Genomic DNA, 142,784 nt, shown 5'->3' on the forward strand with positions numbered 1-142,784 from the left:
TTCAACATATCATTTTATTCACAAGTCTCCTGTATTTCATCTGGAAATTTCTAGAGTGCTATAAACACCTTATTGTGCTTTCAAAACCTAGACTTCTTTAGGATTAACTGTAATTCAGCCTGGGACGTGGGAATAATAAATCTTTAATCCCTGAAGAGTGGGTGATCCAATGGAAGGATGGATAATGAGCCTTCCCCATTGCTATCTTTTCAGTGGGTTTCAGTTTGAGCTCCAGCACTTGGATCCACGCCCAAGAGAGAGCAGTCCCTGCTGGGTGTGAAATAAACAATGACAGATCAAAGCCATTCCCTTACCAGCCTTTTCTCTGTGCTGGGTTTACTACAAACATGACTTTTTATGCTGTTTTAGTTAAATACGTTTGTGGGGATTTTGGGGGGGAGGGGTTCTTTGGGGGAGAGGGTTGGGGTTGGGTTTTTTTTTGGTTGTTATGGCCCCTGGTAAGTCCCACTGTGTTTGTGCCAGGTGCAAGACACAACCATGCTGAGAGAACGAGGAGCTCATTCCTTCCCTTCACTGCTATTCAATGTTTATTAATTGCTCAGAGGCTGCTCCCTAGACTGACCACGGCAAAACTCAGCTTTCCTCTTTAAAAGAAACTCGGTGACTTTGAAAACAAAGACTTTCTGAGAGCATCATCTGCACTTATTCATCAGGTGGCTGTAGAAATTTTCCATCGAGCACGGCAGAGGGGTCTGCGGTTGGAGGCGCTCCGCTCCGCTCGGCTGGCGGCGGTGAGACGCTGCTTCTGGGAGATGAGCCCGAGATGAGAGCGCATCTCGCGCTGCGTTACATGGCAGCGCCTGTCATCATCACAGCGATGGTGCTCGATAACGACATGTTTGTAGCGCTGCCTGACAACACAAGTACATCCCCAAACACTGCTCCGTCTAGACCGGGGAATTTTGCAGAAAAGCATCACTTGTGAGCATCCCCGCATACCCAATCGCCGGCCAAACATCTGCTCTCAAACCAGCGCTGCTGCTTCCAATCGCATCGCCTTCACCTTTCATCGCGTAGCACTCTCATCCTTGCACAGGGGAGACCCAATCCGTGCATTAACCCCTTCCTGCCCCGCAGCAGGGATCGGCCGCGCCCGGGGTCCCACTCCCGCCCCCCGCACGGCGCCCCCGCCCTTCGCCGCGAGGCTCCCGTAAGCACCGACGTGTCCGCGCCCCCCGCCCCCCCCGCACCGCCCGGCCGGTCCCCCGCCCGCTCCGCAGCCGCGCTGGTGCCGCTCGGGGCGGCGGCGGCGAGCGCGGCTCCGGCACCAACTTTGGGAGCGGAGCGAGCGGAGCATCCCCGGCGGGGGCGGCGCGGCCATGCTGGGGCCGGCGGCGCGGATGGCGCTGGGCGCGGGGGAGCTGCCGGGGCGGCTGCTGGCGCTGCTCTGGCCGGTGCTGGTGCTGGCGGCCGCCGCGGCCGCGCTGCTCGTCCTGCGGGGGCTGCGGGACCGAGGGGCCGTGCCGGGACCCCCCCGCCGCCGCGCCGCCGGGGAGGCGCAGGAGGAGGAGGAAGAGGAGGAGGAGGAGGAGGGGGATGGCCCCGCGGGGGCCGGCGGCCGGGCGGCCGGGGCGCTGCCGGCGCGGCAGCCGGAGGAACAAAGGCGCACGGCGCAGGTAAGGTTAGTGCGGGGTCGCGCCTGGCCGGCTCCCCGGGACGGGACGAGCATCCTTCCCTCTTCCCTCCCCGCACCTTCTCAGGGCAGAGAACAGTCCTGCACTCTCTGCGTCCGGCCCCGCCGGGCTGCTGCCATCCCATCTCACCGTGTCTCGTCCCATCCCATCCCGTCCCGCCCTGGACGCACCGTCCCGAACCTCTCGGTGGGATTCAGGGGTGAGGGGCTCAGCATTCCCCGCTGAACCCTGTGGTGCCATCAAGATGACAGTGCAGGGCAGCAGGTTGCCCGAGCACCTGGCTGGGGGTGCTGGCACCGGCCTTTCATCCGCCGTTCTGTCTGACAGCACAGCTCCATTTGAGATTGATTTTCTTTGCAGGGAATTGAGAAAACTCCAGTTAATGTCCATCATGTTAAGAAGGAATATACAAGAATAGTATCCATACTACGGTGTTAATACAATGTGCTAATTGTGTGTATTTACTCCAAATCAAAGCTCTCTTGTTACAGCATGAATACCTGGCTGTGAGCTGATGACCATGGCCACCCTGTTGAATACGTGCTGTGAGTTTGATTTGATGCAGTGTTGAAGTTTCTGTATGACATTGTCATGACTGTTGCTTTGACACACTGTAAGCTGTATGTAGCAGAAAATCTCAGTGTAAATTACAGAAAACAATTTCACTGAGGCACTGCAATATGGAAAGTAAAGGTAACAGAATAATTTACCAAACACAAGTATGTACTTAAAATTAATGCATCGAGCTTTTTAAACATTTTAATCTGTTACTGTTGTCTCCTAGGTCTCACTTCTGAGCAAGACAAACAAAATGTATTTGCAGGATTTTTTCTAAGTGTGCTATAAAATAAGCACACTTAGGGGTTTGTTCCTCAGGAACAGAAATGTGTCAGGCTTTCCATTGTAACACTAGTTTTCAAGGGTTTATTATTTTGTCGTGGAAGCTTTAGCTTTTAGTTGTATTATAGTTATATTTTAAATAACTATTCCATTTTAGGGCATTTTTTTTTCATCAGTCAGAGCAGAATCTTGACTTGGCAGCACAAGTACCCCTGAATTAGTAAAGAACAATTAAATCCAAAAGCAATCTGAATAGAGCTGCCAGTGTCAAGGGGTGAAGAAGAATTTCAGTAACAATTTTATCATACCTTTATAACCATCAATACCAGATAACTTGAATCGCCTGCAGAACAAATGAAAATTTTCCAGAGCCACCAATACTGGAGGCAGTGTGGGACAGGAAGGGGAGACACCCACTTTATTGTTTAATCTGTTACTAATATCTCCTAAGTCTCAGTTGGGAAAAAGACAAGCAAAATGAATTTGCAGGGATTTTTTAAATGTGCTCTATAAAATAAGTGGTTTTGTTCTTCATGAACAGAAATGTGTCAGAGACAGTCCAGGTGCTGTGATGGTGGCAGGGTTATTAGTTCAAGCTGAAGGCATTGATTTGAATAGATACCTTCTAGTCAGAGATGCTGCATCTCACAGGCCTAAGTAACAGAAACCAAAGAGGAGGAGGGATAAACTGAAGGGATAAATTTGTTTACAGTCATGTGCAGTTTCTGCCATTAATCTCATCTTTTCCAGTGCTGAGCAATCCCTACTCTTTAGGGACTGGGTTCTAGCAGTTGCATTTACACAGTAGCATCATCTTCTGTATGAGACCCACTGATTATTGTGGAGACTATGGAAAACATGGTCCTGAGGAGGTGGAGGATGAGAAGAGGATGATCAAGAAAAATAACTTAAAAGATCCTAAAGATAGATAACCCAGAGAAAATATCCTTGCATACTGAAAAGAAAAACGAAGGCTTGTCCTCCCATGACAGTACCGTGCCCTTTCCTTTCTTTGTTTGTCTCTTTTGTTTGCTTTTCCCCATCGTGCCTTCTCCACTGCTCCTTGTCATTTCCCATCAGATTCTCTCTGCCTTTGGAACATCATATCCTTGAGGCAAAAACTGTATCTCCTTACTTAAGTGTAAAACGCTGCACTGCTTTGGCACTTAGCTGATGGGAGGATGCCAGAACAGCCAAACACCTTTGATATGCTGAAATTTGCATATGAAAATCTCCACCAAAGCAGCAGCAGAGGTGTCATTAATAACAAAGTCTCCCATTCATACACATGGCCAATGTGATAAGATGGGGTGTGCAGGATGGGACCCCCTCTCTGCTGCCTGCTGAGATATGAAAAAAACAAGAAACAAATTGCCTCCAGTGCTCAGGTGTGTTGATACATCCCAGCGGCCAAACATCTGCATTTCTGCATTTCCTGGAGTGGTGGATAAGTCAAGATCTTAATTAAAAGAACCTAGGTGGTTAATTATTTTTTCAGTTTGGGAATGCATGTTTGCCAGTGATTCCCAGTTGCTGCCCCAGGGGTGGGCTGTCAGGTTGCCTTCCCATGAAATCTGCTCTTACTTGGCTGCAGGATGGTGTAAGACTGATCTTCATCCCTTTGTGTGTCCCTGCTCCCCATAGCAAATGTCCAGGAGCCACAGCGCCCTGTTAGACCCAGACTGGGTGGCTTCAACAGCTCTTGTGAGATCAGTCTGTTGAACAAACTTTCATAGAATCATGGAATGGTTTGGGTTGGAAGGGGACCTTGAAGATCATCTGGTTCCAACTCCCTTGCCATGGGTAGGAACACCTTTCACTAGACCAGGTTGCTCAGAGCTCCGTCCAGTCTGTCCTTGAACACCTGCAGGGATGGGGCACCCACCACTTCCCTGGGCAACCTGTTCCAGTGCCTCACCACACTCATGGTAAAGAACTTCTTCCAAATATCTAATCTAAAGCTCCTCTCTTCCAATTTGAACTCATTCCCCCTTGTCCTCTTACTACATGCTCTTGTAAATAGTTCTGCCCTATGTTCCCTTGAAGTTCCCTTCAGGTAGAGGAAGGCCTCAGTTGGATCACTGTCGTGGTTTAGGAATGGTAGTGCCCAATTTAGTGCGCCCACCAAGATTCCCTAAAACCACGTGCTCCTCCCTCCTGCTCCGCTGCTTTTCCCCTCCCATCTGCCGTGGGATGGACTTGAGACTTGGAGGCACAAAAGGTAAAGATCATAAACTGACATAAGATCAATCTACTGGAAACAGCAACCAGATAAGAAAACAAACAGGAACAGGAGTAATACTAATGACAGAGGCTACAAGAAAAGAAATTATTTACACAGAAGCCCCTTGACAATAGACAATACCAGACTGGAAGGAGCCCCTTCTCCCCAAAAGAGAGTCCCTTCCTCTGGCACCCCTGGTAATGACTGTAAGGTGGGATAGAAAGGGCTCCCGAGTCCTGGTCACACCACCTGACAGCTTCTGCAAAAAATTAACCCTGTCCTGTCCAGAACCAGGATAGTCACCCTGAAGTTGTCTCTTTTGCAAGCTGAACAACCCCAGTTCTCTGAGACTTTCCTCAAAGCAGCGGCTCTCCATCCCTCTGATCGATTTGCTGGCCTCCTCTGGACTCACTCCAGCAGGTCCATGTCCTCCCTGTGCTGGGACCCCAGGGCTGGATGCAGCACTGCAGGTGGGGTCTCAGCAGAGCAGAGGGGCAGAATCCCCTCCCCTGGTGCTTTGGGTGCTGCCCAGGACAAACTTGGCTTTCTGAGCTGTGAGAGCACATGGCTGTGTCATGTCCAGCCTCTCACCCACCACTTTGTTCCAATGGATACATGGCCTCCACACAATCACACAAGCACATTTTGAATGTGATCTCATTATGCATAGAAGAAAAAGTTACATTGTGGCTGTTGTCACACAGCCATACACACACACAAAAAAAAAATCTAGAAATTATGCTAAGTGTGTTTAGTCTTTTTCAGAATTGCCTTTTCCTTAATTTTGGGAAATTGCTTATGAGAATTGCTGTAAGCCAGCTGATCTGAATGGCAGTTGTTGAGTTGGGTGGTTTGTGTTTATTCAAAGTTTTTGGGCTGTTCTGCAAATTGATCAGTTGTAAAGGAGAACATTTTTTACAAATGCAGTGACATCGTCTTCCTTAAAAAGCTTCTAAAAATATGCACCATCTGATACATTCCAAAAGAAAGCTTTCTGCTTTTCTGAAGTGTCTTTATAAACTGGAGATACATTTTGCATCTTGCAGGATTGCTTAACAGTACCAGAACTTCATATCCATCCCTTCAGCTCCAGAGTTTCACAAATAGCAAATAGAAGTTTTCTTTTACCCTTTCAGGTTACACAGTATTTTTCATGCCAATGCAACACACTTGCACAATTAATTTTATACAGCTGTCCTGGATGAGCATTGATTTTTGAAGCATCCTGGAAGGTGTTGGAGTTTGGTAATTGCCTCCTTAAAATGGAACCTTTATCCCTTGTTGAGATGGATCTCTAATTAATCAGAATAGAAGATGCCAGGAAACTGATTTCTTCATCTCTCCTCACAACAGTAGTTTTAATCTACTCATGCTGCAGAAACTCTTTCCCCAGATATATTTTTTCCCCCGATGACGAGGGCAGCTCTACTGAGGCAGGTATGTGTCATGTGTGATTGTGTTTTTGGCTGCTGTGTGGCTTCTCATGTGTCCAGGGAAGGCTGGCCAGCTGGAGGACATGTAATGCAGGCAGCATCATCTTAAGGATGTTTCCCTAAATTTTCTTGTGCAGCTGCTTTTGGATGTGAATGGCTACATACATATGCAGTCCTGGCTCCCACTCCTTGTTATCAACCTGTGTTTGTGCTCAAGGGGTTCCTATGGGCAACTACATCCCTGGGAATATGTGCAGATGAATGGGTTTTCTGTGCTGATGGCCCAGATCCTTTTCCACAAGGTTCTTGGAATATCCATTTGATGGGAGAACTGCCCCTTTCTTTTCTACATTAGGTGCCTTAAGGGAAAATTTCACATATTCCTAGTGTGTAGTTCTATTTACTTCTGTCTGTTCGTTGCATGTGTTTCCCATATAATTTTCCTTTCCAACAGACTCTTTTTTCCTACTGGGAACACGTTTGTCTGTGATTTGAAGTGATTTTGCCAGGGAAAACTTTGTGTTACCATATATCAATAACAGCTATTAACAATAAAATTATTAGTACTTACAGTATTGATCAAAACCCAGGATTCTGCTCTCTTTTCCCTCCCCTTTGCAGACATGTCTTTGTAGTGTTGTGAGCAGCCATGTCCCAAAGAAGATCCTTTATGTCCTTCTGCCATGCATGGAGAGCCACTCAGTTTCCTTTGCTAACAAACCCAATGTTTTTTTTTGGCTTTCCATTTTTACCTGAGCAGAAATTGCCATTTTGTTATCCTTTCTCTAGCTGTTAGAACGGAATGAGTGATTTTCTTTGAAGCTGCTACTTTCCTGTTTCTCTGATGGCCTCTGCCTAAACCCCATCCTTTCTCCTCTGACAAATGCAGGCTTGTCTTTTCCCATTCACCTGGTTCCCATTGGTTTAGGGAATTGGTCTCCCAGAGCAAAGTCCATCATCAGGACGAGACCATGTGGCAAAGCCAGGCTGGCCAGGATGTCTGCTTCCATTTATGAGTCAGAGTTAATGAAAGCCAGTCCTGCTTTGTTTCCCAACACGTTTGTCTTGCCGATGGCTCGCTGTCCGTGGATGGAGAAATGCAAGCCGTGTCTGGCTGCAGCTGCAGCAGCAGCAGCAGCACTTGGGGTTGCTCTCCCTGTGGCCCAGCCCCTGCTTAAGAACCCACCTGCAGAGAGCCAGCAGTGAACTGCAAGTGGTGCTGTGAGCAATCTGACTCAGAGCATGGAGTGTAGGGAGCAAGGACCAGATCTTCCAGAGGATGCTGAGAGGGATGAAGCCTTCCTGCTCACTTTTCAGCTTGTTGAAGATCTACTGAGAAAGCTGAAAAGTGCAGTCATACTTTGTTCAGTTGTAACAGAGCATGTTTAAGGGAGATTATTTATTTCCCTGCTTAGAAAGTCCTTTTTGTTCTTTTCTCCCACTCCCTCCCTTAACATTTTAATTTAATGCGTGTTGGTGTTACTTTTGTCATACCAATATTGCCTTTTGGCCTACATCCATGACATTTTTCATGTGTTGTAACAAAGTGAAAAAAAACTCCATTTTTTTTCACTGGAATTGAGCACTATGAAACAATTTAATTGAAGTACTTCTTAAATCTGGAAATGGTTTTGTGTTCACAGACCCCCTGCCAGAATGGGGTAGTTTTGCTTCCTTTCATTTCCAGTGTCCAACCCACTTAATTTGAGTTTTCTGAAAGTGGTAGCTGAGAACAATTTTCTGAATCTTTATTCATGTTCTTAAATGAATTTCCTGATTTCCAATGTGTGAAGCATATAATAGCTCCCTTTGGGTTTCATAGGCTGAGATTATTTTGTCCTAGTATCCCTCTACTGGGCAAACCTTTCCATGCCTTCCTCAGGAGGGCAATTTTAAGCACCTTTCCCAAGAGGGACAAAGGGCAGTTAGTGAACCTGAAGGTGATATTCACACATTTTTAATTACTCCTCTAACCAGTTGGTGGCACTGAGATGTGAAAGCAGGCAGCCTGATCTGATAGACACAAAGGTGTTGGGTTTTATAAAAATGACTAGTCTAGCAAAGCTATTAAAATGTATAAAGGTTAACTTTCTAGATGTACAGCTTTATGACTTTGAATACAAGGCTTATATACTAAACTCAGTATTATTTAGTACTTGGAGATGTATCACTTTGCCTCCTTCCTTTGTGACTTTATGTAGAACTATATTAAAAGAATGAAATAAATTAAACACTAGCTCAAGAGAATCAGAAATTGCTAGGTTCAGAACAATCATCAGAAATATAACCTTAAGTTACATAGAGAAGGGAAAAAAATGCAGGGGGTGGGGGGGGAAATCCTGTTCCACTGGGTCACGAACCAAATGGCCATGAACTAAAAATAATCTTTCTATTGTTCCATAGAATGTGAGTAGAAATTAATATGCTAAGTCTGATTCCACTAAAATTCCTGATTCTTTTTCTCTGCATGTATTTGATGTATTTGGAATTGCACTTAAGACTTAATATAGTCATTTAATGTGGTGGATTTAGATGTGTTTTCCCCATACAAAACTACATTTTTCATTAAGAAAAAAATTCTCCTGACAATATTAATTTCTCTTTAATGATTGCATTAGGTTAAATGAAATAAAATAATGAAAATTCCTTTTTCCTTTTCATAGTGGCCAAATGGCACGATAAAGAGGCATGACTAATCCCCTACCCTAAGGGCTTCAAAAGGAAAGAATAGGGTAGGGTGGGGTTCCTCAGCCACACAGCCAGCTTACTGCCTGAAAAAGGGTTGGATAAGGGCAGGATTTAATACAAAAGGTCAGGCTAACATAATACATTTCCACTGAAAGGAAATAGAACTCAGTAAAAATTCTTGGTGATGAAAGAAAGGGAGTTGCTGGCATTACTGAAGGATGGCAGAGAAGCAAGAGATATTTCAGGTTAGAAAAAAGCATCACCACAGTGGTGGGACATTTGCTGAGCATCAGGTTTGGCATTTTTTTGCAGGTTTGTGGTCAGGTTTGGCATTTTTTTGCACTCAGCTGCTTGTTAGGAGGGATGCAACAAGGTTGAGGAGTCCCAGGTGGGCACTTAGGGCTGAAAAGCCACTCAGTCATCATGAAGATCCCTGGGACATAGTAAATGACTGTCAACAGTATATATTTAACCTCTTAGTCAGTGATGGAGAGACAGGGGGATGTTTGTCTAGCAGGTGAAATAGCATTTCAGTAGCAAAAGTTGTGCTTGTCTGGTAAAAGTACGCAGCAGTCAGGTTGGCAAAGCACTAAAACCGAGTGCTGCAATTTTCCAGCTCCTTGCTTGCTGTCATTTATAGAGAGAAGGTCCAGGAACGTGATCCTGCCCCAGCTGAGACAAGTCTGTCAGAGCCAATATCGTTTGCATCTTCCCTGATCTGTTATTGCACTCAGCATTTTCCTTCTGGATTCTGCCTGCCTGTGTGAGGGCCCTGTACAGCCTCGGGCTGTGCTCGCTCACCCAGCCTGGGGAGGAAGGCACTTTCATGTCCTTAATCCTGACATTTCCTTGTCTCTGCCTGCAGTCCCTCGTGCTTGCAGAAGCATCTTGATATAAAGAGAGTCTAACAGGAGGTGGGCTGTCTCTTATCCTCTCATCCTCCTCCTTGCCTCCTAAGCTGGTGTTGCTATTTCTGTGCCCATGGTGGCAGTCTTGCTCAAAGTGCCTTCACTTGGGAGGTCCATTTGCAAAGCTTTCAGAAAACAGTGAAGATTTCATTATGGGAAAAACAGGAAAATCACCAGGGTTTGATGACACCAGGAAGGAATATTTCACTTACACGTTGTTTGACTTCCCTCAGTCATCTTTTCTTGCATTCATCCGATAAAATTCAGTTTTCCTGAAGTGCTGTTGTATGATTGAAAGTCATTCCCCCAGGATTCTATATTGCATAGGAATTGTTGTCTTCTGAGACAAGATCCATCTGTATTTTCACATATTTAATTGGACAGAAACATATGCTGAGAAAGAAAGAATAATATAAACTCAAGATTTTCCATATCTACATGGTTCAAATTTTCACCAAAATGCCCCTGGTTTTTATTTTATATCCCACATTTTATGTGAGAAGCTGCTTCCCTCCCTGCTGCAGGTAGAGTGGGATTTTTCCCTTGAGCAGAGCAGGAGATGGAAAATTATTTGCTTTGTGGTGGGATTTATCGAGTGCCTCTAGTAAATGAACCTGAGAGGCTTAGAAGAGAGTGCCCATGGGAAAAAACAAGACAGCCTTGCTAGCTACTGACAAATGTTGCTGGGTTTTAACAGACAAGTAATTATTTTACTAATGTTCAGAATAACATAATTGTAAACAATTCTATTGTTTGCGTTTGACAGCCAAGGGAGATGGAGGAGATTTTGGCTTAAGCTTGTAATGTGAAGCTGGTGGAATTACTGATATAACAGGCAGGGTTTTGCCTCCTGCTGCTGTGATGTTTTACTGGAAGACCCGAATCAGTATTGTTTGTGTGCAAATTCCACCATTTTGGGGCTTCCTTTCCTAATCATTGTGGAACTTGGGATGAACACCAGCCTGCGGGGTCTGTGTCCACCATGGGCTTGTAGCTGGTCTGGAATTCCAAGCAAACACCTCCAGGGATGAAGCATTTGCCAGCATACAGGTGCCTGTCATGCACTTCAAACCAGACCTTTCTGAGACTTGTGAAAAATGGCTCTAAAATCCTCAAAATATCAAAGAGATGACTATTAAGAGTCTGAAGGATTGCAGCCCTGTGACAGTGGTCACAGGGGTTCTTGGATGAGGGAAAAGACGGGAATGTTGACTTCACGTTCAGAAGGCTTGATTTATTATTTTATGATATATCTGTATTACATTATAACTATACTAAAAACAATAGAAAGAAAGGTTTCCTCAGAAGGGTAGCTAAGCTAAGAATAGAAAGCAATGAATAACAAAGATCTGTGGCCTGGACAGAGAGTCCAAGCTATCTGGTCTGTGGTTGGCCATTAATTGTAAACATTCAAGATGGCCCAATCAAAAATCCACTTGATGCATTCCACAGCAGCAGATAACCATTGTTTACATTTTGTTTCTGAGGCCTCAGCTTTTCAGAAGGGAAAAAATCCTAAAGAAAAGGATTTTCACAAAAGATGTCTGCGACACAGCCCCACTGGGTCTGCTGGGGAGAGACATGGGCAGTCACCCACACGATTTTATCTGCTGCTAACTAGTCATGGCCCCATCTCAGAGACAGAGATGACCTGTGAGAGTGGGGAGAGGGAGAAGGCAGGAGGAAGCATCAGCTGCCTTCCCTTCCCCAAGGGGACTGGGCCCCTGAATTCAACAGGATTTGGATCCAGGCAGGGCTGCTCTCACCTGCCAGGGACCCCCTTGTCCCCAGCAGAGGAGGCAGAGGATGGATCAGGGATTTGGGTGACTGCCTGAGTCAGGCTCCCTTCTGGGACATGTGGGTTTGGCTGGGCAGCCCAACAGGTCTGATGGTGAAGGAAGCCTGGGCAGGGCTGAGCAGCAGCTGCATTGCACAGGGAGAGCAACCTGCATAAGTCAGAGAAGTGCCTTACATCCAGCAAGGAGCTGCTCTGTGTGCCAGAGGCACCTGTGGAGGGAGCTTCAGCCTTGTCTTGGATGCTGCTGGCTCTGCATAGTGTGCAGTGGCCCTTGCTGTCTCAGCTGCAGATTTACACCCTTCCATCCCTGTAGCTGGTGGCTGGCAATTCCCAGGGAATTCTGAGACAGCTGAGACATTAGTTAGACTATAATTTGAAAAGTCTTTAAACATTTCTTGTTTACTTTACTGGATCTAGGTAGGATAAAATCTATTCTTTTAGTTGATCAGATAGACTTGAGAGGGAACATAAGGCCCACCCCAACTGGTAAACAAGAATTAAAAATAAGAATATTAAAATAAGCCCTCTCATGTCTATGCTGTTTCTTTAAGACAGGCTTACCCTATTTGAAAAACAACTTTGATCCTAGACAAATCTTATGATAAACCACAAATATGTCTGCTTTGGAATAAGTCTTTGTGGAGTTTCTGGATTTGCATTCATAAAGGCTTAGCATACATTAATTAATTTGGAATAAATTACTCCAGTTGGAACAAGGCCACAAATTCTAGCCCAGATTTGTACAGGGGGTTACTTAGCTGTATCTTTCAGACTATTAAATGTATTATAGAAAAGTATTGAAATAAATATATTTTTATATCTATTTACACATACACACACATGTATATGTACTATAATGCATTTTGTTATTATCCACTTCCTAGGTTCCAGTGAATGGCCATCTTATCACATCAGTCAACATCAGAGAGAAAAAGCTCCTCAAGGTACCAGCAAGAGTTTTAGAGTTTACATACTGTCTTTTAAGAGACAGTTGTTTTAAGAATGTTCCTTTTTTGAGATAGTTTGTTTTTCCTTGGTTTGCTGCACTTAAGAGATGATGCAGGAATATATGACCATGTAATTTTCTGGCACAACCACACTGTAGTGTTTGTCACTGCCACCACAAGGGGGATGGTCTCATCATCCAAGCCCAGAAGTGGGCGCTGGAATCTCCGGTATTTCCATTCCAGCTCTGACAGGGACATTTCCTTGGGTCTGTATAAGGGTTTTACCTTGGGCATTGAGCACTTGAACTGGGAGGGAAGAAGAGACTAATGCTTTAAAGAGCCTCCAAGGCTTTACAGCAAGTTCCAAGTTGCCCAGAGAAGCTGCCTGCCCTGTCCCTGAAAGTGTTCTAGGCCAGGCTGGATGGCGCTCTGAGCAGCCTGGGCTAGTGGAAGGTGGCAGGGGGTTGGAACTGGATGGACTTTAAGGTCACTTCCAAACCATTCTGTGATTTTGTGACTCTAAGTGAGGAGCAGCCCCTGAGCCTGGGCAGGGAACTGTATTTTCTGGCAGGGGTTTCCCACCTTGGACAAATCAAGAGCCACTGTTTAAACTAGAACATTTAAAATTTATGGTTTAGGGTTTCATAAAGCTGTATGCAAATGGCCTCAGTTACTCCTGTGCCCTTTCAGATTAGTGCAAACTGCAGATACCTTCATTAAAAATAGGCTGTTCCATGGTTTGAAGTGTGGGGGGGAAGGTGGGGCTGGGGTTTTTTTGTTAAGCATTGGCAGGGTCCTAACTCTTGATTACTGCATTCCTGATTTTAAAGGGGGTAAATACTTTAGACTTTCCTCCTTCAGAGGAAGAACATTAGAATTTAGGAAGAATTAATGCAAATCTTACTACAGAGCAGGTACCTGAAAAATGTGAACTTTCTAATCTAGCAGATAAATTAAGATTTGTAGCTCCAAAGCAATAGCATTTATTGGTTTGGAATTTGCAATAAAATCTGCTCAGGAAGACTTTTGCACACACGGAAAAGACTCCAGCAACCCTCTGCTCTCTCTGAGTATCATGGGTTGTCTCCATTTCACAACTATTGCCCTGACTCTTTTTTCTTCTGGATGAAACATAACAAATACTTGTTTTATCTTGCTGCTCTATATCTCCTCCATACTGCAGCCTAAGAAGAAGAGGAAAACCCAGTGCTCAGAAAAGGAAGTGCCAAAAGATCTGCTTTCTGTGGAAAAAGATAAACTGCAAGAGGAAGAAGGTAACAAAAGATCTGATTCTTCTGTTATCTGATGCATATTACCAAATAATAACATAGGATGAAATATGTCAAAAGGGAGGCTTTCTCCACTATTCTAGAGTTCTGTGTTAGTGGGGAAAGCTGCCAGTTTGAGAGTTATTTTATCACCTGCTCCTTCCTATGTGTAGCTACGTGGACAGGTGCTGTTGTGATCTGGTTTAATTACAGAGGCGTAAAGGGAACTTTTTAAACTCTCCTTGAATAAAATGGATCAAACCCTGGAAGATTTGAATATACCCAAAAAACGTGATTCAAACCAAACAAACTTAGATGTTGATATAAAAAAACTTGATATATTTCATTTAATAGTAAAAGAGGTAAAAAGAAAGAAAGAGAAAAGAAAGAAAGAAAAATAGAAAATGAGGTGTCTGAGGGAACAGGGAGAGTGACAAAGATTAGAAACGTATCACCCCTCCATGGGTTCCAAGGATGCCTCGTTGTTTCCCTCCATCTGTTCTTCTTGGTGGTCCCCTGCCTTAAAGCTTGGAATCCCATAGATTAATATACATTTGGGCAGGTGGGAATGGCCATGTCCCTCCCCTGAGGGGGGCAGGTTTGACACTGTCCCTTGCAGCACTGTGGATCTCTTGCATTACATGCAGTGTTCTTGTGCAGGGTCTGAGGGCTCTTTGGGAGGGGCCTTTGATGGGCCATGACACCCTCTCTGCTGTCCCTCACATGGATGTCCCTTGAATGTGGCTGTCCTGGGTGAAGGGGCCCCACAGCTGAGCTGGTGTGCCCAGCAGAGGATGAGCACTCACTGGCCAGAGGCTGTGCCACACACCCAGACCCTTTCCTCCTCTCCCCTTTGCTGCAGGGTCTGTGTGAGCTTGGCAGCTGATAAACCTGGGGCTGTGGCCTCCACCTCAAAGCACGTGCTGGGCTGGGCCAGGGGTGCTCTTCCAGATGCTCTGAACAATAGTGTCACTTTCCTTATCTCAACTTGTCCTATGGGTTTAACTCACAGTTTGGGGTTTCAGTCAGGAGGCCCATCCAGGGAGGGCTTTGGGAGTGCAGTTTCATTATGCACTTTTCTTATAAAGGGCAAAAGTCCTTCATAAAGATTTTTAAGGCATAAACCACAACATTTCGATCTCGGACATGGGCCAGAGAATGAAATGTTTCCTGCCCCACTCCGCAAGTCCTGACTGTGTACACAGGGAGGGCAAATCTGCAGGTGAGGAGGGATCTCTGAAGTGGTCAGAGGCCCAGTGGTCAGGGGGTCCTTCCCCTAATCCTGTGGCCTCTGCCATGCTGATGCACAGATGGAGCAGCACACTGTTGTGCCCATGACTGAGGCTGGTAAAGGTGCTGGGGCAATTCACAGCCAGCTTGTAGCACGCCTGTGAGCAGAGCCAAGACCTTTGTTTCAAGCAGATCTGCAGAGAAATCTGGCAGAGGCCAGCAAGGCTCAGGCAGCTAGAATTCACTGGAAAATACATTACATCCCATGAGCCCCTCTCTGCCTCCCCCCACCAAGGGCTGCACTGAAAACAACAAATTCTAAGCTTTTCTGGGCTTAAAAGATTACACTGTGATTAGTGTGGTGGTGAGAGCAAGAGAAGCCCTCACTGCTGTTGGACCAGAGTCCTTCTTGGGGCCTGTGAGGCTGCTGGGGGAGAAGGGGACACAGCAGAGGCTTCCTTCAAATGGAACTGTAATTTTTTGAATGGATGAGCCAGCAGAACTGTTTCATGTGTTTTTCAAGAATGCTTCATGTGCTCTTCAGGGATGCTTCAGAGAAAGGAAGTGTCTTGGTCAGCTCCAGGGCTGTGTTTTTTTCTTTGTTAACCATTTTTGCCAGCGCCTCCTCTGACTTCTTGGGTCATGGAGGGCATGGATGGAGACAGGATGTGGCCCCACGGGTGGGAATGAATGTGCATGTAAACCAGATTAGTGGGAGAGGGTGTCCACATTGTAGGACAGGTCTTAGGGCTATGGAGCCCAGTAAATAGAAGCCTTATTTAATGGTTAAGATTTACATTAACTTCTCCCCACTGTCAGACATATAAGGTGTCACATGCTCTGCTGTGACACCTCCCCCAAGGGAATGGGTGTCACATCAGGCTGACACAGGACAGAAGAATATGTGCAGTTACATGGGTCAGGACACAACAGACAGGTCTGTGATGGGGATTTCTTATGTAACACATCTCTGCAGAGGGAGCAAAGGCTGCACACAGGAGACATGCTGCACAAGACCTGATGCCTCTTTTACAGCCAGCATCAGAAACTTTCAGATGGCTATTTACCTTGGTGCTGAGCAGTAAAGGCAATGAAGAAAGTTGTTTGATAGCTTAAAAATGAACTTTGCTCTCTGTTGCAGGAGTTTGGCAGACCAAGATCAGCAGCCGTGAAAAGAGACACTTAAGGAAGGAAAGGCTGAAACTAAAAGGTAAATGTACAGGCTCAATTTACACACCTGATCTGGCTGGGCTGCTTACCCCTCCCCACAGCCCAGTGTCTGTTTGCTCTCTTCATCACTTGGCAGCAAAATCCAGGCACTTACTGAGGCTATTTACTTAAGAAAAAACAGCTTTGGGAGCTTTTACTTGGAGCTTGCCTTTTACTCCATGTTCTCATTAAAACACACAGCAGAGCACACAGCATTACCCACAGGACTTGGAAAGCAGATGTCTCTTAGATGGTAGATCTGCTGAAGGCTTGGTGTCACGTGGGCTTGTTCTTTTTGCATGGCTTGACAGAAGTTTTCTGATATGGAAAATTGGATGGAATTCGGATATTGGATGTTTAAAAACACAAATAATTTTCTCAGTTCCAAACAGGTTCTTTAGTCCAGGATTGCCCAGACTAAAGAACTGTAAAAAGAATATACTCTTATCCTAATGAGATAAAATGACACACACTTGGTGCTCACTCCACCTTTTTTTTTCTGGGGATTTCAGGGTGTCTGCTGTGCACTTATGCCTATACACATGTCTGCTAATCATGTTATATGTAATAACCACTATATGAAAGCAGATCATGGAATTAAGACATTTGGAAGTATTTTCATTATCTGTGATAAAATGATCAAAATAACTTTAGGTTTATAATATTAGAGTAATTTAGAAGCTAAGATAGGAGTTTGGATATTGGAGGGACGTAAGTGGATTAGGAGATGTAGCTGGATATATGTGTGAGTTAGTGAACTGTTTGCAGTAAGGCTCTTAAAGTGCTCTAAGGTTCTCTATTAAAATCGAAGGGTAAGGGAACAGGAAATTTCAATAGAAAAATATGCAGACACCTTGGGACCACTTTATCTATCATTTGGGTTATATACAGTTAAATATCAAGAGTTTAGATTTTTAACTCTAGGTTTATCAAGGGTCTTTAGAGGCTGGAGGTGCTGAGGTCTCCACTTTTTCTCCAGCAGAGTGAGTGGGTCCACATTTCTTTCTTCATGTAAGTTGACCTCTTGACATCAATGGTCAAGCTCCATCCGCAGAACCCCATAGGGATTAACCCTAAGGTCGTTCAGGTGTTAAGGGCTTTGCTGACCCAGGAAAGGGAGCTCAGTTTACCAAGTCTCATTTGAAGCACCAGAAGTCTTTGGTGCAGTCCTGCAGCCTGGGCTGTGCAGAATGCTGACCCCCTGATCATGCTGGCATGGGCATTTCCAGGGTAGTGAGATCTGATCCAGGAAGAAGCGCTAACCCTGCCGAGTGCTGGCTGCTGTTCCCTGGCAGGGGAGAAACAGCAGCATCACCATTAAGGGATGTGAAGGTGGAGTTGGTGTCAGCAGTTGGTGGTCTCCTCCTCACCAGAGCTCCAGAAAATGGAGCTATTCTGAAGGCTGGAGTCATGAAACTCTTGAGGAGTCCTTTGGAACAAAAATGTTGGAGATAACTGTCATTTTTTAAAATATTCATATGCCTGCACTGATTTCTGTAGCAGCCTTGAATGACCAACATCCAAGAAGTTTGCTTTCTTTTTTTCTTGGAGGTCCAGCTGTTCTCTTTTTCTCCCTTCACTGCTCTGGGCCCCCAGCAGGACTCTGGAGGCTTTGAGCCTCCCCTCCAGGGAGGGATGCCCAAGGCCACTGTGGTGCTGTCCTTCTCACATTGGCCTTCCTTTTCTCCACTTCAGTGTCCCGTCCCAGGAGCTGTGTTTCACTGCCACCATGTCTGTAAATAATTTCAGTTGGAGAGAGTCTGATGGGTTTAGATCAGGCTTTGTTTTGTTTTCTCTCTTGAACAAACTCTTCCTTGTAACTAAGAATAACAATGATCTGTGGTAATGTTTGTTCCTGAGAAGACCCCAGCAGAGCATCTCTGGGTAGCTCAGTGGCTGAGCCAGCCTTTGACTGGGATGAGAAGAGAGCAGTGTGGCCGCTCACAGAGGACATTGGTGGTGGTGGAAAAGGTGCTTTCTTTGCCAAGGCAGAGTGTGGGACTGTGCTGAAGGGCTCAGGAGCTCTACGGGAAGAATTGGCAACCTCCAGATTAGAAGATGATGTTTTCTCCAATGTAGGTGAGTGTTGACATTCCAGTATTGCTGAGGTGAAGCTTCGCAAATTGCTGTGTCCTTGCTGCAGCCCCACTGACATTCATCCTGCACACAGAGTGTTGTCCACCCTCCTAGGACCCTTTATTTCCCAGCAATGTGAAAAGAGGGGTCCTTATGGCAGGAATCCCTTGTGTTGCAGACTACCTGCTGGGTGCAAGTTGTTTTCTACCCACAGGTACTATTTGTGTCTTTTACAACCAAAGCCTTGCCTTCTGAGGATGCTCACACATGGTCAGAGTTAGGCTGCAGGGTATATCCATGTATTTCAAAAAAGGAAAAGGCAGGATGTTCCTAAACTGAAAGCATTTGATTTTGACTACATTCTCAGTGATTATTGAGCATGGTGGCTGAACTGAATGGTATATAAGGCCACATGATGACTCACCTTCAGCAGCAGTAAGTCAGTACTCTGATGAGTCAGAAAATGCTCTTAGGTTGCCCTCATGTGAGTTGCCTTCTCTGCTAGAGTCCTTTTCTTGCCAAGTACAGGGTTGGTGGGGGAGGACATTAGCACCATTTTTACTCTAATGCTTTCAAAAGGCCAAATTCCAATACATGATGAGAACTTTGCCAGCAGTGCAGAAAGGGGGCAGCAGTTCAGATGAGTGAGGAATTTTAGTCCAGAGAAGGGCCATGCTGGTGTGACATGCATGTTGAAAGTCTGAGAAGGTGAACGTGGTGATGGGGCTGGACTCTCCCTGTCCATAAAGGTGATTTCTTCTTGCTGGAGGCTTGTCCAGCAACAGCAGTGGGTGTAGGCTTGGAATGAAGAGAACATGGAAGGGCTGTAATGAGCTTGGGAGCATAAGGTAGGAACTGTGAACATGACATGAGATTTTGTTTTCATTTTAAATTCAGGAACATGGGATATTGCAGATGTAAAATCCTGCCCTGTGACCTTTGGGACATTGTCAGATCTCTCCAGGGATTTAGGTGAGTGGCCTCTTGTACTTCTGTCTGAATTCCTCTATCACTTTCTTAGCTGCTTGGCTGAAAAGAGCTCTCATTGATCATACACGGGTCGTCTCCCCTGGAGCCACGTCTCATTAGTCACTCTCCCTTGCAGAGCTTCTTGCATCTGCAATCCAGCACACCAGTGTTTTAGGGAGCAACATTAGAACCTTTACTGAGTGCTTTCCAAACTCATGTACTCATCTTGGAACAAATTTTAAAAAATACTGCCTCCCCTGCAGATTCTTTCTGTTAGGTTGACTCACACAGAAGGTTTCTGTTGTGCTCTGATAACCAACAAATTCAGAGAATTCCAGAGCGAGGGAGGGAGTGAATGTGCACTTGGAAAGGCTGTGTTAGAGGCTGCCTAGCCAGCAGCTTCTCATCCAGCACAGTGAGGGGTTTCTTGCCTGAGCCTCTCCATGCATGGCCTTGAGAAGGATGGAGCATCTCCTCATTCTGCATTGAGTTAAGCCTCATTTTTGGCTTTCACTTTGCATCTCTGCACCTGTCAGTCTTCACTGATTGACTGCACACACCCCTGATTCATACATTCCCTGCCTAGCAGAAACTCACTTTGATTGAAAGTTTAGCTGGATGATGAATGCAAAGTCTGGTCCTGAATCTATTAGAGATGTTAAAGACAAGCACAGATATATATAGATATCTGTGCACAAAACAGTGTGTGTGATGTTAGCCAGAATGATGATATCACCTTCTAAAGCCAGATAAGGCAATTAATATAACACATGCCATATTTAACCATCTGTTTTCAATACTTTGTCAGTGGATTCTAGCAGTTCCTAATGTATAAGTACTCAACAAGGAGAAATATTTTTTAACATCTGCATTTATGCACCAAAAAAACAAACTGATACACAACTGCATAAACCTCAGAGTTTATTAAGTGAAAGGAAGAAAGGAAAAAAAAACCAATTTATGAAAGATGTGAAGAATACCCTGGTCTATTATGTACAGGCCTTAGAAAGGGCTAAGGGGAGTCATTCAGGGAGCCATGTGAATCTTACTGGTTGCTTTAGTTACTGAAAGTAATCACTAAAGCAACTTTTTCCTCCAGCAGCTCTCTCACCTGTGCTCTTTCATGGAGCAATTAATTTGGTAATTATGGATTTCTGTTAGCTTGAGCAGAAGCCTTCCCACTGAAGGTGGTGGGAGTTGGAGCTGGATACTCTGGATGCAGCTTTTGTTCTGCAGGAACTACTGCTCCCTCCTTAGGTCCCCAACAGAGATGTGCCAGAAGTTTACTTTTCTGAATGCTGTTAGTGTAGCCGCTCCTGAGTGAGTTGCTTTTAGTAACTTATGCATGTAGTGTCCTCATCCAGCCTTTGTTAATAAATCCACAGTGATGAGATTAATGTGTGGCTTAAATTACATAACATCCAGGCATCGTGACATAGCGAGCAGACAGAGATATGATTAATTGGTTTTAATAATGTGAATATACCTATGTGATTATCTTTTAGGTTTGGGATTTGGGCTTTTTTTGGTTTAATTTTTTAATGAAGATGCTTTCCTGTATGCAGATAACGTGAAGAGCAAATCATCCGAGGACAGTCCTTCCAGATGCTGTTGGCATGGCAGCTCGACTTTCCTCCCAGCAGATGATGCTTGGCAGGGGCAGGGTACGTCTTTTTTGCCCTTCTTCTGTAGACAGACAAGTGCACCAATGCAGGAACTCTCTTCAGTCCATTCCCTAAGCCTCAGACATCAGGGTCCACTTCCCACGTGGCTCATTTGCTGCTCAGGGAGAAATCCCATGTGGGTCTGGTTTTGAGCAGGTGCCCAGAGCTGCTGTGAGTCAGTCAGGGCAGCGGTTGTCCAGGTGGAACCTTTAAGGCAAGAAAGTGCATTTCATTTATGTTTCCCTCTGAAGAAAAACAAATAATGTGGTAGGTAGTGTGTGTTTTGGTATGTACATACTGGTGCAAAGTGTAACTAGAGCTGCTGGGCAGCAGCAGCAGCAGCTGTAGGGCGCTGTCTGCAGGCTCTGCAGCAGTGCCCTGCTATCAGCTGTGGGCAGATAAGCACAGGAACAGGGTAAGCACAGGGTGATCCCTCCCCACACCCTGCAGAGAGTGGGTCAGGGACTTCCTGAGCCAGAGGCAGCAGGATGGGCTCTGTGTTTCAAAAAGCCCCATGTGTTAGCAGTCAACTCGGATTACTGAATTTGTGAAACGAGTTCAAAGCTGTGTTTGGGTTTCATAACTGAAGCATTGTGTTTCCCTCCCTCCCTCCTATGGTTGTGTGGGAAGGTGGAGCTGAGTGGCCTTTTCCAGGCAGCTGCAGCCTGGGCTCAGTGGGGTGGCTGGGGGAGAGCCATGGGAGGACAGGGTGCTTTTCAAGCTCCGTGTACCTTTGCCAAAACCTTAAATTTCCTTGGAAATGCCCTGAACCCAGATGCAGAATACAACTCCAGTGCATTGTGGCAGTCAGGATTTCAGTCTTTTTATGACTGGTAATGGGTGATTTTTTAGTTTTAAAAGAAAGACAAGCATGGGTCCTGAGTGGCTGGAATAATTTGGCATGAACAGTGTGGGTATTAGATGACCTTTTCACTTGACCTTTTGGTCAGGATCGAGTGAAGTATTTATACATATATATATACCCCTGTTGTTGGGAAGCCTTTCCCTGCTCTTGCAGGAATGATGGCTGATGAGCTGAGCAAACCTCTTTGTGCTCTAGCTGCTCTGATTGCTTAACTGCAGGAGAACCCAGAGGGGTGGAATGCATTAAGGAGAAAAGATTGTGGTTGTCTTCCTTCTCTGCCCAGCGGTAACTGAAGCTCTGCAGCAGATGCACCATTTTGGCCGTGATTTTATAAATAACACAGTTTGCTTTAAAAAGAATAAAAACAAAACCCCCAGCCCTGAGCCTTCCCTTCCCTTGGTGCTGTGTTTCTTCACCCCTGCGTTGCTGCAAAGGGTGCCTGGCCCTTTCCAACTTCGGAGCCCCGTCGTGCCCACACAGGATGGAGGGAGGCAGTGTGGGCAGCTCTTCAGCAGTGTTCTCGTGCACTACATTTAGCACATGTCAGGCTTGGCACACTCTGGGCTTGATCTGCACTTGCACAGCCAAGCAGAGCTCTGCTTTTGGAGTTCCATATCTGTTGAGAGTAGAATGATAGCAAATTCAGGAGCTTGCTTCTGCAAACATCAGAGCAGAAGTGTTTAGAGGATTCAGTCTGTCTTACAGCTTGCTTTTCTGTTCTGGTATTTTTTTTCCTTTGACTCATCAGCCTTGCTCTCGATGCAGGGGAGGGGTGCGTCAGAAACATGTATTCCCTGAATTTAGATGAGGTAATGGTTGGCATGAAGGTTGGCGCTGCAAGCAAAATGAGCTCTTAGACAGTTAAACACGGCCTGTTGGCTCTTGCAGGCTTGGGAACTAAAAAAAAAAAAAAAAAAGCCATTCATAGCCTAAATATGACCTGGGGTCATTTCATCAAATCCAGGGCAGTACATGTAATGAGTCTCTTTGTTCTGTGCTGGGCTGGTACAGCCAAAGGAGATGCATGCTGGACTCCTGCCTCTAGCCTGGCTGGTGGAGCTGCCTTGGCCTGCTCCCTGCTCTACATCAGGTTATCTTTTTGTGAAGTACCAGCAATAATAACACCCTCACTTACAAAAGGCTTGAGATTTAAGTGTTGGCACAACTGAAAGCATATATACACAGAGGGAGAGAGGTAGTTAGTGGTAAAGGGAGCTAGGCAGTCACTTTTGGAATATTTAAAAGACTCTCAATCACGCTGATTTCCAAACAACACACTCCTGTGTTGACATTCATTAATGATACATGCTTGCTGGTGGTTAATTCTCAATTATTGTCATATCTGGAGTCCTGTGTCCATTTCTGGACTCCCCAGTACAAGACAGGGATATGCTGGAGAAGGTCCAGCCATGCCTGTGTATGAGCACCTCATGGGGTCATGGCCTGGAGAGTGGGGAACAGGCAAATGGGTAAGAGGTGAATTTCCACTTATCCATAAGTGAAAACTTTTTTTTATGGGGAAAGTGGTCAGGCAACAGAACAGTTTGCCCAGAGAGGTTGCAGACTTTCCACCTTTCAAACCATTCAAAACTTTGCTGCATTCCTGAGAAACCTGCTGCAGTTGAGCCCTCTGAGAGACATGAGGTGGGACTAGACAATTTCCAGAGGCCACTTCCAACCTCATTGATTCTGAAATTCTCATTCTGTCATCAGTCATTGTCTCTGCATATTCAAACAATTAGTCCTTAGCAATCTAAGTCTTTGTTAGCTGGGGGCATTCAGTGTCTTGGAGTTGAAGCCACATGGTCAGCACTGATGGCTGCTGTCCCACCAGTCCCACCAGCAGGGTGAGGTGGCCAGGACTCTGCCATGAGAGCCCCAAAGTGGAAAGCTTTGCTTGTCCTCTTTTTCCCCTACTCATCATTAGTGTTTGCATACTTTTCATTCCTGTCACAAAGAGAAAGAAAGGGGGATGAACCTCTTCTGGTCCTGACATAATTCACTTCATTTTTGAGCCCAGGAAGTGCTCTGCTTTCACCAGGTGCCTTTCTTGTTCCTGTTCTGCAGCGTTGTTCTCTGCCTGGGAAGCTTTACTTGCATGTGCTTCCTAATACTCCCTTTGTGTACCTATGGCACACATCTGCCACTGCCCCTGTGGTGACATTTATGTGCTTGAGCTTTGCTGTCCCACAGAATGCATTGCAAGCTGTGGCTGGTTATGCTGTTATAAAACATGTAACCCACACAGTGTGGCCAGCTGGGCTGTTTTAGAGCACTTGTGTCTGGTTCCAAGGCAAGGGAATACTAATTTTATCCCACGCATCTGCTTCCAAGTGCAGCAGACCTGTGCTTTGGCAACAGCGCAGTGCAATCCCAGAAAATCCACATTCTGCTTTGCAAATGCAACAGCTCATGACCACGAGAGTCACTTTTTATCTGTGTCTTGGCATCCTCCCAATGAATCTCTCGATTGCCAAAGCAAATTTTCCCCATAACCTTAAGAAAAGTTCGATGTCTCCTGATCCTGTCTCCTGAGTCCCAACCTTCCTTCTGTTCCAGAGTTACAATCAATTGTAATTCCTTTGTTTTATGGGAATCAGTAGCTTTTTTCCACTAAAAGAAGTCTTCAGTCTGGGGTTTATTTGATATTTTGCCTCTACTGAATTATGCTGAAGGAAGGTGCCAAATAAGGGATTCTTCCACCCAGCTATTGACCTGTAACACAGAAATTCAAGCTTTAGACTGGAAATGATCTACCCATTTTAACTGAATGTATTACACTTAGTCTACAAGTGATGTCTTGGCAAGGATTTGGGTTAGGACTGTGTTCCTAACACAGTAAACTGCCCTTTGCAAAGGGATGGGTTTTTTACAGCAGCCACAGAAAAGCTCAGTGCCATGGACAATATGCAGCCTACTGAGGGGTTTGCCCTGCCAGATGAGCCTCCCTTAAGTTTCTGCTGCCCATATTTTGTGACAGCGTGCAAGAGAGGTGCTGGTAGATTAGAATCCAATGTACAACTCCAGATTAGAAAATTTTGAATCCCCGTCTTGGTGACACAGACTGTTTTGCTGCAGTACTTTCCAGTTTCATTTTCCAGGCCAGATAATTAGGTTCAGCCTGTACAGTACTGCACTCCACCCTGTCTATCAGCAGGCACAGAGAAGTTGCTGACTGTCCCCTTTGAGCAGATCCTGCTGCTTGGGGCCCTGTTTTCCTGCTCCCCAACACCCCCCAGGGCGCAGCCATCCTCTCCCTGTCCTCTCCTTGTTACACAGGGGAGAGACTGGAGACCAAGGGCATTCAGGCAATTGGTGCTGGGATGGACTTTCTGCCTGCAGAGGTGCTGGCAGCCTCCCTGGTTTCTGAAGACGCCTTCAGTGTTGTGCCTTTCAGGATCTAAATGTGTTTCCATTGCATGGGGTGCGTGGAAACCACCTTGGCCTTGAAATGCACTCTGCAAATTTGCTGCCAACAGAAAAGTACAGCTTTGTCTGGGTGGAGTTTGCTGGAGGACTGGGGTGGGTTGCAAGCAAGAACTGAAATGGAAAATGACATTTAACATCATTGCTTTTGTAAAAATGAACAGCAGGAATTGCCAAGATGTTGGCCTGTGTTGGTGCTGAGAGAGATATCACCTCTGTCAGGGCTAAACCCACATGGGGAGCAGGAGGACATGCAGGGCACATTTCTTTTAGTGTTTATGCTCACAGGCATTAATGATCAGTTTTAGCCTGTTGGAGAATTGATGACCCAAGGAGAATCAGATTTAAAAATACTAGAGAGTATTCAAAGTTTAAGGACACTGTGGGAGATGTCACTGAAGGGAAATATGCTACACAACAGAAGAGATTTTAAGTCAGAGCTTTGGGATAAGTACATTTAATCAGAGCTTTGGGATAAGTACATTTAATCCGATTTCCCCATCAAATCCAGCAAATTGTAGAGAATCTTATATTGCCCTTAATTTTAGTCTGAGTTGATTTTAAACACCCCTGGGACACAGTACTTTGGGACAAGTAATTCTGAGATGAGGCAGTCACTGCTGTCTGGCAAAGTTTCATGCCCACATGTGACAAGGGTGAAGCATTAATGTAAGCCCATTGCAGGCAATTTGCCATCAAAACTATTTTCATGTTTAGAAGCATATACATAAATGCACTTTTTGAGATATCAGAAGTTAAGAGGTGAAAACAACAGTTGTGGCCTTCCATGTGTTAAGTTATGGTCTGTTTTGCTAGCACACCCACAAGAACATCCATGAGCAGGGCTGCTGTCTTGCAGCTCAGGAGGGCTGAATTCTGTTTTGGACTGGAATTTTATGAGGGAATGCATTCAAAATTAGTTGTTCCTTTCCCCTTTGAAGAAGGAAAGAGATATTGTCTATATAGAGGGCATGGATTTTAAACTGAGAAGCTTGAATAATGTTTATAATCATGTTTATAACATTTGGCAGCAAACTGGTCAGAGCAACTTTTTGGAAACAGTTTTCTTTTATCATTCCCAGCATGCTTTTGGTTTTGGCCCTGCTTCAAGTAGAAGTCTTTCCATCCCGCTTGGGAATTTTTTTTAAAGAGAAGTAATCAGCTAAGAGTTATTATTATATGTTTTCAAACTTATATTGTGTTTTTAAAGTCATTCTTCCTGTTAGGATAAGACTTAAGATTGTTACATTCAAATTGTTAAAAAATAATCAAGTAGTCCTTTCAACATCTTATGCTGATTTATCTGCTTTTTTGCACCTCATTCAGTTTGAGTGAAGGAATTAAACTGGTCTGTTTTGCCCTCTTGACTGAGGATAGTTTGCCAGTGCTTTGTGGAGAGGCAGCTGAGGGCTTGCAGCCAGATCTTCAAAGGTACCAGATGCTGAAAGATAGAGAAACACAAACTATTTTGAAAAGTTTTTTGCCCGGTTCCCATGAAATTATCAGAATTGACGCAGGGGAGGTGTTCTCTATTTCATGCCTGTTTAGAGTTGTATATTAAGGAGGTTTGGAAATCAGTGCTGGGATGGTGCTTTTCTGGCTTACATTCAAGAAAAGAAAATAGAAAAGGAAGATGAAGTTGAGAATGTAGTTGGTTCTATTTTTTGTAAGAAAGAAAACACCAAAGAGAGCAATAATGAACGCACAAATCCTTTGTTAATGTTACTCTTCCATATGAATAATTGCCCAGAGGATGGTGTGTTGCAGTGAATGGAAGAGCCTGCTGTGTCTGCCAGTGTTTCTGGATATGCCTCAATCCTTCTTCATGAAATTAAAAGGAAATATTTGACAAGCCACTCTATTAGTTTTGTAAAGCTTGTTTTCTTGAAAAACAAGCTTTACAGAACTAGAAGGGCTTTTGGTTTTCTATGTGCTTTTCTGCATTTCTTTAATTTTTCTCCTGTCCTGCAGAGTGCTGTCACTTATTGTGAATTGGCAGTCAATGTCTATGTCTTAATTAATTTTAAAAATAAATTTGTAAATGTTTTAACACATTTAAGACATGAATACATGCACATCCAAATATCACTTGAGCAAGCAAGAAGGTATTTTTTGCAGCATTTGTGCTGCTCATGTGAGGCTGGGAAGTAGTATGGATTTGAACATAATTCATTCATATGCTTGCCCTAATAGGTGACCCTTCCATGATTGACCTGGACTCTGACTGGAAGGCTCCCACGGAGGAGTGGGGAAACTGGACTGGAGATGAGGAGCATCAGACGAGGGATGAGAAGAAGGTGAGGCAGTGCTCTGGATGGCCAAGGGGGACCTGGTCCAATGGGGTCAGTCTCATCCACACTGGGTCTCCAGTCCAGCCCTGGAGCCAGGCTCATTTGGTTGTGGGGGCTTTCTCATGCTGGGAGGAAATGCTTGGCATGATCCCTGCCTCACTTGTCTGTGATAGCTGGAGCTGGGGAACACACTTGCAGCAGGCATGAGATGGGCTGGGGGGAGCTGATTGGTTCTGGAAATTCATCATCCCCCTGTGGTAACTGCCCTAAGCACCAAACCTTGGGTGTTTGCACCCTACTGCTGCTGACCTTCTCAAATACCCAAGCCTTAAAAGAGGTGCGGAGCCCAGAGCTGACACAGCCTTCACAGCATCTCAGGCAGCCAGGACATATTTAAGTTTGCTGATAAGAGGGTTTGGTGACAGTGATACAGTGGTATCTTGGGTGGAGATGTAGAAGGACACGTCTTGCTGTTTAAATGCTTTCTAGAAGCCCAGAGAAATGTTCCCTTCAGGCAGCATGGGAAGAGCAGGCTGAGCTTTTTGCAAAGATACGTGTTAAGCTGAGGTGTGCACCCTATCCAGAGAGACAGCCCTTTGTACACTGTCAACACATACCCCTGGAGGTAATCAGTTTTCCTGAAAAAAACCAAAATTAGCTGTCCCATGACTCCTCTTACAAAATCTCTGATGATTGCAGGATTTGCCAAAAGGCAAAGCAGGCATTCGTTTCTGTCTTTCTGGACCTGAAAGCAAAACACAACGGAAGAAGAAGAAGATGGAAGTGAAGGAAATAAAGGGTGGAGCTGGACTGAGGCATGTGAGTATTTTGTATTCCAAGAGTAGTGTTTGGTTTTCCATTAGCAGAGGGGGATTCTTCTCTGTTAGGATGACCTAAGGGAGACTTTTCTTCCTCTCTGTCTTCTGGCTTTCTCTTCTCTTTTCTCCCTGTCTTCCCATAAAAAGCAGTTATGAGCACAGGGAACAGTGGAGTTTTGCAACATGGTATTCCCTAACATATTTTCAAAACACTTTGAATTTGCAGTAAAGAATGTTGTGCACTAAACTTGGAATGCATCTGCCTAAACATTTTTTCATTCATGATTAAAACCAGATGCACTCCAAATTTAGTGTACAATTGGCCTGTGTTTCATCTGTAGCTGAGGGTCACTCAGAAATATCAACAGTAATGAAAAGGTGGTTCCCAAAGTCAGTGAAGATAAAACAAGGCCATTGTTATACCACTAAAAAGCTTATTGAGAGAAAAATGTCTCAGAGTGTAACAGAGAAAGGCTGTGGAGAATGTCAGTTCATTTGGGATGGGAAGTGCCGGGAACAGAGTGTTGACTGGCTTTTGGTCCAGTGCTTGCCTGTGACTGGTGTTCAGTGAAATGAGAAATTGTGGGGGAAATGCCCGAAATGTCCAAATTGTATTTCATCCACTTGTCACAGAATGTGTTTTGGATGTGTACAGCTGCTTTTTTTTTTTTTTAATCATTTGTCTTCCCCTCACACCCACTGTGGTCTCTCATGATCGTTGAGATGATTTTGCTCCCAGATCTCCTGATGCTCCCATTTTAAGGGAAAGGTTTTAACTGCCTGACTGACCAGAGTCCACATAATCATCAGGATATCCGAGAGTTCCCAGAGTGCTGCCATACCTTTTAAAATCCTTTTTGGACATAAAAAATTAAATTACTTATGAAGCCAGATCCACAAAGTTGCTCATCCCACTCCTTGTGCTACCTGCAGTGTTTCTGTGGACTCTAGTCACTTAGCAGTCACTGGGCTCATGTTACTCTTCAGTGTCACTACACAATGACAGTACTTTCATCTCAGTATTTCTTTGCTCTTCTGTTCACTGGGAGAAGCAAGGGGAAAAATAACACTGAAGGACAATTTCAACACTTTAATCCCCTCTAAAACAAATAAATAAGAGGTAGGTAGATAACATGGCAAACTATTCTAATAATATAAAAATTAATTTGTCCTGCAGTTTCTTTAAATGCCCCACAATAATGACATTTTCTCTCGTATTTTGTACTTGCATATGCTTCGTTTAACTCATATGCTTAGTGAAGCATATTGTTTCAATTAAGCCCCAGCAAGGTTTGCAAACAAGAATGGAAGAAGGCCCCAGGGACTTGATATCTACAAGAGATAGCAGTGATGCAGTCAGTGCTTCCTTCGAAAAATCCTTGGACATTGTTAATAATTCACCCAATAATGGTAAGTGATTGTTTTTGCACATCTGATGAATTTTCAGAATAATGTGTAATCTAAGAAGTATTCACAAATGTATTTTTAAGTGAATATGTGAGATACTTCTCCTTTAGCTGCATATTTTAATTCTTTGAGAGGCTCTGTATTACTCAGAGGCTATTCTGACAAATACTTGTTGCTGTTCCTCTCAGAGTTACTGAGCAAAAAAAAAAAGCTACTATTGCATTTAGTGACTGTAATTTTTGCACAGCTCTTTTCAACATGAAACAGAAGCAAATATGAATGTGTCAGAGCCCACTTAAAAACACTGAGTTCTCCCCATGATTTTAAATTACCCTAGAAAGTAGGTGGCCCTTGTAAAACACACCTAAAAACCTTTAAATCCTCTTCATCAGGCAAAAAGCCAACAGTTCTCAGAGATGCAATTGCATGTGGAAGGTTTGTGCATCGTCCCTGTTTGTATGGCAGGTGTACCTGGAAAAAAGGAGAGGAGGAAGAGGAAGAAAATGAAGAAAGAGACTTGAGGGAGCTGTGTAGCTGCCAGAGTGCCAACCTGATGGGGCAGACATGCCAATGAGCTGCAAGGATTCTGCTTTCTGCGATGCCGCTGAGCCCCAGGCAAAGAGAGGCTCTGGGAGACCTCCCAGCGAGAGGAAGAGAAGAGGAGCAGTGAGCCAGAGAGCGTGAGTGTGTGAGAGAGGAGAGAGGGAGCAGGCTGTGCACAGGAGGTGGTTTTGAAACAGAGTGGCTGTTCATTGCAAGCTGCTGCCCTTGATCAAAAGCTGTTGAATGGGGTTTGACTGGTTGCATTAAGTCCTTTCAGTTTTTTGCTGTCACGTTGTTTGTCAACTTGTAGTGTTCTATGCCATTGTAGAAATAGTGGGGCTGTACCTGACTGTGATTGTACTTTGGTCCCATGGAGGATCCCCCAGCTAGTCTGGTCTCCCCTGGCATTTCTGCAGAGGTGCTCATCGACAGGCTGGTAATGTAGAGAAGGAAGCACTGTTCAGAAACAAAGGGAGAATAACATGGATCATTCTCCAACTTCCTAACACTTTTAAATCCTTGGTGGCTGCTATTTGTCAGACTTTTGCCTCTTACCTTGCCATATTTATACTTTTTACCCCACATCAGACTAGTTTGCTCCTCACAGAACATTTCTAAAGGAGGTTTTTAACTTGTTTGGAAAGATGGTCTAAACCCATTTTTTCCCCTGGATTTCATGGTGGGCTAAAGTTTAAAGTCTGTATGTCCAAAGCATGTTGCATTTGTACTTATAGTAGGCTGAGGTAACTTTTAAAAATGATTTTTCTTAATCTGATGTTTGGAAGTTTTTTATCATTTTGTCACTTGAATATTCTAATATAAACTAAATTTGTGAATGAAGTTTTTAAGTCAGTTTAGTATTTATTGAAGGGTGTGTATTTCTCCTTGTCAGAGGGCTCATAGTATGGAGGAGAATGTGTTACAATAGAATACTGTGGTTTATAAGCAATGCTGAACTGACACCATTAAAAGCAGAAGCCCTTTATCCCCAGAGGAGCTGCAGCTTTGTTGGTAGCTGGGAGGTCTTCTGTAGCTGGTAGACAGTCCTGAGACTGTGCCTGACCCGTCCCAGAAGTGCTGCCTCACAGGATGAGAGCGTTTTTCTCAAATCTCCATCTGCATTTGACTCTGTGCCTTTGGAGATGGTGGGGGACAGTTACTAATGCATGTTAAATGTGTGCACATTTGTAGGCTTTGGGCTGATGCTGTGAAACTCTTCACTAGGACAGTGAATAACCAGGGATGTCCGTGGCTTTACACTGCCACAGCTGCACTCCTGTTTGCATCATGGAGCCAGAGGAGAGCTCTGTGCTTCTGCCATTGCATCCCTGATCCCCAGTCCCAGCTTGTGTAAGCTTTACTTGCAGCTCAACACTTTTCCCTGATGGCCTTCATCTGTTGCATAGCTGTCAGATCGGCTGTACCCTTCAGAGAAGCAATTAACTGCAGTAATGTATTTGTGTTTAGAGTTTAGCTACTATATGTTGAAGCTACTATATGTTGAATCACTCTTGTGCTGTGATTTTTGGGGTAGTTAGCTGTACTGTGTGCCCTGAAATTTAGCACAGTAGGGTTGTTTCAGAAGGCAAGGGAGGGGTAATCTTAAGTTATGCCAGTTAACAGCCCACTGTCTAGGATCTGCACATCTTGGTGTTTGTGTCTCAGTGTAGGTGAAATATTGGCAGTTCATGAATGGACTGAACAGACCAAAGAGCTTTTATGGGGAAAGTAACTGGTTTGGAATGGATGCATAACAAGAAAATACATGGCCTTGCTGGAGGAACAGGTACAGCAAGTTCAAGGATTTAGAAGACGTGGTAATGAGTATGTGGGTAATGAACAAAGTTCTGCTATCTGTGAAGCCAATGGAAAACATTCATTGACCTCATTGGGGCCAGGATGTTGCCCATGGCCTTTGCTTAGCATTGAAGCACTGTCATCTAAAAAAGAAAGAAAGAAAAAAAAAGAGATAAAGAGAAGCTCTTGATGGACTACAGATTTCTTCTGCTTTTTTTTTTTCTCTATATCTGCTTGTAAACGTTTTGATGTCTTTGTAATTATGCTTTATTTCAACATTTTTCAGTATTTCAAATGCCACTGTTTTTATAATAAAACATTAAAACTTTTGTCCAGAGCCCAACACTCATGAGGTATTTTATTTAATTTGTATGTGTTTGAGTAAGAGCACGTGTTTTTTGCTAGAACCATTCAATTTTCAAGCTTTTTTGAGGTACTGTAATTTTTTTAAGAGATTCCCTTCATCTGAACTCTTCAATGTTTAGGAAATCCTAGTGACATTCTTTTGTTGTTGGGATGAAATAACAATCCAGACTTATAACGCTGACAAGCTGACTGAGGTGCTGATGACAAGCAGCACAAATGATATTACTGTTTTTGTGTCAAATTCTTCAGTACCCCTCTTCCTGACTTCAGTGGTGTCTGAGGGTTGCATTTTCCTTCTGGCTTCACTGTTTCACCCCTGGGAATTCATCACAGTAATACAGAGATGGGCTCAGTAGTTTACAGCAGCACATTATTTAATACCACTCTCTAATGTAGGCAGAAAAGAATACCCTTCTACAACTAAATGTTCTTGATCACAGGCTTTCCTAAATAATTGAAAAGCACCTTTTAGGGTAAATTAGGTGGCAATGTACAGCATGCCTGTGTGATTAATCTCTTTTGTCAGCAGTTAGGAAAGGGTATGTTGGTTGTTGGTTGTTTGATATAACTGTGGCAGTACCTGGAGCCTTCCAGTACCACATCCCCCAGCAGTGCTGCTGCACAGGCTCCCAGGGATGCAGAGTGAGAGAACTGAATTTACAAAAACAACCAAATCAGAACACAAAGCTCTAAGCAACTCTGTCAACTTCCATTCTTTCACTTCCCATTTGTCAGAGGCTGAAAAAATCATTGCACAGCTTAATAAATGGTCTCTGCAGTTGCTTTGAAAATCAGACAAAGCTTTGAGTTTCTGAAGAAACTCCCCTTCATCGCCACATGTTCAGGTGAATCCCTGGTGAATCTGTGCTTTTAGGACAGAGGCTGTGCAGATCATCAGCCTGCTCTGCTGCTCCTGGCTTCAGGAGGCGTAACCGGGTGTGCTGGATGTGTGCATTCTCCCAGTCTCTGATCTTTGCTAGCTGGAGACTATTGAAAATCTTCAGACAGAAGATTCAACATCCCCCCAACATGCTGAAGCACTGCTTGAGCTATAATTGAATGTTATTCCTTAGAAGAGTAAATAGAGAGTAGCTCTCTGGTCATTCAATAACTCAATGTAGTCTAATTGCCAGTTCATGGGCCAGGTCCAGCTGGCACCCCCTGCCTTTTCCCTCAGCAATTCATTAGCGGCTTGAGGGGCACTTGCCTTAGGAACAGCCAAAAGCTCTCCACATGCCTGCAAATGGCCCAGCAGCTGGAAATGGAGCCTCTGGTGCAGCCACAGTGTGAGATGTGGGATGAAGTGTGGCTGGCAAACATCTATGATCTCGTTAGGGGCAAGCAATTAATTGTTACAGCAGCAGCTGTAAATGATGAAATACATGGCTTTAAGTTTCCACTTTCTCTTAAACTCAGTCTGCTCTATTTTTCTAATGATGCTCTTTCTTGTGGGCAGCTCTTGAAGGGGGGAGATTAGCTATATCCCTAATAAAAGAGCCATGTCCAGATGTGATGAATCCATTGGCATTAAGACGTGGCTGTTTATGTAACTGACACGCTCCTGACCTACAAAGTTGTGTTTACTTGCAGGCAGACAGCAGGATGCAGATGTAGAGGCTGAAGTTTCACACTCAAACCATGGTGTAACATTGCCAGGGTAAAGACAGGCAACCATAGAGAGGAATTTGGCCTGCTGTTCCATAATTATCCATAACTGTAATTGTCTATAATTATCAAGGTCCCACCCAATGTGGACATCGGTGGCACAGCCAACATGTGCACAAGCTGACTAGCAGGTAGACATGCTAATTGCCTGGCAGGAAATAATTTCTTTATTATGCTTTACTATAGCAGAGTAGCTATGGGCTACTCTGTAGTGCTGAGTATTTTCTAAGGGTAGCTGGATGTTGTGAGAGAGGGTTTTGAAGTCATGGGCCACAAAAATCAGATATAGGAAACCCTGTCCTTCTTTGATTGTACTGAATGAGACCCAGGCCCAGGGATCTTTTCAAGGTAAAATGAACTTTCTAGCATGTGCCATCCCTGACATTCAGCCCTGCAGGTGTTCTTGCAAAGGAAAGATCCTCCCGTACTGACTGCACAGACACTGTAATGCATTGATCTCAGAAACAACTCTGTGTCTTCTGGGGAAAAGGCCACTGTAAAATTGACCCCTGTGTCATCCCACCAAGGGAATATCAGAGATTTGGCAAACACTATTTTCTATCAAACTTTGATTCTCTTAGTACACACGATTTTCCTTTGATGGTGGTTCTGTGCAGCACACCTTGCAGGGACTCACAATAACCGGCTTCATCGAGCTCTTCTGCAGCACCAGTCTCCTGCCACAGTGTTCCTCCTGGACACCTGCTGGCCTGTGTCATCCCACCAAGAGAATAGCAGAAATTTGGCAAACAGTGTTTTCTCTCAGATTTTGATTCTTTTTGTACATACACTTTTCCTTTGATGGTGGTTCTGTGTAAACAGCTTCATTGAGCTCTTCTGGCAGCACCAGTCTCCTGCCACAGTGTTCCTCCTGGACGCCTGCTGGTGTCCCCAGCTGCAAAGGCAGTCAAGGAGCACACGTGTGAAGAAGTCGCAGCCATTGGGAGGTGACTCCCTGCCTCCCTGAGGAGGCGGTGTTCAGGTGCTCAGGCTCCTCCTGCTCACCCTGCCAAGATTCATGGAGGGGCAAGTCCAGGCTGAGGCTGGAAGGGGGAGGCTGCCAGTGAGTACAGGAGACTTTCCATTTCCAGTGCTCACTGTTGTTCACGTGAAAGCACTGAGATATTGCAAGTACCATTTTAGATCATGTTATTTTTAGACATTTTCATAGCTCCTCAACTGTGTGGAGGCTGCTATAAATGAAACACAACTCTTTTAGTTTTGAATATTTTGATTCTCTAAATGAAGAATTTTTATTCAGTGTTTAAGATTTTTAAAGAAAATCTGAGCATACAGTGAGTAACCCGTGAACAGTCCTGGGTTTGGAGAAACTTTATATCATGCTGTCATATTTCAGCTTATTTTCTAACCCTGACTTTGTGACCCATCTGTTATGAGTTTAAAAGGTTTGGAACTGAGTTAAACTGACTCATACTGGTAAAAGATAATTCATATTGTTAACAGCAACCAACTAGAACACATAGTACAGAAGCTTGGAACATTACATTAGGAATCCCAAAATGAAGTTGATTAATTCAGTAAACAAGAGTAAAATTCAATAATCACAAAACTGTGATGCATTCTTATTACTTTCTAGTCCTTTTTACAAGAAACCACTGATCTTCCAAATTAGGCTGTTTTCCTACAAAATTCATCTTGGAGAAAAAGGATGGTAAAATTTGTTAATGCTGACTTCAGGATATCTGTGATTTTGCTGTATGAGTCACCAACAGGAAAGCTTCTCCCTGACTAATTTATATGATGGTTTTTTTCCTCTCATTGATATGTTAATGCATTGCTTTTACTCTAGTACATTCTTCTCTTTTTTTAAAGAAGCAAAAATTCAATCCATACTTTCAGCCTGGGTATTTTTCACACCTTCTGCACCAATTCTATAGATTTTTCTAAATTCTGCTAAGGGGATACAGTACACTTTATATTGCAGTTTCTATGTAAAGATACTACTTTCTCTGTGATGTTGAAAAACTTTGGTTTTTTTAGTCTAAAAATGTTTGTTCAGCATGGAAAATAACCGAATCTGAGGACCTAACTAAACATTTCTCTTTTTTTCTTGTTTTTTTTTTTTTTTGTGCTTAGTTTTTTTTGTTTTGGTTTGTTTTTGGGTGGTTTTTTGTTTTGTTTTTTTTTTTTTTTTGTTGTTGTTGTTTTGTTTTTAGTTTTAGAATGCAGAGTAGCAGGCACATGCATAAAGTTATAGGAAAAAAAAATTTAAAATGGCAGTAGCTTGTTCCTGCCCTCATACTCAAGTGCCCTCCATTTGGGATGGAGGAGCTCCAACACGTCCTGCACTGCATCTTCTATCTCCTGGCAAAGAAGCCAATGGACAAGATGTTCCTGTAACTTTGACTGACCTGTAGTGGTGTTGGTCAGCTCAGTTCATGTCACTGTGCCTCAGTTTCTCAACCCCCATCGGGACAATATTTTCACTAAAGTGATATGAACTCTGCCTGACATTGCATATGATTATCAGTTCAGAGTCTGTAGGTTTCCATTCACCCAACACAGCAAATGCTGAAGCAGAACAGCACCTTATTCTTCAAAATATTGCCATCCTGGCTATAGTTCAGTGTGTGGTTACAGCATTCAAACACCATCTTCTAGCCATGGATAGGCATAAGAACAGCACAAGAGAGAAAATATGGTATTACAAAAATTAGCAGAAAACAGTCTTAGTGCTGCATTGTTTTGACATCTTGCAAGTACAGGACTTGAAATTTTGGAAGAAATTGAAGCCTGGTCTCTCATTTCCTAGCTCTTTTGCTGTCACCTTATTAAAATCTGATTATCCAAAACTAATTTGTGTTTGGTGAAACATTGTCAGGCTCTCTCAAGACAGAAGTGCAAATCTCCTGTCTAGACATGGGTTTGAAAGCCCGACTAGTTTGGCTAATGAGGAACACCTCGATATCAAACCCTCCCTACCTGCTGAGAGGGAAGGAGTTAAAACGTCATGCTGGTAAAGGAATCCCAAGCATTCTTTTGCAGCTGCTTCTGGCTCGCAGATCTGTGTGTGGCTTCCTGCTCTTACTGCTGTGGATGCTTTGGTCCTGCATGCCATGGTCTGCTTGTGAGGAAGTTTTATCACTAGCACTCGCTGATTCTCTGAGAGTTTGCTCGGCCTGTCACGACTGTAAGCTGAGCCCAGAGTTTTTAATATATTTAGCCTCAGAAATCCTCTTTGAACTAGCAAAAAGGAGAGAATTAAGGCTCAGCGAGAAGGAAGTCCCTTGCCTGAGGTCATCTGGGGCGCTTGTGGCAAGGAAGAACTGGAATCTTTCACAGAGGGTAGGACTAAAATCATTACCCTATCACCTCTTCCCTTAAGTACAAGAAACAATGCCATCATTCTCTTTAAATCGTTCTTTTCCTTTTTTTTTTTTTTTTTTAAGGAGGAGAAAGTGGAGAGGGTTTTTTTATGCAAATTCAATAGTTGCACATCAGCTTTTCCTGCTGTGGAAAGCTTCTTTGTGATGTTAAATGAGATTCACATTATTCTTCCCAGTATCTTTGTTGCTGAGTATAACAAGCAGCGTTTGCAGAGTATAACAAGCAGTGAAGCTCAAGGGAATCACATCAATTTTTATTCTGAGTCTGGCTGACAAAGATATGAACACTTAATTAAGATTTCTTTCATCTCATGAAAATAGCCCTGACAATCTGAGCCTGAGGAGAGCTTGATCGTAGCGAAGGCAGTGTCCAACTGCAAGCTCTTAGCTGCAACACTTGCCCTCACAAATCACTTCAACTGGGAGTGGGATCTAAAGGTTTCCAAGTGGATGTCCAAACTTTGACGGAAGGGCTCCTCCTTTAATTTCTAGCTCATTCTAATCGTGTGAACTCCTGCTTCACACAGGGACAGACCAACAGGAAGGAGAATCTCTCAGCTCCGCAGAACAATGCAATCAATTCAGGCATGCATGCAGCAGGAATGGTTGGTTTAGGCTTCCCAAAGTGCCATCTGTGAGAAAAACGATTTTTTAAATGACTGATTACAACAAAATGTACATTCTTTTTTCTATTTTTTTTTTTACATGGATACGTGTATATTGATTAAAATTAGTCCCTTCTTGCTACATTCAATCAGAGTGTTGATAATTATGCATCTGTGCACAGGGCTGAGAACATCACAGCACTAAAGAAACAGTAGTTTGTAAGAGGATCATTACAGCCATCTTAGCAGCACTTACAACATGTTTATTCAAAAATGAAATATGCCCTAAGGAAGAAAAACACCAACTATGGAACCCTGGGGATTTAAAATAAAAAGGTCACTTTTAAAGCCCTTAAGTAAATAATTTCAAACAACTCAGCCACAGCTCACATTAAAAACAGACTAGGCAGCTAAAGCAATAAAATGTGTTAATTGTACAATCTGGAATGTATCAAAAGGACAACCACTGTCACCCCCATTACCTTCTAATTGTTCAAAGTGAAAAAACTCAACACTGATGTGCATCTTGGTGTATATAGGCACAGCAAATATTTATGGTTCTGTGTCTCAGACTGTGCACTGGCAAGAAGGAAATACTTGCAGCTGCAAGTAGAAGGTTAAATAAACTGTGTGCACTTCTGCATCAACAGCTCAGGTCTCTCCAGAAACCACCGGGTCAGGGGAAGTTTACAGGTCCTGCTCCATGTGGGAACAGGAGACTGTGTGTCGCTAAGTGGTGGTGAAACATATCACATACACAAATGAAAACAGCACTTGGATTTACACACATTATTTCTACTTAATATATTCAAAAGTGCAGCACCCACAGGTTTCAGTGGAACTAATGAAGCATTTCCATTACCCACTCACCAACAGGGGCTTGACTAGGACTTGGGGTCACCAACAAAGTAAAGCACGTCTGTGGACTAAATTTCACCTCTTCTGTTTTCCCTCTAATGGCATATCCTCTTAGCATGTAACACAGTCTTAATATTATTTTTTAAAATTCCTTTAATCCAAGGAATTAAAAGAACAGCGAAATGGTTCATGTGAGCTAAACCTTCAGCAGCAAAATTCACCGAAAGCCGGGGGATGTTGGCAGCACCTCAAAGCAGACCTCTGCACGCTCTGCCCAGGTGTCATGGTTTAATAATGGTACTTCCCAGTTCAGGACCTCTCACTCCCCCTTCCCCTCATCTTTGCCGCTGCGTTGGGATGGAGTTGAGAATTAGAGGCACAACAATATAGTGGGAAAATCAAAGAGATAAGAAACCTGTCCCTGCTCCCAATACACAATACCAGTCGGCTCCCTCCTCGACGTTTTCTCCATAGGGAAAAAACCCTTTTCACCTGCTCCTGGCAATGATCAATGATGTGAGCTGGGACAGAATAACCTCCATATCCGAGCCATGCTCCCTCTTGGCACCTGCAAAAGTTAACACTGCCCCAGCTGGAATCAGGACATCAGGAGACATTACTTACTCATTACTATATTAGAATTAAGGGCTGTGCATAATCACAAAATCAATTAGGTTGGAAAAGACCTGTGAGATCATCGAATCCAAACCATGACCTAACACTATGTCATCCAGACCATGGCACTGGTGCCACGTCCAGCCTTTCTTTAAACTCCTCCAGGAACACTGACTTCTGTTCCAACATCTAATCACCCTTTCCATGAAGAAATTCCTCCTGATGTCCAGTGTAAACCTCCCTGCCGCAGCTTGAGGCCGTGTCCTCTAAAGCTGTTCCCAGCTGCCTGGGAAGGGGCAGAAGAGCCCGACCCCCACCTGGCTACAGCCTCCTTTCGGAGTTGTACAGAGCGGTAAGAGTCTCTCTGAACTTTCTTTTCTCCACGCTAACACCCTAAGCCGTTCCTCCTTCTGCTCCAGCAGCTTCACCAGCTCTGGTGCCCTTCTCTCGACATTCTCTCCAACTTCCATGTCCCTCCTGAACTCGGGGGCTCAGAACTGAGAATTCGAGCCGCCTCCCACCCGCGCTAAGCACACGGGAACGTCTCTAGACAACGCAGCTTTCCCCATAGGTTTTTCGCTGCCTCCCCGGCTACCAAGTTCCGGCTCTCCGAACGCCCGGCGAGCTGCTCCCCGTCCGCCAGGCAAGCAGAGCGGGACAGGACAGGACTTTTCCCCGCCAGACCCCCCTGAGGGCTGGTGGCAGAGGCGGGCAAAGCCCAACATGGCGGAAAGAGCACCACCCCCAGCTCAGGTGCGGCCCCCGCCGCCGCAGGTGAATGCGGGGCGTCGGTACCAGAGCTACTGTGATTGGTCAGCGGTGCTGTCAATCACCCGTCACCGCGGCAACAAAGGCCCGCCCCACGACACTCTCTCGGCGGTTGATTGGTCAGGGCGGCGGTGACGTGCGCCGGGGGTTTTACGGTGTTCGGTGTCGGGAGCTGCTTGGAGAGGGCGGTTGGCGGGTTCGGCGGTTGGAGCTGCGCGTTGCCGCCATGACGTTCAAGCGGAATCGCGACCGCTTCTACAGCACCCGGTGCTGCGGCTGCTGCCATGTGCGCACCGGCACCATCATCCTGGGCACCTGGTACATGGTGAGAGGCGAGGGCGACCGGCCGGCGGCTGGAGGGGCGGCGGTGGGGGCCGTGCTCAGCGCGCGTGCGCGGGGTGCTCGGTGGGGCGGGGGAGCGGCGCCCGCGCGGCCGCTCTGAGGGACGGCGCGCGTCCCGCTCCCGTCCCCGCTCCCGTCCCCGCTCCCGTCCCGGGCAGCCCTTCCCTGTGCCGGGGCGGTCGGGGGACGCTGCACCCGGGGATTTCCTGCGGTCACCCGCCGGGGCTCGGGTCTCTCGTCTTTCCCGAGGTCTCCTTCGTGCTAACGAAGTCCTGCTGTCCCTCGGCAGCCTCCCTTGTCGTGTTTGGAAAAAGAAAGTGAAGAGAAAGTTCAGAGTGTTTTAATCTACGTTTCAGAGAGATTGTGTTACTTTTCTCTTTCTTGGTTTGGAGGGGTTGAGACTTTAATACAGTACTGAGCGTGTAAGGGAGGAGATCGGGGTGTATAATAGGGGAATAAGGTGAGGTACCCGTGAATGCTGTGTAACCTCTGAGAGGAAGATGAGTGTCCCCCACTTTGTGGCAAGGGAAGTTCCTGGTTGTTCCAGATTCTGTTCCTGAAACAGTGATTGAAAAGCAGTGGAAACAAATTTGTCTCCCTAAACACTTCCTTTTTTCTGACTGGTGAGTGCTTTCTCTCCAAGGAAGACCTGTGGTAGTGCGGATGAAATGCTAGAAATAAAGTTCTGAACTAGGGCGAAGTAGAAAAGTGACAACAGTAGCAGCAAGTTAAAGGCCTGGAGCCCTGACTTCCCTTGGTTCCCGTAAAGGGGGCCTGAACTCCTCCTTATTGGAGTAATTTCCTCATCCTTCCTTCCCCTTAACCCTCGTGGGCAGTAAAAATGAGAGGATAGTTTACAAAAGTTGCATCATAGCTTTTCTGTTCTCCTGAAGCTGCAATCAAAAGCTGTGTTCTCCTTTGGCCTTCTGCGAATTGTAAGAAACAAAGAATTTTTATGTTGATATGAAACAGCCATGCACATAAACTGCCCTTAGAGGCATGGGGGTTTGATTTTGGGGAGTTTATGGTTTATTTCAAACAAGTATGGGGAGATCCTTTATTTGTATGCAGATTGGTCCCTCAGTTGGCAAAAAAATAATGTACAGGCAAAACAAAGTGGCTGGAGAGACAGGACTTGAGGAAAAGGGAGGGTAGGGCGTTGGAAATGTAACAAAAGTTTAGGGAAAAGGTATCTCTTTCAAAATGAAACTGGACAAAAGTCTTGGTGCTGATTAAGTTCCATTATTAGTTCATTTCAAAGGAAAAGGTCCATTGTAGTTTTGAGAATCAAACTTCTGGAAACCTGCAAACCAGCCTGTGCTGATGGATGGAGTTCAAGAATGTGCCTCTGGTCCCTGAAGGAAAAGCACAAACCGCGAACAGCGAGGGGGACGGTGATCCTTGTTCCAGAACAAAAGCACCTCGCCGCCTTCCGCACTGCGATTCCTGTTCGCGGGAGTGTCCCTAAACCCAGGAGCTTGCTGGGGCGGGGGACAGGAGATGTTTCCGTGGCCGCAGACCTGGTAGCGCTTCCAGTTTCCACCTCTCCTGCTGTGCTTATGTTTCCCCGCGTTGCCTGGCTGCGGCGCCTCTCTCTGTCTCTCCGTGGGTGCTGGGCCGGCGGCGGCTGCCCCGGGCACCCGTGCGGCTGCGGCTTTGATCTCGTGTTACCGCAGCCTCGGTCGCTGCAGGGAAAAGTAGAGCTGGGGTCAAGGTAGCAGGGGGCATGCAAAGTGCTTTAGAGGTGCGAGTTTTTATTAAAAAAAAAAATCCCGTCTATCGAGCACTTTGTTAAGCCGTGCGTTGAATATTTTTATCCAGTTCTCAGCTGTCACCTGGGTAAGGGTGAGAACTTTAAAGTCTGGCAACAGCTGTCTGTTTGAGCTGGAAAAGGTTATAACATGGTGGTCTTCCCTAATGCTTCAAAATCAGAATTCAAATATAAATTACTTTTTTTGAAGGTAAAATACACTTTTGACAGTGAAAGTTAAATTTAATTGCTTTCTGCCAAGCTTTAAAAAATTGTCCAGAACATGTCAGATTTTTTAGACATGTTAATTAATGCCCCATTTAAGAATAGCTCTAACTTAGTCTTTCAGGTTCTTATGAGAAGTATTTCTAAATCAATTAAGTAATCTCTGCTTTTAAGTTGCAGTGGGACAAATAGTAATAACTTTATGTGTAGGGTGGTGTTCTTTGGTTTGTGGGTTTGGTGGGGCTTTTTGTGTGTGTTTTGGTTTTGTTGGGGTTTTTTGAAGGATGTAGCTTTGTGGAGGGGGAGAGTGTTTCGTTCAAGAATAGTTTTATGTTACTGAAAATCTTGCTATTTACTATATAAACTGTGTTCTCGTGCAGTGCAGTCCTGAAGGAATTTGCTATCAAACTTAAAATGGAGTCTAACAGCAATCTACTCCAGATGTTTTAGTAAGATAAGACTTCTCTCTACTTAATACATGTGTTATTTTTACATAACCATTTCTTTAGGCATTTTCCTATTCTTTGCTTATTTGTGTACTTTTAAATCATTCCTGTAATTAACTTTGCTCCTCACTGGAACAGTTTTATCACTGTCCTTGCTGTGTGCTTCTGCAAGTCCAGAGAGAACCAGGACTACTTTCTAAAATGTCTGCTGCTGATGCTGTGTGAGCAGAGTGTCTCAAGCACAGTTCTCTCGGTGTGCTGCTGCTGTTTGTGTACATATCAGTACATAAAAGTGTATTTATCAGTACATAGAAGTGTATTTACCAAAAGACAAGTTAAGAACATTTCTGGCAGAATAGTACTTGGGTTCCAGGTCTGATAAAGCTTGGTTAGCTCTGCAACACCCACTGCTGTTCTGTGTAGGAAGGAAAAAGAAACCTCCTGTTCCTCTCCCCATAATTGCAGTCGTGTTGCTTTGAAGTTTGTTTCTTCCTGTGAAGTTTCATATTGGGCACTGCGCTTTCCAGAGACCGGAAGCAGGAACACTGCCCTGGCAGAAATGGATCAGAGTTCAGTAAACAGCATGGAAGCCAGTGGTATTGTTCTGGAGGGAGGGGCTGCTGCCCTCAGGGCTGCAGGCAGTGATGCAATTGCTGCTGCTGAGCGGGAGCATGAGGGGATCTCTGCACTTGTGTTCGCTGAACCAGAGTGAGCCTCGTTACACTGGCTCATTTCTGTCAGTCTGGTGCTGGTGCTGCTAGAGGCTCTGAAGTACCCTAGTTAAAATCACTCTTCTTCAGTTTTTACTATTTCAATATGTTAATAAATCAAACCAAATCAGAATCTCCATCTTGATTTTTTTTTCTTTTTTTTTCCCTGTTTGGAAACATGTCTAGGGAAAAAATACTGGAAAAGTGAAAGGAAAATGAGTGTAGTAGTGCAAGGGAATTTCCCTCTTTCCCCTCATGAAAGGATATAAGCAAATTCTAAGTAGGAAGTTGTGGTTTTGCCCAAGTCCCTCTGAGTGCTTGGGGAAAACTTGACTTCATGTGCGGGCCTCCAGAGAGTTGAAGCACTTACCTGATGAGGCATTAAGTGCACACTGTGGAGATAAAACTAACTAATTAAAAAGCTAATGCTTCTTAAGAGTTCCACAGTCTTTTGAGTTCTAATCATATGGGGAGCTCATATTTCTGTAATAAATGATGACTTTCTACTTGAGAATTGGAAATTTCAGCTATCTGAATCTTGATACAAGCTACACCAAACTATTAAACTTAGCTATTCCAGATATGAAAATGTAAAATACACTCCTTAAACTATTACAAAACTAAGGTTATTTTCATCTTAATGGGATTATTTTTTAAATAAGAACTTGAACATGCATTTTGCAGACTTTTTTTACTACTATTTTTGATTTCTGAGCAAAAAAAAGACCAAAATGAGGATGCTGAAATTTCTGAGGTGTTACTTTAGGGTGCTGCAGTATCCACTGAGTGCTGTCTTGCCAGGCTTGAGGGTTTTTTTTGAGTTTAATCCTCATATTATACTGAGGCATACAAGAGTTACATTTTTTCTGACTTCTCTATGTAGACATTTGTGGACATACATTTGATTTGCAGTGAGTATATACTTAAAATCTCTAACAATGTTCTGTGGTCCAAACCATATTCTTGCTGCCTGTTACACTGATTATTTTGAAACTAGCCTTGTGGTCTTGCTGCTGTCAAGCTTCTGGGAAAGAATGAAGTAGTTAAAATAGAGGCTCTGGCTCTGTAGGTCTTGATCACGTTTAATATACGAGTTTCAATTAATTACTCAGTGTTGTGATGGATTTGTACACAGTAGTAATGGAGCACTGGAAACTCTGAGGTGTTAATTGGCCACAGTTTTGGTTTGTTGTTTGTTTTTGTTTAGATTTGTTTTGGTTTGTAACTATTTTTATTTGGTCTCCTTGATTCTAATAGATTGGATTTTGAATGACTCTTATTTTCTCTTTTACTTGGATACCAGTTCAGGTTGAGAAAATAAACCTTTCATACTTGAAACTACATTCAGTGTACCGAAGTCTTTGGTAATTTCACTAGTTACTGAATTGGGACCACAGATAAGGTGAAAATAAAAAAGAAAGTGACAGATGGAGAATTAAAATCTCAAAATTCTGAGGCATTCAAGTTCTTCAGTACTTCTGTAGTAATTCAGGTGCTGCTTGCTCCTTCTCCTGAGGCAGATAGCCTATGATGGCAGTCAAACTCATGACTATGTATAAACAAGAAATGATTTAGTTGTAATTGAGCATGTACTTTTGTGCTTTATAAAGTAGAGATCAATATTTCAGCTGCCAGAGGCATGAACCTTGACTTAGGCTTTTTGAAACAAGTGCAGTACAGAAAGGTATTTTCCAACATTCTCTGTTCACTCACTGAGGGGAGGGAAAAGAGGGTTGAAAATGCAGAGAGCATTGAGAGCAGAAGGCCAGAGTACAGGAGGATGAAGCAGGTGGAAGAGGAAAGTGTTCCATAGTTTTGATGAATGGTGAAGCAAAATAAGATTTGAAAACAAGGCAGGTGAGCAACTTGACAGTTTGCCCCTTAAGAAGTATCCTGTGAGCGTGAAAATAAGTGCAGTTCTAGGCTAAATATATTGATGGTTCAACAGAGTTCTTCACTGCCAGCTGTTTTGGCTACAATGTTTTATATAAAATGCCTTACAGAAATACAGGTGGCTCAAAATAGCTGGAAATTCTAGAAAATTTGTGTAATACATGGTGAGATGATTGCATTTCTACAAAGTGACATGCACTACCAGCTTTAATTCCACTGAAGGGTTCTTTTAGCAGAAAGTGCAAGCAAGCTTATCACCATTTATCTGTAAACCCCAGGGGAAAAAGAAGAGAAAAATTTAATAAAAACAATGAGGGGGAAAAAAAGTTATAGGAACTGTGAGTCTCAACATTTTATGAGATTCAGATTTTTTTTTCCTTTCTGAAATCCTCAGTAATTGTACATAGACTTGCCACCATCATTGACTTCTGGAACCATGCCCATAGAAGAAGAAATACCTGACAAATATTCTTAAGTTGTTAGAAACTACAAACCAGTTTTCTTTTTATTTTGAGGCTAATTGGAAGGGATCCTGCTGCTGGTGGTGACAGTACTGAATACTGATTGGAAAATGTCTGCAGCTAGAAAAGACCATCATGAGGGGTTTTTTTGTGTGTTATGCAACCTTTGGCTTGTGTCTCCAGATACTAGTAACAGAAACCATGTCCCTGTAAACCTTGGGTACTTACAAATGCTGTCAAGGCAATTTTACTGAGACTTCAGCTACTTCTGATTCTTTGAGATCTTACTGAAGACATTTCTGGTGTGTACCAAAATGGGGCAACAGAAGGAGTCTTTAAGTGTCAGCGTGAGGGAGGAGAAAGAATGGTGAGCACACACTGTGGGGGTTGATCTTTGTGTGAAATTTTTAACTTCCCCTGTGCTTGTGTAGACCTTTTTGATAAGATGAGGTTTCAGTAAGTGACCTGGGAAGCAGAGGAAGATCTTCTCTCTGGCTTACTAAGGCTGAACTGTGGCAGAAACCCAGTAATTTATTTGTTGTAGAAAGCAGAAATTCTTTCAAAATATTCCTCATTCTGTACCTTTATCTCCCTGACCTTTTTTAACTGTTTCCAGTTTTTCAGCTCACAAACCTGTACATTCATCAGGCAGCATCAGCTTAATTATGTTATTTGAATCCCTAGGAATCTTACCATCCCCTCAATTTGCAGAGTTATTCAGTGGTGATTCATTGAACCTAGCAAGTGCCTCACACTCTTTGAGTTGTTTTAGTAGTCATTTAATTAAATGAGCTTGAAATTTAACTGTAACTTATGCTCTTTTTTTTTCTTCTTCCACATACATGCAAAGAGAAGAGTTTATTTTTAACTGAAATAAAGGATTATTAGAAAACATCTCAGCTGTTGCAAAGTAATTAACCTTGAGGTAACTGTGATCTCTCTCAGGTGGTGAACTTGCTGATGGGCATCTTGTTGACAGTAGAAGTGACTCATCCAAACATGGTGCCAACTGTTGATATCCAGTATGAAGTGATTGGAAATTACTATGCTTCTGAGAGAATGGCCGGTAGGTTTAGAGCTCTGCTGCCTGATGGGAATATACAGCATGCACTGCCATGGATTTGTCTTACACCAGGTTGTAATATATGCATATGACTTTTCATAAATATGGTTATCTTGTTTTCTGAATTTTTCTTCAGTTACTCTGGGATTGAATTCTTCTACAAGAATAAAAAGAAAGCTTTATGGGTTATTATTATAACTTCATTTTATACTTCATTCATTTTATATCTCATCTTCAGTGATGAGATTTCTTGGCCGTCTGATGCTTTGAGTGTTGAAGTATGTGTGGGACATCTCTGACTCGCTTTCTCCATAAACATTAATTATCTTTGCTGACTCAGTAAAACAAGCAGCAGAAAACAAGTTTAAAGACTTTTCTTCAGAGTTCTTGGTCATCTTCATAGATCACGAAATACCTTAGAGCTCCTGCAAGTGAATTTACTGAAAAGAAAGCCATGATACCTTTGAAGAAGAGAGGAACAATTGGGATGCCAAGTATTTGAGTGAAACCAAAGTGTTTCTCTAAGTTCCACCTGCAGAATAAATGAGAGAAAGCACCATGAGCAGAATTATGCCCACTTTTCACTCTTCTACTAAATGTATATGTTTACAGCTGTAATTGGTGTCAAGCTTTTTAATTATTGTATCTGTGAACTTGAGCATATGCTTTGCTTCTCTTGGTTTTAAATATGCAGAAATGTGTAGTATGGCACTTCTAATCTACCTCGGTCTGTTGTATTACATGAAAATTTAAGGAGGGTCAGGTTCAGCAAAATAGAACAGCACAAAACTGGTTTGAGCATTTTGGATTAATTGTTCATGACCTGAGTTGAGGATCTGTCAGTTCTGACCTGTGACTGTAACTCACATTTGCTACTAATGAAATGGGAGTGGGAGCAAGGACCAAATTCTTCGTGAGGCTAAGATATTAAGTAAAATCACAGCAGAGGTCTGTAAAATGTCATATGATCTGTAAAGGCCCTTGGGGTACTTGGTAGCATTAAGCTTATTTGAGTGAAATATGAAGTTGAAGGTGCTTTCTTCACTCTTTAGTGTAAAATCTATCACATTTTACACTATCTATCACAATTTTTTTACCTAAAAATTCTTATTCCTTGTGTTGGGATCTGGGCTGGAGGGCTTTGTGTGTGTGAAAGAACCTTACAGGTATTATTGTACTAGTGTATATTGTGAGTAATAACTCCTCAGAAGACAGCCACACTCGCTGGTGATTGCTGAGACTTGTGTCTGATCAATACATTTCAGACATGGGGGAGCTCTTCCTTGATGCCGTCTGTGTATGTAGATAGTACTTGCAGAGTAGAAAGGGTTCTCAGATAATCTTTTTCAAGCAGGAAAACAAAAAAATTTTGGCTTCAATACTGCTAAAACCCATTTATTTACTATGTCCGTAGACTCTGAGGCTGGTTTCTTTGTGTTTAAAAAAGAAGTTTAATCTAACTAGTGGAAAGCAGCTCTGCTTCTGTAATCAGTAACTGTGATGTGCAAGGAGAATCTTTATCATGCAGCTTCCATGAGTGTCCTGGATTTTGCTACAAATTGGTTTCTGTTCAACTGCCTTTTCTTGTAAATAGTGGGATACCTTCCACACAGTGATTTCCTGTTTTCCTTAGTGTTACTGAAGGAGCAGTGCTGCTCCCACTGCCAATGACCAAATTATGTAACCAAACCATTTTCAAGTGTAAAGGTTGATAGTGTGTTAGCTTCCCTTAAGATTCTGTCCAGTTGTAAAGTTAATCACTCACATAGTTTCAGCACTGACACATATTGCAAATCAGCATCATTATGGTGCATTACTGTCAAACTATGTCAGGCTTCTAATTGGTGTTCCTGGACTTCAGTCAGGCTTTTGATTAAGGCAGAGGGATTTTTCCAAGCAGCTGTAGGTTTTCTTGAACCAGATCTTTTTTTGTAAGGAAGAATCTGAATTACTCTATTCTGCTACTGATAGTTGGCATGGATGAGTCAATTGAGAACAGATGATAGTAATGGACAGAGCTTGGGTACCTGTCAGCTGCAGTGTGACAACTCCAGGAAATGACTGATTCTTACTGGTTTTTGTTTTTTTAATGCAGAAAATGCCTGTGTTCTGTTTGCTATCTCCCTCCTCATGTTCACAATCAGCGCAATGATGGTGTATGGTGCCATTGCTGTAAGTATTTTTATAATACGTGGTTTTAGAGTTGCTACTTGATTTTTTTTAAACTAAATAATTTACGTGCTGCTCCTTTTTTCTATTTTTTAGCATCGTGTAGGCTGGCTGATACCATTTTTCTGTTACCAACTCTTTGACTTTGTGCTCAGTTGTCTGGTTGCCATCAGCTCTCTAACCTACTTGCCCAGAATCAAAGATTACCTGGATCAGTTGGTAAGTATTCAGCTCAAATTGATATTTTACATTTGAAATTAAAGTTTGTTTTTATTGGATCAGTGACTGAGTTACACTTCCCTTTGCATAAGAAAAAGGAATTCAGCCTGCAGCAGCCATAGGTGGTTATTATGGGCATGGTAGCTCATCAGAGGTGGAAGAGTTAAAGTTGTCATTGTTCCCTAAAAGGAAAGCCAAGGAGAGTAAGGAAAGAATTGTGATGGGAACTACTGGTTTAAACTGTGTTGACTACATTTGGCTTGGAAGTGTGTTCTTTAACACACTTAACTGTGCCTTTTAAGCAGTGGAGCTCAGTGGCAAATTTGCTACTGCAGATTAAAAATGTGTTGACTCTTACCTGGTAGGGGACAGGAAGAGAAGTATAGGTGAGGGTTCCCATAGCATTACACATGGAATCTGAGCTTTCCTTTTTACATTCTGTATGTCTCTTCTCAAGTTGCAGTGGCACTTTCTAAGGAAATTGCAGTGGAGTTCTCACTAACACTGCCTGTGTTTTAACTGCAAGAAGAGTCAATGCATAGAATGTAGTGTCTGCATTGACAGACCGTGAGCTCTGGCTGGCTGGTGCTGTGATTTGTTCAAGTAGATGTTTAAAAGCAAGTCCTTTTTAAAACAGATAAAATCTTAGATCGATGTTTGAGAGAGGCTTTGTTACTGTGGTCAGGGAAGGAAGAGAGACAGGTTTGGAGAAGATCTGTTTTTGCTCCCCCAAGTTTGGGGTGACATCTTACACTGCACACCAGTGTGTTACAGGTTGGACTGACAGGATATAATTAACAGTAAGTCATTAGGTTGTAGAGGACCATGAGTACAAACACTGTTCTGCAGCTGTGAAGAAGAATCTGTGTTGGCATGAGACTGATGAAGTGACTAGGGACACAGACTGTACTGTAGTGATCTGTTCTTGTGGGACAGAGACAGGATAAATACTCTGCTTTGTGGGAGGATAAAGAGGAAATTTATTAGAAATAGAACTTCTTGTTTCAGAGGAGTAGTTTACACAAGGGTTTGTTTCATTTGGTGTGAAGTTTGGATTTTTTTTTAATCATATTTGATTGTGCAGTGTTCATTCTTATCTCTTCCCTTTCTCGCCCTTCCCCCATGTTTTTTTTTCACTAGCCGGATTTTCCTTACAAAGAGGATCTCCTTTCTTTGGACTCCAGCTGTCTCTTGTTTATTGTTCTGGTGTTCTTTGTATTATTTATCATTTTAAAGGTAAGTTAAAACTTAATCACGTGTCTGTTGCAAGAGTTAATAAATATTAAGATGGTGTCAATCTGAGTTAATTCTCAATGCTGAATTCAGAACCCAGCTGCTTTTTTAATGCTGAGGTAAGAACTTCTTTGAGCACAATTGTTGGGATGTTCAGTTCCAGTATGACTTAGGTCTAATCTGTTGTGTACTGGTGTCTTCACCTAACTTGTGTGTGTGCAGTGGGGTGTGCTTATGCAGCTCTGCCCTTCCTAAGTAGAAAGGAGGAATGCAAAAAGACTTTTTGTCTATGTGGGGATAATTTTAATATTTGTAATTAAGCTTGTAGTGAAATAATATTGAGTTCATGTATGCAAGTTTCTAAACAAAATGTTTAAAATCTCTCACTAAACAAAATGTTTAAAATCTCTCACTAAACAAAATGTTTAAAATCTCTCACTGTGCCTAACAAACCAGAATGCAAGTTTTGGAAGGAAGATGATGGAATGAGGAAATGTATAAGTTAATTTGAGATCATCCTCCCTTCTGAAGAGTAGCAGTTTCTTTCTGAAAATCTAAATAATGAGACATTCATTTGGGTTACAAAAACTCTTGTGTAGACAAAGCATATTAGAGAAATGTATTTATAATATACATTGGCCATGATACTGTTCCTTTATTGCATTCAGGTTGCATTTCAGAAAAAAATAAAGAATGAAAATAATTTTACTGATTTTCTATACTTTTTCCAAGAGGAATGTTTAACTGGGGAGAGTGAAAGCCTAATACAGTAGGTAGCACTTGTGTATTGATTGGGAAATTTGGTACCTTAGGTACAGCAGTGCTAACTTGTCAGTGAGAGATTTGGAAAAGTTAATGTTACACAAATTAGTAATAAAAAACCCCTAATCCTCATCATATCATGATAATGTTTCTTTCTGCAGCAGTCAGTGTTGACTCGAAGTTCAGGCTTCACTGCTCTACCCTCTCCCTGCTGCCTCAGTTGTGTGTCTGAGCCCTCTCCTTAGCACTGGCAGTTAGTTGGAGCAATAGTGCTAACTGGGGGAGGAGTGGGATTCTACTGTTGGCCTCTCCTCCTCCTCCTCCTGGCAGGCTTAGACTGAGATCCACAGAGGCATCAGCCACTTGGGGATTAATTTGATTAGCACTGCTCAGGCAGACAGAGATTAGTTGAATGGATCTGTGAATTCTTTTGCTAAAACCTGTGTGGTGCATCCTCTATGAGTCACTGTGAATGCAAAATGGAGAGCAACATAGGTGTGTGGCCAGGTCTGTGAAATAGCAACCATTCCTCAGATATGTGTTGTCTAAGTTGATATATGCTCCTCTTTATCATAGGAATGTCATACAACATCTAATTTCTGAATCAGAAATGCTTATGAGGTGTTTAAAAGAAAAATCTCTCTTTCAGGCATATCTCATTAACTGTGTATGGAACTGCTATAAATACATCATCAGCAGAAATTTGCCAGAGATTGCTGTGTACCCTGCTTTTGAAGCTCCTCCACAGGTAAAATCTTGTTTTAAGATAAAAGGAAGCAGTATCATTAATTTTGAAGTAGAAAATCGCCATATCCATGTATGTTTCCAAGCCTTGTCCAGCTTTATAAAGAAAGACTGGAAAGATAAAAAATTATAAAGCAGCTAATTTTGTGGTGGGTTATTTCTTAGCTAAATTCTGAGTGTCTAAAAGGAGGGTCTTTAGAGAGAAGTCTTTGAATGTTTTTCTTGTGGTAGAGGGAAGCTTTGATTGCACCAGTCCAAACCTTCCTTGCTGCTTTGCAAAGTCAAGATGCAGTGGGGTGTGGAATAAAGGACCAAGGGTTAGGCTCAGCAGAGCAGTAAACTGCTTCTGCACCTTCTTTCACTTCCTCATTTGCTTACTAAGAACAGCAGTAAATTCTTAAAATAACTTTGCCTGCAACAGAGGATTAAGTTGCTGATGAGCCATGTATGCTTTTGTTCTCTTTTTTCTCTTTTTTTTTTTCCCCATTTGAAATCTCCTGCATTAATCACTTCAAAATGTCTTCTCCTTAGTATGTTCTGCCAACCTATGAAATGGCAGTGAAGATGCCTGAGAAGGAACCTCCACCTCCCTACATACCTGCCTGAAGCAATTTGTATGTTCATTAACATCTGTACCAGCTTCCTGGGGGTTTTGTCTTTTAATCTTGCAAAACTGCTTAAGTAATAGAAATATTCAGGGCTTTAGGAGCAAACTGTTCTGTTTAAAATATGTTTGATATAAACTTACTAAGCAACACACATCTGAGAGTGATTTCATTTGCTTTAATTTTTGTTCTCCCTAATGCTCTTAAACATTTTATTGCCTTAGGGCCTTACACCTGCAAGAACTTATGCATGTGACTAACTTGTGGCTTTTAATAATACCAATTGAGCCACTCTCATTGAAGTTAGCTGTGATTATAAGTGTCTGCAGGATTATGCCCTTAATTTATATTAATTTTTTGTAAAGTAGTTCATAAAGACAATCTGATCGTGCAGCAAAATGACAGTTTGCCTTTATCCATTTTTTGGAAGGGGAAGGGTTTGAATGTGGTATATATGTGACTTTTTTACTTTGCACTTTTCTCATATGTTATCTTACCTTTTATTGTGGTTTTTTTGGTTATCCTTTGTCTTGAAACAGTATTTTTGAGGAACAAGTGAGGGTGGCACAGGAGTTCTATTACAACGAGCTGGGAACGCAAGAAATATAAACAGAAATGTGGAACATGGTTGCATGCTTCTAATCTTCTATGTATTTTCCTCTTTGTGATAAATGATACTTAAATAAATCTTTTACAAAATGTTTACCAGTAGTGTTGGTTGATCTTTTTAGTGACTTTTTCATTTAAGTGCTTCAGTGTGCTGCAGACAGTCCAGCATACTTAGTTGCAGGTTTAGTGGTTGATCCATGCTTCAGTAGAAGTCCTTATGTGGCTGGAGAACTTGGATTCTCTCCAGCACACAGTCCTGTGTTAAAGCCTTTGCATTTCAAGTACTTGAATGACTTCCCCTTGTCTGATTGGTACTTACCCATGAACTGGGAAAGGGCAATTGCACTGGAGGCTTAGCCCTTGGGGAAATCTGATGTCTGGTCAGCTCAGGCATTAAAAGCAGGACAGACACCCAGTAGGACTGCAACATTTACATTGGAAAATGTCCAGAGTTGTTGGAGATATGCCATAACTTAGTGATGTTCTTCTACAATCAACAAAAAAAAAACCAAATTAAAAAACCAAGGTACAAAAAACTTTCCACTCTTCCTCTTTTGTAGCAAGAGCTGTAAAAAGGTAAAAAATTATTTAACGATTCAGTATGGCTGAAGAAATAAAACACTTTACTGCTTTGGAAGAGAAGAGCTACCTGGTGTTAAATTCTGGGAAAATGGATTCAGATTGTTGCAGTGTGTAATTTCTGGGGTTATTCCTGTATTTTCAATATGTATCTCTGTACACATTTAAAAATGCTCTGTTAGGGCTGTGCTACCAGCAGTAGTTTCCCCTTTTTAATTAGCTGAGGTGCCACCTGTGAGAGCACTTTGAAGTGCAGTGGTCTCAGAGCCTCTCTGCCCTGTTCTGGCAGTGCTGTCCTGGTGGTTACCCCGAGGGGTACCCAGGGTGGGCCCAGTGCTGCCAGCAGCTGCACTCCTATTTCCAGATTCTGAGGAGCTGCCCTGGATCTGAGCTCCCACAGAGGCTCCAAACCCAGGGCATCTTTAGATGCTGCCACGGCCTGCTTCAGTGTGACTGGAGTGGGATGTGTGTGAAAGACCGCTGTGGTTTCATGCTGTATAAGAAACAGCTGAAACTGGGTATTGCTCAAACATGGATTCCAGCACACTCTGCTCTGAGTCCCTCTGCAGTGAGGGAGTGTCTGTGTGTCTGATCATGAGTGGGCAAAGAGCTCCTGCCAAGGGCTGTTTACTGAGACTGTCCTAGTGGGTGGCTGACCATGTGTGTGAGCAGTATGTGACAGCAGCAGGCACTGCCTGAAATTTGTCTGGGGTGTGTGTGCATGTGCTCTTGCTCAAAAAAGCCGCAGTGTCTTCTGAGAGAGAAAAACCATTATACTCCCCTGGAGCCCTGCCCTGTGGCTTTCTCCTGCTTCCAGGGTGGTGGTGCCTCTTCCGTGCCACTGTTTGCAGCCTTTGGGAATGTGATGGTGGCCTCTTCTACTGTGCTTTCATGGTAGAAGTAGCTGAAGAGAGTCAGTGCCTGCCTGATACTGTACAGCTGGGGGCTTGGTGGGTCCTCTTCTAAATCAAGGCTTCCTGTTCCCCTGATGGAGGTGATGGCAGAAAAAATGATCCTGCATGTGAAAAACGCCAGTCGCTTGTTTTTAGAACTTTAGAAGTTTAATAGTAATAAAATGGTTATAAAAATAGTAATATAATTAGAGTAATAAAAATTTGAACAATTGGGATTAGGACGAGACAATAAAAACAAAGTTATGGACAGTCTGGGTACCTCTTTCTGGGCAAAATAAGCCCGAAAAAGGACACCCGTTAACTGAGGATTAACCCTTAAAAGCAATAGCCTGTTGCATATTCATACACCTCATCCATGATGCATAAATTCCATTCAAATACAGGATTCTGTCTGGTCAGTGTCAACTTCTTCCTCTTAATCCTGACGGCGTCTTCATGGCTAAGCGAGGCAGGAAGAAGTTAGTTTCCTCTGATAAGTGAGCAATAAATTCTTTTTCTCTGAAAGATTTTGGTGTCCTGTGGCTGCTATCTCGGTGCGAGTCCTTTCTTTAAAAAAATATCTTACATAGCATAGTTTCTAGTTTAACATTATGTTATAACTTTTAACTGTATTTAACACACTACTTAAGAAAATTAACACAACATAACTTTCTAACATAGCACATATAATATTTATTTTAAAATTTGCGAAAAGGCAATAATAAAATACGTATTTTTCACACTGCAGTACAACGAGATACAGATTTGGCAAAAATGTCTTCTCAAGCTCTGTGCTGGAGATGAGGGTGCCTTTGAGCCTTAAGCCGTGCTTTCCCAAAAGCTCACTGCAACTTCCTGCAGGAACTGGCCAAAATGTCCTCGGCCAATTTGGCAACAGAGCGGGCAGCTCCTTGTGCCTCGGTGGTCACATTAGGAGCCTTTCCCCACTTCTTTGCAAATACTGTCCTGGAGACCGAAATGCTAAATTAGCCTGGAAGGAGGAACGGTGTGTCAGCTCCCCCTGCGCCCAGGTTTGAGCCCTGCTCGGCCCGGCCGCGCGTTCCCAGCGTCTCTCTCCCCGGTGCTGAGCGCCCGTCGGGGCGGGGGAGCGAGGGCTCCCGGCCCGCCCTGCGGAGGAGGCGGCGGGGGCGGCCGATGCCCCCTCGCTGTCCGCTCCCCCTTCCCGCTCCCGGCAGGTTAAAAGGCGGCGCGGCGGGCGCGGGGCCGGCGGCAGCAGCAGCAGCACCATGGGGCGGGCGCTCGGCATCCTGCGCTGCTGCCTGGCGCTGGCGCTGGCGCTGCCGCCGCTGCCCGCGGCCCCGCGGGGCCCCGCGCTCCGCCCGCGCCGGCAGCCGCGCCCCGGCGGCCGCTCCGCAGGTACCGCACCGGGACCGGCCCGGCCCGCGCTCCCGCTGCCGCCCCGCGCAGCTCTTCCCTCCCTGAACCCCGCGTAGCTGTTCCCTACCTGCGCTCATTGCTCGAAACATCTTTATTTCAGACTCGTGCAAGGACCAGGTTACTGAAAAGGTTTTTTTCCTTTTCAATCTAAAAACGGAAGTTTTCTGCCTACAAATACTGCACTGGCTCCACTGGCTCACTGGCTCTTTTTTCTTTCTTATCTTTCTTTTTATGTTTTTTTTTTTTTGGACAAACCTTGCTTGTCTTTTTTTGTTTGTTTGTTTGTTTTTTTTCTTCATGTCTTAAGCTATGCATGTATGCACTAACATTTCTTCATGTTTTTTCAGCTTCCCAAAGGCGAAACTGAGTGAAACTGTTACAGGATGAATATAGAATTATATAGAATATAGCTGGGTGGGATCCTAGATTTGTCTGATCTATTACTCCACCCAAAGGCAAAATTAACTATGCTGCTGTGCTTCCTGAGGAAATTTGTGCAATTTCATTTTTTCCCTCTCTTTTCACTTGAATTAGAGAAAAAAGTTTCCAGTGCGCTGGGAAAGGGGGGGGGGGGAAGTGCTGTTTTCACCTCTACTTTTAAGATAATTGTGAAGATGTTTTTAAATTTCAGCTGGAATGGAATAATAAAAGTCAACTTGATAGTAGTCAGGAGAGGTGTGTTGGGTTCCCAAAACAGCCCTCAAGGTGTGAATTCAAACTGACCACCTCATATTTTGCTATTTAATGCACTGGTGAGCCAGGATGTCTCTTTTATAGAAATACTCTTGTTTTGGGTTTTCCATTTTTCAGCTGCAAATCCAGCCTTGATGGTATAAATTAAGTACAAGGTACTGTCTGTGTCAGGATGTGGTATATCAGGACAGGGAGGGGGCATTTCAGTTGCCTGCTGTCACTGTCTTGATTGGTTTTTGTCTTCCTAGAAATTATGTTTGTCTCTGATCTAAGCTATGGCTTTTCTGCTTCTGTCTAGATTTATATGGCAGTGAGGAATTTTGGAAATGTGTGTATAAATGTTTATTTTTACATATAAAATTACTTCATGAGTAATTTCATTTTTCTTTCTCTGCTCTACAAGCCATAAACAATAACAATTTCCAAAGAAGCCTTTTTAAAACATCATTTGTGTTTTTATCCTTGTTGGCCTTTATTTGTTCTTGTTGTGTATTTTGGATTGTGATTTACAAACAAGAAATAATTCCTGATTAGCAGTTTATATTGTTACTATCCAAAAATATCTTACGATCCATTGCCTATATGATCTAGTCAGATGTTTTGCCATTTTATTTCTTCTTCTTATAAAAACTGGAATTCAAGCATTATGAAAATAAACAGTAAATACATTTATATATTATTGTTTCATCTCTTTGTTGGCTGTTACATGAAAACCACCACCCTTTGTTTCAAGGACAGTTAGACATTTTGAGCGCTCAAATGTGCACCTATCTATTAATGCTTAGAAAAACCCAGTTATTAATTACTTGTCAAAATTAATATTTATGGCTCTCTAATATGTTGCTCACTATAATCTGAAGCCTCTTCATAAAGAATCAACCAGCATTATGTGGCAGGAGTAGTTTGCCATGACAGCACTCGCTGCCCTTGGGTGAAGCTCCTGTCCCGTGTGGGAGGTGACTGAAGCATTTTCCTTCGCTCTTGGCAGACACCGCCTGTAAGAACCGGCCTCTCGACCTCCTCTTCATCGTAGACAGCTCCCGCAGCGTGCGACCCGAGGAGTTTGAGAAAGTGAAACTCTTCCTGTCAGAAATGATCGATACCCTGGATGTTGGTGAAAGAACGACGCGCGTGGCCGTCGTGAACTACGCCAGCACCGTCAGGGTGGAGTTTCCCCTCCGGACCCACTTTGACAGAGCCTCTCTGAAGGAGGCTGTGTCCCGCATTGCGCCCTTGTCTGCTGGCACCATGACCGGCCTTGCCATCCGAACTGCCATGGAAGAAGTCTTCACCGAGGAAATGGGCGCCCGGCCAGCAACCTTCAGCATCCCCAGGGTGGTCATTGTGGTGACGGACGGGCGGCCGCAGGACCAGGTCCAAGGTGTGGCGGCGAGCGCGCGGACGGCCGGCATCGAGATCTACGCGGTCGGGGTGGGCCGGGCGGACGTGCAGTCCCTGAGGATGATGGCCAGCGAGCCCCTGGATGAACACGTCTTCTATGTGGAGACCTACGGCGTGATCGAAAAGCTGACATCCAGATTCAGGGAGACTTTCTGTGGTAAGGGGAGCAGTCCAAGAGGGCAGTGTAACTTGGCTCCTTTGGACTGCTGCTGTGGTTGCACTCCTTAAGAAAGACATTTTTCAGAAGTGTTATGTATCACATCTAAATATTTCCTTTACCATCCATTGGGCAAACAAGCCAACCCTCTTTTTCAGTGGAGGCCAAGTAACAGCCTGTCATTTTGAATAGTGGCCTCAGTGTAGGTGACAGACCTGACTCGAGTGAACCTCCTTGAGCAGTTGGCCAGATTTAGAGAGAAATTGCAGCAATCTGGACAAGGTTTAATTGTATATATTTACTGAATTGCTGAAGGTACACCAGAGCTGTGCAGGCTGCTTGTTTCTTTTTCCATCTCACTGGGAAGCAAGGAGGGTGGGAGTGTGGAGCTGAAGGGATTCCCTGTAGGTTCAGAGTGGGACAATCGGTGTGGCAGGTAAGCCACCACACTGGCTTGAGCAATCTGGTGCAGGATAAAGTGCCCAGATGCAGCAGCAGATCATCTCAGGACAGGCTTTCACTCCTTAGGCACTGCTGGGCTTTTCCAGGGTGCCAGGCTCACATCTCCCTCTGTTTCTCTGCAACTTGATTTAGACAAGGAACTGTGGGATGGGAATAATTAGCTTTGCTTTTTCAGTGCTGATCTTTAAAAAATGCTGCATTTGGTTTAGGCTAGAACTCCACTGACAATGCTAGGCCAGAGTGGGCTGTTGCTGTCATTAACAAGGAAAAAAGGTCATCTGGAGTATTTAGAGCTGCCTATAGATAGCTGTGACACAGCCCTACTCACAAAAATCAAATGACAACTTTCTGACAATTAAAAAACTTGTGCAAAATAGATTTTCCTAGTGAATTTCTAAGAAATTTACTTTAAAATAAGTCTCCAGCAAATCATAGGTAAAATAGGTATAAATGACATTGTAAAAGAATGAAAATAACAGCCACTTCCTTGGGAACATGGTTGGCAGTGTGTTACTTTTGTTATTTCAGAGCCTTACTAAAAATTACCACCACATCTTTGGAGTATGTTTAAAGTGAATAAACCTCTTTCTCTATGTATGAAGTAAACGTGTAAGACCATCTGCAGACAGGACACTTTGCCAATAATTAGCATAGGAAATGCCTTGAGGTTTGGCTTGACAGCACGCTCACCAGATCCTCACAAGTGCTCACCTGGCTGGACAGGTACGTGTGCTGTGAACACAGCACTCGTGTCCACTCATGTTCTCACCAAAGCAAGCCCTTTCATAGCAGCAAAGAAAAATCTCTTGTTCTTAGGAATAAACTGCTTATTGTGCTGAAGCATAGAAATTAGGCCCCTGCAAGGCTGGAGGGTAAATCAGAGAGCTCACACATGTACACTTCCAGTGGAACTCCGAGTTGCCTGCATGCAGTTTGCCAGAATCTGGGATTCATGAAAATAATAGGGTGAAGGAAAACAGTCTTTAAAAAGACTCCTATAAACCAAATGAATCTAAGAGGGTCTTGTAAGATAGTGTGGTAAACTGGGTCTCTTTACAGCTCCAGACTGCTTTTGGTCAGAAATCTGGACTCACCAGTGGCAATTAGGATTTTCTTTCGCTTTGACCAAGGCAATTAATTTATTTGCAGGGTGAACTATAAACAGGGAAAGTAATGTTCAGGGGGAAAATAGTTGGCTAACACCAAGTTCTTGATGCACTGAGAGCATTATTCAGCATGAAGCCATCCCAGAGATGGAAAAGTCTTAGCCTTGAGTAGCTGTCCAAGTCAGTGGACGTTTGACTTTCCTACCACAAAAATCTGACTATTTGAGTCTGAGCTTCTCACTTATGCTTGAAAAGATCACCCAGAGGTTTTGTTAATGTAAAATGTAAAGACAAGACAATTCTATCAGCCTTTTTTAGAATAATTCTAAATCTTCCTTGTTTTAGAAAATGGGAATGTTGCCATTTTGTTGCCACAAAATTGCCTTATTTTCAGAAACACTTGAGAAGGTTTAAGCACTCTTACTTCTGATTTTTTATCACACCGGTATTGCTGTGGAGATTGATTTTACCAGTAGTTCCATACCCACAATAATACTAATTAATGACTACAAATCTAAGTAAAAATCTCAGGTAAAACCTTCCCCTTCCCCTTCCCCTTCCCCTTCCCCTTCCCCTTCCCCTTCCCCTTCCCCTTCCCCTTCCCCTTCCCCTTCCCCTTCCCCTTCCCCTTCCCATAACAGAAAGGAACTGCATACAAAGAGCTGGAAGAGCTTTTCATGGCTGAGTTCTCCTTTCCCGTGTAATGTTACTGAATACTTAATATCTCTCCTTGTTGAACCATCTCATTTTCAGTTCATCTTTTCTCCTGCCACCTCAGGTAATGAGTTATTTCTGTGCCGCTTATGGCCTCTCTCTCCTGGCTATGGAGCGCTGCAAAGGAGGTCTGTAACTTGTTGTGACAGGAACACTGCCCTGACATTCACTACCAGTAATCCAGCAAACAGTGCAAGATGTCCTTGTGTAAGCAGGAATGAGTAATGCCTGAAGCAGCATGAAGCAGCTCTCTGTCACTGCCCTTTGCAGCTGTGAGTGTGTGTGCCCTGGGGAGCCACGGCTGCCAGCAGCTCTGTGTGACTGCTGGGGCATCCCACCTCTGTGACTGCTATGAGGGATACACCCTGAATCCAGATAAGAGAACCTGCTCAGGTATTATTCCTTTGGATAATGAGTTCAACTAGGAAAAAAACCCCACTATTCATGGATTTGAGATGCTACTTGTTTGCTTCTGTTGAAACAACAAACATCTATATATTTTCCAATAAGAATTCTAGAAATGAATAATAACTAAAACTCAGCTGCAAGTAATGGTGAGATGTAGTTTGATGCTATCACTGTCCTTTTTATTGTGCCTACAGATCCATTCATTAGGGCCAGATGCTGAAACAAAGTCCTCAGATGCAGACACCATAGATATTTTCTCCTACTTGTTCTAATTCCTTCAATTACTATTGCCATTTCTGAGCTGATTCCAAATCAAAATATATTTAAAAATAGGAGTGTGCACTCCATCCCAAACTGCTTGTTATTAACAATAGGTTGTTTCTCTAACATTCTTACCAAGCTGTGGACCCATGTGCACCTGGGAGGCACGAGTGTGACCAGATCTGTGTGAGTAACAACAGCTCCTATGTCTGTGACTGCTATGAAGGCTACACCTTGAATCCAGACAAGAAGACTTGCTCAGGTAAGAATTAAAGGCTACTTGAATACATGAAACTCTTGGAGATATGGACATGTTTTCTGTGAGTTACCCTAAAATGAGAACTCAGCTGTCATCTTTTCCTTGTTTCTAATTGTCACCCTGGTGTTTTAAGATTTTCTAAGCCTTCTGATGTTGACATTCTTGTAGTGAACTTTCTCACACACCTTCTGTAAACAACTCATTGTTTTGCATTTCTTTATAGAAGAAGAGAGAGTTAATAGACTGTTAGTATAACCGGTGTCATTGGAGAGGTGTCACTGTCACCCTCCAATCCATTGTCACTTTTGTAAAACTATAAATATTAAAGTCAGAAAATAAACTTCTCTTTTTTCCTTCACCTTGAGAGCGGTAGTGTGCTTATGTTCTTTCGTATCCTATAGCAACACCAATAACAGTAACATTGCATTTTTCTTTAAATTTGTTGATTAGAAAATGCAGTTTGGCACTTATCTACCATTTTATTTGTTTATTCTTCACAGAATTCCATAAACACTGTTTAGCGGCTTAGTCTGACACAGGGCAGCTTATTGCTCATCTCATGGGGGTTTTTAGCTTCATCCTTACTGGGGATGTACAAGACTCTTGGGATTGCTGATGCAAGACAGAACTGCATGAGATGTGGTGTAGTCATGTCTTGCAGTATCTGCCTCCTCCATTAAATAATTAATAACTGAATTCACTTGTCTGCAGCATAATATAATAATGTAGTAGGACACTGGTTAAATTGTAAGGAAATTAAAATTTAAAATGTTGAGCATTTAAAACAGTATGTGGGAGGGATTAACAGGTTTCTTTCCTAAACCATGGCTCACCACAGCCATGGACATGTGTGCACCTGGGAGGCATGACTGTGCCCAAGTCTGTCTGAGGAATGATGGATCCTACAGCTGTGGCTGCTATGAGGGATACACTCTGAATCCAGACAAGAAGACTTGCTCAGGTAAGATCTGATTAAGGAAAAATTATGTTCCACTAAAAGCAAGCGGCTTTTAAAAATCTGGCTAATTGATGTTGTTTTTTCTGATAAAATAACAGAGTTTAACAACTCCCCAAAACTCAGGGCAACTTTGTTTTTCCATATGTACAGTAGTAATATGAGATCCTTGGCTCTTCTGCAGTAGTGTGAAGCTTGTATTTGGTTAAATTAAAATGCCATTTGACATTTCCTTGAGGACTTCACAGTATTTTCACACTCATGGAGAATGAATTGCCATATCCAGTATGTGATGTGGACCATTTCTGTCAGAAAATCTTCAGTAAAGCAGTACAAGGGAATGAGATGAGGGAGAACATGGACTGTGCTGGAAGAATGATTGTTGTCTGTATCATCCTGAGTATGATTGCTCTTTCTGGTGGATGTGTTTGGACCTTAAAAAATATTCCAGATTTAAAGCTGTAGAAGATGGAGGGAAGTGTTCCTTCTCAGTGCTGAGATGTAAGAGCATAGATGTAGCTGGTACTCAGAGATGTACACATAAGTATATATTATCTACAAATTGTTATCTATTCTATATTATCTTCACTTGATTAGGGTTTGATCATCACTCTGAATTTCTTTGGATGTCTCATGATTTATTTAGGCAAAATGCTTTTTTCCCCCCACTTCCACTATAATCCCTTTCCTGACTATATTTTGTGTGACAAACTGTTGAATTTAGGCTTCCAGTTCCAGGGAGCTCCTGGGCAAATCTCTCAAGGTAAGTCACAGGTCTCACATCTCAAAGAGGTGAAGCCAGAGGGTCTCAGTATTTCTTCCTGCCTAGCTTAGGAGCTGATTTTGTAAGTATGGTGCTTAGGATTAGCTCTTAGCTGGCATTACAGAGAGGCAATAAACATGTGATGGAATGCAAATTCAGTTAGGCCTCCCCTTTGGGAGTCTAATCCCAAACCTCATTTCATAGCACTGATTCTCCTTCTGCTTACTCAAACTTTAAATTATGTTCTTCACATGCTTGCTTTTTTTCCCTTTTGAATCTCATTTTTGCAGTATCCTGCTAATGATTTCCCAACCATCCAGGTCTTTGTCTCAATTAGATCACAAAGATGTGCAAAAAATTATGCAAAAATAGTCTAGGTCTGGGAGAGGGTCTTTTTTTCCTTTTCTTTTACCTTTTCCTTTTTTTCTTCTTTTCCTTTGGTTCCTTTCCCTTCTCCTTTCTTTCTCTTTTTGTCACTCTCTTTTCTCTCTCTCTTCCTCTCTTCCTTTCTTTCTCCACTCTATTTTTTCTTGTGCCTTGCTGGGCTCTCTTACTGCAAAGATATCCAAATATAGGAACTCCTTCTCAGCTTGGCCTTTCAGAATTGACGTGTTAAATTTGGCAGAAAACAGCAGCCTCACACAGAAAGTGCCCACTTTGTAACTGGCAGTGGGTGTCACATCTTTTTTAGCAGCCGCATATACTTTTCTGTTTATGATCTTTTCACTCCATAAAACAGTGTCTTCTCCAACTCAATTAGAGTTGAAATAACGCCAAATAGTCTCTTAAAATCAAGATATTTGTTCTCTGAAATTCTGTTGGATAATTGTTTTGTAGCTTCTTCACTTTCAGTTCCATTCCTTTTGCCATCTGTTACAGCTGCAAAAAAGTGTTGCCAGTATTCCAAAATTTCCTACTAATTTTGTGACGTTGATAGTCAGATAAAAACATGCTCTGTGCACCCTGCTCTGGTTAGCAGCACGCTGACATGCAGTAAAAACATCCTCATGTGAATGCAAATGAAGATGCATTTGCTAATGGGAATCACTATGACCAGCTCTAAAATCTGGAAATGGATTGATATTCTCTAAAGTTTGGATATGGGTTGATATCCTCTAAAGTTTGGATATGGGTTGATATTCTCTAAAGTTTGGAGCTTTCATCTGCACTCAGTTGTCAAAAAACAGTTCTGTGTCCCTCTGCCTCGCCCACTTGAGCAAATGTCAGAGACACAAAGAACTTTATATGTAATAATGTTAATAATACTCCCCATGCAGTCTTTGTCAACTTATAAATAAGGCCTTCCCTAATTTATGTAATATTCAGCAAACCCAGAACTGACAAATTGTTGAGAAGAGAAGAGCTGGGGTTAGTCACACACTTTGCAGTTCTGTGGAATGTGTGTATCACCATGCAAGACACTTTGAGGTGATGTCCTCCCCTCCAGGCTGAATTTCATCTTGCTGTTCCTTTCTTTAGCTTCTCAGTGACTTTGTGTCCCAGTAAAAATACAACAATTTCAGAAGTGTTTCTTTCCTTCCCAGTCTGCTTACTGTAAAGTTATTGTGTACTGGAAACCTTTCCTAGTGTGCCTTTGGAGCTGATGTGGCACCTCACATCTGGTGGGGTTACACAGCTGGCTCAGAGGGAGCAAGCTCTGAGGTATCCCTTGTATTAATTAATGTATTAATCCCCAGTGAGACAATTGCTGCTCCAAGGTGAGATCAGTTACACATCTCAGCTGTCCCTGATAAGATTCATAGAGGAGAGGCTCCCATCATGGAAAAGCATTGCCATTGGGGAGCATTAAAAATGTTATCTTGGTTTTGGTGTGTGTGCACCAGGATCCTATGGCTGGTACCAGGTCTGTGTGAGTGATCACAGACCTGTGACTGCTATGGAGGCTTTATCTTAAATTCAGATGACAAAACATGCTCAAGTAATAACTTAATGTTTGTATTTTTTCCCTGAATATGTTTATTTATTGAAGCACCTCTTTTTAATGTGTTAAACATTTTTAATCTGTTTGAGTCTATCAACTCACAAGCTCTCAGGAAGTATAATCCCTTTTCATTCTTTTATACCTCTTTCCAAAATATGTTGAGCTAGTTTGGTCCTTCTTCTTTAGTTATAGCAGTTACTGTATTTAAAACTAGTTTAATGTTGTCTCTTATCTGTCATCACACCTTGAAGGACTCACTGTATTTAAAAATACAATCTGTCATAACCTGCATTCCTGAAAGGGGAATAACTGGGGGTGTTGGCAAAGCAGGGTTCTGGGGCATCTGCCTCTGGGATGTGAGTCTCCATTGCCTATCAGCATTTGGAGAATGGCTGGGGGTTCCCCAGGGGAGCAATGCTCAGGTCAGAACTGCTGCAATGCTAAACCTTGCATTCTTGGTGTCTCCTCTGAGCTCAGTGGGGCAAGGATGAACTCACCAACTGTTTTCAGATGGGCAATACTGGGATCAAGTGTTGGCAGAACCTCTCCAGTTTGATGTAGAATGCAAAGTTAAGTTGGGTAGGAAGGGACCTCAGGAGCTGCCTAGCTGAACCCCTGGTTCAGAGTGGCAATAACTTGCCATCACATCAAGTGGCTGAAGATGCTGTGTAAGAGCACAGTTATAAAATTGGTGGATAAAGACAAACACCATCTGCAAAAATAGTTTTTTGTTGGTCTGGACATGACCACAAAGGCAGTGTAAAAACACAGCTTAGCATGCTTAGTGTGTCTTGTTGGGCATCCCAGTGGCAACAGGAATGCCCCAAATTTTGAATATCAAATACTGGAACACTTTCAATTTCACAGTAGGACTGTAGAAGAATTCAGAATATCTTTGGACAATTGCCAGAGCTGGTTGGAAAAATAATTTTGTTAAAAAAGACAAAATCCAAGGAGGATCTGTATCTATCATTGGAGAATTTAAATGCAGACATAAAATGTTAACTGGCAGCTGGTTGGAAACCAACCATGTTGGTGTGATGTTCTGAACTGACCTTCCTCCAGCTGACTCTTGAACAGCTCTTCTTTGTACATTGACCATAAAGCCAGTGGAATGTTCCAAAGAGGGGAGCTGAACAAATACAGCCTCAGTGGAATCAAGGAGACACCAATTTCAACATTGGCTTTAAGACAAATGAGTTTCTGCACTGTCAGATCTGCAACCTCATAGATTTTGCAGTTTCCTTTTAAAAGGGGAGTATTAATGGCATGATTAACAAAAAAAACCCAAAACCAAAAACCAAACCAAACCAAACCAAAAACACACACACAAAAAAAAGGAGCCAAAACAGTCCAGGAAAAAATAGAAATGTGCTTTTGTATAATTTACTGTTTGTATAATTTACTTTACTTTTACAAATGCTCACACACATTGTTTGACATTAATCAGCTATGCATTTATATATCTAGAGAAAACAAAATTTATTAATATGCTATTGCTGCCTTTGCAAGTAATGTAAAAAAAAATACCAAGAGATGGGTATTTTATACACATAATACTACTTGGTAAGTTATTGAAAATGTATTTGTAGGCTCTCTTTTAAGAAGGCTTTGCTTTTGGAAGCTTATGATTCCAGTCTCAGATATGGATGGTGAGCTCACTACAGTACCTGTGCTGCAGTAGCTGTTGATACGTTAGTTCTCAGCCTCCAGCAAAGTGGTGCAGCCTTAACTTATTTACTTTATGGAGTAGGTGAGGTTAAATTGCCTTTCATGCAGCCAAGATCTCACAGCCATCTACTGATGCTTGACATTATTATACTACAGTGAAATTGTCATCATTGCTGGTTTTTTTCTGTGAATTATGGAGAAAAAGGAATTGTTGAGGACAGCTGAAGCTGGTCCCCTGTAAGTCTGGAAGACTGAATTCAAGAATTAGGAACAGATTTAAGGAAGCACTGTGGAGTATAGCAATGATCACTTTTCCTTTCTGAAGAGACTGGTAACTCCTGTCATACTAACTGGCTCCTCCAGTTAGATTGCTGTGTCTTTCTGCTAGATGATAAATTCACTTGGGCCTATTTGAATGATGCCATTCCCTCCATCTATATTCATGTGACATTTGAATGGATTTGTGTCCATACTCCCTATGCATGCATGTCGCAAATGTCAGAAACCAAGAGAACTTGTGGGGTAACACAATTAAAGTTGAAGGGGAGGCTGGTTGGTCTCTGCAGCCAGGCCTTTTTTATATTTTTATTTTTTCTCAGTAATGGTCTAATTTAAAGAGTGTAGAGGATCCAGGTAGGCAGGTGAGGAACATCCTGCTCTGCTTCCTTCTTGGTTCGAGTTGAGCTCTCTCTTTCCTGTCCTGGAGTCACTCACACCAGCCCCTGTTCACTGCTACCCCTCCTTCCCACCTGCCCTGGCTTGCAGTGCTTGCTGTAGTCTCACAGCATGGGTTTGATACTTCCACAGGATCAAGCATTTTCTTGGGATTTAAATGTTCTAATGTAGTTTAAATGTTCAACTGTAGTAAATACAGTAAATGCTGTTTTCTCTCTTAGGAGCCATAACAAGCAGTTTTGTAACTGCTGAAGAATCCTGTAAGTGTGAAGCCATAGCTGCCCTCCAGGACTCAGTGACCTCACGCCTCGAAGCTCTATCCACAAAATATATCCTTTTTCTGACATGATCACCTTCATTCAGCACTTTCCTGGTATTTTCGAGGTAGCTGTTTTGTTATTAACTAGGGAAGAAATATCCAGGGAAGAAAGTATTTTCAGGATGATTTCAGAAATATTATGGAAAAAAAAGATAGGTTGTTGCAAACCCCACTATGTTTTCACATTTCATTGAAGAGCAACACGATACAGATAAAATAAATGCATATGCCCACACCCCCTAGATTATATCTGCCATGTTGAACATCAAGCACTGTTTATCAAGCTCATAATTCTTCTGGCTGGCTTTTACTGTTACATCAGACACTCAGTTTTGAGTCCTCCTATTATGTCCCAAAACTTTAGGGACAACTTCACAGGCAGTGTGACAACAGTCCCATTAGCTGTGGTATTCCTCAGCATCCCATCTCCATAGGCAGGCACTGTCCCAAGTGATTTTCCAGCACCTTCTTTTCCCTGAAAACGTGTGAGCCTGTTAGTAAGCAGGCATGCAGGAGCATGAGGGGGCTGCAAGGCAGGGTGCTGGAGGCTCTGGGCAGGCTGGGTGCCCGTGGAGGACCCGGCTGGGGTGGGATTTGCCGGCCGCGTTTGCTGCAGTGCCGTGGCTGCAGCCGGGAAGGGAAAGTGGTCAGCCCCTGGATCAGACATTCCACAAACATGTGGGAGAGGAAAAAAACCCCAACCAATAAACAAAGAGAAAGTGGTGATCTCTGTGGTACCACAGCAAGCCTGAATGCTGAAATAAATGCCCTCAGATGACATGGCAGGAACTAATAACTGGAAGCTGAAGTTGGACAAGCTGTGGTACATCATAAGGCATGATTTTTAGAAGTGAGAGTGGTTGATCACTGCTACAATTTACCAAGGAACGTCACAGATTTTCTTCACTGAAAATTTTTGAGACGGAATGCTTTTTTCTGTCAAAGGTGCTCTTATTCAAATAGGAATTGATTTAAAGGAGCATTATGTCTGTGGTTATCATCCCAATCTCTGAGGCTTCAGAGTCAAGGAAGAGTGGATTAGAAAGGAATCAAGGAAGAGTCTATTTAAGATTTAAAAAAAGGAGAGCAAAGTAGTGATATATATATCACTTATACATCATTTAGATAGATACATGAATTTTTCAGTTTGCCAAAGTTTCTGAAAGTCAAATAAACACTTCTGCCAAGGACAGAAAACTTTCCCAGTTTTTTAATAAATTCAAAGTTATTTTTATGAGATCTAATTGCACATCCCTCTTCATGCAGTGTGCTTGGAGTTCAGTTTATCTGCCTGGGAAAAGCAAAGGGAAGAACTCAGATTTTCCTGGATTATAATATATAATTCTAGGGAATGTAATTAGTTAAATCTGAACACCAAGACATTTAAACCTGTAATGTCATCTCAGTAGTAGTATGTCCTTCAGAGATCAATCTTTCTGCCCCAAGAGCTCATGTTGAACAAGAAAATGTTCTGGGTTTAAGTTAGGAATAGACTTTATACAAAGAACTGAGGCTTTCTTTCAAAGTTTTTCTTTGATGGGCCATTTCTATCCCCAGCATCCTTTCAAGACAATCTGGAAAACATAGACCATCACATTGTGCTCCTTGTCCCTGGGTATCACCTGATCCAACACATTATAAGAAATTAGGGTTGTTGAGATTATTTGGGAAGATGCCAGATCTTGACAGAGCTCTAATATGTTTGGAAATCTCTGTTTCAAGCATGTATTGACCTCATCCAGAAACCAGACTGTTTTTTGAAAATGCAGCAATATGAAAGACTGTAAATAAAACAATTCTTATAGCCATCTATGTTATTGCCCTTAACACCTGACCACTAGATGAAGTGTCTGAGAAGCTGCAGGCATATCAAGACAGACAGCAGATTGTCTGAGCTATCATTTTGCTTTATTTTAAAATAATCTTTCAGAATCAAGCCTTTTTATTGTTTTCAGGAAGCTTTATTTCATTGCACAGCTTACAAAACAGCAGTGGTTTATTATTATTGGCAAACATGGAGAAGACTTCAGGAAGACAAGAGTCTTGAAAATACAGTGACACTAAGGATCTTCATGTACAGTCACTTTATAGCCATGAAGCTACTCATCCCTGCTGTGCTTCAGTTTCTACTGCAGATACTGCTTTTCTGTAGTAACTGCATTTTTTATTCTCTTACTTCAAAGTAAATGCAGAAAAAAAAAAGAATGGATACAGTATATCACATTATATAAAATTTTGAAATGGCAAGGCAGAATGAAAAAATGTGCCTATGTCTTTTGTCAATTAAATGGGGAAGTTGGGATTGTGTAACTTATTGTAATAAAATATAATATGATATGCACATTGATGTTGGAAGTTATTTTGTATTCAACCTAAAGGACAGGTGTGATGAAATAAAGGGTTTAAAAAACCCAAGGAAACAAAACTTTAAGGATGAAGGAGGCATACATGGAAGAAATAAACAGAATACTACCCCAAATCAAATGTTTTGAAAAAGAAGTATTTGCTTTTAAAATCTAAATGTTACTGTAAATATAGATAAAATATTGAACAGTAATTTCAAGTATTAATAATGTTTAAAATGTAGAAGAACAAAAAAATCCTAGAATTTAGTATTTTTATCCTGCAAGATTTACTTATGTTCTTAGTTGTTCCTGTTGTCATTACAGACTTTACTGACACTTGTGTCAATCAGGCTTTTGGGATAAAACACACAAGCTAACAATTAAAAAAAATTAATTGTTAAAGGAATCCAAATATACACACTTGGCATTTATAATAATCCAAATACTATAGAAATTATATTTAAATTAGGAGTCAAAACGATGTGTTTTTTTTAATGGAAAAATCCCATGTATTTTGTAGACCCTTGCAATATTATTGCACAAAATATTCTATGTGGTAACTGGTGTGCCAAGGATGTATGAAACAACATCTGTACTTGTTTCACACCCTGCACACACCACATTCAAGCACGTTCAGTTATGTTCACTGCACATAGGAGTGTGACTTCAGGTATGCCTGCACAGTAATGTGCAGCTGGAATATAACACGAAACAGCACAAGTGAACATGGGACAGAGCTTCAGCTGTAAGGGCTAAAAATGAGACTATAAATCCTCCAAGAATGCTGGATTTGGCTGTGCTTGGTGTTTTGTGGTGTGTCCCTGTACTGATATTAATTTGCTGTAGTACAATTAAAGTTAGCATGGCACATCCTGGCTATACTACACTTATTTCTTCAAAGTGCTGTGCATGCTTTTTTTTTTTTTTATTTCTTCAAGTCATGGAGTTTTATATCCAGCACTTTACTTTGCTTACTTTCATGTCTTCTGCTTAGGCATGAGTATTATGCAGGCATTTATAGGGCCAGAAGTATGCCTTGGCCTCTGTAATTGGTAAGAATAAGCTAATTGTAAATCTAATGCAAGACTTTACAAGTTCTTGGCAATGGGGAGGGGATGACATCAGTCCTATTTACACTAAGGCCAGTTTTCAGATGAGATGTAAAATTTTATAGGATAGTGGAATATTGTACTGGAGGCCAGATGTATCTTGCAAGCTGTCAGCTGGGCAGGCTTTGATTCATGCACTAGTATTCATAACTTCATTTTGCATTATAAATTATAATATTTACATGCAATTCCTCTGAGCAATCACCTGCCTCAATTTGTGAGTACCAAGTAAAATTCCAAGATTATATAAATGATTTGTTTAAAATAGGACATATTGTTGTTCAGAAAAATTGGATTTATTATCCAGTGTGCTACAAGCCAATAATTACACACTCAAAAGAGACTTGATTGTTCATTTCAGAGTTGTGCACCCAGGTCTGGGTGCTCAGTGGTGTTCCAAAAATCAAGCACATTGCCTATAAAAACTTCTTAAACATAGTAAAACACAAAAATATAGTAAAATTTCTTCTGAATACAATAAAATTGCACTACAGATTCTGTTTTTGTCCATGTGCACTTCATGAGTCCCAAGTCAAGTTTCAGTTTTGGGGGTCCTTCTGTTAAGACCACCACAAAGTTGGAGGAATACCTTTGGTCTGTGTAATGAATTCATGAGTCCAGTCATTTCAATTCCATGGCTCTGTGTGTGGTTAGCAGTACCTGAAAAGGTCCTTTCCACTTCTCAGCTAGTGGAGATCTTTCCAGGTTTTCAGGTACTCTTGATCTCCATGCTTGAAAGAATATATTGGTGACTTGATTGGGACTGGTGTTCTAAAGAGCAAGTACCTGTGTAATAATTTCAGGTTTTTCTTTAAAGACAAGAGATAATCTGTTAAAGCTTTTTCTCTTACCACATCACCTGGTCAGTTTTTCCTGTCAGTTTCACATCATGTGGTGTACCATATAGAATTTAAAATTTTTCTCAAATTTGTTTTTACAACCTGGCAGACTCCTTCCAAGGTATCAAATCAGTGGTTGAAAAGGGAACTTTTACATATACAGGGTTTTAGTGTGCCCAAATTCTGCCTGCAATTGGAATAAATGCATCCCTTAATTCAGTCTTACCATCAGTACTTTCCTGGTCCAAATTATGACTATCCTGATTCTTTCTCAGAGAAACCAACAATTGTGCCCCATTTTCTTCACTATCCACTTTCAGACACCTTTTCTCTATACTAGAAGCAGAACAGCAACAAGATAATTTCTTTTTCTCTTCCATCATCATTAACACATTTGAATCAAACACCAATTACCTGCATTTCTTTCTTGTTTTATGACCATTTCTCAATGAGAAAAATAAATCCACACACAAGATTTCATCCCACTTATCTAATCTTGTGCAAAATAACAGTTGTAGCATGTTATTATAATTTAATGTTCCCATTTCTGGCCACTTTTTATCACCATCCAATTTATATTTTGGCCACCATTGAGTACAGTATTTCTTTAACTACCACTTTGTAAGAAGTTCTCCACCAAACTTGTCCCAGTGATTCAAAATACATCCTAATGGAGAACAAGGAGAAGGTTTAACTGATTGCCCCATTCCACATTGTTACCCAAAAGAGAAAGTTTTTTAACCATGACTTTATACACTCCACTTGTCACTCTCAAGCATGTAAGTGTGAGTTTTCCAAAATTCTACTACACAACACCAATTCCACAATATTACACCAATCCCTCTATTTACTTTATACAGTCTCTTTTCATGTGTTGCATCTTTGTGTCTCTTATCCACTCCTGGGTGAGGAGATACTTGCACAGTCTCTGACCAAAAGGCCAATGGATGCTGGAGTTACATAGTGCTACAAGTTACATAGTTCTTCTGTTAATTAGTGTTCTACCTTCTGTTGGTCAATGATTCTCTTTCTTCTCATGTTAATTACTCCACGTGCTCAGTTTTTCTTTTCTTTTGGGTTGGTGGATTTCTTGGGTCCGATGGTTGCAATCTGCCCCTGCCAGAATTACCTTTTACCCAGTCTGAGCTGATTGCCGCACGATGCTGAGTTGACTTTGTTTCTTTCTTATCTTGGGAGTTCTGCCAAATGTGGGCCTTGTGGCCCATAAATTCTCCATTCTTTGTGTCCATTATCAGTGTGACATCCTTCTCCCCAAGCTTTATTAACCTCCCCCTAGGTCTGAGATCATCAAAACTTGTCCAGTTGTAAATTTTAACATGGCAGTATTAGTAATTTATTTTTCTAATATCTCAGCATCACTGAGAACTTGGCAGTGTGAAATACAAAGCTGTGTTTTGTCTCAGGTACATACCAGGCAATGTGTATACTTGTGATTGTGATATGTGTGGAAACTGACCATGAGACAGTTATAAAGACAAATTCTAATAATAACTGAGGAAAGTAAAGCATGGAAGAAGGCCTTTGAACCTATCTTTTGTTTGCAATTAACCTTAGTTGATTTAGGAGCATTTGAATTAAAGTGTTAAGGATGTTGCTCTTTGCTTGTAGTTAAGCCTTAAAGAGTTTTGCAATAATAACCTTCTGAAGTACAATTTTAGAATATTGCTTGTATCCTTGAAACAATAGCTTTGGAATATATATATAAAGGAAACATGCTTATCTCACACCTTAACAAAACAGAGAAAAGCAGCTTGAGAAAGGAAGATGAACATCAACTCAAGGATTTATAGTTTCGACCAAGGGAAGCTGGACATCACTGTTATGAGATTTATAGTCCTTGCAATTAAAAGGTGGGCCCACATCTGGGGAGCTGGACTTCACCAGATGGGATTCTTCCTTCTTTCGGAAACTGCACCACCACCATCTGGGGATACTCCTTTCTGGGATACATCCTGAGAAAAACTAAATCACAACAGTGTATAGAATTGTGATGTAAAAATTGGGAATAGAAACTGATGATGAGTAAAAAGTGCGAATAGAAACTGCTAAGAAAGCTTATAAGTACCCCTATAAATACCTGTAAGCCTCAACTATCGGTGTGCAGTTGGAGGGAAAACTTCCCCCATTGTACCCAGTGCTGTATTGCTCATACTGTACCGTATTAATTAATAAATTTATTGCTGCTTGAATATTAGCCTAGTCAAGCTTCTTATTTATAACATTAGCTGCTCTTTGTTTCAATTAAGTCTCCTTCCTTTTTGATTAGGAATGCCTTTAAGCTGAAGAAGGGCAGGTTTAGGTAATATATTAGGAAGAAATTTGTTACTGTGGGGGTGGTGAGGCTCCGGCACAGAGAAGCAATGGATGCTCCATCCCTGGAAGTGTTCAAGGCCAGGCTGAGTGGGGCTCGGAGCAGCCTGGTCTGTGGAAGGTGTCCTGGCCCATGGCAGGACATGGCAGGGATCTAGATGGCCTTTGGAGTCCCTTCCAACCCAAACCATTCTATGATTCTATTTTGATGTAAGTTACACTACAAACACCGTGCGCAGACAACCTGCGGTTCACAAACTTGGGGATACTTCTTCGTGTAAAAGCAGCGTGACCTTTATTAAGGAACGGGCAGTGCTTTGTAACCGAGCCGAGCACTCCCGAACAGCCTGGCCCGGTCGGTGCCCTCAGGGCCCAACGCGAGAACCCCGGCCCGCCGCCGGAGCGGGCACACCCTTAATGGCGCCGGCCGCTCCCCCGGAAGCGGCGCCATTTCCGCGGGCGGTTGCCAGGGGGACGCAGCGCCGGCTTGGGCGCGCTGCCGTGAGGGCCGGCCCGTCGGCTCCTGCGCTCCGCCGCGATGTTCATCTACCTGTGCAAGAAGGTGCTGCTGGGGAGGCGCGGGGCGGCGGAGGGCAGGCTGCTCTCGGGCAGGGAGAGCTGCCCGGGGGAGTCCCGGGGATCGGGAGCGCGGAGCCCGCGGGGGCTGAGGGGACCCTCGGGGCTCTCCCGCCGCCCGCGGCTGCTGCGGCACTCCGGGCCGCGGTGCGGCACTCCCGGAACGCTGTCCCGCTCTGTCCCACTCTGTCCCGCTCTGTCCCGCCGGTTCCCCTGGCCTGGCTTGGGGCTTCTTCAGTGTCTCGCTGCTCCGGCAGCTCCGCAGTGTTTCCCCCGGCAGGCTCTGGACGCGGCTTTTCCGCTGGAGGCCGAAGCTCTGTGCACTGTGTGACCCCTGTCACCTGGTTTTGTTGCTCAGCACACCTTTGCAGGTGTCCTGTTGTTATTATTTACTGCATAAGTTCAATTGCTTGAGGGTGGCACAGTTTCTCTGATGCTTACAGTTCTGTCTTCTCTCTTTTTTTGCGTGTACAGGTCTGTTAGTAGAAATAAATTTGTCTCATGTGCTATTGTAGATGTCTCTGAGGTGTTCAGATAAGACGATGTAAAATAAAACGTGGTTATTGCGACTGTGTAGAGATACAAAATACTTCTTTTTCAGATTGCAATTCCCGGTAATATTCGATTAAAATGTATTTCCTGGAATAAGACCCAAGGTTTCATAGCCTGTGGTGGAGAGGATGGATTACTGAAAGTAATAAAATTAGAAACACAAACAGGTAAATGGGAGGGGTGTGTTAGTTTGTTAGTTTTTGTTTCTTTTTTTTATTTATTTTTTTAATTTGTATTTTAACAAAACCTACCACACTTAAGCATAACTTCTTCCCCAAGTTACTTGACAATATTGCATATGTTTTAAATCTGTACATAGTTATTATGTATTTCTTGTAACATCAAATTTTTTCATCACTGTCTTATGTATACAGTTTTTCTCCAGCTGGTCTTATTTAGCACACAAATAATTTGTCTGCCCATTATATCTGCTGAAGTTTTCTTCAGTGCTGCTCCCTTTTTTTTTTTTTAGGGCATATAATTAATTATTTTTGTGTAGGCTCCCTCTTTATTTTGTAACTTGCTTTGTTATTTCTTAATTTTATTTTAATGTTTTCTGCCATCTTAATTATTTTACAGAGAAAGCTGTGTATTTTCTTTTAAATAAATATGTTCCAGAAAAAGTAAAATCCATTTTCAAAAATTTTGAAACTTTTTTTTCTGAATGTAACGAAATGTGATAACCATATATATTGTTGTGGGGTTTGGGGTTTGTTTTTCTTTGGTTGTTGTTGTTTTTCTTTTTTGTTTATTTTGTTGCTTTTTTCTCTGAAAAACTGCTAGACCATAAGGTGTGTCTCAATTTGGATGACAGATGTGAATGGCAAACACATGGAACTGAGGGGTGGAAATTTCATCCTGCAGTTACTATGTACTTCTTTTTAAGTGGTTCAGTGTATCTATGTAAATTGTGATTAGAGCTTCAGTATTCATAGAAACATGATAACAGGTATGCTTTCTAAGTTTTATTTTCATAGTGAATTCTGTTATTTTTTAGATGAGGCAAAGATAAAGGGACTAGCAGCTCCTAACAACATTTCTGTGACTCAAACTCTAGAAGGTCATAGTGGTAAGTGTATTTGGGCATTTGGTCTGCTTTTTGTTAGAATAGAAATACAAGATTTTGTGAAGCTGACAGAGTAATTTTGGTATAACTTTTTATTGTAAACCCAAAATAAAGTTTGTGATTATTCAGCATGGTATCTAATAGCTGTATATTTTTACCATGACATCTTGGATAAGGCTGTTTGGCTTTTCTTTTTAATAATATCTGTGAGATTACTGTTACAGTAGTTTTCCATTTTCTTCTGAAGAAATGAAAATTGGTTCAGTAAACTTGATTTCTGTGTTAAATATATGGCAATTTTCCCCTTTATTGACAAATAACAGAATGTGTATATGCATAGACTGCAGTGTACAAAGTTTAGAGAGGTTAGAAAGCAAGCTGGAGAAGTATAATGTGTGAAAGTAAAAACTGAATGCAGCAAAAATTAGGGAGGACTTCTCACATGAGAAATGCTGGATGGTCATCAGCCATGGACAATGGGATATGAAGAGGATGCTAAAATCCTTGCATTATTTGAGGAAATGGACTTCTTTGTGAGGACCTGCAGTTGAAATCTGCCAAGAGTCAGGGTATTTTAAGGGCTTAATTAAATAGGATTGGAACAAATTAATTGGGAGGAATTGATTTAGCTGGTACTTTGAATGGATGTCTTCAATTCTGAAATAGATTCCTATTACCCTAAAAATCTCTGACAACCAGAATATCTTTGATTGCATCTGTTGATAATGTTCTTGACTGAAGCACTAAAAATGGAAAGGATACAGAGAAAATGGGTACCCAGCAGTGAGGGGAGGAAAAAGTGTGATACAATTTGATCTGCAGTATGGAACTGATAAAATTTCAAGTGTGTATTTGTGAGTGGGATCCCATATGAAGCTCGAGGATCTGAAGGATTTGTGTGTAGAATGCTCTTTTGGGTAATTGTCAGGGAGATTATGTTTTAAAAGTGCAGCAATAGTGAGGATCAGACTACTAAGAGGAAGAAAAACCCCAAACTTCCTACAGCTGCAAAATTTTGTCAGTGACCCAGAGTGTCAGACGTGGTCAGAAACTGCAAAACCATGCTTTGGGCTTTGGGTGTGGAATCAACAATGAGCAGGATTTGGAGAAGATGTTACTCCAGTGGGTGAATACAGAAGCAAAAGGAGCTCTTGAGCAGAATTTTGAAAGAGGAAATAAGTGACACAGAAAGAAGCCTACAACTAAATCCAAGTCAGCAATGTAAATTTCTAAAAAGCTCCAGGTTGATTAAGTTGGATGTTGTATTTTTTATTAACTACTTAAATAATGCCAGTAAAAAGCTTTTTATCACTTTCTAGGTTTTGTGCAGGTTGTGACATGGAATGAACAGTATCAAAAATTGACTACCAGCGATCAAAATGGCCTCATCATTGTGTGGATGATGTACAGAGGTATTCTGCAGGATAAACTTGAGATGGCATAATATTCTGTGTCATTAGAAATATTTTTATCCCTCACTTGTAGTTTTTACTGTTGTTTTTCAGAGTTTTTATTTTGCAGATTGTATAGCTCAAAATAGTTTTAAAATTACTTTCAAGTTTTATTGTAATATTTGTCTGTAATTTTATAGTGTAGTCACATGACACAAGGCATTTGTCCTGCAGAGCTACCACAGATGAAGATATCAGTACTTAGCCATGTGCTTGATAAACTGCTCTAATTTTTTTATCTCTGTTGCTTGGAATACAGCATGAAAAATATATTGTGCAGTGAGCACAAGCATGTTAGTAGACTACAAGAACTTATCAACACTGCATAAAGCATCAATTAAGTACTCTCATAAAACCTATCTTTAGAAATGTTTAAGGTAGTGAACCACTATGACTAACCAGTGTATGACTATAATTATCTTTTATTGCTCTTGACCCTTTCACACACACATATACTGTGGTTCACTGGAATTCATTTAAAAGTCAGCAAACCTCACATCAAGGTAACTGCTTTCCAACACATGTGGGAAAGAAAAAGAAAATAAAAGGTTTTCCTATTCTCTTGGGAATTTTAGTTTAATGAAAAATGGAAACAAAATCTTAACTGTTCTTCTCATTTCAGGAGTAAAGAATAAGTCTTTCTGGCTGATACATGATGGCTGCTGTCACATAAATAATCTGTTAGTTTTGGAAAATAATCAGTAAATTAGTTATTACCTATTCCTAGTGAAACCAGTTGTTCCTTCTGTTTATGTTTCCTATTTTACTGTCAGTTCTGAAATTCCTGAAGCACAGAGCTCTTTCTGTAGGTCCCTCTTGGACTTTGGCTCCCCTTTCCGAGTCCTCATTCATCACAGTTGGCTTTGGGAATGAGCAGCTCCCATGGGAGCACTGGGTTTCACAGTAACTGTGTCTGTGCCTTCTGGGGACACTGCTGTGGTCTTGCTAGGCTTTTACTGCAAGGGCAGCTCAGTGACTAGCATGTACCTTGAGTCCTCTAGAGGTAACTCAGTTTTTCTTTCACTTCTTATAGGTTCTTGGTATGAAGAGATGATTAACAACAGAAATAAATCAGTGGTTCGAAGCATGAGCTGGAATGCTGATGGCCAGAAGATTTGTATTGTGTATGAGGATGGAGCTGTGATTGTTGGATCAGTGGATGGTAAGATTTTAAGCCCTACTAATTGTTGTGCTATCACACAAATTTGTTTATAGTGCTATATACACAGTGGCTCTGTTTCTCTAGGTAAATGTAATTAATAGTTATTTACTAATTGTGGCTTTGACTTCAGCTGTGTTAGTTTTTACATTGGTAGCTTGCATCCTGTTTTTAATTTTTGTGGTGTATTTTTTAAGTGCAGTCATTGTTTTGTTCCAGGCAATCGCATTTGGGGAAAAGACTTGAAAGGCACCCACCTGTGCCACGTGGCCTGGTCCTCCAATAGCAAAATTTTGCTCTTTGGAATGTCAAATGGAGAGATTCACATTTATGACAATCAGGGAAATTTTATTGTAAGTTCATTGTGGTATAATTAAGGATTATAATTATAATATCAAGGTATAATAATAATTATGTATAAGGATTATAATTTACTTCAATAGGCATAAAAGCTCACTTCCTTTTAATTTATTAATGTTTATTTAATTGGTGGACATCAGTACTGAGAACTGGACAACCTCCTTGAAAAGCACAGAGCTTTTGTTCAAGAGTTCTGTAGCTTTTTACTTTACTTCTTTTTTGGTAGCTAAATGATTATCACATCAACTAATGCCTTTCAGCCTTGCAATAGTTACTGAAAATGCTAAGTAGGAATGGTCAGACTGGTGAAATGAAGTTAAACTCTTCGGGGCATCTGAAAATCTTTACTTTCAAAGATGTTTGTGATGATAGGTCAGATTTAATATTTTTTAGCTGTTGTTTTTTTCCTTCTTTCATTATTTGGAGGAACTAATGCTGGCTTAAAGGATATTGACTTATTACAGCTTCTGCTTCCTAAAGTATTAGCATGCTTTTAGAAAAAGCAATAGTTTATTTTCCTATTGCTCCTATCATTCTTTATAGAGATCCTGGTAGTGAGTAGAAAAATAAAAGGAAATAGCTGTAGTATATTGCTGAATTCCTGCAACCTAGATTTATTTACTTATTTATTTATTTATATCTACTTACTAAAGTATTGGAGTATGACTATAACAAAATGCTAAGTAAAACAATGACTTTAAAATCCGTGTATTTGAGACTGTGTTTTTAACTTTTAGATGCTTAATATGGTGAATTTTTTTCTCCTTTTCATTACCTTCCTAAGAAAGTATCCGCTACCCTTCCCATTTTCTTTTCTTTATCCTCCCACTGTATCTTTCTCTCTTTCCACTGTGTGAGTCATGGTATTTCCAACTGCTACAAATTACTGAAATTCTTGAAATAATTTGCTGTCATTTCCCCCACCATATCAACAATATGCATGGTTGTGCTTTCTCTCCCTCTCCCCCTCTCTCCCATTACTTACCTGGCATTCCTCTTGGAATTCATTCAGGAATTCCCTTATCTTTCAGATAAACCCTTACTTGTGTTACCAGGTGTTCTGGGCTAGTTATTGCAAGAGTTCTCTTAATTGATGTTCTAATTTGGACATTAGTTTGTTCCAATTATTTTTATATGTTATTCAGTAAACTTTAGTCAAGAAAAAGCAAACAAAAGTTTTTTTGTTATTTTTGTTGATGTTGTTGGGTTTTCTTTTGTTGCTTTTTAAATTTTGTGCCTATGAATGGTTTGAAACAATGATTATTTTTTGCTGTGTTCCGGGGGGTTTCTCATGGTTATGTACATGTCAGTGGTGGCCTTTTTACGTTGCTGGTTTTCTTGAAGTTACTTTTCAAAGAAGAAAAATGCCAACATTGGGGTACTTCTTTGTAGTTAAAAATATATGTTTTTTGTATGTCTGATCTGGCTTTGATTATATAAGGAAGTTTTTCAAACCTGTAAAATTCTGAGAACTTCAACATTTTTCTTGGGACAGGAAAACAATTTTGCTTCGACATCTTGTCTTGCAACTGTCAGTAGAGATTTAAATTATTCTTTAAATAACATGTTTTATATGACTTGAATTAACCATTCCTGTGCAGGTGAAAATGAAGTTGAGCTGTTTGGTGAATTTAACTGGAGCTTTCAGCATTGCTGGGATACACTGGTACCATGGTACCCAAGGCTACATTGAGCCCAACTGCCCTTGCCTTGCTGTCTGTTATGACAATGGGAGATGCCAGATCATGAGAGATGAGAATGACTACAGTGAGTACAAAATGTAGAGTGCAAGTTACTGAGCTTCCCTTGACCCAAAATGTCTACTTGTGTTGATATTCTATGTTTATTCCTTAAAAACTAGATCCTGTTTTGATTGATGCTGGTATCAATGTAGTGTGTATTCAGTGGAACTCCAATGGAAGCATTCTGGCACTGGCAGGCTCCCTTAAAGCAGCTTCTCAAGATAAAGATATCAATGTTGTGCAATTCTACACTCCCTTTGGTGAGGTAAAAATATTTGATACATAGTGTAAATGTTTGGGGGTTTTCTTCTTTCTAAATTTTATGATGTTTTGCTACAGGGTCATTACCAGTGGAATTTGGAAGCCAAAATGTAGGTGTTTAGTGCTCTGAGCTATCCATCTGGGATATCCACATGGATCTGGAAACTGGACCATGTACCCTTTTAGAACAGCAGCATAGTGGCCAGTGTGAAAATCCTCTCTCAAAACATTAGTGATAGGATAAGTGTGGTGTCTGACTTTGAACACCAGATCCCTGAGATGAGACTATGGAAGATAAGCAGTTTGGAGCTCAGGTAGCAGTCCAGATCTCAACATCTGTGTATCAAATCCAGAAGTAGTTGTCTTTCTATACTGGCTGTGTAAGAGACCTGGGCATCTCTAGATTAGAAGCTGAAAATACAGCAGTGAATGAGTATTGATATTAAATACTTGATATTTGCTCTTTTATATGGAATCAGTAATAAGTGGCAAAAAGGCATCTTGTATCAGTAAAAGCAATGGCTCAGAAACCTCAAAAAAGCTAATTTTTTTTCTAAACTTCTTCATTTGACTGTTGGTGCTGTTGTTTTGTAAATGGTTTTTGTCCATCCTGGCTTTTTATAGTAGATTAAATGTTTGATAGTTGAGAGACAACTGGTCAATATTTTTTTTTTTGTGCTATTTTTACCTTACCAGGTAATCTCCTGTTCCCTCTTGGTAATACACTGAAAATCAGTGAGTTAATGTTGTGTGTCAGAGTGTAATGAAGTTTGTCCCTTGTACAGGGAACAGCTCTGGCCAGCTCTGAGCTGTGCTGTGACAGGGGTTAAGATCCAACATAGTCTACAGGGGTTGCCTTAATTGAAAGGATTTAATGGAACCAAAGGTTTTGGCAATAATGTTGCATCTCTGGTTGCTGATGTCCTTTGGATTACCTGAAACTAGTGTTGCAGATTTTCTATTTAGTGTTTAAAGTTTTCAGGTTTTAGAATAGTTTTGTACTCTTTCTGTACTCAGATATGGACTTAGCTTTTTTGGAAGATGGTATTTTCTGTGAATAATGTGTGAGCAATATTTTGACTTGGTATGTGCATCTGATCAAAGGCATGAAATAGGTACTCAAAAGGAACGTTAGAACTGAGCATCAATGTTCAAATATTTTTTTAAAGCCTAAGATTACTCAAAAATGTACAGTAAATAGTAGATAACTGTATCTTTTACTACATGCCTCTATATTATTTGCAACTAAAATGGTACCCTTTTAGAAGGATACCCAAAGAAGTGCTCTGTAGGACTTAGGTTATACTTTTGAAAACAGTATTTTTTTTCTAATTGTTTCCTTCATTCAATTTTAATTCTTCAGCAATATAAAAATATTTGAAAAAAGATGGAAAGTGTACCAATTGCCTTTCTTAGATTCTTTTGGGAAGGGGATAGAGAAGAGGAAAATGTCCATTGCCTCACTGAAAATTGTGTTCCTTTGCAGCTAATTAATTGCCTGCTCTTGACATTGACTAGAGATATGTTTTTATTTGTTTAAGCTATCAACTGTAGTTTAGAGTGTTGTATGTGAACTGACTGATACACTGCCAGTGTCAGTGAAACTTCTGAGGTATGTCAGGATCAGTGCTACTGCTGTGTTTTTATTGTGACTGAAATCATAAAGGTGATTCAAATTACCAACCAAAGGGAATAATGTTTATAATGTCATTCTCTATCTACTGTTTATTTCTTCAAGCTTGAACTATCACTGAGTCCTGTTGTTTCTTTCTCTCTTGAGAAATAAAGTGCAAATGAAAAAAACAAGCCTGAGGTGAAAGAACACATTAGGGTGTACACCTTAAATATCTCTCTTTCTTTGCATATGTATTGCAGTTTGAGAATTGTTATGTAAAGAATATCTATAGGGCTTTTTTCAACAACAATCAAAACAGTAATTTATGTATTTTAGAGTGGCTTTCCTGTGATAAATTCAAATCTTTTTCTTTCCTTGTTCTAACCAAGCACTTACGCACGCTGAAGGTTCCTGGCAAACAGGTCTCTTCCTTGTCCTGGGAGGGAGGTGGACTGAAAATTGCCCTGGCTGTTGATCATTACATATATTTTGCAAACATTCGTCCACATTACAAGGTACGTAGTAATGTGAAACTTCATTGTATTAATTAGTTTCCTGTTACTTATTCTCTTTCTGATCAGGTTGAAAAAGTAGCTTGCTCTAATATACACACATATGTGTGTGTATATGTATATATATGAAACTAGTGCTTAACTTATGATTGCAGCTTGATCAGCACTGCTGACTTGCAGTTTTAATAGAATGTGGGGGTCTGTCATGGTGATGCAGTGGCTTGATATTGTAAAGCCATTGCCTTTACAATGCATTTGGAGTTTCACTGTCACAATAAGGAAACAACTGGGCATGATTCTAAATTTGGTAGGACTTGAGGATGCCATTAGGTAAGGCTGCTGTGTTTTCAGTGCTGTTTGGTTAACTAGGTTGGGCTGAGTCATATGATGGGAATTGTTTGAGCCTTACTTTATTGCCATTTTTTTTAGTGATGAATTATTCATTTGAGCCTGGAAAGTTGAGTAGACACCTGAACAATAGGAGTGAATGCAACCTGATAGATGTACTTCCTGCTTACGTTTCAGTTCCCAATATACTTCTTACAAGTGTGTCTCATCTAATTCTAAATAATGTTTTATCTTGTTTACCACTTGAGTTTTTTCATTTGTTGTCTTTTTTTTTTTTAGAGTTAGAACTATTTCATTTAAATTTACAGTTTAACAAATAATAGCACTTACTGTCCAGTATAGAGTATTGTATACTTCTTTTCACAGCACAGGATATGTTCTTTAATCATCAGTGTGTAGCCACTGTAATTACAGAGAGTGCAATGTGAGGAACATCCTGCAGCTATATTGAAATGTATTTTGGTCAGGGAGTTGTAAACATAAGTCTGCTAGGAAGCATTTTCAAATAGTTTGTTGTAAATATTCTGGAAAAGACTTTGGAAATCTGAGCTGGAAATTAGTCTTGCAGGAAATGTTACCTAATGTTTATTCTGGGAGATGTGCAACAGCTGGAACACAGGCCTGTTGCTTTTTCTTAAACTCATCAGTATCTAGGAGACCATGTGTGTTTCAAGATCTGGCACAATTAGCAAATTAATAATACTTTGAAACTTTAGTTTTAGGAACTGCATATGTAAGCTCATTTTTTTTCCATTTTGCACAATTGAAAAGGAAAGCGATATGTTCAAATCAATTTATTCCTGCAGCAAATAAACTTAATATGTTGGCAGCATGCTCTATTTCAGTGTTAAATATTTTTATGGTGAATGATAAATGTTTTCCTTCAATAAATACTTCTGCTGTGTTTTGGTAATATAAGTTACTCCCTTTTAAGAGCTACATATTCTAAAAGGTGACAGTCATTAAATGGGAGTGATTCAAAGCTGTAATTATCTTAGGCTGGATTGGAATTAATGACCTGGAGATGTAGAGTTAATATCACATTACAAATCTACTGAATAATCTGTTTTCTTCTATTTTTCAATAAGCCATAATAAAGAGAAAGGGGGCTTTAAATGAATGTGACAGTAAAAACTATGAATTGAGCTGATCTTTTTAAAACTATTCATAGTTTGCATGGAGTTGTAGTACTAGTTTAGAGTCTGTGGGTCTACTCTAGAAGTTCTTCTGTTGATGCTGTAGTTCATCACTTTGGTTTTATTTCCTGAGGAGTGTGGGAGCCTCTCTTGCCAACACTAATAGGCTTTTTCTTCTCCCTCTCTAGTAGATGCTGATGCAGAGAATTCTATTAGGTTTTCTACAATTGCATCATCATCTTTTGCTTTATGTCTCATTTATTTGACAGATTCACCTCCTTCCTATTTTCAGGTTCTGTTGTATTAGAAAGGATTTTCATCATTATATTTTGTACTTTAAATCAGTTGAATGCAATAAATGCATCCTCCTGTAAGTTCTGTTTCTTTTGCCTTTTTGCCCTTTCTTTTACTTGTTACAGGAATAATTACATTCTTCTGGGAGGAAGGGAGGGATTTTTCCATGGTACTAATATGGAAGAGGTCATGTGAGTTATTACAGTGCTCCTGTGTAATTGCTTATTTTTGTCTGCCTCTGGAATTGCACTGTTTTAAGGTATTTATTGTATGTCCTATGGGAAATGAACTTCAGGTTTCTGAAGTTCACAAAGTAGTCACAAAAGCAAGCAGTAGACACAAAGCAAGCATTTTCATGGCAAAAACCATCATCACTGGCTATTTCTGAATACCTGCTGAACTATATAAATATACTTATATACCTGCTGAACAAGGAGGAAACAGGGCAGAGTGAGATCTTGTCAAATTTTAAGGGTGATCCTTCAGTTCTGATGGTGATAGAAAAAGCTTGCTGTAATAGAAAAGCTACTTTGTCAGTTTATTATTCCAGTATCTTATTATGTGTGCTATGTTCTCATAATAAATCAGGTTGTCACTTGACAGGTAAGAAGTTTTGAATACTAATTGTGTATTAAAACTCTTTCATGGCTGGGACCATTCATTATTGAATTCTTGTGGTTTCTGATTGGTTTTACCAACATTGTGTTTCTTGGCAGTGGGGTTACTGTTCCAACACCGTTGTTTACGCCTACACCCGAGCGGACCGCCCAGAGTGCTGTGTCGTCTTTTGGGACACAAAAAACAATGAGAAATATGTGAAATATGTCAAGAGCCTTATTTCCATTACAACTTATGGGGACTTCTGTGTTTTAGCAACTAAAGCAGATGAAAATCAGCCTCAGGTAAAATCTGTCTTAATTTTCATTTGAAATGCTCTGTTCCACGTGTCAGTTCTTTACAGCTGGAATACGATGAAATGTAAAAGTTTGAATCTGCCTTAGAATTGTGTCAGTTGTCGTTTGGCAGAATGGCATAAATGGGCTCTGTGTTCAAAAACACACAATCCCAACAAACAAAAAGTAGCTGATTCAAAGTAACTGCATCTACAGATAACTCCTAGCAGCCATTAGTAACCTAATACAAACTGCAGCCTTCCAGATGAATGTTTCTTCAGAAATATTTGGAACAGTTCTCCAGAGACAAAGTTAAAGCATGAGAAGGGTAATGAATGTTTTGTCAGTCAGAAATGGAAAAAATGGGGCAATTTTTCAGTAAGTTACATTTTACTGCAAACTTCCTTGTTTATTAATTTATTTTATGTGTAATCACAATTGATAAATGTATTCTTTGGTTAATGAATATTCTGTTGGTGTGATACTGTTACATGATTTTTCCTGTGTAATCATTTCAGAATTATTTTCTGTATCACTTATATATTGCTTACAAAGGAGGAGCAGGAGACAGAGTCATTTGGTGCCATGGTAAAAATCCCCAAACGTGCTGTAGTGTTGCTTTGCTTCATTGTGCTATAAATGGTATACTCTCATATGGATTGAAAACATGGGATTGTGGCCATTTGCTGAAGTTGAGTGCAGTAAAATAATTTTTTTTCTGAATTGTAATTTTAAAGGAGGAAACAAACAGTTGAGAGACTTAGTGTAACTCTATTGAGCATAAATAAGAGATTTAATTTTCTCAACTGAAAATTACAGACAGTAAGGACCACCTATCATTTGTTTTGAAATGGCTCCAATGTAATTATTAACACTGAGTTGCCAGGTTTTAGGAAATGAAGTGCACAGGTTTGTGGGTAGCAGTTATTAGTTTGGTTTACAAGAGATTTTGGTCATTAGAATTGTGGTTTCAGGATGGCAGAATTTAAGCAATAGCTAATGGGAAAAAATTACTTAATTTCAGCAGGACTTGTTAAAAGATATTGCAAGTAGATGTGTCAGTAAATTAAGGACTTCGTGTTGATATCCATAACAAGGCTGGATAAATCAGCCAGTGGAAACTTCCTTCCCTGGCACCACTGTGTGTGGGTCATGCAGCCTGTCTTGGATACTTTTACTCCATTACTCCTTGACAGGCTCTGATCTGCTGACTTGGAGTCTCAGAAATGATCAGAAAGGACATAAAAGAGAAATTTATTGTAGACTCAATGTGGGGATAATTTACCAGAGAAGAATTAATGTAAACATGATATAAATAAAAAACAAGAGTTAAAAAAGCCATGTGTGTTTTCCTACACAGGCAGAGGCAGAACATTTTTTTTTTTAAATAGAAATCTGAGAATGCTGGTCAAAAGTTTAACTTATGAACAAAGAAAGAAAAGTACTATTTTTGTGAGGTACTTATTGGTGGCCAAACCAGAAAAAAAAATAATCAAAAGAAATCCACTTTCAGCTCTCTTTCTTTGGAAGAATGAAGTTCACACAGTAGATGAAAAGCTAAATTGATCTGCTCTCATGTGATGAATAAGATGTTAATCTATCAGTTTAAAAGGGTAGCTGTACAGTTACTGTAGTCTGCTACCACAATTGCATGGATTGTTCAGGAGGTGAAAGAGCCATGAAAAACTAATTATCTTTCATTTCCGAGAGAGTCAGGGTAACAGCTCATGGGTAATTCACATTTTGGTAACCCACAATATACATTTTGTATATTTTACTTATTTTAAATTTAAAAACTTTACAATAAAAGTTGCTCCTTAACTTCCATACTTCTCAGTCAAGGCATTTCCCTATGCAATAATCATTCAGATATTTAATCCTTGAATTAGACCTGAAGAAATAAATGCATAAACTACAACAATAAAGCATTATTGTCAAGTGAATTTTTATGTATTTGCATCTTCCTGAATTTAACAGCCCAGTCTCTGAGGTAACTGTGCTATTAAAGCCTTCCTGAGTGAGATTACAAGAAGGGAAAAACTGAAAAAAACCCCCTCATCACTTCTGTAGTACCTGTGATACTGCAGGGCAGAGGGAGAGCCTTGTTGACAATTCTCCCCAGACTGTTACCCTCTTGGAAGTTCAAGGAGGTGGAGATCTGCAAAGCATAGAACAAAGATCCTAATTTCTGGGAGTTTATTAGATTGTCTTTTGCATGAGCAGCTGATGAGAGCTAAATCCCTGAGTCAGGGCTGTATCGTGCCTGTAAATGCTCTCAGCGCAGCCTGTGCCTCACACAGCAGCAGGGGAGATGCTGCCTGTCTTGCCCATGTGTTGTCTTTGGATTTTGCCTGGTAGATTTGCTCCCATGCATAAAACAGCTGGTTACTTGCCTGTTTTGTGCTAGTTCTTAATTTATAGTGCTAATTGGCAAATAGGTCTCATTTACTCTCAATTGCTCTCGTGCTTATGCTGCTTTATATTTGCTGCAGTCATGGTCTCTGTGTTTTCTGTTTCTGATGAGCATTAAAATGTGTGCTGTGGGTTATGAGATGCACCTCCACAGAAAACTGTGTGCAGCTTACTGATCTACAAAAAGTGTGGTACTAATGACACTTGCTTTTATTTCCATACAGTATGTGCTGGTTCTCTGCAATTCTATTGGCACACCCTTGGACCCAAAATATATTGATATTGGTAAGTAACTTGCAATAGTCTTATTCTGTAATCTGTGTTGGAATTGACCTGTTAGTTATCTTTTAATAAAGATAATGGCTTATCAAACAGCAACATTCCTTGTCAAATTGGCTCAACTTAAACTGATTCTTCCAGTTAATGCAAACTATGAATAACATAATTTTAAAAAATTGCTACTTTTCTTTATTTCTTTTTTTTTAATGGATGTCTTTTGGTACTTCAGATTTTCCTTCACAACAGTGAAGGAAAACAGTGGTAATTCAACTTCTTTAAAAGAAAATGTACTTTGAAGAGGGTCCAGTTGTATCAGAGGAATTGAAATAATTAGATATGGACTTTCATTTAAAAAAACCTTGTTGCTGCTTTCCATATAATTTAAGCATCAATTTCTTGTGTTTCAGTGTTGAAAGTATATTTTCCTTATCTTCATCACAGTTGTTTTATCTAAGTAGTTTCAGATTGTAAATTAAAAGTCAATTTAAAAAAATCAGTGGATTATAAGACAAGTGTGAAAACACTCCCAAATCCTTACTAGTCCTGAATTCCAGGTTTTCCCTAGTGCTTGTTTGCTGCAGGTGTGGTACAGAACATTGCCAAGTAATTGCATGCCACTGTTTTCTGTGATTTTTCCTTGAGAATAAATATCATTGATTATTTTCCTTTTAAACAGATAAGGGAATTGTAATCAAACTGACAAATTAATATTTTTATTTGACAAATGAATCCACTTTTATTTGTTCTAGTTTTTGTTTTATTTTTGGTTTGTTACCCAAATAGATCTGAATTTGGATTCAGAGTAGACACTGTGAACCCTGTTTGCAGTTTTCTTTTTGAACCTTGATTCTTTGATTAACTATGCTGTTTTGTTGTAAGGCTAAATAACTTATTTAAATTTATAAAAATATTTATATGCTTTTGAATGAGAGGGAAGACTCTATTATGACAAGAAACCTCATGATTTTTTTTTTAATGCCTTCTAGAGCCGTTTTATCCTCTCTGCAAAAAGAAACTTTTCTGGCTAAATTAGTCTCAATAGAGAAGTTTTAAGTCATAGTGCTAATACTTGGAGTTAATATTAAACAACAAAGAGCCATTCTCTCTGATAAAATTGATGGGTAAAGTGTCTAGCAAAGTTTTGGTAAGATAGAAATGATGAGGAAAGTAAGGTGAAGAACTACTGAACAAGGAAGTAACAGCAATTTACAGAAAAATATAGGTAGGAAAAAAATCTACCAAGGACTAGAAATAATCAATATCATAAATGATTATTTTCCTTTGGTCTAAACAGCTTTATTCTTTGTTATATATAAATTAAATTTTAAGTATCATTTTCTAATGTTCAGTTTTTCAGTGATAGCAGGAGGAAATCAGCTTTGAGTCATACATATATTTTGAAATTCGTACCCTATATTGTAGATCATAATTAAAATTAAGAGTATGCTCTGATGAATGAGTTTAACTACTTTGTCATATGGAAGGTTTATGAAATATTGTGGTAGTTTTAGTCTTGTGAATTCTGGTTCTGTCCCTTTGATGTCCTCTTGCCACCTTTTGCAATAGGGGGGGCCATATCAGAGTCTGAAAGACTAACATGTCCAGGAGCTTCAATACCAAAAAGTTTATCAAGACTGGAAGAAAAAACATCAATAAGACAATGTAACAATTCTCTCCACTGCCAAAAAACCCATACAACCCAAAGCAAAAAACCTAAGCCCAAAACAGAATCCCATGAAGTAAGATGATGTGATGGGTCTTAGGGGTGTGAGTTGGGTGCCTGTTTTGTCCCTGTCCCATCTCTGCTCCTGATCAGATGTCTGCACTGTACGTGCCCATTGGTTTCCTGGATTTGCTTGGCAGGCAGGATTGGGGTGGTGGGAGAGGGTTCAGGGACTTAGAGGGAGTAGTTCTTCTCATTTCTGCAGCTGACATCTAAAATAAATTGGGTGAATCATTGATGAAGGGGGTCTTTTTGCTCTCCACTGGGTATGAAGAAGCCCAGGGCAGCCAGCTCATCTCTGTCAGAGATGTCTAAAATTAGGTGAGACGAATCCCACTCACTGTTAAAATTAGCTTTACATATACATGTCTAACTCTGCATTTAAACTCTTTGCTTTGCATTTTTCTAGTGTTCAGTTTATGTGAACTTTCTGAGTCTGTGAGAGTTTAATAATTTTTTTTTATTATTATAAACAAAGGTTTCTTTATGATTCTGCCAGTAGGACCCATCTCCTACAACTGCCTGTACACAAGAAAAGAATCTTTTTCAGTAACTGGGAACACTTAAAAAGAAAGTCTATTTAATTGAAAAATGCTGTTGTTTTTCCAACTGTACTTGAATTGTCCTGATTAAATAATTTTTTCCTTTAGCATAAGAAAGCTTTCTGCAGTCTGCTGCTGTTCCCTCCAGTACTGGAGGACCAGTTTAGTGCATAGATTTGCTCTTTCCTAGAAGTGAGTTCATTTGTGAAAGTGCTGGCATTATAATGTTCAGCTTCATGGATGGACAAATACCTGAGGTTAGGAATATTTACATTTTTGAGTCCTGAAAAATTTCTGTAGCCTCAATTATAAGCGAGTCTTTCATTACTGTATTACACAGCCAAAGATTCAGCCTTTTTTTTTTTTAATATATGCATCCTGTAAGACTCCTTTAAATTTTGCTCTCCAAACTTGCAGAAGGATTGAAGGTAAAAATGAAAAGCAAATGCCTATGAATGCAACTCTTTTGGAACACATTGTGCTGGTTTCATCATAGTTACTTTCCTCTTTTTGTAACATTTGAAAATGCAACTTTATAGAACAACTAGAAATATTTACAACATAAGGTCAGTTGGTGTGAGAGGTTGACAGCTGTACATAGTCAAGGTCCTATTGTACAGTATATCATGCTGTTTATCACAGTTGGAGCTTTTTGGCAGTAGGAAGTGTAATTGTTCCAGTTTGACAGCATGCTGAACTTAAGCAGCTGTCTGGCCTTGCAGAAGTCAATAGAGAGAGAAGACCTTGTAAAACCTTAAGGGCAGAAGACCTTTCTGAAAGTTCTCTAAGATTCTGGTTGATACATGATTTCTAACAAAATCGTTGTCCTTTTGTTCTGTTTATAAATGAGGAAAATCAGCATTAATTAAATCAATTATCTGATGAAAGTCATTATTAATAGTTTAAGAAATAAGCAGTTAAACGTTAAAATGAACTTCTCTCTTACTCAAGATAATTGGATGAGTGTTACTGACTTATGAAAAATGCTATTATCTGTTTCTAAAATTCTTTTTCCTCTCTTCTTTCTACTAATACAAATTTTCAGCTAATTTCCTTTTAGTAAACTAATAAATTGTTGCATAAAGTTCTGTCCATAAAAAGTTAGGTAATTTTTGTTTTGAACTCTTGCACTTGTTTCAGACTTCTAAGTGCCATCTTTCAGAGTGGCTTAAATACACTTAGGTTGTTACTTTATTTGATTTTCATAAATGCTGGTGAAAAATGATTTGAACATTGTAGAATGTCCTCAACAGAGCAGTTGGTATCTGTGTGCTCCTGCCTTTTCTTGAGTGCGTGCTCTTCACTACCATGAGTCTGAACTGTATTTTTTGACTGGCTGTAACTGTGGTTTCTAGCAGACTGCCCCTTGTTGGAGCAAGAATCACCTGGAACTCTACTGAACATAAAGCATTTACTCCTCTTTGAGACTTAGGTGCCTTGCAGGCCTCTAGGGCAAAGCCTCTTGGATTTTGTCCTGGTAGGAGATGAATAGTGAAGAAAAAAGGCTGCTCATGTAGGGATGCTAAGTAGCTGACCGAGCATTTAAATAATGTATCTGAGAATGTGTGTTAAAACATAGTTTGTCTGAATTGTCAATTTATAATATTTTATAATACTGTTTCAACAAAGCACTATTAATCTCATAATGACAAAGAAATTGTGACTATGCAATGTTTCATTCACCCTCAGGAGATGTAAATCTTGTGTTGTTGGGCTCTAAGCCAGTAGCTCAAGTAAGGCTCAAAAAAAGAAGAGCTTATTTCCTTTATTCTGTTGATTTTTAAATTATGTCATTAGCTTTCTAATGTTTGTCTCTGTTAATGGTGGCAATAAAAGATTAATTACTCATTATCTGATGAAGGGCCATCACTTTAGCGTTCTTTAAACATTGATGGGTGGTTGCACTTTCAGCTGTTCCTCATACTGCTTTTTATTTTGTCCAAAGGCATTTTGCTTCCCTTGCTTCCTGTGCCTTGTGTTTGAGGTCCTCCACAATAGCTCGTGTTTGCTAGCTCATAAATTACTCTTTTCTTCATTGTCTAACATTCCTGCATTCCATCCTACTCTGGGACAAAAATTAACCAGCACAGTGTCTTGTGTGCATGTTTTACAGGCTCACAGGCTTTCTGTCAAAGTCCTTTGATGAATAACTAAATATAAACTACAGAAGGTTAAATATCTTGTTATATAATATCTTTTTAATGGAAACACAACAGATGGTATCTGCTAAGAAAAGGTCACTCAGGCTGGATTATATCATCTTCTTACATGTGCTTAGGAGCACTGACATAGTGATGTGTTGAGTTATCTTTCAAGTGTGTTAGCACCCAGTGAAATTAATACAACAGCTTGACCAACATACAGGTGGATTAAAGGCAGAGCTGGAGTCCTGCCCAGGTGTCTTGCCTCCCTCCTGGATGCCATAACAGGGATGACTGAACTACATGTGAAAAGCACTTGAATTGCTGTTACTTACTTGATCCTTTTAATGTAAATTGTAATGGATTTTGAATATTTATGTTCTGTAAACTGTGGTTGTTCATGAGTTGTCCCACATGTCCCAACATGTTCAGTTGTCCCTGCTGTTGCCTGACATTTTTTTTCCATTTGTGAGCCAACACTTGTAGAGATGTTTGAATCAGGCTCTAAAATAAGGTAGATTTATTGATTAGACTAAGTTCATTCCAGTTTCTCAGGAACAGCCTGTAACAGACTTGTATGAAAACAACAGTTTAATATTGTGTCTGTCAGATTGCTTCCTTTCCATCAGATTTAGGTGGGATCACTTGTCTTTCTTGTTTGTGTATGCTATCTCATAGACTAGAAAGCGTCTCAGCCTTTTCATGTGGTGAAGTAATGTAGTCATGCATTAAGGTTGATTTCTGTCTATATTTTTACAAGGATTAGACACTGAAGCAGGTGTTTTCTAGCAGCTTTGAAGTGAGATGGAGTGTGTGTGGATGAAATGCAAACACTGTAGAAGGTTATTCGAGATTCCTGGGTATATAGGAAAGAAAGTTTCTTTCCTTCAGGGGCGAGGCTTTATGAAGGAATAGTGAAGAGAAATGAGGTGAGAAGAGAAAGGAGGGCCAGAAAGAATTTAAAGGGCAGTTGTTTCACATGTTGGAGTTGTTTTGATGGGGATGGTGTGTTTATCCTTTTCAGTATTTGGACAGCATCTGAAAAGTGAAGCACCTGTTTAAATGTTTTTCTCACATATTTTCAATGTCTGAAAATTAAGTATTAAGACATTAATACTGAAGTTGAGTACTGGCAAAATCAGCAGGAAGAACTCAACAGTGTAAGAAGTTTACATATTGAGCATGGAAAGCTGCTGTGTAGTGGAAATGCTGAGAAGTGTCCAAATTTCTTGCCTTCTTCAGACTTGAGGTGCTTGCATTTCTGTCTGCTTAACAGAGCACAGGTTCTGTGAAGGGCACTGATGCTCAGCTGAGCAGCACTTGCTGGCAAATCAATGCTGCTGTATAAGATGGTATTTCCCTACACTAAAGGAAACTTAAGTAGTTAAACCAGCTGCCTGGGAAGGGATTCTAGGTCTTCCTCAGCCTGAAGGGATTGAAATGAGCATATTGTCTTTCCTTCTCTGCCCAGCAACAGCCCAAACTTGAAGAGGCAGGGACATTCTTCCCTCATGTTGAATTTATGCCGTCATGCAGTCAAGAAGGAAAACATTTTAGGAACAGACCATAGCCCAGTGTGGAAGGCTCTGAGGCGAGAAGGTGGAATGGAATACTTTCAGTTGGAGGGGACTGAAAAGGATCATCCAGTCCAGGATCACTCCAGGGCTGACCAAAATCATATTGCTAAGGGCATTGTCCAAATGCCTCTTAAACACTGACAGGCTTGGGGCACTGACCACCTCTCCAGGAGGTTGTTCCTATGAGTGTCTACCCCCTTGTAAAGAAATGTTTCATAGTGTCCAGACTTGCATTTGAATTGCTTTTTCCACAGATTTTTCTGTTTGTGATTTTTTTTTTGTTCAATGACTGACCAATATAAAAAGCTAAAACAGTCCTACAAAAAATGCCATGTGTCCTACTTTTATGTAATTGTTGAAGTTATAAAGGCAATTCTCTAAAAGCATCAGTTACCATGTGGAAATGCTGCTCTCTCAGATGTGGCTCTACATGGATCTGATCCTGATGATTGTGTCTCTGTGCTGTGCCCTGCAATTTCACATTTGGCTTAAATCCAGTCATTGCTGAGCCTGTTTTTGCAAAGAAGGGAAGGCCCTGCCCTCCATGCTGGCTGCTCATTCCTGCCTGCTCCAGCATTTGTGATTTTCTCTTTAATCCAACTTAATGTAATCTTTTATTTATTTAATTTTGAGGTCAGTTAGATGAATGAACTGATCAAATTTACTCTGTTGTCCAGCTGCTGCTGGAGCTGATATGAAAGAAGTGGCAGGAAAATGTGTCAGGGGTTGGTGCGTATGTGCTTTTTGGCAGCAACTGTCAGTTTAGTCTGAGGCATGTTCATAACACACCTAATTGATTGTATTCTCATGGATAAAGCATGGATACTTTGCCATCTTCTTTCTGGTGCACAACGGACCATATGTGAACAACTTTTTTCCCAGATCCAGGTATTTCAAGGTGTGCACAAATAAGTTTAGGCTCCATGGAAGCTGTAAGTCAAAGGGGGAGTCACCTCTTGAGTGTGAGGAATGCCCATGGCTGCAGAGGTTGGCATGGCAATGGGATTTAACATTGTCTTGGACCACAAGAACTCAAATGTTGACGAAGTTAAGTTCAAATATGAGGCTTAACACAAGTGTTGTGATTTGAGCAAACCTTATTCCCTCACAGGTCAGGACATTCTCATGTTTAACTTTTAAAGGATAAAAGCATTAGTTGTTATGGCACATACAGCTGGAAGTTAATAAAAAACCAGAGCAAACACATAGAATTTGTTAATGTTTTTGATGAAACAGGAGACTGTATCCTTCAGTGACTAATTATTGAAATGAATGTGTTATAAATACATGAAATACATGAGTTGCATATAATGAGTAAACACTATGCTGCTCATGTTAAGCATCATCACTAAGCCTTCTTGCCCAGTATTGTCATTTTTACTAAAAAGTATTCTGCAGCCATTGGGTAGCTTATATAATCCTCTTGGTTTCAAAGAAATGAAATCTGTTCAACCAATCTTCTCCCATCTGTCTCTTGTAGCCCTGCTCTTCTATGTGGCAGGCTTATAGCTCCCTCCAGAGTTCTGTTCTGTGCTAAAATTAAGAGGAGAAAAAATAAGAGATTCACTGTAAAAGAATTGTATTTTCTACTCACATCATGTTATTTGCATGACTCAGTGTTCCACTACCAGGCTGGTTTGCACAATTCTTTGGAATTTATCTAGCTTTTTTTTTGGTATCATAATGATTTACTTACAGAACTTAAAGACATTGGCTGATTTGCATACTAGGTTTCTTTATTTTTCTATGCCTTCACTGTTTTTTTGGTTTTTTGTTTTTTTTTTTTTTTTCCACTGAGCATGAACAGCAGGAATGAAATACTCAATTTGTGCACATATTCTAAGTGGGCTTAGAGCTGAAGTAAAGAAAATGTCCTGCATTCCTACACTGTGATTTTTTTGGTATATTAAAGTAAGACTAAGTATGCAGTTTGCTAAATATTTAATTTATTGCCATTCAGATAAAGATTTTATATTTGGCCCAACTATTAACTAAGGTACAAACAGCATTTCTAGGTCTTGTCTAACTTAAAATTTATGAATTTTTTTAAGAAAAAGAATCTCTTCTATATTGTCAACTTTTGAATAGCCTTAAATAAGTATTTAATGGATCTTGTTAAGGAGATTCAAGATGCTCCTGAGCTGGTCATTAACCTGAAAGTTTGTCTATATGTATTTGCTGTTTTCTGCATCAGTGCATGAAGATTTGCTGAAACAGCAGGGAGAAGAAAGTGTTAATGGTAAAGTCAGAACTGGTAAAGAAGTTCTCTGCTCTTCTGGACAAGTCCACAAGGCCCCTGTGAAATTTGCTACCAGCTAATGAAAAATGCTGTTAGGTTGTGTGTGGGCAGATTTTTTGGTCATTGTTTTTTGCATTTAATGTATGGGTGTATGTTTTCATCCATCTTGGGAAAAATGTACAAATCAGCATCTACTCCAATGCTTGCTGCTGTAATTTTGCAACTCTTTGGGTTTTGTAACAGAGCCATTGTTTGTCACGATGACCAGAACTCATGTGATCGCGGCTTCCAAAGTAGCGTTTTACGTCTGGCAGTACCGGGTGGCCAAGAAGCTCACAGCCATGGAAATCAATCAGCTGGCACGCACCAGGAAAGAAGGCAGGGAAAGGTTTGTCTTCAGGCTTTGTCAGTTTTCTTCCTCTGCTCTAGTGTCATTGATAAGGTGGATTCTGCCACGTCTAAAGCACAAACCCTTGTCTTCTCATTTTTCTGATCAGGTTTGTTGAATTTCAGGCCTGTAAGATGATATACTAGTTTTGTATAACAACTATGTGTTTGTTATTCACATCCCTGAGACATTTTTGGATTAGTTTCTGTTCAGTGTCTCCATTTGGTTGCTGCATGTTTTCCCTTATGGAGCTGTGTGTCTTGATGCCTTTTTACCCCTCTGCTGTTTCCCCTCCATGCTCTTAGTTTCAGGCAGCTCCATTCCCTCTGATAACTTGAACTGCTTCTCGTCTGTCATTGCCTGTAAGAACTTAGTCTGTCCAGCTGGCCCTTCTCTAATACACTTGTGTCTGGTTGTGGCTTTGACAACTAATCCTGCATGGACTTTTATCCTCTCAAACTAAACAAGCCAAAGTCAACATCGTTTTGCTTCCAAAATATTTCTTTCCCAGGTGCTCATTTGTGGCATTAACTTTTCTGTCACCTCCACAAAGCTTGCAACTTTGTTATGGCTTTCTTTTTAGTTATTTTGTGTGTTCTTCCATATAATCTCTACACTATATCATCTTTCTATAAACCTACCATCTCCTGTCACCATATATCCCTAATAATGAGTTATTATTTGTGCATGCTATAATAACTTAGATTGTTGTTGGACTTGGATGTCCTAGCCTTGGACAAGATTGTAAATTGATAAAAATATCAAAAAATGTAGACACTTGTAATTCAGCCTTAATGAGGATTTTAGCATTCTAAAATCTTTCCTAATGCTACTTTTTAAGGCAAGAGAGAAGTTATAAGTGTTGAAGAGTACAGTAATACATAAGTTTTTGTGGATGTGAAGGTGAAGTGCTTCATAGTTATGGAGAAGACCCTGGGGAGATATGGAAGTGCACGTTTGAAAAGGACAACTGAGTGGTTGATGGTTTTCAGCAGGACACTTAACTGTAACAGCAGAAACTTAATGTTACAGGATGAAAGTTTACAGTTCATAGGGAATAGACCATCAGGGGATGTGAAAGTGAAAGCAACTGCCATATCTGTATATCAATATAAACCACATTTATCAAAGGGGATGCTTTTGAGTGTAAGAACAGGCATAGCTTTTATTCTCTTCTCCAATTCCAATGGTTTCTTCTCCAAGGATGGAACATACTGATGCTACTAAAGTTGATCCTTTCTTTGGACTCACTTTTTCTTCTCACTCTCCTCCTCTACAGGATCTATCATATTGATGACACCTTTTCAGGGTCTGGAGACACTCACCTTGATTACAGCAAAGCTTTTGAAGTGAGTGATGTTATGAACTAGTTTACTGTGGTATCACTGGTAGCTTGAAAGAGCAGTAATTAGTGTTGATTTATTTATTTTCATAAATTTTCATTAGTAGAAGCGGTTGTACTTAAAATTTCTTTTACTTCTACCTTTTTTTATGTGTTATGTTTCTTCCCTCTGGTTGGTGCTGTTACTGTGTCATTGTGTATTACTGGAAATACATTGCAAACTATAGTGAACATGGAAAAAATATATTCTGAGTGTGTACAGTATATTGACATCTGCTGTCTTCCTGGTCAGAAGCAGCTCCCCTTACTTCAACAAAACATAACTTTGTTGAAACTCAATAACCTTTATGATCTTTTCTAGTATTTTTGGCCATTTTCACTTCATGTGTGTGTGCAAGTATTGTCTGTCCCTATTAATGTACCTGAAATTAATTACTTAACAACCCTCACAAGCCAGGGATTGTTGCTTTCTTGTGTTTTCTGGTGAACACCTGTTACATTTTGAATTTCTTATTTTTCTGGAGGGAGGGGCAGGAAAAGAAAGGAAACTGTTAATATTATTGTTATGATTGCCATAGCAAAGGCTACTGATACCATCTACAAACTATCCACAGACTTAATGCTGACAAGGTTTGATAGCCTCTTTTCATGTGGATACTTAGCAACACTCTTGTTTATTTAAATAACCCTTCTTTAGCAGGGCATGCTTACCTTTGCAGTAAAACTGATACTGATATCACTTGTTTGCTTTCAGGGAACAAGAGATCCAATTTGTGCAATAACAGCATCTGATAAGATACTGCTTGTGGTAAGCTACATGATTAACAGAACTCCTAATTGCCTCTTTTGCTTGTAGGTATAAGATTCTTCTCTCTATGTTCATAAGCAGTCATAATTTCAAAGCATTTCTGACTTTAGAATTTACACAGACAAAACCTCTTTCCTCTTCTTCAAAGATAACTTTAATGGTTTCTTCTGTAAACTTGGATTCTTTCTTTAGGAGGGCTAATTCACTAAGTACTTGCAATTTAATTATAGAGTAGTTGCCTGAGTTAATACTTACACATAGGATTTTATAAAGTCTAGATCAGGACTTAATTCTGTAATCTGAGTCCTGAGAAGTCTCTTTGAGACAGTATTTGAGACAGACAAAGGCTTACAAAGTTTGTCTGTTTACATATGAATGGTATAATGCAGAGTACTGTACTATATACAGATGAATACTTTTGGATTATACAGTTGTGTGAGGTATTGAATCATGCCAAAGAGCTGGTGCATTTTTGTTCTAAGCTGGAAAGTGATCTCATTAGATGAACAAACTTATTTGTGGGCTTTAAAGCAAGCTAACTGAACAGAACAAAGAGAGAGAAAGAACAGTGTTTCTTCATGATATCCACCTTCTAGGAAAGATCTTGTTTTGTCATGTTCTGATTCTGGTGTGGATTTTTGTTTGTTTTTTATTTTTTTATTTTATCCTTTGACTGCATTTTACAAAATCAGGTGGTCATGGGAGAAAGCATGAACAAATGAAGTTTGATGGTTAATAGGTGACTATGGGATTGTTGCTGCTTGAAGAATATGAAAATGAACTTCTGAAAATAATTAGTTCTGTGACTTTTTTAAAAAAGGAAAGGAATGAGAGGAAATGCCTTTGAGACCAGATCTGGATAAATGTGATGAAGCTGAATCCAAATGATAGTGGTTCAATTTTCTAATACTTCTGAACTGATCTGATTTTTAGTCTATAGGGTATGCATATGTGAAAATGTCAAAAATGGTAATTTATGCTGAGGATGTTAGGGACAGCTTTGGGGAAAGAAGGAAAACAAGGAATAAAGTTTTCACTCCTTTGAAATTTAATGTTGACTCATTTTCAACATAAGAGTTGAACAGTAGGCAAACCAAGCTGCATATGTTATTCATTTTACAGAAACACCATGAGAAAATAGTGGCAGTGATCATTTCATTTCAGGGATGTCACTCTTTTCAACCTGATGGCCTGATGCTGTCTTGACACAGGGAATTGGTTTTTCATTCAGCAAAATAAAGATAAACCACACTGGTACTTAGATTTCTTTCCTGTTACTCAAGGCTGTGAATAACCAGTGTATTTTATAGAATTTCCTTTTAAAAAAATCTAGCTCTGGTCTTGCAGTAACTGGTGAGACTTGTTGGTATGGAGACAGCCCCACATGAGCAGAGCTGTCCTGCTTTCAGACCTGGGCTGGTGCTGCCATATGGAACTCTTTGAGGGGATTTACCAGTGTGGGACAAGAATCTTTTCACACTTCTCCTGTTTTATTGTGTAGACCCTGTCTGGATGGTCATGGCTCCTGAGATTCTGTGTGCTGGATGTGGACTGTAACTGTTTGTTTTAACATCCCTGATTTAAGCAGATTTGTCAATTGTAGCATCTTAGGAGTATCTTGTTTGAATACCAGAATTCAGAACTTTCAGGGTGATGATTCTCTCTTTTCACTCATGCTCTGTCACTTATCCCAAGGCTCTTTTGTCTAAACCAGCATATAAATAAGACCATTTTAAAGGGTTTACTGATGGAGAAGTTCTCTCACTAAGGCAGCATTGCTTTCCTCTAGGGAAGAGAGTCTGGCATTATTCAGAGGTACAGCCTCCCCAGCGTGGCTGTGGTGCAGAGCTACTCCCTGGACCGGCGTGCCTATCAGCTGTCTTTGAACTGCAACTCCAGGTAAGCACAGACCTGTTTCTAACACAGATATCCATTTTCAAAGTGAAGCACTCAAATTTGTGAAAATACTAATTCTGTGAAATCTATAATTCTATAATCATTATGTACTAATTTTCATTTGGTATAAACCATTTATTAATTTTAGCTGCTCTTAATGGTTGTTTAACGATTTATTTATTACTAATTATTTCCATCTGGACAGTCATTGTTCTGAGACACTGTTAGTAAAGGTCTCCTATTTTTTACACCCTGTGTACATGAAAATATCTTTGTTTTATTAGATGAACCAAACATAACCTTTCTTTGATTATGACACAAATAGATAAAATTATGTCATAGCCTCAAATTTCATATCTATGACTTCTTTCTGTTTCTGTGTCCTTCTAAAGCCTGCAAACTTTGTACATCCCATTTAATTTTCCATGGTTACAGGCTATAACTAGTGGTGGTTTCTAGTAAGTCTGATTCTCCTGAACTTCATCTGTGCTAATACTGAAGTTGCTTTCTACTCAACAGCTTTTTTTTTTGCAAGAGAGTGCATGAGAGTGTTGGCAGAAAAGGCAAAAATATACAAGAATTTGCAAGGCAATTTTAATAACTTCAAAATAACATCATAATTTCAAACAAAATTCATAATGCATGTGTAGAGATCTCTTGCTTCTTCAGGTATAGCCCAAAACCAGTTTATTTTGCTTAAAAGGCAGCGTGATCTAGTCAGAGCTATATTCATTTTGTTTTGAACCTGAGTTGTTTTCTTGCTAAATTATTTTGTTCCAGGGAAATAAGCTCATATCCGTAAGCATTTTGAGGTTAATTTTCTAAATTGTGTTTGAAATTTTAATAGGAATTAAGGCTGTCTACCTATCTATGTTTAGAAATACTTTTAAAATGGCCTTGTAGTAAATATAGGTTACTATGATGCACTGAAGACCTATGCAACTGTAAATTTTCAAATGTAGCCTTTTAGAAATTGTATTTTCCCCTTTTTTTGTCACTGTGATATTTTATGAAAAATCCCTTCACCACAATTTTTCTCCTGAAAAGCTGAGAAGCCTCAGAAAAGAAATGTAAACAATAATCTGATTGCTGGGAATGTGGTTTGGAGGTTGCTTACCAACAGGTGCATCTTTGATTGGTTCCATGTGAATTGTTTTTAATTAATGGCCAATCACAGCCAGCTGTGTCAGACTCGCTGAGTCTGTCACAGGTTTTTATTCTTCATTCTTTGCTAGCCTGCTGATGTCTCCTTTCTCTTTCTTTAGTATAATTTTAGTATATAGTTTGTTTTAATATAATATTATATAATATCGTAAAATAATAAATCAGCCTTCTGAGAACTTGGAGTCAGTTCTCATCTCTCACCTTGTCCTGGGGACCCTCAACAACACCGCAACAATTAACAAACACAATATTTAAACTATTTCAAAGATGAATTGGATAATACTTAACATTGTTTTTGAAAAAAAGTGAAGAATACTCTTTGTAGAAATGCAAGAAATCACATTTTAGGAATTAACAGTCTGCTTCACCACACTGACTTTCTAATTTAATAATCTGCTTCATTGCCTCCTAGGAAATAAGGAAAACCCATTCTATTCAGTTGTTAATTTGAGTCTTTGTCAAAAAACGTTTGGTGAGCAACAGACCTGTAATTTATTCAACTTGGTATCTGATGTATCTTCAAAATGCTGGATATAAAAATGGGCATATTTCGGAACCTTTGCAGGGCCAGATCCTGTGTGAGCAGATGAAGAACATCTTTCCATGTGTCTGGTCTCTGCTGTGCAGATACATGGAAACCATATGGATCTGTGCAGGTTCTGGCACACGACAGCATCTCATGGAATCTATAGAATTACACTGTGCCAGGTTAGAGAGCTGTTTCAGATTCACAGCCTTGAGCAGTGTCACTTAGCTGCCTTGTTTCTCTGTGTGCTCTTCCGCAGTCGCCTGGCTATCATTGACCTGTCAGGGGTTCTGACGTTTGTGGAGCTGGAGGCGCGGGCCGCTGACAGCGCGGGGCAGCCGGAGGCAGGCGGGCAGCTCAGGCTGGAGCGCAAGGACGTCTGGGACATGAAATGGGCCAAGGACAACCCAGACCTGTTTGCCATGATGGAGAAAACAAGAATGTATGTCTTCAGAAACTTGGATCCAGAGGTAGATATCAACATACATGAACTACTCATTTAAAGAAGTTCGCTCTTAGGTTAATGGCTCTTTCTTGAATAGCATTATTGTTGTACTTACCGCTCAGTTCTGCAAGTGTTTGTTTATATAAACTGCTTCAGGTTATATAAAGCTCAAAATCTTATCAACTCTCATGTGGGAACGTTGTTTTGGACCATATAGGTAGAATGAATGGTCAGTCCTAGAAACATAAAAATGGTGTCATATTTTTCTTAAATGTATGAGATTTTCAGGGGTGTATTTTTGTATGCTTTGGAATACATAAATGCAGTTTTAGTAGAGATACTTGTAAAATGGTTCAGTTGAATCTAAATATTGGCAGGTGTTATTCTATTTCTTTGTCATAATTTAGTTGCAGAAAACATGAGGATTTTTAATAATGTCTGTATTTACACACTTGTCAATAATGAATATAGTTAATGAATATAGTATTTGTTTCTTGTTGGAAGTGCAATTATATTCTAGTTTGGAGAAGAATGTATCTAAATTTATACTTAGCATTTAGTCAGACAGTGTACAAGTTCATTCCTTTATAATTTATTTAACTTTCAGGAACCTATACAAACATCTGGATATATTTGCAATTTTGAAGATTTAGAAATCAAGTCTGTTCTTCTGGATGAAATATTAAAGGTCAGTTTAACTAGTTTTATTTTGTAGGAAAAGTTGGTGTCTTTCTTAATGATAGATATCTGTTTTGTTGGGTGAGAATAAAAGTCACCAGGAATAAAAATATGTTTCTTTATCCATTATGTTAGAATCCTGAACACCCTAACAAAGATTACATCATCAATTTCGAGATTCGGTCATTACGAGACAGTCGAGCATTGATTGAAAAAGTTGGCATTGAGGAATCTTCCCAATTCATAGAAGACAATCCACATCCCAGACTTTGGTAAAATCTCCTATAAGCCAAATTTGTTTAAATTTGTCTACTTTTCTATTCTTTTCCTGTTCAGACAGATCCAGTATGAAAATAAAAACTCTCAAAACCAGCCAAAGCAGTATACATTTTACACACAATCATTAAAGATTTAATGAATGTTGGAGTACCTAGAATGTCAGGCAGGTGCTGTATCATGATAGTGGGTATAAAATGTAGGCTCAGGACACCTTTTTGCTCTGTGCTATATGGGCCCCTTTTGCTCTGTGCTATATGGGCACAGTGTTCCTTGTGTCTTGGAGGGAATTTAAAGGAAATTAAAAGCTAACAGCAAGTTAACCAAGTTGGTTAAATTAAAAATAAAATTTATATATTGAACATTAAAGTGCTTAAAACCTGGTAAAAGGAACACATCAGACTGATAGTAGGGTAAAAGTAGTTTGAACAACCTTGTAGCATTTGGACAGGGCTTGAAGGACAGAAAGAAGGGCTGGGTGTGTTGTGTTCCCATGCAGCATCTCAAAAGTAATCTGAGAAATGGAGATAGTGGCATGCTTAAACTAAACATGGCTCAGCTATTAAACTAAAGTTGAAAAGCCTGCAGACTAAACATGTGAGAGTAAATCTGTGAAAACAGGAGTGCTGGAAATCTGTTTAATATCCCAACTTGTAAGGGCTGGAAGAGTAAAGGCCTCTACTGATAATTTAATGAAAAGGCGGTGCAGAACCTAAAACTTCATTGACAAGTTCCTTGATGAAGGAGACCAATTCTCCTTAACTCTCTGGAGACTGTTTACTTACCTGTGCCTTTCTTTAGTAATTTTGGCTCTGTTTAGAAGCTAATGGTCTCTTGCAGCATTGGATGCTTAGCTTGCATCAAGGGGGTTGGAGAGTTCACTATTAGTTGTGATGGTTCAGAGATGAATTTAGAGTTGATGAAAGACTGGGCAAGACACCTTGCTTTAAAAGTTTGTCACAAAACCCATTATTTTCTATCTAGTTGTTCCTTTGTCTCCAGAATGTTAATTTTGAAAAACAGTTATATATTGAAAGTTTTTGTAATACCATAATTTTATTAGCTTGAGTGCATAGGGTGAAATGTTAGTGTTTCGAGTCTTCATTTTTACAAATGTCTTGAACTGGCTGAAGATTTTTGGAGCTTTCAAATTGTTCATGTGGTTTTTTGCTAGTCCTGTCTGTTCCCTTAATAAAAAATTACTATTAGTTTTGCAAGTCTGTGTCTCAGTAAACGTTCTATATCATAAAAGCACAAAATATAGGTGAAATTCTGTTCGCTTTGCTCTGGAATTGCCATGAATTTTATTTTATTATGAGAGAAAACATGTCACATATTTCTGAAGGGATTCATTAGAAGTGCTGGATATAAAGCCAATATATTCCAGATCAGAACAAAACAGTGACCTTGCTTCTAGAATGCAACAAACAGGATGATGTGTAGATCAATTGGTTTCTTTGATGTCTGTGCTGAGCACTTGAGTTTAAGTGATCCAGCCTTCTCAAATTGATTGAGAGATACCCAGCTGATACTGCCTAAGCATGGCTTGGGTCACTGAATACAGCAATAATATTAGTGGTTTTGTCAGTGCCTCACTGCACTGAGTCTGCTTCACAATGCAAATCAGTCAGTCTAAATTTTAAATAGCCTTACTTTTGCAGAAAATTCTGGAGCTCATTCAAGCACCTGATACACACAGGTTGGCCTGAATTCCCTATTTGCAGAACTAACCAATAGGGCAGTACCAATCATAAAGCTCCCCAAAGGTTTTCCCTGCTGTCCCAAGCTGCTGTCCTAACAGGACCAGGAACATCCAGGTGGATCAGAAGGATAATTTATTTGTCGTGGCCAATGGAGCTGGAGGCACTTAGATAGAGGCTGCCATCAAGGCTTAAAGTTTCCACAAATGCACAGGGAGAAATAAATAAATGGAACTGCACTGAGACCAGCAACACATTTCACGTAAGTGTAACAGTCAAATCTTGCCCATTCCTCCCAAGCCAGTGTTCCCAAGCTGTCCTTCTGAACAGCTGAACTAAAGAATATTAGCAATTATTTGAACATCTCTCCCTGACCAAGTACCAGGCAGATCACAGAATGTTTTAGGAATAAACAAACGACTGTATTAAGATTACCTAGTAAACAATAAATTGCAACAACTTGTATGTCTTCTTTAAATGATTACTGGTTAAATATACCCTCATTTAATTGACTCCATGGCTGCTCTTCCATCTGCTATGTTTGTTTTTCACACAGGCGACTCCTGGCTGAAGCTGCTCTTCAGAAGCTGGATCTGCAGACGGCTGAACAAGCTTTTGTGCGTTGCAAAGATTATCAAGGCATTAAGTTTGTGAAGCGCCTGGGCAATCTGCAGAGCGAGTCCATGAAGCAAGCAGAAGTGGCAGCCTATTTCAGCAGATTTGAAGAAGCTGAAAGAATGTATCTGGATATGGACAGAAGGTAAAGGCATGTAAACATCTCAGCAGTAGAGAAGTCTGGGGAAAAAAAAAGCATTCCTTAATCAGGAATGGCTGTTTTCTCTGGAGAGTCTTTACCAGTTTCTGCAAAAACATAAAAGGATCAAATTGAGAGAATTTTGGTTTATCCATAGATAACCAGTTCTGTATGTAAACCAGTGCATTCCAAACTGTTTACAAAACCTTGGCTGCTCTAGGTAATGCTATGTTTTAATAGATGGTTTTTTCACAAGTATTTTGTTGGTATTTCAACTGGGATTCCAAAAATACAAACAATCTTAAATAATGTTTAATTTATGTGGTGTTGCTCTGTGCTAGTAGCCAAGTACACATTCTTCTCAATTACATATACAAACAACAGAGTTTTTAATGAACTGTAATCTTTGGAGAGACAGAAAGACTCTGGATGAAACTGTGAAACATTGAAGCCAATCAGTGTAATTTTTGCTCAGGAATGAAAACAAACAAAGCAAAATTTTAGTATTGCTGGGAATATAAATTAACATTAAATAATTAGCCAGAGCATTGTCTCTGCTGAAAAAGGATAATGAGAAATCACCAGCAGCAGTTGTGCAATGTAGCCTGTAGATGGTGGTCAAACATGGAGAAACGTGAATCACTTATGCACATGAGAAATTTTTAAGCTTTGATTAATGGAGCCATGAAAAACAGTAGGGTATGATGGAGAAAAAAAAATAGTTATTATTTCATGCTGTAAGAATGAAAGTAAGGGGGACAGGCTTGCAGGGCAGAGAGAAGGCAGGAGCTGGGGAGAGATGCCCAATAGTGCCTGGTAATGAAAACTTCCTTGCATGTCATTAATTAGTTGCTGGCAGTTGGGTGGTGTGGGGATGTGGGCTGCCTCCTCAGCACTTCAGTCACACTGCAACACCCAGTTTTAGATATGGCATATTCATTTTCACATGGCCGAAGAGAAGTTTGGACATAGAATTGCAGAAGTCAAAAACTTACTTTTTTGTTTACTGGTTTCAACTTTCACAACTAGAAAAATCCTGATAAGGATCTACCATAAATCACAATGAAATAAATCTATTTTTCAAATAAAATTCGAATGTCTTTAGATAGATGCTCTTACTTAGCTGACTGCATTGAGTTTCCCGTGCCTTCCTTAATTTACTTGTAAGTTGAGGGCATTTTTAAAAGGGCAAAGGTCTCTCCCATTTATTTTCTACGCACCTGCAGAATTACTTTTATATGAGGTAATATAGAATTATTCTATTTGGTGGAAAAAACATGCCAGACAGACACACAGTGAGTCATATGTATGCATGAATAATAAAAAGGAAAAACTACTGCTGAGTCCTTTCTCCTTTATCCAAAATCACCCTGAATCTGGAAAATAAGTCTCTGAAATCCATTTTATTACATCTCAGCTTTAGCCTCCATTATTCATATTTGTTGCTTCTTGGTCTTTCCCCTCACCTTCCTTCTGCTTTTAGCCTTTTGCAGCTGCTGCCATCTCTTGTAGTGGGTCAGCAGTGAAAGATGCAGAACAGAGTAAGAGGGAACCTGAAGTAACATGAGCCCAACTGTCTCACTCGTTTAACTCCTCACACAGGAGTGTGGCTGATAAGGAAGCGCATACTGTTGTATTTGCAGGGATGCCCCGATGAAGGCAGGAATGATGCATCTGACTCCATGTTTTCAGAAGGCTAATTTATTACTTTATTATACTATATTATATTAAAGAATATTATACTATACAAAACAGAAAAGATACTTACTGAATGCTCAAAAGATAATAATGAAAACTCATGACTCTTTCCAGAGTCCCTACACAGCTTGGCCATAATTGGCCAATGAGTCAAAACAACTCACACCAGAATCCAATCAGGCAATCACCTTTGGATAAACAATCTCCAAACACATTCCACATGAGCAAAACACAGGAGAAGCAAATGAGATAAGAATTGTTTTCCTTTTCTCTGAGGCTTCTAAGCTTCCCAGCAGAAAAATCCTGGGCGAAGGGATTTTTTCAGTGTGTGAATGCCACATGCATACGTGTGATATAACCTGGGAGCTCTCTTGAGTATTTGCTTTAATGGAATAGTGTTGAAATTGTAAACAAATTATCTGGGATCACTCTGATACCTGCATTGCATGTGAAAACACTTTTGGATGCTTTTCTCGAGATGTTTGTTACCTCTTTTGCTGTGCTTGACTTTTCCCTGCTGGTTCCTGTTCAGAGACCTTGCCATCGGGCTGCGGATCAAACTGGGTGATTGGTTCCGCGTGCTGCAGCTGCTGAAGACGGGCTCGGGGGACTCGGACGATGCCCTCCTGGAGCAGGCACACAACGCCATCGGAGACTACTTTGCAGACCGACAGAAATGGTAGGGCCTGAGAGGAACCAGCAGCAAGGAACTTACAGAGGATATTATTAAACTGATGACAAGACTTAATTTATGAGGAGGGACAGGTATAAGGAAAGTCAGGATGCAATACATTGGATAATTTTGGAATAATGAGATTTTGCTCATATCTTTATGGTTCCATTATATGATAAACAGAGAGCTGTTGATCAGCTACCGAAGGGGTGAAGGTCATAGAAATCTCTGCTTTGCCAGAAGTCTGTCTGCTTCAAAGGAAGGCAAGGAAAGAGAAATACCTGTAAAGTTATATTAGGGTGGATATAGAACATATTAAAAAAAAACCCAAAAGGGATTAAAAGTAGTACATAATTACTAACTACCAGTGAATTTTCTAAAATGCTTCAAGTCACAAATATTTGGTAAGGTCCAGAGTTCTCTGAGCTGCATCTGTCTCCCAAACTGGGCACCCAAGGAAGATTTTAAGGGCAGTGCACACCTGTAATGGTATTTCTCCAGAACACATTTTGCAGTCGGGTGCTTACTGAGCCAGAGGTAATGTCTTCATAGCTAATAACTTAACAGGGAATGTTTTTCATAAACGTTTGTTGTTGCCTTCTAAGCCCATGTCTTAGTTCCACAGCTCCACTATGTGTTGCCATTATCCAAACTTTATTGTCCCAATGCAGATGAAAACTTGTGATTAGATTAGAAACTTGTGATTAGATTAGATTTCGAAAGTTGACTTTTAGATGCTTTAGGTAACTTTGGAGAATGGTCTTGGAGGTCTTGGTGTTTGCATTTTAAAATACAGACATGCAACAATAAAGCCTTTTTCTGGAAGTTTAGCTGTAAGTTGTCCATTGTCTGCCCCCATCTCTGCAAATGTGGGAATAAAGCTTTAAGAATTCTTTGACTTCCTAATCTTATGCTAGTCAGAGGATCAATATTGCTACACTTTTAATATAATGATCTGTGAAAATTAAAAAAAAAAAATTAGTGCATTTAGTGTGCTGTTTTTTGGAAAAACAGTGAAATTCTAGCCATGAAAGTTTTTCAGGCAAAGTTACCTATTTAAAATAATGTGATTTGAATTTACAAATGCAAAAGACTTACAGAATTAAAAACTTCTCTGTGTTTATACATCAGGAGCCACCACTTTTTTGTCTTATTAGGTTAAATGCTGTACAGTACTATGTCCAAGGACAAAACCAGGAACGTTTAGCTGAATGTTACTACATGCTAGAAGACTACCAAGGACTGGAGAATTTGGCCAACTCACTTCCAGAGAATCATAAATTGCTTCCTGTAAGCAAAAAGCACCTTTATTGTTCATTGTCTTATACCAAACTATTTATTTGAAATTTCCCATCTTGGGAGGGTTAAGAACAAGAGAATGAATGCAGTGTATGACCTACTCACTTAACTGCAGTGGTGTTCCTGTGGTATTGATCTCTAGTATTACTGTTACTTTCACACTCCATCACTCTTCCTTTCCCTTATTGTCCCAGTTCCCCAGAAAGACCTGACTGACAATACTTTAAAAGGAGGGAAAGTAGATGGGATAGGGTGTGTAGGATAAATAGGTGCACAGGGTATAGGTCTGTATATGTAGCAGGAAATTACTACTAAACAATAGCTAATTTAAAACTATGCTGTGGTTGACTTAATCCAAAATGCCTGAAAAATGCAAATCATGCTCCTTTAATGCCTTTTCCAGTAAATCAAGACGTAGCATTTTCTTTTAACCTCGTTGTAATGGCTTTCTTGAATTCAGAAGCAGTGTGTGAGCCTAGCACACTGTTCTAAAGATTTACAGCAATGCCTAGTGCCTTCACAGGGTCCATGAAGCAAACAACCCATTCCCCACCCTCTTGGACTTAAATTAGCCAAACAGGAGCACAGCTGTTGCTGCACAATGTACTAAAAATGCAGAACTGAATTTAATACAGTGCTGATGCTTTTTGCAGGATATAGCTTATATGTTTGTGAGAGTGGGGATGTGTGAACAAGCTGTGTCAGCCTTTCTGAAATGTAATCGACCAAAGGATGCCGTGGATACCTGTGTGCATCTCAACCAGGTAAAACAGCAGGAGATAATCTGTAATAATACCAGGTTAACAGTGAGATTTCTATCCTAATACCCAGTGGAATACAAATCCATGTTAAGTGTCAGATGATTTGTCATAATTTCTGGAAAATTCATACTTTGGTGCTTAAACCATTTCTCTGAGATTAAGATTAAACCACTGGAGGGGCTACATGCAAAGCTACATGCAGGGTATGTGGGCAGCATGCTCAGCACAGACATTTGCAGCCTCTGTGGAGCTAGGCTGTGCTGCCTCCTGATGGAATGGCACAAGACTGGAGAAGAGATAGGTGTCCATTCTGGATATTTTCCACATCCCCCTCCTTTGTATAGATGCAGATGGATTTGTGACTGCATGAGGATGTAGCTGGAAAAAGCAGAGCTGGAAACTGATCTGCATGTTCATAACTAGAGTTGTTTCCTGGTATGACTTAACCTGTGCAAATGTGTGTGTCAATACAAATAGGGGAGAAACTGAGGATGGCTATGAGGAACTCAATGTATGGGAATGGCAGGACTGCCTAGGGCTGGCTTTTTGTGAACAATTTTAGTTTATGGATCTGAAGAGCTATAAGGTGTGAGATTCAGTTGAGATCTCAGTCCTGCCAAACTTTTCATCTGGGGCAAACACAGTAGCCAAACCACTGAAGATGAGGCAAATTCACAGGCAAAATGAGGGGTATAGAAGGATAAGTAAAATGTTACTGTGTGCTTTAAGCTTCTGGGCTGAGGTCCTCTGTCAGACATGCTTTTGAGAGTCTGGTTTAGACTTTTCTGGGTCGAAATCCCCATGTCCAGCTACGAGCTACAATGAAAGGATTTTGCATAGCTTCATAAAAGTAGAAGCAACTGTTTTATATGTGGTTTTGGACAGAGGTCTGTCAGCAATGAAGGAAGACGGGGAAGATTTTGAGAAGGTCAAAGAATCCGATTTTATTGTGGACTACAAATGTTTATATACTGTTTTAGGAAAGCTAGTAATGTTTTACTACAATGATTGGGTTAAAGATCACATAAACAAACTTATATATTTTAAACATCTCTAAGATTCCAGAAGTCTGATGTAATTTTCTTTTTTCCGGTAATACCATATGATTTGATCTTCTTGCAATCTTGATTTAATTCTCAAAGTCCTGTTTGCACTTGCCAAGGCATCCTGTTATCAAATCTCTTATGCTAATAAGGTCCAAAGTAATCTCTGTTTTGGGTACCCCAACATCGATCCAGAATTTTTTTCAGTACTGCAGCATCACGTGATTGGCAATGATGTAAGCATTTGTATTCTCTTGCTTTTTATATTAATTTATAGTAGTCTGGCTCAAAATGGTGATGAAATATTGCACACAGATGCTGCAGTCTGTTCATGGATAACTGGTTTGTTCTGAGAGTATATTTGAAAAAATGAGATTAATAATTGTCTCCTTTAATTTCTAGTGGAATAAAGCTGTGGAGCTGGCCAAAAATCACAATATGAAAGAGATCGGATCCTTGTTAGCCAGATATGCAAGTCATTTACTGGAAAAGAACAAAATCCTTGATGCTATAGAACTCTATCGTAAAGCAAATTATTTCTTTGAAGCTGCTAAGCTCATGTTCCAGGTATGGCAGGTTTTATTTTTATGTTGAATGACTGGGGTTTTTGGACTAGTTCTTACTACGTCTGTGCTACTTTTATTCCCTTGGGGTTATTTTAGTTTTAACAATGTCTAGGCAATAAGCAGATGTCATCATACAGGATGTGGCAAAGATGAACCCAACTCCCAGAGTTTAGATATCTCTATGTGTAATAGTTACCCTGGGTGTCCTCTATAGCTAGTGGAGAGGAGACTTTGGGGACAAAAGCCATCAATTTACTTATTTTGAGACTTTCACTTCAGTAGGAGATGAACTGCACCTCAGGAAAAGTCCCGATGCCCTGCATTGCCTAGTAAAAGAGTATAGTAGACTGGCCTGGGGTGCAATGTCCACATTATTTTAGATGTCATGGGAGTTATTTTTATCTCCTTTAAAAAAAACCCAAACCAGCAATGTAAATAACTGGAAGCTAAATTTTGGTATTTCTTCAATTAATTCCTTAATTAGAAATGGCTGTGGTGTGCTTTTAAGATAAAGATGTTGCTTACATTTGGTTTGGCTGCAGAAGTTTCTCTACATAGCTTGAAGTCTTGTAGGACTGATATGTAATTTTTACAGCAAATATTTATAGCAGTATATATATATATATATATATATATATAAAATATATGTTACTTCAAAAGTCATTCTTCTTTTCTGGGAAAACCATCAGACCTTATTGAAAGCTATGTATGTGTTTAAAAATTGCTATTTTTTTAGTTTATTTTTATACTAGATCACTACCCTTATACATGGTTACACTGATTTATCCTTCCTGAGAATCTGGCTTTATATACATGTTAGCTAAATAAATATAAAATAATGTGCATACTTCACTTTGACATTTTCATTTATAGTTCTGTTTGCAGTCTAAATTATTACATTTAAAGGGAGAATAATTTTTTGGCATGATTTCCTAGGTTTGTACAAGCATGCAATTGTCCAAGAGAATTAAATCTCTTTGTTTATTTTAAGATTGCAGATGAAGAGTCAAAGAAAAGGACAAAGCCTTTGCGAGTTAAAAAGCTTTATGTGCTATCAGCCTTACTTATGGAACAGTGTCATGAACAAATGCAAAATGCACAAAGGGGAAAAGTTAAAGAGAAAAGTTCAGAGGTAATGTCTTTTTTTCCCCCTTTCTGAGTTCTGGTATCTGCTAGCTAGTCAGAATAAAGCAAGCCATCTTCATGGGAGCCTATAATGTTTTTTTTAATAAACCTTTTTCCTGCTAAGAACTAAGCTTTCCTTCAAGCAAGTCCCCCATGAAAACATATTGTTTTAGGTATTATTTTAAAACATTTGAATCGTATGTATTAGTAGATATTTTGCTTCCTAAGTTTAACATGGTTTTCTTAATATTTTCACTACAACAATGAAAACCATACTAAGAAACTTCTGCAAGACTCTTGTGTCATTTAGGAGTAAGAATTGATCCCAAAGGGTGATCTGTGATTAGATTAAGCTATGTTGCCTGTAATTCAGCAAGGAGATGGCTCCAGATACAGGGGAAGCAAATGGAAGAATTTTTTTTTTCTCTGCTTACACGTTCATCTTCGTATCCACAAATGAAATAGTTTAAACAAATTTTTAAGACCTCTGGTGTTGAAATGCAGTATTAATCCAAACTATGAAACCAGTCTGCAGATGTGCACAAAATATATTTGTACACACACATATATGATATTTATCTTAGAAAATCTGCACCAGATGTTGTGCCTGTGCTCTGTACAGAACGCCTGACAATGCTCACTGTAGGTCCATTTGTATTTTGCCTACTTAGCACGGACAGTGGTGTAATCACTAAGTATAGAAAAGCTCTTTTCATATATCCCCATTTCCTGCTGTATCTGTTTCATGTAAAAATTACTTGTGATACTGGTTTGTTTTCAGAGTGCTTCAGCTTTGGCTGGTTTGCTGGAAGAAGATGTTCTTTCTTCAACGAATCGCTTTGCAGACAATGCCTGGCGAGGAGCTGAGGCTTACCACTTCTTCATACTTGCACAAAAACAGCTCTACAAAGGTTCTGTAGATGCAGCACTTAAAACAGGTAAGAATTAATTTTCAACCCTGTAAAGACAACACATATCTTCATTTATAGCTGCCACATTTTTCAGTTCTTAATAAATCCATGGAATTTAAACCAAAACCATATAATGAATTGAATATGGCTGCAGTCACAATACCTAAAAGGACTCCACTGAAGAAAATGCAAATCTTTCCAAATATTACCTGGTAAATTGGTTAATCTCTGTAGATGTTCTGCTGACTGTTTTGTTTCTCTCCCTAAATTATAAGGCATGCCTGAATTTACATCAGACCTCCTTGTAGAGCTTCACAAAAAATCTGTGGGAATTAAGAGAAACAAATAGCACCTTGTACTCTGTCCAAGTAATGAAGATTTCAAATCCTTCTAATATTTTTAGAACCAACCAACCAAAATAAAGTGTTTCAAGAAGACACCAATTTTCAAGTGAAATCTGCTAGTTTGTTTACTAGAGCAGTGCTTCAGTAATGTCAATAAAGAGACTGTGGTTCCTTTTGTCCTATTTTTAGAATTAATACTCTCGTCTAGTAGTAACTATTTCATACAGATGCTTGCACTTCTAAGAAGATGTGTAATAATTTCCTTGGATTTCTTTTTTTTCATTTTTTGTAGCTCTTCATTTGCGAGATTATGAAGACATTATCCCTGCAGTTGAAATCTATTCCCTTTTGGCACTCTGTGCATGTGCAAACAGAGCATTTGATACTTGTTCAAAAGCCTTTGTTAAATTAGAATCCTTGGAAACTCTTCAGCCAGAGCAGAGGCAACAATATGAAGAGCTTGCTCTAGAGATATTCACAAGATACAGACCAAAGTATAACAAAACAGCTGATCTGGATGATGTTCTTGAGAGGTGGGTTTATTTTTATATGATACTATTATAATACTGTCACTTTTTTCTGCTGTTCGCTGTGTTTTCGGTTTTAGCAGTTTTGTGTGTGACCAAATTAATTAAGTGCTTTGCTGCTTAAACCAGATATTGGTCAAGAATGAGGCAGGAGTTAGCCAGTTTGGAGGAAGGTAATGCAGCAATGTGTTTGGGAAAATAGACACTGACTGCATTTGAGGATCTGGGCATAAAGATGTAACTTCATCTCAATTTGAAATGCAAGTAGACAAAGCACAGGAGTTTTAAGACCTTTGAGACTGTGTCATGTGACATTAAAGAATGTTACTGTTTGCATCTCCATGGTGGAGTGCTGGAAGTATCAACAAGGGACTGTTTAAACATTATTAACGAACAGGTCTCCAGTGTTTCGTGAATTACCTAAATCTACTTGGTGTGAAAAGAGCAATATGTGAAGTTAATGTGAAGGGCACATTTAAGGGGTAAATCCTTGGAGTGGCTGTACCCACAAGAGTGTGTTTGACTTTTCCTGCTGAGAGCATGGAACTTAGTAAAGATGGAAATCAATTTTCTTTTAGCAAACAGGATTTTAACCCGTCTTGATTGATCCTACTGTGCAGCTGTACAGAATCTCAGTAGCAGCTGTGATTCTGTTGACCCTTCAGACGTCAGAGGACAGAGTATAATAGCAGTGCAGGTGTCTGATCAGGCCTTACTTTTATATGGCCTTCACTGCTTCTTTTCACCCCATTTTTTGGATCTGCTGGTCCTGATTCGTGACTGTATGGTTCTGGGGGTGGGCATTCTCTGGTGTGAAGATTTATATACTTGGTTACATGAACAGTGAAGTGTTACATGAGCTAATAACTTCTAATCAACAACTGGCCCACCGCATTTTTATTCTTTCTCTTTTCTCTTTTTTTATAGTGGAGATGGTAAACTTCCTGTATGTGTTGCAACAGGAGCCCCTATCCTGGAGTATCAGTTCTGGATGTGCAGTGTGTGTAAGCATTGCATGAAAGCCAAAGAAGCAGGCCATTATAACGCCTGTCCTCTGTGCCACAGCACAGTAAGCTGAGGATAAAGACTCTGTATCTGCATTTATGACTGCTAAGAGCAGCCTCTAAAATGTTACTATCGTTTGAAATACAACTCAGGTACTGTATTGTAGCAGTTAGTGCTGCTATTAGAGGAAGATTAAAAAAAAAAAAAAAGCAAAACCAAAACAGAAAACCCACAAGAGAAACCTTTACTGCTTCCATTTAGCTGAAGAAATTACCATGGAAATAGATTCCATTTTTTTCTACGCTTTTTAAAAAAGATTTAAGGTAAAAGCATTCGTTTTGAATTGTAGATTGAGCCATGTGAGATGAATGTAGGCTCATATCAATATGTTCTACTCTGAGCAGGCTCAATTTTTTTGTCTTAATTCCATAGGAAATTACTGGGCTTTCTCAGAATTTACAGTTTTTTGAGGGAAGTGATTCCCGAGTTGAAATAACATCACAATAATTTTGATAATATTACCATATATGTTTTTGTACTATTGTTAAGAGTTACTAGAGTGATGATACCAGTATAAGCATACAATAGTGCTGGTTTCTTTTATTAAGTGTATTTAAACCCACCATAAAATAAAGGGCTTGAAAACACGCAGCAAGTCAGTGTGTCGCTTGGGTTCCTGAGCTTGGGTGATGTAATCTTCAACAGCTTAAGGAAACCTCCATGAACTTGCAACCTGGAACCTGGCATTTTCATGTAGCTTGGGAGAGCAGCCTGCATCTGTTGAATAGATTTCAGGAGCTGAACTGTCACCCTTGTTACACACAAAGGTCCAAGGAACAATGTCTCGGTGTCCCACCTTACTGCTGGTTTGTGCTCTGGCAGTGCTGCAGGGCCTTGAGCACGGAGTGAGCTGTGCCCAGGCCAGCACCTGGCTGCCTGACAAGAGCTGTGGCGTTCACATTGTGCCTTGGCATGTTTGAGAGGAGAGCAGAGGAGCTCTTCTGTCTGTCACCTAAGCTTAGGCCAGGTAAGGATAAGCCCCATCTCCATAGAATCACAGAGCAGTAGAACAGCCTGGGTTGGAAGGGACCTTAAAGACCATCTTGCTTTAAACCTGCTGACATGGGCTGTGACACCTTCCACTAGACCAGGTAACACAAAGCCCATCCAACCTGTTCTTGAGTATTTCCAGGGATGGGGCATCTACAGCTTCTCTGGGCAACCTCTTCCAGTGTCTTACCACCCTCACAGTAAAGAATTCCTTCCTTATGTTTAACCTAAACCTTCTTCATTTTAAAGCCATTCTCCCTTCTCCTATTGCTTTATGCCCTTGTAAACTGACCCTTTCCAGCTCTCTTAGAGCCCCGTTAGGTGCTGGAAGGTGCTCTGAGGTTCCCACCAAGCCCTCTCCAGGTCGGACACCCCCAGCTCTCCCAGCCTGTCTCCCCAGGAGAGGTGCTCTAGCTCTCTGATAGTTTTGCTCTCCTCTGGCCTCGCTCCAGCGGCTCCACACCGTGCCTGCGCTGCGGCCTCGAGCTGGGCGCTGCACTGCGATTGGGGGCTCGGGAGAGCGGAGCAGAGGGATCCGTGGCCCGGTGGTGTTACTGACACATTGCCGCATTGCTGTGCTCTGTGGGCAGCTCTCCCCGGCCCAGCACCTTGTAAACGGGTAAAAAAGAGTCAATTTACAAGGGCATAAAGGGATAGGAGAAGGGAGAATGGCTTTAAGATGAAGGAGAGGTTTAGGTTAAACACCGTCTCTCCGTGGCCCTGCTGTTGTTAGTGACACTATTGCCGTGTTTCTGTGCTCTGTGGGCAGCTCCTTCCGGCCCAGCACAGTCTCTACGCAGCCCGCTGTTGTCATTGTCACCACTGCCGTATTGCTGCGCTCTGTGGGCAGCTCCTGCTCTGTGGGCAGCTCTCTCCGGCCCAGCACCATCTCTCCGTGACCCTGCTGTTGTTACAGACACTATTGCCATACTGCTGCGCTCTGCGGGCAGCTCTCTCCGGCCCAGCACCATCTCTCCGTGACCCTGCTGTTGTTACAGACACTATTGCCATACTGCTGCGCTCTGTGGGCAGCTCTCTCCGGCCCAGCACCATCTCTCCGTGACCCTGCTGTTGTTACAGACACTATTGCCATACTGCTGCGCTCTGTGGGCAGGTCTCTCTGGCCCAGTACCATCTCTCCGTGACCCTGCTGTTGTTACAGACACTACTGCCATACTGCTGCGCTCTGTGGGTAGCGCTTCCCAGCCCAGCGCCGTCTCTGACGTGGCCGCGCGCGCCGGCGTGCCCGTGACGTCACCGCGATGGCGGGGGAGGCGGCGGCGCTGCTGGCGGCGGCGCGGGCGGAGCTGCGGGCGCGGCGGCTCTCGGCGGCCGAGGAGCTCTTCAGCCGCTTCATCGCCCGCAGCCCCGCGGGGTAACGCCGGGGCCGGGAGCGGGGCGGGCGCGCCGGGCCGGGCCCCGCTAACGCCGCTCCCTCTGTCCCCGCAGTGCCAGCAGCGACCTCGCCACGGCGCTCAACGACCGCGGGCAGGTGCGGTACCTGCGAGTGGAGTTCGCCGCCGCCGTGCGGGACTTCACGGCCGCCATCGAGTGCCAGCCCGGCTTCGAGGTGCCCTACTACAACCGCGGGCTGGTGCGCTACCGGCTGGGTACGAGCCGGGCACGGCAGGGCCGGGCAGCCCCGGGTCACGGGCGGGACGAGGGCGGGCATCGCTGCGGGACCGGCGCCACACGCGGTGCCAGCAGTGACAGCGCCTGCTTGCCCCCCGTGTGCGCTTACACCCCTCTTGCAGGCTATGCTGCTGTCATTCGAAACGCTGCTCCCTGGAGAATGGGAGGAAAGGTGTAGTTGACTTGTGGAGAAATTTGCACTGGAGTGAAACAAGCCAGTTCCAAATACTGCCATTAAACCTGAGCTAAAGCATCTCCCAAGCACCTGTAGCACAGCCTTCTCGATTTCCAGTGGGCTGCCGGCCACCTCTGGGGAATTTCCTGCCCCGTTTTTGGTGATGCCATCCCAAAATTACAGCCCTGTGCCTTCTGTTAGAGCTTGGCCGTTGCAGAGGTCGAGGCACTGGAGAATGGAGCTGGGCCATGGGCACCCGCTGGAAGCTCTGTGCCTGTGTGCCAGCTTTAGGGCAGCCTCATTATTGGTGTGTGCCTTTTGTCTCCTCCTCTTGGGAACAAACTGGCTGAACTGAGCCTTAAGTGCATTTGAGTCCATTCTTGATGTGAAACTCTGACTCCCAGTTGGGCCTGTGGAGAATCCAAATGCCATGGCTCCAGGAAGCAGCTGCTGCTTTGTGGGTGAAAGTATTGGAGGTGTTCTTGAGTTGTGAGCGTGAGCAGTTACAGAAAGATAATTTTACTTTTCTTTTTTTTTTTTTTTTTTCTTTTTTGGGACAGGAGACTTTGATGAGGCCATGAAAGATTTCAGGAAAGTATTAGAGTTAAACCCCCAATTTGAAGATGCTGCATTGAGTCTAAAACAGGCTATGCTTGATAAAGAAGAAAAAGAGAAGCGGGGTTATTGAAAATTCAGGTTGTGATGTGATGTGGAAATATTTCACTAAATGTGTGATTTTTGTCATTGATGGGTGAAACACAAGATCATTTACATCTCTTAGGTCCTGCTGAAGAACTTCATTCTTAGGTAAATAAGTTAAAAATTGATTATGATTGCAAAATAACCCGGATTTGGGATTTTTATTCTTGAGGGAAGGTGTAATGTTGATCTCTGTGAGACACATGTACAGATTTTGTACAGAAATGCTTTGTAATTCTATTATAAATGTACTGGCCAGATTAATTGAAAATAAAAATGAACATGTACTTTTTATCTAATGATTGTCTGCAGAGTTTACCATAGAAAATATTCACAGGAGGAATTGTGGCTTTCTCTTCCTTATTAAAGAGATCATTTCCCTGAAAATGCAGTGTGAAATCCATCTGATGGAGCTGGCTGTGAACACCCAGGCAGCTTCATTTCTCACAGGGTAGGAGGGACCATTACTGAAATCTGTAAATCATCAGCAAGGAACACCCTTGCAAATTCATAGCAACACAATTTCTAATAAAAGAAATACTCTCTGATTGCTGAAATGAGCATTAGGATTTTGTTTTTTTAAATTATGCCAGTGACATTTCTGCTTCTTGTGGCAAGTTCCTCCATGCACGAGCTGGGAGCTTGCAGAAGCACAGGGCTCACTGAACATGGTGGGACCACTGGGGCGAGTGGTGAGAGCATACTGGAGTCTCTGGACATCCTTCCCAGCAGCCTCACCAAAATCACTTTCTGTGTGGGGATGAAACTGCAGCAGCCACAATGAGTAAATTTGAAACAGGGCTGAGAGAATGCTGCATTTACCTCTCATGCTCTTGACATTTGACTGCAGCCACTTGAAGTTACAGAAATAAGATATGTAGTACCAGGATGTGACCGTTCACAGTTTGAGGAATAGGCAATGCCCATTTTTCCCCCTCAGAAGTCTTCATTTTGGACTTGATGTGTTAAGCACATGCTTTGCTACCATTTATCTGGGTGTTCTGTCTCTAAAACACAGATCATTCAATGACTTGATACACTTAATGCCACCTCAGTCTTAAAAAATCCTACCAACTCTCGACTGATGGTGAGAAGGTGAGCTAGAACTAGACATGTTCCTGAGTGACCTTGCCAAGACAATTAAAAAAGGAGTAATGAACAATTGGATGTGACTTAGGAAGTTTTACTGTGAGAAGAGAGATCACAGATGTGATTCTGCACAGAACACTTAAAATGACAGGATATAGATCAAAATACTAACAGTGAACAAGCATTTTAGAAAACAAAGATGCTAGAGATAATATTCCAGCTTGTGTTGTTTTGTGAATGTTGCTTAATTACTTCTCATGCAATTGCTGGCACAGAAATACTGCACAGGGCTGGGGAGCAATTGCCAATTCTCCACAGTATTTCCTTGTTTCTCCTGTGAAAGGATGAACTGTCATCATGCATTTCAGCTTAATCTGGAATTCTTTCAAGGTAATTTTGGCCAGTAGGGTTTTCACATTTTCCTCTTTCACATGCACACAAGTCACTTAGCTCTCTGGCTTTCAGGTTTTCAGCCTGAAATTATTAAATAGCCCTGCTTGTTTCAGCTGGGGTAGAGTTAGTTTTCTTCACAGTGGCTGGAATGGGGCTGTGTTTTGGATTTGTGCTGAACACAGGGCTGATAATATGGAAATGTTTTTGTTATTGCTGAGCAGGGCTCACACAGAGCTGAGGCCTTTTCTGATTTTTGTACTGCCATGGTGGGGAGGAAGTTGGGGATGCCTGGGAGCATGGGAGGAGACACAGCCAGGACAGGTGATTAGGGCATAATGTTCAGTATATAAAATGTATAAAAAACCCCCAAAACTTGAAGAGGAGGATGTATTTAGTAACTTCCCTTGTCCTGCAAAGTTTCCTGTTAACAAAAGTTTAGGAATTAAAAGCCTAATGGAGGGTAATAAAATTCTTTTGTGTAATCTTTTGTGAAATTCAGGCAACATCTCAGCCTGTAAAAGGAGCAGGGTTGTGTGCTTTGGGTGCTTTGCAATGTGAGGTGCTGCAGCTTTATACCTTCACTGGGCTTTAGGGGTTGTCTCTGCATGAGAATTCCACACCTCTGTGGAGCTCCTGGGTCAGTCCTGCCCGTTCCACTGCCCTTGTCAAAGTCATGGGGTTGCACCAGTAAGTCACACAGATGGTTGCTGCTAATGCACTGTGACTCTCTTTACTCTGGCCAGAAATATTTCAGATGTGGATAATTCTCAGCTGCTTTCCCAAGATTTCCTACCTATAAACCTCCTCTCCCAAACCCTTGACTTTCCTTCCACAGCCATCACTGGCAGTCCCTCTGCTTGGCTTGTTCCCTGTAGGCAGGGTTAATTTGCCAATGAGTAACTGTTCTCACCTGATGATTTACCTCTAAACTTAGGAAAAACCCTGTGAATTCCATGGCGCGTTACAGAATCTCAAAGAATAACATCACTGCCTTACAGAACAAGGCAAAGAGTAACATCATCATCCTGTGCTTTTCCTAGGACTCCATTTGTCCTACTGAAACACGGGAGGAGTTGTTGTCACACAACTCTCAGTGCTGCAAGGCCTTTCCCTTGCTTTTGCAGAAAGGTGGGGAAAGCTGACAGAATGCCAAGGTTAGCAGGGCACTGAGCAGTGTGACAAGGGTTTTATGCATATTTAGTGTGAGTGCAGCATGGGGAACAGGGAGAGCCTTTCCAATTGGAAAGCTGTGGCATGTTGAGGCCAAAGGGTTTGGTTGTCAGGTTGCCAGAATAAAGTCCCTCTTCCAGATGCCATCTGAGTGAGCAAGGGAGGTTTGGTCAGCATGGAAAGCCTGAAACTTCTGGGCTGTTGCAAGTGAGGGCTGCGCTGTGCACTTCTCATCTAGTAGGTAACCTTGTTAAAAGTCACTGAGGAGAGAAAGGTGCACTATTCCACTTGTGTGGGGATTGAACACCTCTCTCTCAGTCAAACTCAGCTATGCAGGTCATGCTCTCTGTTGCCTGTCGGGATTCAGAAAAGCAAAACCAATGTTCAAACCAAAGACTGCGAGCGGGAGGGTAATATCCAAAATTCTTTTATGTCAGCAGATGTTCATCTGCCTCATCCTTTTAACAGACATGGGCTGGATCAGTGAAACAGATTTGACCCCAGCCTATGGCTTTCATGCAGAATGGAAGGTCTGGTTGCTCTTTATGAAAACAGTGCTGAGAGATCCGGTCAAGTTGGAGGCCTCACTTCCAGCATGTTGTGAGCATTTGAGCTGAACACTGGTCTGTTTCCTAAGATTATTTCCAGGACTCTCCTTGTAGGATCCCTTTAGTGCATGAGCAGGGAGGGATTGGATGCAGTCCAGAGCATTGCTTCCTGCAGCTCATGGTGATCAGTTCTTTTATCACTTGTGTTTGTGCTGTACAAGGAGCATGTGAAATGGGCCTGAAGGATGATATCCTTGTCTCCCAGCAAGGAACAGCTGGTCCAGCTGTGTCCCAGTTCACAATAGTAGGTTTCAGCCTAACTCTGTTGCTATGGAAAAGGCTGATCAGTGCTTTCCAGGCTGGGGACTCCCCAGCATGGGGACTCAGTTATTTTTAAAGCATCTGTCTGTGCATTAAAAATAACTTCTCTCCCAATTCCTTTTCTCCACTTTGGCTGAATAATGAAGGCTTGTTCAACTACAGTGGTGTGTCCAGAGTGCTTCCTGAAAGCTAATCCAAGGAACCATTTAAGCCCACAGGCCTGAAAATGCAGTCTAGGACAGGAGTTAGGTGCTGAAGTTCCCTCTGCAACACCTGAGAGGTAGGAATAATCCCAGGAGAATGGGGTTGCAGAACAGTACACCCGTGCAATAGCATGGCTGAATCATACCTTGGGAAAGACACCCTCAAAGGCAAACAAGGAATGCCTAACCCAAAAACACCATGAGCTTTGGTGTGAAAATCATCATCTACACCATGAACAGCAACCAAGGTAGGAGAAAGAGACCAAGAATTGGAATTGCTCTGACTTGTCTTTGGGAAGGGGGAAACCTGAAATCCCTGTTGAAATGGGTATGCACATCTGTCTCTTCTTTTCCATCTCCCTCCCAGTGTATGTGGAAAAGTCTCCTCTCATCTGTCAGGTGGGGGAAGGGTATGGAATGCTCCTGTACCTCTTCCTGGTTTTCCGGGCAAAAGGGGAGGATCTGGGATAGCCCACTTACTGCAGACAAGTTTATGTAAATATATTCTGCAAAGCTGCAAGACAAAGTGAACCTTAGTTACACCAGACCAGACCTGATGCTCCCCTGTGTGGCCTGAGAGTGCTGAGAGGAGCATTTGGTCATTATTATGTTCCCTTCATCCCAGTCTACAAATTTCTAGAGGGCTGCTTTTTAGATTAACAGAAAGGTAACCTAAAATTATAAATTTGCTGCTGTTGTTAGAAACAGGGAGTGTGCTCTCCTGGCAGATGCAGTAACTAGCTGGGCTCTGCAGTGTGGGCTGTGGACAGCAGAGTGCACTGCTCATGCAGCAGATGAAGGCAGCACCCAGGCAGCTGCTGGGGGTGCTGGGGCCACGGCACCCTCCCGTTCCTTTTCACTGATCTTACTCCTTCAGCAGGTACAGCCTTAAGAGGGCATTTATTCAGCAATCATCTCAGGCAGGACTGCAGCTTTTGGGAAGTGGGCCAGGTGTGTGCACTGACCAGCCAGGCTGGGAATGCAGGGGCTGCAGGAGCTGGGAAACCCTCTGGAGAGCACACATAGTTGCCATCAGCATGAATGTGCCATCTGCCCCCCTCACTGCTGCTGAACATCTACATGTGCTGCTGCCACATCTGCAGGTACACTGTAGGCACATCCTGAGGGTGATTACAGCTGGTCATGTGGCAGGTTTGATCTCTAAAAAATAATAATTAAAAAAAAGCTTTCTGTGTGCACAGAAACAAAAAATAAGAGGTGTCATTTTTGCTCATACTACAGTATCCATCTGCTCAGATTTAGTTAGCTTTTTCCATACAGAGGCAGATGAGAGAAAATGAGGAACTAACAGGTTTCCAGGAAGGTCAGGTTCATGTCATGATACAAAGCTCTGCATTAGTGGAAAGAAGTGTGTGCCCTGGTGTTGCATGCTGGAGGGGCACTGGCAGTGACTGCTTGGCTCTTTGTTGGTACAGCAGATGGTTGCTGTTGCACATTAGCAAGCAGATGTTCTGTGCTTACATTGCTCTGGTGCATTTTTATTTGACTTTTCAGATTTGCACTTTACATTCAGATGGGAGGATTGGCAGTCACTTTATGAAGTATGACAAGAAGCAGCCATAATTAGGGCTGGAATAATTTTAGTGATCTGCAAGTCCATATTTGAGCATCTGGAAGAAACACAAAGTGTTATTTTGCAGCCTTGGGTCGTTTTCTGCTAAGTTTTCTTCTGTAGTCACTTCAGAGAGGCAACAGGTTGCAAGATTTACTGATGCTGTCAGCAGACTCAAGAACTTTCCAGTGCTGTCCCACCATCTGGTCTTTAAACTTCATGCAAATAATTCTGGTGGTTCCTGGAAGCAGTAGCTCCTGTGTCCAGTGGCACCATTTGGAAAGCAGCCAACACAGCAGAGCCTTCAGGTGCTGTTGGAGACACACACAGAGGCTGAAGTGAGGAGTGATGCTGGAACTTCAGCAGCTCTGGTTGTCCAAGGGTGGATGAAGCTATAGGAGAAACCCTGCTCTTTGGAGGATTTGAACCATTCAAAAGCATTTGGAATATGGCAGCGTGCCTTAGTGCCTTAGTGTTTGTTTCTAAAATTTGGATCTGTTTTCTCTCAGACTGGGGGCAGTCCTGTTGAAAACCTGCTGAAATAATACCTGGCTCCAAAACTGCCTGCTATGGCCCAAGTCCAGCATGCCCTGCTCTGCTGCTGGCATCGGCTCCAGAGCCACACCAGCTGTGTTTGGCTTGGCAGGGAGCTCTCCTTCTTCCCTCTCTCATGGGCTCAAGCTGAGACCATGGGACTGCAAACCACGTCCATTCCCTGTTCTTGTCCCAGAACTTTTATTTTTGAGGTTCTCAAGGACAGGCTCTGCATCGCTGGTGTCACAAAGCACGGTGACCTGTCGGGGTGAGTACACAGGGCCTGGTGTTCTTACCAAATCCAGTTTCTGTGTGTCATCTTCGATCTGGAGCAACAATCCATACTGGTCCAGCAAGTACATAGCCCTGGAGACTGTCAGAAGGGTGACCTGGAAAGCCTGAGAAGGATACACAGTGTGTTTGTGTAGTTTTTAAAGAATACCTACATGCTTAAAGGTGACATCAACGTTCACAGTCCATGCTCGAGGCATTTCAGATGCCAAAGTCAGAGCTCCTAAATCTCTGAGAAACATCAGGTCAGGGGTGCATCGCAATGGTTTCTTTCCTCCTTTTCAACCTACCCTTTCTCTCCCTGCTTGAGATGCACTGTCCTCTGCAGGTGCTGCCAGGTTGTGCGTTGGTAGGAGAGCACGCTGCCACCAAGCAGTGCACATACACCTGAGAAGGAGAAAAAGTGCCATTTGATCCCTGTCAAATCCCACTTTGCAGAGCATTATTTTGTCCTTGTCTTTTGCAGAAACTACATCTGATTAGACTTATTCTTCTCTGGACACCTCCTTGTGTCACCTTCTAGCTGAACCTGCCTTGAATTTAAAGTTGGTGTCAAGGAAGCCCTCAGGTAGTTTGGTAATTCGGAGGCTGAGACAGGAGAAGTTAAAACCTCACGTGCTGCAGAGTATCAAAACTAGACAGAAACTCAATCCAGTGCCTGCTGCAGCTGCACACTTAGGAAGCAGCACAAGCTAGAATTGCATCATGTTCATTTCTAGCAAGTTCAAGAGTTGAGGTGCCTATGAAAGGCTGAGTAAATAACAGTGCAGTTGCTTGAGCTGCCGAGGCAGGGTGAGCACACCATGGCTGGTATCAGTACACATCAGGACAGGCAGTTCACTCAGCTGGAGCAAAGTACCCTCAGGTAACGGTCCTGGGTGTTTCTCTGCTCTCCTTAGTCTGTAGAGGGGAACAGGATCTCAAACTTTAAGACCAAACCCACATGCCTCTGCTTCTCTGACCCCCGAGGAGGTGGATGAGTGGCTAGGACAGGAGACAACAGAGCTGTACTTCGTGTGGATATTGGGACACATAAGTTGATTTTTCTCTCTAGACATTTTGAGCTGAAGTGATATGAATCTGAACCTATTCAAAGCCAGAATCACCATATAAAAATCATATTTGCATACAACATTCTTTTGTTTAGTCCAGCCTGTCCAATCTCAAATTAGCTAGGTGGCAGAGGAGATTTAAGAAGAGAACAGAATTAAACCTGCACACAGGGTATTTGAGTTGAATGTGAGGTGCCTAATTAAGTCTGTGAGGTGCCTAAATCTATTTTTCAAAGCATAGAGTCACAGAATATCTCAGGTTAGAAGGGATCCATATGGATCAAGTCCAACTTCCTGTTCCTTGCTACCTCCAACTAAACCACATGACTAAGAGCATCATCCAGACTTCTAGGATAGGGTCTACGAGTTGGAGGTGAGCCTTTCACTCAATCCTACCTGTTCCAGTTGCTGTGCCAGGGTCCTTACTGCCAGCCTTTTAAAGTGAGGAGGGTGTCTCACCCGGGGGCTAACAGGCACCGGGCAGAACTCTGCAGAAAACTCACTGCCATTAATCTCACACCTATTTGAGAGAAAGAACAACAGATATAAATAGAAATTAGGACTTTGCTGATGAGTTAATTGGACAGTTAATACTACTTGCCCATCCACAGTGATGTTCCATCTTGGGTTGCTGTTGAAGTCTGGAGATGAGGCTACCCAGCAGTTTTCCAGGTATAACTCGACACTGGGGCTCTCGTCCTTCAGCTCCACCTCAAGGAACACAGGCTCCATGGGTTGTTTGAGTATTGCCGTGCTGGGCCCATAGAATTCCATGAAGGAGTCATCTCGAGAAAATGTCAGGGGGTTTTGTTGTTGTTTAATATTATTTAAACTAAAACATACTTGGAAATTATCTGATTTCCATAGCAGGAGATTTACCTTTGGACACTCTTGAAACTACATTCAGAGCTTGTCTTACCCTCCTGTAAGCTGCAGAGAAGGAAATTCTAGTGAGGTTCTTTAGGCAAAAGTAAGGCATGTCTTAACAAGGGAACTTAGGACTGAAAGAGTTAGAGAGGTTTAAAAATGGAGGAAGAGAATTGCACACCTGCAGTATTTGAACGTGGAAACATCGTCCCAGAGCCAAAGGGAGGGGATTTGGCTGGGTCCCTGGAGAAGGCACCAAGCACTAGGGTCTCTTTGGCTTGGTAGTAGCACAAGACTGTTAGTCTAGAATAGAAGAAACAGCAATTGTTGTGTTCACATCTATTTCCCAGCAGCTGTACAGAAGTGAGCAGTGTCAGCCAGCAGCAGCTCCTACCTGTAGTCTGGATCTCTTGTGATTGTTGGTATGCTCTGTCTTGGAAGAGTCTCTTTCTCATAAGAGATTTCATTCTCATAAATAATGTGGTCACCTTCAAACTGTGCATATGGGAAGCTCATTGTAAATTGACTCTTCTCAGGAGCTGGGGCAGGGGACCAAGGGAGAAAATGCAGGAGAGGCAGAGAGTTCCAGCAGGTGTATCTGCTCTGGACATGGACTTACCCTTACAGAAGTGCCACAGGTAGTGACATGGAACTTGAAGAAGGCATGGGCTTCATTATACTCCTTAGGCTTGCAGGAGCTGTCCCTTAGCTTGGTTTTACTCATGTCAATGGCAGGAACTGTCTTCATTTGGGCAGATACCATTATGGTACCATCTGGGTGGCATACTGAGAAAGGCAGAGAGTTAGTTTGAGATCAAGAAAGAATCGCATGTTTTTGTTGATTGATCAGTGCATAACTTACTTATAAATGCTGAAGAATTAAAACTGCAGCTAATGGAGAACATCTGTAAGGTCTCCATAGTTCTCACTTTCCTTAGGGCAACATCAAACCTTGCTTTGATTTTCTGAAAGGACACTTCCTGCAAAGGAGGAGATGGAAGAGATCTGTTATCTCTTTTACATCATCCACGTGTACCAAGCTTTGCTCCATAGCCTGTGCCATTTGAATATTAACAAGTGACAAGAGATAAGTCAGTGTGAAGGCTCAAGCCTGAAGCAACATGAGGGCAGAACTACAAGTACAAGTTTTCTTGTATGAATTTATCAGTCACTGTCACAGAGATAAATTTAGGCTGATTATTGTGGAATAGTTCAAATTATCACAGTATCAATTTCCCCCTGCCATGTCTTAAAATTTCAGCAAAATTTCCTTTAAAAGAGCTTCTTTCATAAAAGCTATATTGAAATATTATTTCTGGCTCAGTGCAGATGTGACATTTTGCCTCATCTTACTAAAAACATGAGGAGTTTGTTTTTGAAGACTTGGTGCATATCTTTTAGAGACAAATGGGGACTGCAGATTGCACAATACGTGGCATTACCATAACGGTCCGTGTCTAATGCCTCTTATCCTACTTGCTCTGTCTCAGAGTCCTTCCCTCTGGAGGTTTTCCAATATGTGCAATACCTCAGCACTACAGGCTGTGACTGCAGGACTCTGGGAGCAAACAGTCCTATGCGCTTTAGAAAAGGCATTGCTGAACAGCTCCTGTACCTCATAGATGAGTCCCCCAGCAAACAGAGGTATTTGCAGGATCAGGTGTGTGGAGTTGGTGGCTGCAAGGTACCCATTGGTGAGGGCAAGGTGCCGGTTCAGGAGCTTGTTACCAAGGTACAGGTCCCAGTACTGGTGCAAGCCAAAAGTGGGCAGGGTCAGATACAGGTTCTCTTCATCACAGGAACCAACTGCTTCTGGAACTACTGTGGGAAGAAGGTGGGATGAAGAGTTAGCAATGAAGGAAGGTTTGATGGTGAGGTTTGGCCCAGGCAGGGATTTCTGTCACAGGTAGGAAACCCCAGCAGCCTGTTATGTGCATGCTGGCACTGTCTGCAGGGCTTGGCTGTGTTGCAGGGGTGTACCAGATGACATCTGGTGGGATGGGGAGTCCTGCTTCAGCAGTGGCCTGCCAGCTTCCTTCCAGCACTGTTCCCTGTTTCAGTAAGGCAAGCTGAGCTATGTATGTAAATACATTTTTTGATCTGCCTTCTTTGAGCTGAACCAAGAGCTATTTCAGAGACAAAATAGGACAGTGAGGAGATTGTCATCTTTGTGGCATGCAAAAAGCTAATAAATTTGAGAAAATACCAAACAGACCTCCTGACTGTTTCAGCAACCTGGTAAATACAGCTCTTAGTGGATGATTTCTCCTTATAGAAATACTGTCTTTGGAGATTAGAGCAATGTTTTTGAGTCAGTTAAGTTCTGCCCTGGATGCAGAGGCAGAATTGTGTTTGAGGACAAACTGAAACTTGTAGCAATGTCTGAAAGTTTTGCCAGTAGATGTATGTTCATGTTCTGAGGCATCTTGTTCAGAGTTTGCAAGCCAACTTCTTCCACACACTTGTTTTATTGCTCTCAGTGTCTCGGGGGCAGACCGTCTTGCCAGCATGCAGAAGAGCTGCCATCAGCGGAGCAGCAACTTGGCTGTTACCAACAATGAGCCGTGGAGGGGTGGGGTTTTCCCCAAAGCTCTCACCCTCTCTCTGATGCTCTCACTGAATTCAGTGACAGCCATGCTGTTGATGCAAACCAGTTAATGTCAGGGGAAAGCTTACCAATATCAGCAATCACACACTCCACCTCTGCTGAGTGATAGTAGAGCGTCATCTCCAGACCCACACTAAGGGTGTAGTTGACTAGGAGGGTGTATTTTGTTTCATTTCTATTCACATACTGAAAGAGAGAGAAGAGTAAGGCTGCAGCAGCTTTTGGAATAGGCAGGCATGTATATTCTGAACAACACTAAATAATTATTCCAACACCCTCCTCTCCCCTGCAAATAGCTCAGGCTCCAAAAGCATCGCTTCAGCTGGCCTAAAGCTATTCAGAAATCTGGCCTGGATTCAACTGCTCTTTCAGCCAAATATAAATGTTCTGCCTTTTTCAGAAAATGAAGACATTGAAAATGAACACAGTGGTGGTTCCTCTGTGGTAGCCCAATGGTGAAAGAACTCAGAGGGAGATCCAGGTCCAAATCCTTATTCTTCTTTACTCAGAGTGTGGGCTGAAACCAGGAGAGTAAGTAATGGGTTGCATGGAAGGTGTGAGGAGATGCTGTGAGAGTTCTCTCTTAACATCCTCTTTTCCTTCACTGAAAGTGTTCCCAAAGCAAAACCTAGTGTTCAACCTAAAAGAAATACTTCTCGATTTTTTTTTTCTTGCTTTGATCCTTAATGCAATTTGACTGTGGTTTGACTGCAGCCTGAAAACTATTTGCACAAATCCTGTGCGTTCACAATGTTGTTCCTTGTAACATCATCACAGCCTTGCGTGGTTTGGTTGAAAGAGTGGTAGAGGACTTGCAGTTACACATCCTCCCACTGAAATGAGAGGTTGAAATCCCTCTGTGAGTATATACCTTTTACAAATATTTAGATTACAAATGGTCTGAAGCTTAGCAAAATTACATTTAGAGTCTCTGAGCCTGCCCGTAGCATGCTCACACGGGGCATGGCCCGTGCCAGCAGCCACACAGTGGCCCAGAAGTTACTGGATTTTTGAAACTGGTGTTTGCCAGCATTGCAATAATTGATTCCAAGACACTCCTGTTTCAAAGGGCAGCATCTAATACAGACTTGACAAACCTCTTCCTGCTGGATGTGCACTCAGACATTAGCCATGCTGACAGGCACTGCAGGAAGTAACATTTCATCCCATCTAATTACACTTGATACTGATCTCCTGGAGATCTGTGGAGAGCAAGGTGGGGACATAAAAGCCTCTGATCTTAACTCAGATGATCTCAGACTCACTGACACCTTTATGATCAAGGAACTGTTGGTTTATAAAAGCTAGATCATGCTCTGCAAAGGGACTGCCCCACCTCCTCCACTCTGCTGCTGAAGTGACCTGCTGTATCCTACCTCTCTCAGAACATATGGATCATCAAAAGAGACTTCCAGGATAAATGCTTTTGTTCCATTAGAAAAGGGAGTTTCATAAATCTTGAAGCCGTGGTGCTGTGCTTCCCTCAGGGAAAATGGCACATTTCCTACTGTGATTGCCACCAGAGAGACATCGGGAAGAAAGTGTCCAAGTGCAACATTAAATAGCCTTTCCTCTGGCACAGTGTCTGCAGGGAGAGAGCATCAAATTACTGCTGATGTGGATCAAATGAGGAGGACGGTTGGGGTGGCCTCCCATTCAAATTCCAGGAAACTTAGCCAGCAGCCATCTCTTTAATGGCCCTGATTAATGAGTGTTTGTGTTCCAGTCAGATCTGAAATACTCTGAGTACATGAGAATTGCTTCAAGCTGCAGGGGATTAACAACAAATACATAGAACTTTATAGAAAGTGGGTTCAGTGACTTTCTAGAGGTGCACTATGATGTGCAATACCTTTAAAGAAATCTAGAATTTAGTTCAGTCACATAGCATTTGAAAAAATTATCATAATGTATGGTAAGAGGCTTCTTTTTCTTTTTATATCACTTATCCAGACAATTCCAAGTATCATTAGTGCCTTAATGCATTGGAACATTAAATTTAAAAACCATGACTGCAGCACTGGGTGGCACAATGATTTCAGTATGCTCCCAAGGTATCAAATGCAGCAATCTGGGGGAGAAAATACCATCAATGACTGCTGTCCTCAGACAGTTCTTCCCAGTGTGATAACTGCACATCACAAAATCTTTATTCCAGTGCTCACTGGAAAAATCCAGGCATTAACATGAAAGGAATGTTTACATTTTTATCAGCAACTTATAAGTTAAGCCTAAAGGGTTTTTGCTCATTTTTTGTTTGTTTGTTTGTTTGCTTTACTATAGTACTTGAATCTTGACTTTGCCTAGAAAATTGTAAGTGGGAGCTGAGAACATTCTGGTGAATGTAGATGTGTGGCACAGGTTGGGTGGAGCAACGTGTAGCACAGCAGAAGATTGGTAAGGGTCAATGAGAGGAATGACTTACTGTTGATAACAGTTGGCATTTGTGGCATGAAAGGGGTGGTGATGGATTTGATGACTGTATACTTCGTGGTTTGCCAATCTGCATCCGTCCATGTGTGCTCCAGAAACAGGTCAATGCAGTAAGTGACTCCATATACACCACCAGATATGGAGCTCTAGGAGGTAAAATGTAGGATTAAGTCTTAATGCTCAGTGGCTTAATGAAGAGATGACTGAATATGGTTAAAATTCTCACACTACAAAGAGAAAATGGTATTCTAGTACAGCTTGGGATGGATTTTGCTAGGAGATTTTGCTTGTTTGTTTGGTAGCTTGGCCCATTAGTCTGGTCCATGTGTGGCTCAGATACTGCTGAGATCCTTAATAAGGAAGTATCAGGGGTGTCCTCATTGAGTTTAGCACATCACCATGTTTGTTTTGTTGGGATTTTTTTTACCATTCCTGGATTGCCAGTCATGTCCCTTGTTCTGTCTGCTGCACAAATAGGGAACTTGTAGGGGGATAGAACATAAGTAAATAAAGGTATAAAAGTATATAATAGTTTACATTAGATTACATTTACAAAAGATTACATTCTATATAAAAGTATAGAATGTAATCTTACCCCCTAAAGAGTTGCAGGTGAGCCAATTACTAAGGATTATGAGCAGGCCTGATGTTAACAGGCCGCAGCTGCAGTCAATCAGCAGAGTGTTATAAAAGAGTGGATTGGTTGGCTGAGGGAACCGGAGTCAATTGCCTGGAGGAGCTGCCTACAAGAACCATCAAGGAGGTATGGAACTCTGGCAATATGGAACCCTTGCAATGTAATGACAATAGAACTCCTGAAGAGGATAAGTAAAAATCACACCAATTCCATCTTGTAGGAATATTGCCAATTCCTTTCTAGGTGTTCAAGTTGAGTGGAGTTTTGAGCAATCTGATCTACTGAAGGATGTGTCTGCCCATGGCAGTGGAGTCTGGAGTAAATTGTAAAGTGCTCTCCAGCCAAAACTAGTCTATTCTATGGAGCGTTCCTTTTGACATTGCCTCTGTATCTGTAAATTATGTATTGGTGAGGAATTAAATGTGTTCAAAGCAGGTGAGTGCACCCCAACAACATGCAGAGAACATGTCCCTTGCTAAACCATTCTGTCTTGGAAATTGACAGGGAAATTACTCATTGAACCAGGCCAGAAGTTTACCAGGACTAGTTTCATTATTGAACAACATTAGACAATTAAATTCCAATGTCCAGAGATCCCTTCACTCTTAATGTATTAGTATGCCTTATAGATTATTGACAAAAGGCAGACTCTTGTTTTGACCATGTTTTGTCATTATAAATTCCCAGTTTCTGAGTAAGTGCTTTCAAAACACAGAGAAGCATCTAGCTCTTCAAATTTATTGTATCTGCAAATTTTAAGCAGCAGTCAATCAGTATTTGGATTTATCATGATTTGACACATCTGTAGTACAGGCCCTCAAATGTATTTGTGTGTGACAGGTTTGTACTAACCTCTAGCTTGCCCCCTTCTGCTCCAATAGGGATGGTTATTCTGATGTGTGTCTCGTTGTACTCCAGTAAGTAGTTCATCTCCTCTGGATTCACTATGACTTGATCATCCACTCCCATTACAATGCTTTTAGACAGGAAGGTGGATTCCTGCACCACTAGTGTGGGGATAACTCTTGGCACAGTCCATGTTAGTGTGGTATTGGTGAAGCTGATGCCATCTGTGGAGTTAGATAGACAGTTCCAGAGAGGGGGCAATTGGAGTTACCACTCAGTCCTGTTTCTGCCTTTCCCTGATTCCATTTCACCAGGATATCTCTACAGCTGTCACTGATGCAACACCTTGTAGGACATTAGCCAAAGGATGGCTATTTTGTCACAGAGACCCTGGCACTCGAAGCAGACCTGAATCACCAGTTTCAGGTCAATCATTAATTTATTCAGAAGAACTGACAGCTGTGCTCCCAGCTACCTGCTCTCTTGTCCCAGGGCTTACTGGCAGAAGAAAGAGGGCACAGAGCAACCTGTTTGCACCTTCTTGAAATATTGGCTTCAAGGTCTCATCAACTTAAAACCTCATGCTTCCTCACCACTTGTTCACATTAATAATCTCTGTGAGATTATAAATGGCTGTGAGAGCCAGGTGCAGCCAGCACTTTTCTGCAAAAAGCCAGGCCAGTCCTGCCTCTCCAGAGAAAAGGATTATGTGAGTTCCAAGGATGCAGAGCTGCATGCCTTGCATGGAATGGTATGAAAAAGAGGAGCCAAGGCTGTGGGATTAGTCCAGGGGAGGCTCCCTGGCTCTTCTATAGCAGTTTTTCTTGTTTCTAGTTCCCTGCATCTAATGTGGGGATTTAAGAAACCAGAGACATGACACTGCACTGGGAACACAAGTAATGTAGTGTCACAGCAGGGACTGTGTTTGTCCAGGACCAAAGCCACAGACTCTTAGCTCATGTTGTTCTGACAGAAGCTTGTAAACCTCTTCTCTTAGTGAAAATGAGAAGACTGTGTTTTCTGCTACCTCCTTCAGTGGTTATTTTTTGTGAACAAGGAAGAGATCCTTACCAACAGGACAGGAGACAGTTGTGTCAATCAGCAAAAGCAGCCACCGCTGCCTGTACATGGAAGTGGAAGTGATCATGTTCATAGTTACACCACTGACCTGTTTGAGCCCAGGCAGAAAAAGAGAGCTGATGTTCTGGAGAGGCAGTGGGAACAGCAGAGCTTTGTGTCTGGCTGGGACCAGCAACTCACCACGCTGGCATCAGACTCGTTGCTGTGGTAGGGCGCTCGCAGGTACACCCGGGACAGGCTGTTATTGAAGCTGTAGCCCAGTTTTACTGCATCACTTACTGTTATTCTCTTTCTCCCTGATGGAGAAACAAACATCAGTTGCCATTGCTGGTATGCAACATTTTGAGTCTGCAAGAGAGAGATGATCTATATCAGTTCTGTGTCTCTTAAAAAGCTGAGTAGTGATACTGTGGTGGCAGTTTCCCTGTTAGAAGTGAAAGTAACTGGAATGATACTAGGAGCTCATCTCAGGCAAGAAATACCCTTGAGATATATATGTGTATATATATGAATATGTAAAGATAAGGAATTCTATAGCTCTTTAAGGCATCTTTAGAGATACTCTTCTAGCATCCCTGGAAGAAATGTAGACAGGTGGCCTTGAAAAAATCCACTGTGGACAAAATATCTGTGCTGTTAAGAAACTGATTGTCCCCATGTCTGTTGATTGCTGGAGCAGTCCAGAGGCCAAATGTCAGACTACCATTTACAGTGTGTAGCCATACTCTGTCAAAGATAAGGAGAGAGCAATGGCTGTACTGGCCTAGAACAGAGTCCCCTGCAGTGATGGGCACATGGGAGCACAGTCAAAAGGAAAATGGGCATCAGGAGCAAGTAAGACATGAGAAACATGGGACAAGCATTTATATTTGACAGAATCACAGAATGGTTAAGGTTGGAAGGAGCCACTGGAGGCCATCTAGTCCAACCTTCTGGCTTAAGCAGGTTCCCCATGAGCATGGTACTCAGGATTGTGTCCAGGCAGCTTTTGAATTTCTCCAGATGAGACTCCACACCTTCTCTGGGCAATCTGAATTCTTCCTTGCATTCAGGTGGAACTTCCAGTGGATCAGTTTCTGTCTGATCTCTTGTCCTACTGCTGGGCACCACTGAGAACCTGTCTCCATCCTCTTGATGCCCTTCCTTCAGATACTTGTGTGCTAAGATTCTCTCCTACTCTTTCCCAGTCTAAACAGGCCCAGCTCCCTCAGCTTTTCCTCATAAGATAGATGCTCCTGTCATCATTTCCTACTCATTCTTTCCAGCCGCAAATATTTTTCATCTCAGAGACTCCTGAGCTATCTGTACCTTCTTTGTATTTTGTGTGTCTTATTGGATTTCTCTTCAGTCAACTTTTCCAGACTTTCCTTGGGATCAAGTAAGGTTTTAGCAGCCACATCTTTTGGTGGTGAGTTTGACAGTTTCATTACCCATTGTGTGAAGAACCACCTACCTTTGTTTGTCTTGAGCTCAGTTTCCACTAATGGAACAAGTGTATGACTGTTCTCCCACCTAAATGTCTTTTTTGCAGTCTAGAGGTCTAAAAATACTTGAGAGGTTTTCAGTACTTGACGGCAAATTTGTCATCTCCCTTTTTTTGTCAGAGATGGAGCTATGCCCCAAGAATGACTCATAGGAGCAGAGAAAAGAGGCAGGCTAGAACTGTTAGGAAAAACTCCCCTTCATACCTCTGGCAGTGCTGACATCCATGCTACAGTGTAGTCATTTGAAACTGCTGGGACATCAGTCTTCACTGACACCTGGGGACACAGGAGATTCTTTGGGAGTAATGGGAGCAAACAGATCTTCAGTATTATTACAGGCATGGGGAATAGTATCTCTCAGGATTTAGCAGTTTGCATTCATTAGAGGCAATTAAAGTGTTTGCATGGCGGTTCTTGATGGCAGTAATTTTTGTGGCCTTGAAATGAAAGTTAGTTGGCCTGGGTCTCTCCACTGGAGGTGTAGGGAAGCGGGTTATTGGCATTTAGAGGACTGGTTCTCTCTTCCCATGAAGCTGAACACCTGAAAATGCAGGATCCCCAGTACCTAAGGTAGGTGCTGTGGTGTAAATCCTTCCCACACGTGCTGCAGAGTGAGGCAAGGAAACAGGACAGTCAGAAGACACCTGTACCATGGTTTAATTGTGTTGCAACCCAGACATGACTGCACAGCCTTGAGTTCTGACAGGAGAAATATGTTTTCTTTCTCCTGCCTGTTGCAGGCGTGCACAGAAAGCAATGAAATTTGGATTGTTTGCTGCCTCATTTCTACACTGGTGTGTAGGTGATGGCAGCAGGCTGAGCAGCCCAATTGCATCACAGGACAGGAGGCAGCTCCTGTCTCACAATCGTGTCCTGTGAGTTGTGTGATTCAGCAGAGATGCAGCTCTGCAAACTCTAGGTTTTATTATTTCAGATATGAGGATGACATTCTCACTGCTGCAGCACTTTATGACCAAAAGGGACTCTCATGAGCTTAAGAGCTTGGCCTTAAGCCTCTCTGTTCATTTTCTTGCAGAGGCTTGCATCGTACAGTTTACAGACTTCATCTGTACAGTTTACTGAGTTTCACTGCATACAAAATATTTATGGCATGTAAATGTGTTACTAATCAGATCTGCAGCTACACACTATGCTAAATATCAGCAGGTTGCTATTTTGCCTGGTACATGGGGTACAATCAACTTCTGACAGGAATTTGTGGAGGTTGATGTTCCTGCCAGGAACAGCCTCTCCTTCAGAGGGAAGGTTTTTACCTCCATGTAGTTTTCTTCACACACAATTTCTCTTGAAGCCCAGGATGCATAGGAGCAGTACATAGGGTAGGTGTAGGTGACAGCTGCCCTCATGCTTGAAAATGAGGAGACTTTGATGTTCACAGTCAGTGAAAACAGCTCATCTGCCTGGGAAGAAAAACTGGCAATTCAGCAGCTGGTGTGGAAGGTTCCAGCAGTGGCTGCATGGGACCATGCAGCCCAGTGTTCTATTTCTGAGAGATTTTATAGTGATGAGAACAGCTTGAGAACTGCAGTAACAGCTCCTACAACCAACATACCACCCTGTCTGCAGTGGTTTGTATGCAGGGTCTTACTGAGCCAGGGACATTGCCTCAGCACTCACCTCACAGCCTTTGGCTCAGGCCCCATCTCAGCTCTGTTCTTGCCACACTGTAAAGGAGCAGCTGGTCAAAGGCAGACCTGACCTACCTTACTGTGAGATTCATGTTTCTCCTCTTTGTGACTCTGTGTGTCTCCACATAGAGAAAGTACTGGAACTTTTGTTTTGATCTAAGTAGTTCAAACCTAATCTACAAATGCTATTTAATGTTTAACACCAGACTAAGTCCAGTAAAAAAAATCCTTTTGGTTCTTCAGCTCCCCAGAAGCCACACACAAAGCCATGGATTGTCCTTCTATCTGACATAGATGTGTATTTTTTACAGAAGAAGGCAAAACCTTTACAGAGAAATTTCCAGCCTGGAAATCCAGGTCATTGCACAGAACAGTGTACACCCCCATTCTTGTTAGCTAACTCTGCCTATAAAGTTTTACCATATTTTTTCTGTGGGGCTTCCAGGACTAACCAGACTAAACATGGACAAGCAATGAAGTTTCTACTCTGATTTGTTCTGGTTTTGGGTACATTTCATCTCAACTAACATTTAGAAATTAGAAATCCAGGCTACACTTTTACACATATTTTTGGAAGGGGTGAATCACCTTCTGGAGATGCCTGCTTCTCTCCATTGACTATTGTGGAAGAGCAAACAACTAGTTTAGACTAGACATTATCTTTTAGATGGCTAAAGTTACGTGAGGCAAATCTGGGTCTAATAGACGTGTGTGATCTATGTTCCTAGGCATGTGTTAACAGGCACATTACCACACAAATTAGGCCAGGAAATGATCTGCCAGAATCACACTGCAAACATTGCTTTTTCAAGCAGATGCCTACTTCTTTCCAGAGAGGCTTTCAAGAAACTCTCTGGCAAATCAGCAGCTACAAGGATATGCTTGAGAACTGGCAGCTACTCAGCAGCATTAGGATAAGTGTCATTCCATGGAGAGAGGAAATCCCATGTCAGTCACACTGAACAAACCTCCCAGCAGAGAGCCATTGCCTATTCATTTCCACGCTACACTCCCAACACTAGTTCCTTGAGTTCAGTATTCTCAAAACATGCCATTAGAATGCCATATACTATCTCAAATTTGTGTTTTTGGAGAAGATGTACTGCCTGAGCTGCTTCCCAGCCCGTGTCTGGGCCTTACCTCATTGGCCACGTGACAGCCGAGCACCGAGGCGCGGAACACGGGATTGCCCCACACGTCCTCTGACAGCACATAGCCACAGCGAGAGGCCAGCTGCTCATCCAGCAGAACTGGGCCAGAGTAGGGATCTGCAGGAAAAGGGAGAGACATGGGGGATGTAAAGCTCAAGGCAAGTCTTGGCGCAGAGTGGTGCTGAGGCCCTCTCACACAGCTCTTTGTGTGGGTTGGGAGCTCTCCAGTGACATGGCTGCTAAGGAGCTGGTGACACTGGGCTGGCACGAGACAGCTTGGCATGACTCAAGCTCACACACATAATGTGCACTTCAATGCCTGTTTCCTTGCATCCAGAAGCTTGTGCCATTGCCACTTTGAAGTGCTATTAGGTGAGTTTCTCTGAAGCATCGCCTTCATTTCTCCCTCCCTGATTTTGGTCTCTAGAAAAGAGTTATGGGCTATTAAACCCATCTGTTTCTAAAAGTCATCATCTAAAAGTCATCATAATCTGCTGCCCACTCTGCTCAAAGGATGTGGTCACGGGTCTGATTTGGGTGGGCACTTTTACATATTGATCAGGTTTGCTGCTTCTCTCTGTGTGCTGTGAGGCCTATGGGGGAGCCTACAAGAGACATGACAGGGACTGGCCGTGCTCAGCTCTTGATGATGGTAGAATTAGTAACAGCATATTTTGTTAACCAATCCGATTAAGGAACCATTTTAGTCTTGGGTTAGATACAAGAATCTGTACAAACAGATAGGGTTTAACTAGCTGCCACTGCAATTTCTAGATTTGTCTATCATGCCTATATGTTGGACAGTTCTAGAACTGTTGTTTCAGTAGATGGATGCCTGCAGGCAGGATAGGCTCGGGAGATAAGTGGGAATAATTTTGGAAGAAGAAGGAATAGCTTTTATGAGACCAGCTGATAGAGCTGGAAGAAACAAACAGCATTTTGTGCCTGAAGGCTGGTCTGTTTTTTCCAGCAGTATCAGTTACTCTCATAAATGCTATCCCTTCTGCCCACACCCTTTCCGTACTCAATTTTTTCAGTTCTGCCTCCAAATCAAATGAAAAAAAAACATAACCCAGAAAAGAGCGCGCTGATCTCAAGAGAAATTAATTAGGTTTGGGGTGAAATCACATACTTTTCACAATGTGATGTGAACATTTTCTGGTTTTCATTTTGGTCCCGAAGGTTTTTGTTTTCTGCAGAAGATGGAACCCCTTTGTCCAATCTGAATCATGGTATTTAAATGCCCCTGTGGTGCTAAATAAAAAGGAAATAAAGATACCCTCCAAAATGCTTTAATTGCTGCAGCACTCACTCACTCAGCCCTCATTGAGAGTGTGTTTTCTGGGTACTACCCAGCCTCCACTGCTGTTGTCATTGTGCTGTTCAGGGCATATCCAATCTGCAATGTTGCCTTTGTTTTCCTTGCTGGACATGTGTAAGGGCTCAGCAGAGGGAAGAATGAAAGCCAAATGTCAGTCCTTCCTCCTCAGACCATCCTCTCTCCTTTCCCAGCACTGTAGCAGCACGGGGCAGAGGGGCTGTGGCTGTAGTTACCAGCTTTACTCCTCTGCAGGGTTAGTGCCCAAATTGAGGTGGGAGAGGCTGGCTCAGGGTGACAAGGATCTGCTGCACGTTCCTTGGGTGAGTTACCAATTATCAATAGATGGCAGCAGCATCCAGATCACAGACTCTGGGATGTCT

At 41.5% G+C, this 142,784-nt stretch overlaps 5 protein-coding genes across 6 annotated transcripts; all 5 read left to right on the top strand.

Moving 5' to 3' along the window:
* Positions 1–1,340: 1,340 nt before the first annotated feature.
* LOC131081072 (protein LYRIC-like) lies at positions 1,341–32,401 on the top strand. Its single transcript, XM_058019930.1, has 12 exons — positions 1,341–1,481; positions 1,554–1,637; positions 12,431–12,490; positions 13,677–13,767; positions 16,133–16,201; positions 18,064–18,279; positions 19,174–19,248; positions 20,811–20,909; positions 27,394–27,497; positions 28,191–28,310; positions 29,590–29,719; positions 30,182–32,401. Exons 1-12 carry the CDS (start codon positions 1,341–1,343, stop codon positions 30,235–30,237), a joined length of 1,245 nt encoding a protein of 414 aa, XP_057875913.1. The 3' UTR covers positions 30,238–32,401.
* An 8,028-nt stretch (positions 32,402–40,429) lies between these two features.
* On the top strand, positions 40,430–53,607 carry LAPTM4A (lysosomal protein transmembrane 4 alpha). Its single transcript, XM_058020955.1, has 7 exons — positions 40,430–40,605; positions 47,053–47,173; positions 49,266–49,342; positions 49,436–49,558; positions 50,699–50,794; positions 52,203–52,301; positions 52,829–53,607. The coding sequence occupies exons 1-7, from the start codon at positions 40,507–40,509 to the stop codon at positions 52,901–52,903; spliced, it is 690 nt and encodes a 229-aa protein (XP_057876938.1). The 5' UTR covers positions 40,430–40,506; the 3' UTR covers positions 52,904–53,607.
* A 2,623-nt stretch (positions 53,608–56,230) lies between these two features.
* MATN3 (matrilin 3) lies at positions 56,231–70,510 on the top strand. The gene is given in 9 exon segments (XM_058020736.1): positions 56,231–56,360; positions 58,063–58,632; positions 61,185–61,307; positions 61,723–61,845; positions 62,681–62,809; positions 65,390–65,437; positions 65,440–65,499; positions 68,070–68,177; positions 70,006–70,510. Coding segments are annotated over 9 exon segments (1,347 nt in total). The 3' UTR covers positions 70,062–70,510.
* A 4,756-nt stretch (positions 70,511–75,266) lies between these two features.
* Positions 75,267–118,249, top strand: WDR35 (WD repeat domain 35). Of its 2 annotated transcripts, XM_058020278.1 has the most exons (28): positions 75,267–75,353; positions 75,969–76,086; positions 76,917–76,988; positions 78,305–78,397; positions 79,470–79,598; positions 79,815–79,948; positions 81,557–81,722; positions 81,817–81,962; positions 83,963–84,088; positions 86,580–86,765; positions 87,312–87,344; positions 89,393–89,453; positions 97,913–98,057; positions 99,337–99,406; positions 100,154–100,207; positions 101,997–102,106; positions 104,053–104,263; positions 104,846–104,926; positions 105,052–105,188; positions 107,449–107,652; positions 109,877–110,023; positions 111,175–111,307; positions 111,970–112,080; positions 113,523–113,687; positions 114,678–114,818; positions 115,593–115,749; positions 116,359–116,599; positions 117,521–118,249. In XM_058020278.1, exons 1-28 carry the CDS (start codon positions 75,330–75,332, stop codon positions 117,669–117,671), a joined length of 3,546 nt encoding a protein of 1,181 aa, XP_057876261.1. In that variant the 5' UTR covers positions 75,267–75,329; the 3' UTR covers positions 117,672–118,249. The 2 variants fall into 2 exon arrangements, with proteins under 2 accessions (XP_057876261.1, XP_057876263.1); XM_058020280.1 differs by lacking the exon at positions 87,312–87,344.
* A 1,661-nt stretch (positions 118,250–119,910) lies between these two features.
* Positions 119,911–121,453, top strand: TTC32 (tetratricopeptide repeat domain 32). The gene is made up of 3 exons (XM_058020853.1): positions 119,911–120,023; positions 120,098–120,258; positions 121,016–121,453. Exons 1-3 carry the CDS (start codon positions 119,911–119,913, stop codon positions 121,141–121,143), a joined length of 402 nt encoding a protein of 133 aa, XP_057876836.1. The 3' UTR covers positions 121,144–121,453.
* The last annotated feature ends 21,331 nt before the right edge of the window (positions 121,454–142,784 follow it).

This window comes from Melospiza georgiana, chromosome 3, assembly GCF_028018845.1.
Source record: "Melospiza georgiana isolate bMelGeo1 chromosome 3, bMelGeo1.pri, whole genome shotgun sequence".
NCBI classification, from domain to species: domain Eukaryota; kingdom Metazoa; phylum Chordata; class Aves; order Passeriformes; family Passerellidae; genus Melospiza; species Melospiza georgiana.

What these genes read in the sequence shown, in the direction of transcription:
- LOC131081072 (XM_058019930.1), top strand. Translation starts at nt 1,341, where the DNA reads ATGCTGGGGCCGGCGGCGCGGATGGCGCTGGGCGCGGGGGAGCTGCCG. An exon ending in GGAAAGGCTGAAACTAAAAG is followed by an intron (nt 16,202 to 18,063) that starts GTAAATGTACAG and finishes GTTCCTGAGAAG; the next exon opens with ACCCCAGCAGAGCATCTCTG. An exon ending in TAATAATTCACCCAATAATG is followed by an intron (nt 29,720 to 30,181) that starts GTAAGTGATTGT and finishes TTTGTATGGCAG; the next exon opens with GTGTACCTGGAAAAAAGGAG.
- LAPTM4A (XM_058020955.1), top strand. Translation starts at nt 40,507, where the DNA reads ATGACGTTCAAGCGGAATCGCGACCGCTTCTACAGCACCCGGTGCTGC. An exon ending in TGCTTCTGAGAGAATGGCCG is followed by an intron (nt 47,174 to 49,265) that starts GTAGGTTTAGAG and finishes TTTTTAATGCAG; the next exon opens with AAAATGCCTGTGTTCTGTTT. An exon ending in TATTATTTATCATTTTAAAG is followed by an intron (nt 50,795 to 52,202) that starts GTAAGTTAAAAC and finishes TCTCTCTTTCAG; the next exon opens with GCATATCTCATTAACTGTGT.
- WDR35 (XM_058020278.1), top strand. Translation starts at nt 75,330, where the DNA reads ATGTTCATCTACCTGTGCAAGAAG. An exon ending in GATTGTTGGATCAGTGGATG is followed by an intron (nt 79,599 to 79,814) that starts GTAAGATTTTAA and finishes GTTTTGTTCCAG; the next exon opens with GCAATCGCATTTGGGGAAAA. An exon ending in AGAATCATAAATTGCTTCCT is followed by an intron (nt 111,308 to 111,969) that starts GTAAGCAAAAAG and finishes TGCTTTTTGCAG; the next exon opens with GATATAGCTTATATGTTTGT.
- TTC32 (XM_058020853.1), top strand. Translation starts at nt 119,911, where the DNA reads ATGGCGGGGGAGGCGGCGGCGCTGCTGGCGGCGGCGCGGGCGGAGCTG. An exon ending in ATCGCCCGCAGCCCCGCGGG is followed by an intron (nt 120,024 to 120,097) that starts GTAACGCCGGGG and finishes CTGTCCCCGCAG; the next exon opens with TGCCAGCAGCGACCTCGCCA. An exon ending in GCTGGTGCGCTACCGGCTGG is followed by an intron (nt 120,259 to 121,015) that starts GTACGAGCCGGG and finishes TTTTTGGGACAG; the next exon opens with GAGACTTTGATGAGGCCATG.